The 144,179-nt window shown below is 40.0% G+C and overlaps 2 protein-coding genes across 4 annotated transcripts; one reads left to right on the top strand and one right to left on the bottom strand.

Annotated features, from left to right (window-relative positions):
* Positions 1-4,759: 4,759 nt before the first annotated feature.
* On the bottom strand, positions 4,760-97,755 carry ELF1 (E74 like ETS transcription factor 1). 2 transcript variants are annotated; one of them, XM_063425958.1, is made up of 10 exons: positions 97,664-97,755; positions 85,917-85,979; positions 34,927-35,226; positions 18,894-19,065; positions 16,167-16,274; positions 13,656-13,814; positions 12,470-12,553; positions 11,302-11,494; positions 9,996-10,478; positions 4,760-6,476 (listed from the first exon to the last, which is right to left on the bottom strand). In XM_063425958.1, exons 3-10 carry the CDS (start codon positions 34,996-34,998, stop codon positions 5,861-5,863), a joined length of 1,887 nt encoding a protein of 628 aa, XP_063282028.1. In that variant the 5' UTR covers positions 34,999-35,226; positions 85,917-85,979; positions 97,664-97,755; the 3' UTR covers positions 4,760-5,860. The 2 variants fall into 2 exon arrangements, with proteins under 2 accessions (XP_063282028.1, XP_063282029.1); XM_063425959.1 differs by lacking the exons at positions 85,917-85,979; positions 97,664-97,755 and adding an exon at positions 53,652-53,776.
* A 34,832-nt stretch (positions 97,756-132,587) lies between these two features.
* Positions 132,588-141,765, top strand: WBP4 (WW domain binding protein 4). 2 transcript variants are annotated; one of them, XM_063425960.1, is made up of 11 exons: positions 132,588-132,839; positions 133,117-133,146; positions 133,618-133,690; positions 134,621-134,683; positions 135,498-135,624; positions 136,498-136,650; positions 137,089-137,144; positions 137,727-137,802; positions 137,900-138,075; positions 138,561-138,889; positions 141,443-141,765. In XM_063425960.1, coding segments are annotated over exons 2-11 (1,263 nt in total). In that variant the 5' UTR covers positions 132,588-132,839; positions 133,117-133,144; the 3' UTR covers positions 141,651-141,765. The 2 variants fall into 2 exon arrangements, with proteins under 2 accessions (XP_063282030.1, XP_063282031.1); XM_063425961.1 differs by lacking the exons at positions 132,588-132,839; positions 133,117-133,146 and having other exon boundaries at positions 133,625-133,705.
* Positions 141,766-144,179: the final 2,414 nt, after the last annotated feature.

Genomic DNA, 144,179 nt, shown 5'->3' on the forward strand with positions numbered 1-144,179 from the left:
AAGGATACTGCACAGAACCCTCAGACTCCCAGACCTCTGGTAGAGAACCTGAGAATGAGGAATAAATATACCACTCAGGAGGGATGAGAAAATGTATATATTTAAAAACCAAAATGAAAAAAAAAAAAAAAAAAAATATATATATATATATATATATACAGTTGCAAGCAAAAGTATGTGAACCCTTTGGAATGATATGGATTTCTGCACAAATTGGTCATAAAATGTGATCTGATCATCACAACAATAGACAATCACAGTCTGCTTAAACTAATAACACACAAAGAATGAAATGTTGCCATGTTTTTATTGAACACACCATATAAACATTCACAGTGCAGGTGGAAAAAGTATGTGAACCATTGGATTTAATAACTGGTTGAACCTCCTTTGGCAGCAATAACTTCAACCAAACGTTTCCTGTAGTTGAAGATCAGACGTGCACAACGGTCAGGAGTAATTCTTGACCATTCCTCTTTACAGAATTGTTTCAGTTCAGCAATATTCTTGGGATGTCTGGTGTGAATCGCTTTCTTGAGGTCATGCCACAGCATCTCAATCGGGTTGAGGTCAGGACTCTGATTGGGCCACTTCAGAAGGCGTATTTTCTTCTGTTTAAGCCATTCTGTTGTTGAATTACTTCTATGCTTTGGGTCATTGTCCTGTTGCAACACCCATCTTCTGTTGATCTTCACCTGGTAGACAGATGGCCTTAAGTTCTCCTGCAAAATGTCTTGATAAACTTGGGAATTCATTTTTCTTTCGATAATAGCAACCCGTCCAGGTCCTGACACAGCAAAGCAGCCCCAAACCATGATGCCCCCACCACCATACTTCACAGTTGGGATGAAGTTTTGATGTTGGTGTGCTGTGCCTCTTTTTCGCCACACATACATTCTTCCAAACAACTCAACTTTGGTTTAATCTGTCCACAGAATATTTTGCCAGTACTGCTGTGGAACATCCAGGTGCTCTTGTGCAAACTATACGTGCAGCAATGTTTTGTTTGGACAGCAGTAGCTTCCTCTGTGGTATCCTCCCATGAAATCCATTCTTGTTTATTGTTTTACGTATTGTAGATTCGCTAACAGGGATGTTAGTATTTGCCAGTGACTTTTGTAAGTCTTTAGCTGACACTCTAGGATTCTTCTTCACCTCATTGAGCAGTCTGCGCTGTGCTCTTGCAGTCATCTTTACAGGACGGCCACTCCTAGGGAGAGTAACAGCAGTGCTGAACTTTCTCCAATTATAGACAATTTGTCTTACCGTGGACTGATGAACAGCAAGGCTTTTGGAGATACTTTTATAACCCTTTCCAGCTTTATGCAAGTCAACAATTCTTAATCGTAGGTCTTCTGAGGGCTCTTTTGTGCGAGGCATCATTCACATCAGGCAATGCTTCTTGTGAAAAGCAAACCCAGAACTGGCGTGTGTGTTTTTATAGGGCAGGGCAGCTGTAACCAACACCTCCAATCTCATCTCATTGATTGACTCCAGTTGGCTGACATCTCACTCCAATTAGCTCTTGGAGATGTCATTAGTCTAGGGGTTCACATACTTTTTCCACCTGCACTGTGAATGTTTACATGGTGTGTTCAATAAAAACATGGCAACATTTCATTCTTTGTGTGTTATTAGTTTAAGCAGACTGTGATTGTCTATTGTTGTGACTTAGATGATGATCAGATCACATTTTTTTTTGACCAATTTGTGCAGAAATCCATATCATTCCAAAGGGTTCACATACTTTTTCTTGTATATATATATATATATATATATATATATATATATATATATATATAATTTTTTTCTTTCTTTTTTTTTATTTATTTGATCACACCTCCTTGGTGGTATATTTCTTCCTAATTCTCAGGTCCTCTACCAAAGGCCTGGGAGTCTGAGGGTTCTGTGCAGTATCTTAGAGTTTACTTCTTTATAATTCCCATGTAAAACCACCAAAAATATCATACAGACATGATAGGAGATGAAAGTCCGCAACCTCCCTTTCATACTAGTCAGCATAATAAAAGTTTATTTAGAGTGCCATCAACATCAGCCATGTTTTGAAGATATACAGTAAGATTTTCATTAGAAATAATGACTAGTAGAGGGCTTAATCTGGATCCATGTGATATTGGATTAATAGTATTTAGGTGTTGTGGAATTTATTTACTAAACACCAAATTGTAGTGAATGGAAAACCAAACCAAACAATTTTAGCCCAAACATATTCTTTGGGGAAAAAATATCCAACTGTGCTACACCGACAGCTTGGCAGTTTTTAGCCAATATGTGATCAATTTTAGGGCAGAGAAATACCTCTGAAATTTTTTTTATTATTGTTTAATTTAGACAGTAGTAATTCTTAATTTGTAAGGGGAAAACTATTTTTTTCATCTACTGGTAGAGGATGTATGCCACAATGTAATTCTGGGTGGTATTTGTTTTTCTGGTTCAGACCTCATAAAGCATCATAGTAAGAGGTAGCCAATTTTTCCTCTTGCTTCTCTACCTTGATCCTCACTCTGCCACACTGTGTTTTATGCTATCCAAATCTATCGACTACGTTATTTTCTTTTTTTTCCCCTCTAGCTACTGATATGTACATGTTGCTTCTTAAATGTTTGAGTTGATCAGTTAAAAAAAAAAAAAGTATACCCTCGACCTATAAGAGCCACGACATTCACGACTCCTTCATAACAGCACGGGGGACAATCACTCGAGATGTGGAAGCATTAGGATTGGGAACGGACAGCCCGCCCCAACTCATGGAGAGGGGGCAACCCCCTAAGAACATGACAGACCCCTGAGGCACCATTAGACGACAAATTACTCAGGACCCTAACTCCATGACACGGGCATTCGACGACTGAAACGCACACCAACGTGTGAGGAGGATGCCTACCCTCCACTGTAGAAAGAGGGGGAGGCCTTCCAGAGCACTAATCCCTTGAGACTGGCCTAGTGACTACTCACTGTAACCCAAAAGCCTGGTCAGTTGAAAACACAGGATAAACACGGCTGCTTCCGTCCCAATTACAGTGTAAAGTGAATCCCCCTCCTTCACACAGGCATGTTGTACACCTGCAGCCTAAACTGTATTATTCAATACCTTTACCTCTGTATATTATTGTACTTTTGTCATTACCTGTACATTACCCAATGTTACCTTTTAGACTTGAAAATGAAAAAGAATTAAAAAACAAGTATGCATTAGTCACCATAAAATTGAGACAATGAGCATATCGACTAAACAATAGCCACATTTGCAAAATCTAAACTAAGATAGCTGGTTTTGAACATTTTCAAATTCACCTATAGTCACAGATTGGCTTTTATCACCTAAATTATAACTTACTTCATGTCAGTGGAATAAATCTCAACATTGTCATAAATAGCAGTTGTGGATGGAACAAGATCTGTGCAACACCAAATATACGGACAATATCCCTAATTAGTATAGCCTAAATTACCTTGGGGTGGCAAGCACTGAACTAAAAAACAGACTCAAATGTAGAATTTATGAACATGGTCTAAGTCAGAGGTTTAAAAAAAAAAAAAACCTTGAGTGACAGCTAAAGACTGGAGGAAATCACTGGAACTGGTTAATATAAGTTTATGAGTCTACTATACAGAAAACATTGAACAGGCATGGTGTTCACGGGAGACCACCACAATGAAAGCTGCGGCTTAAAAAAAAACAAAAAAAAACACGCCTTTGCTGTGCACCTGAAGATTGCCAAAGACTTGTAAAATGTTTTGTGGACTGATGAAATGAAGGTTGAGTTGTCTGAGAACACGCAGAGCCATGTTTAGCGTAAATATGGCACCCAATACCAATATGAAAACATCATCCAACGGTTAAGTACGGTGGAGGTAGCATCATGATTTGAGGCTGTTTAGTTCCTGGACCACCCGCGATCATCTAGGGTAGGGGTTCTCAACCTTGTCCTCAAGGACCCCCTACCAGTCCAGGGTTTAGGGATTACCTGGGTGTGTCTAAGGTGTTTAAATAAAAAAAAGGAAAAAAAAACACCTTAGAGTCTAAGGTGTTTTTTTCCCCCTTTTTCTAAACACCTTAGACACACCCAGGTAATCCCCAAATCCTGGACTGGTAGGGGGTCCTTGAGGACGAGGTTGAGAACCCCTGATCTAGGGAAAAATTGATTCTTAAGTTTATAAAGATATCCTATAGGATAATCAGGGTGACTGTTTGCCAGCTGAAGTGCAGTATAAGTTGGGTGATGCAGCAGGACAAAGATACTAAACTTTGAATTAAATTCACTACAGAAATGGTGAAAAGAAGGAAACAAGCCTTTTGGACTGGCCCACACAGACCCCATAGAGATGCTTTAGAATGATGTCAAGAGTGCAGTTCACATGAGACATCCTAAGAGTGGTCTAAAATTCCTCTTGAACGTTGTGTAGGTCTAATCTCACACTATATGGACTGTTTATTAGTTTTGATTATAGGAGCGCTCACACTATACGTACATTTGGTCTAATCCACAAATACATTAAATGCTTGACTGCGCTTATTGCAGCCGAAGGAGAATCGACTAGCTAATAAATCCAATGGTTCACTTTTTCAACATCAATGTGAAGGTTTAATGGGATGTTTTCAACAAAGACATGGAAGTCTCCAGTTGTGAGTTTGATGAAGATGAGATGACATGACATTTCGTGACCAATTAATGCAGAGAACCAACTAATTCCAAAGGATTTACATACCGTTTTCTTGCCATTGAATATTCACCGGCACATTCAGAGATTTTTTTATTCATATGTGTAAAAATGTATACTTAATTGGCGCACATTTTTTTTTAATAAACCAATTAAAATACAAAAACAAGTTGAAAGGTGTTTCAACAATTTCAATTTTCTTTAAATACAAATCTGTCTATCAATACACAGAATATTTGAGCTCTAAACATATATTGATCTCTTAAGTCTTTAAAAAACTAATTTAATCTGAATCAACCTGAAGAAGAAAGAAGTAGAATTAAGCATGTATCTTTGCAGGTATTGCATACGTAGATAATAATATACACTATTTACAAGTAAAAAAAAAAAGAAGAAAACCCCAAAACCAGAGGGAAGAAAAAAATTTAAAAAAAAAAAAGTGAAAACAAAGTTCCTTTATACCAACACATTCGTTTCACAACATCTGAGATATTTTAATGCAATTTATAGTTCGAACTAAGGCACAGTAGTTATTGCTAGAGATATTAACTAGTGACATTTGATTCATATTTTATATTGGTAGATTTCAAATTGAAAAGAAAAAACAATGCCTTGAGAACAGTGCAAAACAACAGTTAAGTTGCATTTGATTTACACAGATTTATATTTTTCCTTTCACTTGATTTATACGAAAAAAGGCATTATGTTTATTGCTATTTGTCAAGTAGTCATGTTTAAGTAACGGATAATGGAACTCTGTTTTTAAAATGCATAGTTTTGCGGATATAAAATATTTACAAGAAAACAAAATAGAATTTACAGAAAGCACAGCTTGAATGAATACATTAAAAGAACAACAACAATCTCATAGAAAAATATTTGCATTAAAGACTGCAAAACTATACTTCAGAGTAGAAAATTCATGTTTCTTTATGGTAAGGAGAGGGTCTGTGAGAAATTATAAGCAAACTGGAATTTGTATTTAAAATTCCTGATTGCAACTGCAGAAACAAAAAAAACAAAAAATCAAAACCTATTGAAAAATCTGTGAAACATTTTACTGCCAGCGTATAATGGGAATTGAAAAAATATATAGATTTGCTTAGATTTTTCTTTTAAATTACATAATTCAAGAGCCCATCACATTTATATATAAAAATTAACTATACATGTTTTGTTAATTTGAGTCAAAGGCCCATTGGTCATTTTCCTGTTTGATTTCCAGTTGTGATGAAAAGCCATTTGAATTGGTGACCACCAATACACATTGAGGTTGGAATTTCTGCTCAGGCTGCTCATCGGTATCATTGGGATCCTCCTGTAAACCCCCGCTAGAAGATGTAGAAAGAAATGTCTGTCTGGCTTCAGGTGACTTGATTACAGATGTGATCACGGTGCCTGTAGGGTGAGTGGCCAGTGTGGAAGTGCTGGGAGATAAGGTCATTATGGGGGAGGTCACACTGAAGGTTGGAGAGGAAGGCATGCTGACTGTGCCATTGCAAAGGCTTTGGACATTGTTATTGAGAACCTGCTGAACCTGGTTTGAGCTGAACAGAATGGATGGTGGAGAAGAGCAAGTTGTTGAAGGCTGGAGGACCATCTCATCTTTAATCAGTGTCATAGGCTGTGTGGAAGGAATGGCTTGAAATATAAATTTCTGTGAGCCGGCTCCTGCTCCTGGATCTGTGCTTGTTATGACTGTGGTGAGAGGCACTGTTTGAAGGGTTAAAGTGTGCAGCTGCTGATTCCCAGGAGAAACAACTACTGGCACTTGTCCTGGAGACTGAATAGTCCTACAAAGACACAGAAATATGGTCATTAAAGAAACACAGTCTGTGTACATTATTTAAATAGTTATACTGGTCAATAAAAATGTTTTATATTTAAATCAATGTTACTATTTCCTCAGATGAACATAAACTGGCTTTTATGCTGCACTAGCACTACGATCTAGACCAGGGGTCAGCAACCTATGGCACCTGTGCCATGCATGGCACTCAAGGCTGCCAGAGCCTGCCATCAGAAGTCCCCAGTGGGACTTCACATATCTGCTAGTGAAACCCGAGCAGTGATTGTAGGTGGGGAGGCACTATCTTCAATTAATGCTTTGCAGCACTTAGAGGAAGTGATCTGCAACTCCTGCACATGACCTGTACTTTGCCATCACAGTCCCACTTGATCTCATGGTAGCCACTCACACTGTTAAATATACACAGAGCTGCAGAAGAAGCCTCACCCTCATGCAAATAATACAAACAGCCCACACACTAACACACACACAGTCCCCACAAACACTCCACACATACACGCACACTACCCCACAAGCAGACACACACATCACCAAACACACAATGTGACATATCATCCAGACACTATTCCACAAGCAGTCCCCACACATAGCCTACATGTATAGGTTTCATACACAATACCTCAAACTACTCATGAACATAATCAATATAACAGCCCACATACACACAAATATAATGTTACAAAGCAACTGAAGCACCCATAAAAACCACAAGCACAATACAATAACATACACACATCAATATAAAGAAAAATAGGACCGGCACGCCAAGGGACTTCAATCTCTCATTTTGGCACAGTACTACTGAAATATTGCCAACCCCTGTACTAGACACAAATCATACTATTGAATAAAATTTATAAGGGATTAACAATGTCTCCACATTCTCTATGTGTACTAATCATGTAGTTTGTATATCAATGGTATCATGTAACAGTCCATCTTAAACATTTTAATGAGGGCAAGATGGCTTACTATTAAAGGAACAGTGTGGTTCAGATTACTATGCTTCATATAGGGTGGGAATATTGATTATTTGATTTTGGTATTTTTTTATATTGGCAGTCCATACTCGTTTTCAGTTAAAGCTGATGCATCACTGTTGAGTATTTATTCCTTCCTCTGTTCCAAAATGGTGCATCTGTTATTATAACTCACTGAGAATTATTCTATATAGTATATATGTGTGAGGGTGCGGTGTGTGCCTGAGGGTGGTGTGAGTGTGTGAATATGTTTGAAGGCATTGTGTGTGTGTGTGTGTGTGTGTGTGAGGTGGGGGAGGGGACAGATTTAAATATATTAAATATGTAATATTTTTAATTAAAAAAAAAAACACAACAACTTTATATCCCCCCTAAGTTATCTTTTGCCTGGGAGGGGGGGGCCGTGCTGCAGTCCCTGGTGGTCCTAGTGGTGAGTGAACTCTAGCGAGATCTCGCGAGAGGACCCAGCGGAGCTGCAAGATACAGCTCCACCGGGTCCTCCTTACTTCCCTTTACTTTGATCTCCCCACCGGTCCATGAAGGCACATAGCAGGGCCGGCGCACAGATAGCGCCTGCTCTGCATGGACCGACAGGAGATTTCCTGTGATCTCCTCTGCCGGCTTTGGCCCACCGGGCATTTGCCCGGTATGCCGGATGGCCAGTATGGGCCTACTCACAGGGATGGGTGACGTGAGGTTATGATTGGTGACTGAAGTTTCCAGATGTGGAAGACAGCGTGCAGTGACAGGTGGGTAAGTTATTGGTAATATCAGTAAATTACAAGACCAATACCAATGATCAGAAATATGTTGACAATCGTCAGAAACAATAAGACTATTCCTACTTATGACATCAGTAACAGTATTTTTTTTTAAAGGAGTTCAAATAGATCTAAATATGACAGATTATGTCACTTAATTATAATTTAATTTGCAATGTCTAATTTTTATTCTACTCCAATTAAAGATACCACATTTTTATTTTGCCTAATGTATTATGTCCAAATGACATAATTTTTTTCATGATGCCAGAAGAAAAAGAAAAAAAAGGAAAAAAATCCAAAGCCTCATGCATCATAGCTCTTACGCCTCATCAAACCACCAAGCAAGAAACAAAACATCTTATATCTGTAAGCCCTGTAACACAATACAGTAATTTCTCTCATTTAAAACACTATGAACCGTGCAAAGGCACAATAAAATTAATGAGAACCTCTGTCTTAAATGAGGGGAAGATGCCCATAAGTGGTCCCCATTCACATATCACATGAATAAGATGATGCTTGCTACTCTATTTTGCATGCTTCCCTTTGAATGCCAAATTACAATTAAAAGCTATAGAAGAAACATCCGCCACTTCTGGGTGACTTCATGGGCACTGCAAGATAATCAAAGCCTAAAGATTTTTTTTTTTTTTTTTTTTTTTATGGACATTGAGAAATTTGAATTTTTGGGGTTTTAACATTACCTAGAGTGTATTAAAAAGGCTAGCTAATAAATACATTCACCTTTCTTTTTCAAATTGTAATGTGTTCTTTCTGGTAAAGCACATTGCAGTAAGCTACTTAAAGCGTAAGGTGTCTTAAACCAGACCACAACATTTAGAACAAAAGAAAAAAAGGGAAGTTGGGTATTTTTCACTCAGCTTTTTTCTGTTGAGCTAAATGTGAACTTCGCACCAACAACGGTTTAATGAATTAACTCAAACGCTTTAAAACTAGACAGACATCAGAAGATCCAGGGTCAAAATATGATTTTTTTAAATTAAATAGTCTAGGCATTGCCAGCTTTCGATACTGGTAGAATCGTAATGAAAAGTGCAATGTTTAATGAGAAGAAATCCTTAATCTACAAGAACTCAAATCTGTGGCACTTGCAGTCTCCCTAGTCTTATTTTTACGGTGCTCAACTCTGGTCAAAATATATGACATAATGCACGCAGAAGACTTGATAAATGTCTTTTAAACAAGTCTGCTTTGATGTGCAATTATAATGAAATCCAAATTAATGTATCAGTCTATCAAGACATATCTTTAGCTAAATCTTTTGTTTTCTCAAATCACCATTTTTGTTTGTACATTTTTATTTTATATATATATATATTTTTTTTTTTAACTACAAGAACAACTTTATATGGATAACTGGTTAATTTATACTCATTTATTTTGCTACACACTAATATACATCAAGCTTATTTCTACCTGCATTGAGTGTTGCCAAATGCTTATATTTACACACAAGGCACTATTTTTTCATTTGTTTTTAAGTTGACTTACTTAAGAAGCACAAACTAAATGTATCACCACTTCAACAACTGACAGATCACTATTTTCACATTGATTATCACATTGATATTGTTTATACATGTACCATGACAGATGATTCATTTCTCTATCGCATGTGTTAGACCAAATGTTGAAATTTGGGTGAAACGTTACTGCCTTAAAAGCTAGCAGGGACGAATGTTTTCTATTACAGTTTCTAATACACTGATGGTGTCAGGTTATTGTTTTGATTCTCACCTTATAGTATGAGTAGGTGGTAAGGAGTCGTTCTGAATGCTGCATGTTAAAGTTTGATCTGGAACCGATTGTCCAGTTTGCATTAAATGCACTGTCCGAAAAAGCTGGGTTGGATGAGGCTTCGGCGAGTGAGCAGTGTGAACTGTCCTCAATAAATCTGATGGCATTAAGGACAGTTGTTGCTGAGCAGTTTCCACCGGTTCTTTTACTTTGGAGGATTTTGAGGCCCCATTTTTTACAACAGTGGTTGAGTTGGTTTTAATTCCCGAGTTTGAAGACCCTTTTGATGCCCTTGTCTGATTCCGGCTGGGAGTAGAAGCTGAAGAGTGCAAGGAGAGATCAGAAGACAAGCTTCCAGAGTATTCGGTGCTGGAGTTTGTGTCTTCCTCATCTATAAATACAAGATCCTTTGGCATTTCCTTGAACTGATAGACAAGGCGTTGACCTTCTACTTTAGCAAGAATACCTCTTTGGTAATAGTACCTGTATAAAAATAAATAAAAAGCACATATTTAAAAACTAAAACAAATAGTAAACTCAACAGACCACACACAGCAACCAAACATTTTATAAATGACTTGGAGATTGTCCTTTGTGAGCCCTTATTTCTCTTTAATAGGGAAAATGCAAAAAATAAATCTATAGAATTGATTAACAAGAATTATAGATGACTGCATGTTTGTCTGTTTTTTTTTATAAACTCCCCAAACAATGCTAATAACCATTTTTTTGTAGCAAACTTAAGATGATTTTAAAAGATAATCATGATTAAAACTTAGAAAAGAACAAACATTTAAAAAGGTCTGAATATTAGTGCCGGCTATTGAGCTTGGTTATTTGCACTATTATAACGGCAGAAAGTACATACTTCAAGAACTTCAGAAGTGTCATTTCTATAGCTTCAATTTTATTTTCCAATCTCCATTATCCTGCATTTATATACATATATTTTGTTTTATTATGTGCATTCTCTAAAATGCAGAATTTATTGCTGCACTTAAACATATTATAGAGAGGATTTAACTTTTGCAGATTTATGGAATCTTATATTATGCAGATTCACACAGAAGCAATTTACACTTTGGCATTTCTGACTCTTTAATACAAATTTTAAATGCCTGTTCACCTGTTACAATCACATGGGCTTAAATTTTACAAGGACTCATTTATATGAGATCCTACAAAAGCCAAGTTTGAATTGGTAAATAGGGTTCACGAACGGCAGTTTACCAATGAATATAATGCGAGTGTCACACATTAACCAGTTGTTCTACACACAGCTCTCATGTTTGTGACGGTGGTGTACCTGAGTGCCCTTCCCATTGTCTCATAGTTCATGTCAGGCTTGTTCTTGTGTTTTCCCCACAATTTAGAAACTGCTTTGGAATCTACCAGCTTGAAGATGCCCTTTTCCCTTTGTGTCCACTTGATGTACTTTGGACATGTTGCCTTGTCTTGTAGCAGAGCCAGCAAGAACTCCCACAGGTAAATAGTATTTCCTGCAAAAAGAAATGCCAAACATGTTTCCAGAAATAAAGACGCAAGGACAGAAAGTGAGATTATAAACTGAAAGTGTGTATTGACCCATTATATATTTCCTTATCTAAATATTTTATTTTTCTTTAAATTTACAGGTTTTTTTTTCAGATTTTTGTATGAAACAATACACAAGAAAGTGCAATATAGACACTGCTCATATTTCTCCCAATAATAATCACAAAATACAAGAGTCTGCTAAACATAAGAGAAGCTTTACCAATAGCAGTGTACAAATATGTAATGAAATGTTCTTTGGTAACTAAGAAGGCACCAGAGCAATTGTTATATTATATGGTTACGTCTCCTGGGAGAAGACAAGACAAAAAAAAGAGAATAGAGGTAGGGGAATGAGTAGGGTAGTAGAATTGCTCAGACCAGATAAGCTTAAATATTAAGTTTTAAACATGTTTTGTAAACATTTGATATTGAATTAATTTGTACAAAGTATACAAGATTTGCATCATGCAATGTCCTTTTTATTGTTATTATGCTTAACCCCTTAAGGACACATGACATGTGTGACATGTCATGATTCTCTTTTATTCCAGAAGTTTGGTCCTTAAGGGGTTAAACTTAAAGAGTTTCTTGGGGATGTATACCTAGAGAAAAAGCTCAACATTGAAGTTTGTCAGTAACTAAATATCACATGACAGCATGAATTGGAGTGCTCCGTTACAGGAAGCACTGAAACAGTGCTCCCTTCACGGTCTACACTAAGTAGGACAGGCAGCGGACGTGTATTCACACAAGGCTGACCTGCCAATCCTTGGGGCAGACCCGCTCCCTTTGAACAGATCCTGCGACACAGAAATTGGGAGGTACAGTAGTAGGAAATGAGAATTAAAACAGGTTTATCAGTGTTACAGTACTAGAAAACACACTGTACCCTACACTTGGATGTTGGTTAGGAAATGCAGTTCTGTCACCAGTCTTACCTTTCCCGTCTCTGTTTTTCCTCTTCACAGATATATTTGGTGTGGTGGTTGGAGATTCAGAACGAGGCGTTTTCGCTTTTCTTCCTAAAACAGAACAGGCACATTTTAAAAGTAAAACATAATGAATATTGAAAAGAGGCTTAATACCAAAAATGAGATTATATAAATATACAAAATATCAGTATGCACAATGAATAATGCCCAAATGCATAGTGTTCCTGTAGAAAGTACATATAATCCCAAAACAAATAAAAAGTTTCCACAATTTACTAAAAGAAGCAACCGCTATACTAGATGCAATTAGTTTACACAGGGGGAAATTAGACTTTTCATTATTATTTTATTATTTATATAGCGCCATCAGATTCCGTAGCACTGTATAATGGTATCATTATTTTATCCTCATATACTATTTACATTATTTAATGTGCATCATATACAAGTTTAATGCTTATTTGCAACTTATTCCTATTTCCTAATGAACAATGATGTGAAATGGTTACAGATTTAATTTGACATCCTATTGAAACCAATGTCAAATCTGATGATATTGTGTAATCTATTATCATCATGCTCATTATTTAAAGGAACACTATAGGATCAGGAACACAAACATGTATTCCTGACCCTATAGTATTTAATCCACCATTTAGGTGGCTTGCCCCCACCCTCAGCACCCTTAGAAAATATTAAAACTCACCTTACTTTGAGCACCGTGCGGGTCTGCCGACACTGGCCCCACCCCTCATCCACCTCCTTGGTGACATCAGAAATTTTTTTTTTAGCCAATCCAATGCCTTCCCCATAGGGCTGAAATCGGCATGGAGGCGGGATGGGGCAGGGCCAAACGCAATTTTAACCAATCAGCACCTCCTCATAAAGATGCTTTGAATCAATGCATCTCTATGAGAACATTTCAGGCAGTGCTGCCTACTGTGCAGCACTGCCCCAGGAAGCACTTCCAGTTGCCATCTTAGGAGCGGCCACTTTTCTCTGAAAAGGCAATGTTTGCATGAAAATGCCTGAAGGCAATAATTACACTCACCAGAACAACTACATTAAGCTGAAGTTGTTCTGTTGAAGATAGTGTCCCTTTAAGTGTTTCATGCTCTCCATAAATTTTTGTCTTGTTATGTTGATTCTCACGCAATTTACAACTAGTGATAAAAGCTTAAGGGGGCCATACCTTTCCTTTTCTTGGGCTGTTCGCTCAGGGGAGAGTCTGCTGGCTCAGCATACATGTTTGGGTGGAACTCCATCACCTCTGGTATCCCATCAACAGTGACGGAGACATGCGTGATTGGAGAGTCCATCAAATCATCTTCACACGAACCAAAAATATTAGCTAAAATGGAAAACAAACCACGCTCACAAGTGCAATACACAAAGACATATACAGGCATTTGCCAACCTTGTACATAATTTTCTTAAACTACTAAGCAAATATTGTTTTGTTTTTCTGAAGGAAATGCAGGAGTCATATGATCATGTATTATTTAAAATGTATTGCTTTTGCATATATATTAATGCATTATCTATAAATGCATCAAACACCAAACTGAGATGACTCTTTAGTAGAAATAGCTTTTATCACAATGAGACAAAATTTTAGGTTGTGAGAAAAAATTATGGGGCTTGCCAGTTGTCACACAATCCAAGCATCACAAAGATTTCTGTGATGAGATGGTGCGGTGATTGGCATTTTGGTTGAGTCACTCAACACACATAAACAAGATCACCAAGATCCAGAGACAGTAGAGCTAGTTGTGGAAGAGCTCACAGCAGGTAAGGAGTTTTGCAGACAATACAAGTGTTATCTGTTAGAGAATGTAAGAGAAAATAGGTCTGGTCTGCCAGCTCATTATGACAACTCAGCATTAACCTTTGATTAAGTGACATGTGTGTGATAAAAAAAAATATTACATTTAAGTGTATATGAGACCAGGTAAGGATTAATGAGCAACTGAAAAGTACAGTAATTTGGAATATTTCATGAATTAGAGGACTAATTTGCAAAATATTGTTTCTTAGCATTTTAAATATAAATACAATAATTTGAATTCCGACATTCTCACTTTATGAATAACCCTGTAAGTCTTAACTTTGACTTGAGATTTAGACTGGAGTATTACAGGTTTATTTCATGCATGATCTCTGTAATACATTTTAAAGGCTTTGTAAATCTACATAGAGTGCTTGTTTGTACCTTTACTTTAGTACCCTTTTTTGTTGGTCTTTCAACAATGCTACATACATTGTTTCAGCAGGAATATCATAGTCGTTATTATTTACTGTATCGTTTTTACTTGATTTTAATAAAGAACCCCTCTCATATTATTACACCAGAAGTCATGTATTACAATATCTGATGAATTGATGTCCAATAATTATTTTTACACATATTGGATCAAGTAAGTAGTATATTAAATTAAAGGGGCACTATAGTCACAAGAACTACTACAGCTTAATATAAATAGTACAATTAGTCCCTGCAGGTATTTTGCATTAAACACTGTCTTTTCAGAGAAAAGGCAGTGTTTACATTACAGCCTAGTGTCAGGATTATAGTTGATCCAGCACGTAGAATAGTATCACACCTAGGACTAAGAATAACGTCTAACCAGACCTTAGAATGGCTGGACAAAACGTACCTGAATGGTCAAGATACTTGCCGAGGTCAGGGACACAGAAAGAGACACAGATGAGGAAAGCCAGAAGTAAAGGATACCAGAAATCAGGAAGTCATAACAAAGCCAAAGTCAAATACCAGAAAAAACGCAATCAGGAACACACTCTCAGATAACCAGCTAGTGGAAACCACGACAGGGCACTGACAAAAAAGGTAATTTGGGTTTAAATAACCCTCCTTAGGCTGTAATTGGCTGTTTCTGACCACAAAACGTGCATGCGCATCTATGACATGACGTCGCACGCACGTTGGCGCCATCTTTGATGTGGCGGGGGTAAGTCTCCTAATAAAACCGGTACTGCCAAGGCCGGCGTCTCTATGAATGTCTTACTCGCTGGTGACCGGGATAGAAGGAGGTCGGGCAGCGGTTTGCCACGACCAAGGTAAGTATTTGATTTTTCTGTCAGCGTAGCCGCTATGTTTCCGTGCGGCTACGCCAACAGAATCACGGGGAACCGTGATACCTAGGGACACCTCCACTGGCCACTCCACAGATGGCTGATAGAGGTGCTTCCTGTGGCAGGGCTGCAGTGTGCAGCACTGACATTCAGTGTCTCCTCCCTCTGCATGGAGACACTGAACTGCATTGATTCAAAGCATCTCTATAAGGAGATGCTGATTGGCCAGGGCGGTGTTTTGCTTGTACTGGCTTTGCCTCCTTGACAATCTCAGCCAAACCAATGCTTTCCTATAGGAAAGCATTGTGATTGGCCTTGATCACCACTTCTCATTATGTCAGCTAACAATTAAAATTAGGAGCAAAGCCAGAAGCAGCAGACTGCAATAAAGGTAAGATTTTACTATATTTAGGGAGGCAAGGGAAGCATTGGTGGCTAAATTGTATTTTTAACATTATAGGGTCATTTTAACATTATAGGGTCAATAAACAGTTTGTGACCCTGACCCTATCATGTTCCTATAACTAATGCACTGCTTATATGGCAGTTTGGCAACAGGTATACTGTAGAACCACGAAACATTAAGCAGGAAGCTTATGGATAAACTCACCTAATTTTTTTTCATCCAGCAAAGGATCAGGAGAGTCCATGTTTAAAAGTGCTTCAGCAGCTTCAATGGTTTCCATTGTCTCATCTCCACTTTGACAGGAAGCTTCAACTGAAATTAGAAAATAAATAAATATTAAAATAAAAACAAAAAAGAATAGTATATATACTACCACTATTGTTACAATTATTTATCTGTGATCAAGCTATATATATATAGGAAAAAATATAATACAAATATAAATTTGCTTAAAGCAATTTACAAGTTGGCTAAAGACATCAGCAATAAAAAAGCGTCAAGAGATAAAAAATTTTTTTTTAAAATATTCCCTCAAATCAGAGAGAGGCTATATTTATCTGCATATGTGTCCTGCTATTCCTACATTTTTATTACTATTCAATCAAAAACATGATCTCCCTAAAGATACTGTACTAGGAGTAGCCATTCCGTTTTTTTTTCTCTTGCAAGTTACTTTTGTAATGAAGTTTTAAAAAATGTTTTATAAAACCAAAAAACAATAACTGGGTTAAGAAGTAATGTTTATGTGCAAAATAAATACATAAATAAAAATATGCATTTACAAAAATGTGCACAAACATTTCCTAAGCCCTAAAAGCAGAACTGTCCTTGTAGTTAATGAAGATCTATCCTCCTTTTGCCAAGCACTTGCTTCCATGTTTGTGGAAGGCATTGCTTAATCACATGCGTCTGACAGAGACACGTTGAGGACATATCTCAAGTTCCAAAGCTTCTCATCTCATAATGATTGGCGATTTAATGATATATTGAATTATATGAAGGGGGTAAAAAAAAAAAAAAAAAAAACTTAAGTTGGGGTTGTATTAGTTGTTGTTTCTTTTAAGTATTTATTTTCCCTTTATTCAAATAAAATTTATTTGAAAAAAAAAAACTTTGCTATATAAAGGTATTGTAAAGTAAAATTTATTTTACAAGCTCAGCCAGCCACTGAATGAGGATGACTGGAGTTATACTCCACAAGCTTTTCAGCAAGTGATGACCTTACTATCCCATTACACCATCATGCATAAAAGTCCACCCATTTATATGGAATGAAACATTTCTTAGAAGAAGGGCTGCCAGTACAGGATTTTTGCACTATAACCACTTCCGTAAAATGAAATGGTCATTGTACTTACAGCAATCCTCCAAGCAACAAGATTAACCGTAAACAGATTTGCAGCTTGCTTCTTGGAATACATGCTCCTATTTCATAAAATGTACTAAACCTGAATTTCCCAATGATTCCTGCAACGGATATCCAGGATAAAATGTTCCAGTGTAAAAACAAAAATCTGTCCCTAGATGGCGCTGCAGCTTTTTAATTCAATTTCAGGTATTCTACCAAGAAGAACCAGGTGGGACTTACTGTTAATATTTATTTACATATAAAAACAAAAGTGTGTGAAGGATTACAGACTCAATTTGGAAGGTGTTGGCATTATAGCTTGATCCAAAATGATGACTAACCAGAAACCACACCGTTTCTACCTTGTGAGTCTCATCATCATGGTACCAGTTCTGGTCTGGAAGTTTCTCTGAGAGCATAAGAGATAAACACAATAAAACTCCCTACAGTACAAACAATAAAAATACTGTTATACATCAATCCCAGTTGGAAACAATAGGATTGTTGTGGTATCGAGTTATGGAGATTCTGTGGCCAAGGAGGACTTTTACTGCATCAGAGTAATAGTTATGTTTGTACTGTAGGGAATTGCATTGTTTGCTCTTACACAATAATATATACATTACACACAAGGTTATATGCAATGAGCCATGAGCAAGCTATCCAGCTCAGTGGCGTTACTTTCTTTTTAATGGGGAAGGCTCAAAGCAGACATTTTTAGCTAGGTGTCCCATTCAGAGAGAACTTGTCCAACTATGAATGGCACTTCATAGTGCACCTGTGCACAATACCTTACTTTCTAATATAATGAAGCTAAAAGACCTATCAATGCAGAATCATGTATGAGCTCATTTCCATCTATTGCATTCATCAAAGAGGGTCTTCAAGTTCGCTCACACTAAAAAAAAAACAAAGGAAATGGCCTGCAGAGGGAGCAAAGCTCCATATTCTTGTAAACCAAGTAGGGCTTATTCCTTTTCATGAGCGTTCCTACTTCAGGTTTAGTAAAATTTTAAAGGACAACTAAAGTTACACAGGCCACTTCTTCTCAACTACGTAATTGGTCTGGGTGCAGTAGTCGTGTTATTTTACCATTCAATGTAAAACATTGCTGGGTTTTTTTTTGTTTTTTGTTTTTTTAAACAGCAATGTTTACCTTGAAGGGTTATCACATCTCCAGTTACACTGACAGCCACTGGAGGCGCTTCTGCTAACATGTAAACCTCTGTTCACATGATATTGCAACTTCCATAGGAAAGTGATGATACTTCAAAAGAAAGCATTACGCAGCACATGTGCATCGGGTCTCAAATTCTAGTTGAATTTTGTACACCTGAGGAGACAATGCCTCTATCATTAGAGAGAGAAGCAATGCTGAGGGAGCCTTACCACTGGAAAAAAGCAAGTAAAACCCTTTATTTTATTATTTTTATTGCATAAAAGATGGGGGGGGGGGAGAGACACCTGTATAACTAGGGACAGCATTGTATGTTCGTCTTATATGTTTCATACTTCGCACATAGCTCTTTTGAGGAACACAATAGTTAAATGAAGAATTTATCCTGCCCACTGAAACCACTTACCTGTAAGAGTGAGGTCATCATCTTCTATGATCTGCTCCTCTGCTACATCTAAGGAGTTCTCAGCGATCATATCATTTGGTTCATCACAGATTAACCCTGAGTAGCTGTGCAGAAGATCTGCATTTGGAATGTGTTCCACAATAACAGCAGGGAATATAGAGGGGTCTCCAAGCTGTAATAAACAAGATATAAGACATTAGGCCTACAAGCAATTATGGAGCAGTGCATTGTAATGAATCATCTTGGACACTTATAAAGTACTTCTGCGTGCATACATCTATTCGCTTTATTAAAATGCATTTCTTATCCTTCTCAGCCACCAAAGGCAGAGAGGACCCAATCTCTACAGATCATATAGCAGCCAGTCACCTTCAGCATGCTCTGTGAAACAATAATGACGTGTATTACGTTACAAAATGACTTCATGCAGAGAATCGTATAGGTGTTATGTGGCAGTTTCAATGGTTTGAACAGACACCCCTCAATTTTGTTTTCATCGACTTGATATCTCAAGTAGGGAAGTCAATTTACTTTTACAAGAAATATTCCAACCCTGAAAAATAGAATATTTGCATTACTAACTATGGAATTAAGGACTTTTCTCTCCCCCCACCCCCCTCCCCGTTACTTTTATATGACATTCTGCCTGGATAATGGCCCTCTGTCCAAATATAGGCCTTATTTTTAAAATGTTCAAAAAGCTTTTCAAGTGATTAATTTTTTTAGAACTTTAAAAGCTTATTCAAAAATATTAATATATGCAGTTGTGGACGCCAGGCAGGGAGATATTTTAAAATTATTTTAGCCCTTACACGGGCAAGCTGTAGGGCTGCCTTGGAGGAGGGGATTCGGAGTGCCCAGAAATGCCTTACTGGGATGCTGCAGCTCACTTGTGGCTTACAGGGAGGTGTGAGGAGCATCCGTGTGATTTCATATCCCGACGGCCAACACAATGTTAATGGGCAAAGAGGGCGTGGGTCAGATTGCACATCCACTGAACATTAGCTAATGACAATCTTTGTTGTGTGTGTGCGCGCATCAAAAAATTTATATTTTGTGTATATGGGGCAGTCAGTGAGTTTGTGTTAGTGAATGTGTGTGTCAGTACACAAACAAACAGCCAGAACACTACACAGACATCACATATAGGCAGCACACACACACACACATCACATACATTTAGCACACACCATACTTGCACCAAGCACAGTCAATGCTCACTACACACATATTACACAGACAGCACACACACACACACACCACAGATGACAAACAGCCAGCACTCATCGCACATACATGACACAGCAAGCGCACATTGTACACAGATGACACATACCAAGCGCACACAATATTAAAAAGGTGGAAGACTATGGGTGGGCCAAGAAAATAAATCCAAATTGCAAAACAGAGGCAAAAATAGCTGTGTGGTGACTATAGAAGAGTATGATAATTTTTCCACATCAACTATTATTGCCTCCACTTTTCATTTCAGAATTATTTTCAGCAAATAGCCCTGTCAATGCCCAGGGTTCCTGGCTTAGTCCCGATTTTTTGGTTGGTGTGTGTGTATATATATATATTTTAATGCAATGTATCTGGATTAATTAAAAATCTTTACTAATAATCATATTTAATATTCATATTGTAACTTGCCCAAATTAATTTCACCTTGTATATGATACAATGACAGTGAAAGGATGTTTTGAATATTTTTATTAGTGTCGCAAAAAAGCATGAGCAGGCATAGTACAGGGTAATGAATGTAGTATATGGTTGCCTGCGCAGAGGCATATAGGTCAGGATAAACAAGCATTTTAGTATATATGGTACAGTGCTCATATATGGTATTAGTATTCTAAGAGGCAGGCATCTCGGTGCGATGAAAAGTCCTATCTATTAACATTAAGCAATGACGTAACAAGCGTATTGTGTAGGCAATTAACAGTAAACTTTAGCCCCTGTCGAAGCATTGTAGCATTTCTAAGCAAAACAATTTGTGCAATTGCTGCTGGTAACTAGGCATTTATTTTCTATAGCAGGATGCGTATCTTAAGGCTGTGTCTAGTATGGAAGCCATATAGGCCTATAGTATGTTTGGGCTCATTCCTAGTGTGCGCGGCTTGCTGCGGCGTCGTATAATCTGGGCGTTTATGGAAATCCTTAGGTTAGCAGTGGTGACTACAGTAATAATGACTAGTAGCTACATGTATAATGTGCGTCTTTCTAAGGTAAAGTGTAAGCATGTTAACCTACGTTATATATTACATTCGTCTGGCTATCAAGTCAACAATAATAAATGGCATTAAACGGTTGCCCTAGAGGGCTCTGAAATGTAAATAACATGGTCATTTTTTGAATTAAGCATAAATTATCTGACAAAATAATAATGGAGCGGTGCGTTTCTGACAGAACTGCTGATTTTAAGCTATATTTTTTTTTTTCGTGCAGGCTAAGGCCCTTGGTCCTTAAGTATAGGTCTGGGCAGGTTAGTTCCGTATTACGATTTTTCACGGGCTCAGTCCTTAAATATTTTGCCATTAGTACTCCCCAGATGGGTGTAATTCTGATTTTTATTGAAGGCATGAGTTAGGGTACAGAAAATGAAAACAGGGACAATGTGCATATGGGTTACAGCTTCGAGTTAATACAACAATAATGTGTCACATGTCCAGAGTAGTAGTGCCTTTCTTTTTTATAGGGGAAAAAGCATGAGTAGGAACATATGCTAAACCGTAGCAAGTAAAAGTAGCAATAGTGACAGAGCCTACGTCTATGTGAATTAGATATACAAAGAGCTAGGGGGGCCTGATTAGTTAAATCGGCGTGGCTGCAATATGTAAGTCTGATGCGCTGTTGTCCTAGACATCCAGAACAGGAAACCAGTCGTTAATACAGTATGAGGGTAAACTAAGGTTATTCAAACTTAACTACGTGCATACAGTAGTGAGGGTGCTGACATGTTAGCATATTTTACATATAAATGAAGAGTGTCAAATTGGTTTTCATACAGCACTAAACAACGTTAGGTGTCGATTATCTCAGGTGGTATTTGCCTATTAGTGCAGTAGTGTGTATACTTGGGTCACCTAGGGAGCCCAGGTTAGTGCCAACAGGCTACAGAGACATTGAGTATATGATTGACATGCATGTTAACGTAACAATGTGCGCTGGACAAATTAAATGCTTAACTGTGCGTTGGAGACAGTTTGCCATGGTCGGTGACATGTTTTAGAGTTCATAGTTCGTATGGGCAGACAGTTAGTTACTGCTTTGCGGGCTGGAGTGTAGTCTGCGGGTCGCGGCTTGTTGGGGTCCGAGTTACTTCACCCAACGCCCGTTCTGGCGGCTCGGCATGTGGGACAGGATTGGCGTACGTCGCACAGGTCCCCTTTGGGTGGGATTACCGGCAGCATGTGCAGGTGGGTCTGCGAGGAGTGAAAGTGGCCGTTGCAGGGGGCTTCTCCCTTTCTCCAGGCATCTTGTAGGGTTGGCACCGTGTATCCACAGACTCGGTTGCCTCTCGGGGCCGGGTCTTTCCCGTGATGGGCGCTGCGGAGGGTCCTGGTGGTCATCCGCCGCCAGCGGCGGGCGGCTCTCCTGCGATGTGGTCGGTGGATAGGAGGGAGTCTCCTATTGTTCCCCTGTCTGGGTGGGTGGTCCGCCCGTCGGAGCGCGGCGGCTGATCCCGGGGTCTGCCCGCTCTGCCTTACTGCTTGGGGCTGCCTCACCTCAGCGTTGCTTTCAGAGGTTTGATGAGCCATCCGCCTGTCCAGCATTTCCCAGAACCGGGTGAACAGTGCATCCAGACGCTCGTGTAGTGGCAGGATGCAGGTATGCTCTGTAGTGTGGTCTGATGTCGCCATTTTAGGAGCGTCCGCTTGAGTGATTGTTTCACGCTGTCGGCTGTCAGCAGACATTGCAGTCAGTGTAGGCTTAAGTTTCACGTTTATGTGGACCAGGATAACCCCCTCTGGACCCGGGGGGGGGGTAGGTGGGCCCGATGCTTCGGGTGTCGCTCGTTTTTGCGGGTCGGGAGAGCGGCCGTCTCTCCCATCCACCATGTGCTGTAGGCCCCAAGTTCTCGGCCCGGATTCCCAGCGTTTTTTCAGGCGTGCGAGGTGTCTATCTGTACCCCTGCTTGTACAGTGTCAGATGCGGTAGTTTGGAGGGTCGATTCGGGTGAGTATTTCTTGTTTTGTTGCTGAAAATCCGGCCCAGGCCCAGGAGCTCACAGAAAGCGTGTCTGCTCGGCTCCCCGGTCAGGCCCCGCCCCCGACAGTGAAAGGATGAACGTCTCAGTATTAAAACAACTTCCCAAGTGTGTGTATGTATATAACACACGTGGAGATCTGTGTAAGTGTTTTATAAAGATCATGCAACACTCATAGTATGTGCATATGCAGTATATGCTACCGGATTTCCTCAGCTTTTAATTTGGATTGAAAATTTACATGGGCTCAACTGGGCATCGTCCAACTTTCCCAGGAGAGCCAGAAGCATAGCAGGGCTTAGCTCATTGGCTGATAATGATTAAACCTTTTGCAAACAGTTTGACTACTTACTCTGCGAGCACAAGGGCACTCCTGGAACCTTAACCACTACAGCCCGCCGTGTTCCTTTAACCCCTTAAGGACCAATCTTCTGGAATAAAAGGGAATCATGACATGTCACACATGTCATGTGTCCTTAAGGGGTTAATGAGGTATAGCTCTGCTGGTCTACTTCCAGACAAATTATTATCTTCATTAACAGACCAGCTCAACCAAACCTCTGGTACACTTTAACAACGCACTATTCACCAAATTTCAAACATACTGGCTCTAACTGCATACAATTCACAGAATTATGCGCCTGCCACGGCCCAGGGATTATAATATATGGAGAGCCACATTTTGACACACGTTGTTTAGATCTCCTAGTCCTTAGCTTTAAAGTATATGAACTGAACTTGGCGTAGTTCAAGCTGGAATTCTGCCTTTACATACTCAATATATGGGAGTTCTTGGATTCAGTGATTGTGTTTATAGCTGGCAAAAATGTCAGATTAACCCATCAATTTGTGAGTGAACTCAGCTGAACTTGTGTGTTCTGTGACTAAACCAGTGAGATTTTATATGATTAAACAAAAAGAAAAAGGGCAATACTGCACCAACTTTGGGAATTTCAGATTCTCTCAAGCCATAACAGTATTGAATGCCTGTAATATTTCAGTATTAGGAACCACATTATAAAATTATGGTGAACTTCCCTTTGCAGTGACATTCATCTATTTGGACAATAAAAGACTGAGTTATAGGAATTTCTACCTGATGAAACTGCACCTAAAGAGCAATGCCGTCTTAAATAATATCAACCTCCAATAATGAACTTTCGTGTTTTCAAAAGATGATATACGTTGCCACAACAGCAAGCATAATCACAGCAATATCACAGGTTTCTACATATGTGGCAATGGAGTGTAAGCACATTTTTTAGCATTTTTAAAACGTGGTAAGTCAGTCTAGTGATTCGACATACAAGTATCAGCATTAGGAGATATGTTCTTTAAGCATTATCATCAGTAGTGTATTTAAGCTATAAACAGGTTTGAACAGTTATATCCTTAAGATCACATAGCTATGTCTAGACGCTTTTTACTGTAGGTGTTTAGGCTATTAGGCATGGAAAACATAGGCTAACAACATACTATAGGTACATAAACATTCCGAGTGCAGGCTAGCACCGCCCATCCACTGAGTCGGGTTACGGTATAGTCACCCTGCTTCGGTCTATCAACAAGCTTTAATTCTAATGTGCAATTAGGTCGGTCAACATTTCTAAATATTAAACGTTGCGCTGATCTAGGTTGCAAAAAATCTAAATAAAAAATAAATAATTAAAGTTGAAGCTATCATTGAAAGACATGATTTAGTAATTTTACTGATCATTCACCGCAAATGGAGAAGCAACCTGTGTTGGTTTCACAAAGAGTTGTGTGTATAATTTGCAGGTACTTTCCAGTGATGATCTGCAAGTCTTACCCAATGCTTAGCTTTCCATTAAAGGGACCCTCTCATACATTAAGTCCGGAGTTACTCAGCTAATAGATTTATATAAACTATGCGCACTAGGAAATGTATTTTCCAGGTTTTGCATGAACCTTTCTTTTAAACTAAATACCTACATTTCTAAAAATAAAAATTTAAGTGATAAAGAACTAACATATATACACACTTGTTGGTATTTCTCAACTTATGCACACCACAAAAGTGACATATATATGAGACAAATGTGGAATGCAAACACAGTAAAATAAAAAAGAAAGAAAATGTTTAGTGTCTAAGGTGAGGCTCTTCGCTTTTATTCCCCTTTTGAGCGCCACATAACATCCTCCTTTAATTCAATGTTACTCTCCACACCGGAAATGATCAAGGACCCCTTTATAAATTGCAATGTAAGGCCTAAATAAGCGCAAATCAAGCAGACTTTGACAATTAGGCTATCACGGCCTAAAATTTGCATTTCTCTGAGAATTCCTGACATTTCACATTATCCTGAATAAATAAGCCTGCATCACAAAACATGATTAAGTACAAAATACAGGAGGAGAAACTACATGTAAACACAGTGTTGTGCAATTCAAGTAGGAGTCTTTTTCTGTGTAAAGTGGATCGGTCACATTTGGTCTTTCCATGAAATTCTAACACAAGGAAAAATAGGGACTACTGCTACTACCCCAGAGATGCTGGAATAAAGGGAAGTTTGTTTAATTGATTTCAAATCAATTTAGTGCCAAATTGGAGTGGGAGGGAGGGGGAATAAAAGTTTAATATAAAATGTAATTGGAGTATTTCTTCAAATAAATAAATAACAACAAAAATGTATTAGTGAGGCATAAAACAAACATATACATATAAATATATCACCACCACAACGAAAGGAACATTTTAAAGACATTAACATATTAATACTATCTTCCCTTTGTACACCAGTGCAGTATATTCGTGTGTAAATGAAGAGAGCATTGGCCAAGCCTTTATCAGTTGTGTTAGCAGGTCACATGATAAAGAAAGGAAAACAAAGGTGGGTTGGAGTGAGGCTTTTCATACACAGGGTGTAGTATGACTCAGGATCATATTTAGGTGTGTCTGAAGGTACAGATTACGCAAAGCCCCAGGTCACAGGGTTGGTCAGACACATCATTGATCTCTTATTCTGTGAATAGCTCTGTGAACTGTCTAGTTATTTTGGGAGATAATGGGATCCACTCCCATTATTTCTCTTTCATACACACAGCAAATGGAGCAACTTTGCAATTCTTTGTTTTTAAGAAATACAAGTAAGGAAGACTTGCTTCCCCTCCCCCCTAACATTTGTTATGTGATTGACCTGATGGACATCATGAGAAACTTTCTCTGTTACACTGTATTGTTAAAAGCCATAACTGGACCAGCCTCTGAACTTCGAGGATCTGTTTCTAGGTAGTTGTATAATGATGGCCATAACAAGAAAAGTGCTGGTGAGAGAGCACACTGTAAATAAAATGTTACCACACATGGCACATACAATAGATAAAAAACAGAAAGGAACATACACATAGGGTAATAAAGTTAAAACTGGGTAATTGATCAAATCAATATTGGATCCACTCACATGGTTCTGAGTCACTCCACAAGCTGGCTCAGACTAAAAGCTAAATAGCATAAGGAATGGTAGCCACTTTGGTAAGGATCTGGATACTCAGGTTCACAGCTTAGTCTTTTTCTTCGGGTGCAGCACCATTATAAATATGTTCTCGAATTTTTATCTTAAGAGACAAAGGTACCAAGAGCCTCTCAACAGCATCCCACACTTACTTGGCTCTGTAAGGCACCCAACTATCCCTCCATTCTGTTCTTGATTGATGCAAACCATTGGAAAAGAAGAATTTACCCAGGGACAGTGCCAGGGAACATCTAGCACCATAACCACTATAGTGTATGCATTGTATTATTAGTATTGTTAACTTCCTAAGTTCCCTGATGCAGTATAAATCTTTGAGTTATGTGTTAAATATTCTTAGAATGCTGAAATAAAAATTAAAGATTAAAAGGAGGCTCCCGGCACCATAACAACTTCATAAACATGAAAATGTTATGGAGCCGGAGGTATCCGACACCAACTTAACTTCAGTGGTTAAACCTTTCACAAACACAAGCACTGTTTCTTTCTTCCACCTTCAACATCCACTTTCTGAAAGTCTCTAAAACAGAAACCTCAGACTGCTCCAGGCCAAAGGGTTGCTGATCACGAAAAAAAAAAAAAAAAAAAAAGCTTGAGAAATGTCCATACTGAAGATTTTCACAGAGATTGGATGGTGTAGAGTGAAACGACGCTGGTGAAAAGATTTTTGCGCACGGTCTAATGGTAAGCCAGTGCCAAGGACCTCCTGTCACCATGACAATGTAATTTCAATAAGGTTGCTATGGTGCTTAGATTGTTCTTTTAAGCAAATAAACAGGGGGCAGATCACTAAGGGACAGGGGGAGTGAAGAGGAGAGACCACTAAGGTACGGGGGGAGGGCAGAGGAGAGACCACTAAGGAACAGGAGAGGGGGGACTCTAAGGGACAGAGGGGAGGGAGAGCACCAAGGGGCGAGGGGCAAGGGAGAGCAATAAGGGGTGGGGGGGCAAGGGAGAGCACTAAGGGGCGGAGGGGCAAGGGAGAGCACTAAGGGGCGGAGGGGCAAGGGAGAGCACTAAGGGGTGGGGGGGCAAGGGAGAGCACTAAGGGGTGGGGGGGCAAGGGAGAGCACTAAGGGGCGGGGGGGCAAGGGAGAGCACTAAGGGGCGGGGGGCAAGGGAGAGCACTAAGGGGCGGGGGCAAGGGAGAGCACTAAGGGGCGGGGGGGGCAAGGGTGAGCACTAAGGGGCGGGGGGGGCAAGGGTGAGCACTAAGGGGCGGGGGGGGGCAAGGGTGAGCACTAAGGGGCGGGGGAGAGCACTAAGGGACAGGAGGGATGGGGAGATCCACTAAGGGACAGGAGGGGAGATCCACTAAGGACCAGATGGCAGTAAGTGATCCAGGGGAGAGCCCTAAAGGACAGGGGGGCAGGGGAGAGAACTAGGGGACGGGAGATCACTAAGGGATGGGAAAGCACGAAGGGACAGGACAGGATGGGAGAACACTAAGGGACAGGAGGGAAGGGGATAGTTCTTAGAGACAGGGTGGAGCGAAAGAAATCATTAAGGGATGGTAAGACATACAGAGAGGCTCAGGAAGGGGTGAAAGGGAGACACAAAGAGGGACCAGTGGCAGGGAGGGGAAAGACACACAGAGGGCATGGGGATAAAAGAGACATGCAAAGGGGTTGGGAAGATGTAAGAGACATACAAAGAGAGGAGCGGGATAAAAGACACCCAAGGGGCTTGTAAGAGATACACTAAAGGGGGTGTAAGACACAAAAATTAAAGAAAAAAAACAAAAATGTTTTTATATTAAAATAAATATAATAAAAATAAAGAGCTGCTCCCCTCTCAGCCCCTATTCTACCCCACAAACCTGCTCTTTCACAGTACACACATCCACAATGCATCCTTACACATACACGCACAGACACATACAATGCTTCCCTACTCACACACCGAAACATACAGTGAAACCAACACACACGCCCAGACCTTGAGCTGTATAAGGGGCCCCAAAAATGGAGCTGCCTCCTGTTCGTTGATTTTTGTGAGCACTGATACAAACAGCCTCCAGAGAGCCTGTTCTATACCAGACCAGTATAGCCAGACTGCAGCCTGAGCCATCATCATCTTGTTCTTATCTGGTGGTAAGTAGGCAATCTAGTATATTATTAGTGGCACCAATCTCTAATTTACCTCACATTAAATGGACACTATAGTTACTAGAACCACTACAGCCTAATGTAGTCAGGGCCGCCATCAGGGGGTGACAGCCATGACTGTTGTCACGGGCCCGGCCCCCACGTGAAGCAGCGAAACTGCCGCAGGTGCATCTGCACCGGGGACCATCAGGTGGCCCAAGCATTTAGGGCCATCCGATGGGCCCTATATCTACATATCTACATCTGTAATTGCGCAACCTGGCCCCTTTAAAAAAAACAAAAAAACGGCCGGTCACTTCCTACCAGCTTACTCCGCGCGGGGGGGAGAGGGAGAGCAGAGGAGAGGACAGGAGAGGACACCAGAGGAATCTGCTCCCATCATCCCCAGCCACCCTCCTGCAACTTAAAGGTAAGAGGAGGGTGGCTGATAAATGAGGTATGTGTGTGTGCGTGTAGGTCAGTGTGCGTGTAGGTCAGTGTGCGTGTAGGTCAGTGTGCGTGTAGGTCAGTGTGCGTGTAGGTCAGTGTGCGTGTAGGTCAGTGTGCATGTAGGTCAGTGTGCATGTATGTCTCTATCTGTATGCGTGTATGTATGTATGTATATATGTCTGTATGCATGTCTGTTTGTCACTATGTATGTCTGTGTGTATGTCAGTATGCATATATGTCTGTATGTATGTCTGTGTGTGTATATATCAGTATGTATATATGTCTATGTGTGTGTCAGTATGTCTGTGTGTATGTATTTCAGTATGCATTTATGTATTTGTGTGTGTGTCATTATGTCTGTATGTATGTGTGTATGTATGTCAGTATGTATATCTATCAGTATGTATGTATGTATGTATGTATATATCTATCAGTATGTATGTCAGTATGCATGTATGTCTGTGTGTGTGTGTGTATGTCAGTATGTCTGTATGTATCTATGTATATATCTATCTGTGTCTGTGTCTTTGTGTGTGTGTGTGTGTGTGTGTGTGTGCGCGTGTCTGTATGTATGTATATCAGTATGTATGTGCATGTCAGTTTGTCAGTATGTGAGTATGTATGTACGTCAGTGTGTGTGTGTGTGTGTGCGTGTGTGTGTATCTGTATATGTGTCTATGTGTGTATGTCTGTTTCAGTATTTGTGTCTGTTAGTATGTGTGTATGTCTGTTTCAGTATTTGTGTCTGTTAGTATGTGTGCATCTGTGTGTGTGTCTGTGTCCTTTTGTGTGTGTGTGTATTCCTGTGGGCGGGATTTGGAGGCGGGCACCCAGGGGCCCAGACCTTGAGCTGTGTTAGGGGCCCCACAATTTCTGATGGCGGCCCTGAATGTAGTGGTTCTGGTGTCTATAGTCTGTCCCTGCACCCTTTATATTTACCTCGGCTGCACTCCTCGCCCTGATAAATGCTTCTATTGTATTTATTAGGAAAGGGGATGGAGGAATTGTCACAGAACCAGGGATCATTGTCCTATAAGGTCACTGCTAGAGGTTTCAAAATAATGTGATAAGCTTAATGCAAATGCAATTGTGCAATGTTTTAATGCAATGCTCTCTATACACACTTCTGCTAAGCAGTTATTAAAACTGTATAAACACAGTCATGTGTTTGGTAGGAAATAAACTGCACTTTCATAGGCTCCATTTGACCTAGCTAGACCATGTTCCGTCATCTGTATTGATATAAACAGATTGTAAACACAGTTGTGTTTGTATTCTTCTAATAACTTATTGCAAAGGTTACTGGTTTCTTCATCGCTGCTGGTGCTAATGGCAATAAACAGACAGTTTTCAGAGTGAGAATAACAGGTGATAGAAGAAGAGGTGCTGAATGCACCTGGTTTTTCTGGACACATACCACATCTCCATGTTGGTTGGCAGATGTATGTAGCATGCACATGCTGCACTTCCTTTGGAATTGTGATTAATACATTTACTTCCTTCTACTATAGATGTAAGGCCGCATCTTTCCTGTACCACCAAATTATCTTTATGATGCTTAAATGTTAATTAAAGATGACAGTTTCACGCACCACAGCAAAGGTCCACTTGCCTATTATATAATGGTAATGAGGGAACTAACAAAGGGGAACTCTAGCACCATAACAACATATACTGGTTGCATGGGTTATGCATTAAAGGGACACTATAGTCACCTGAACAACTTTAGCTTAATGAAGCAGTTTTGGTGTATAGAACATGCCCCTGCAGCCTCACTGCTCAATCCTCTGCCATTTAGGAGTTAAATCCCTTTGTTTATGAACCCTAGTCACACCTCCCTGCATGTGACTTGCACAGCCTTCCATAAACACTTCCTGTAAAGAGAGCCCTATTTAGGCTTTCCTTATTGCAAGTTCTGTTTAATTAAGATTTCCTTTTCCCCTGCTATGTTAATAGCTTGCTAGACCCTGCAAGAGCCTATGTGTGTGATTAAAGTTCAATTTAGAGATTGAGATACAATTATTTAAGGTAAATGACATCTGTTTGAAAGTGAAACCAGTTTTTTTTTTCATTCAGGCTCTGTCAATCATAGCCAGGGGAGGTGTGGCTAGGGCTGCATAACTCCTAAATGACAGTGAATTGAGCAGTGAAATTGCAGGGGAATGATCTATACACTAAAACTGCTTTATTTAGCTAAAGTTATTTAGGTGACTATAGTGTTCTTTTAAGTTGGTCCTTTATCCCCCTTCCTGCTTCCTTGTATACAGTTGATTATATATGTAGCAATTTGATAAAACCATTGCAGCAATAATCATGGTCTTTTTCTCCCATACAACAGAAAAAGAAAGAAATTGTCCGCTGTTCTGCATGTAATTTTCATTGAGGTTTACTTTTTTTTTTTTCAAGAATATTTTTCTCTTACACAAGAGAGAAGGATTTGTATCCTCCTATGCCAATACAAGACAAAACACAAGAGTTTTTTGTTTGTTTGTTTTTAAGCTGTCCTGCACAATGACTTGAAGGAGGAGCTGCAGGCTTTAGATTGAAACTCACAGGCAGGATCAGTAATATATTACACACACACACCATGCACTTGATGGCTTTATACAAGCTAGTCACACTGGTGCTCAACCATGTCCAACACAGCATGCAAAGAAGAGGCAGCATTCATTGGCAGGGACGTATTAGCCGCAAGACAAACAAGGCATTTGCCTTAGGCAGCGTTTTCCAGGGGGCGGCAAAAAAGGCCGCCCCCAAATGTCTTGTTAGCCTCGCAGCTAACTAAAAATCCGGTCGGGCGGGCGGCGCTGGCGAGGGAGCACTGATTAATGACCTCTCTGCGTGCCGCAGAGTAATGCCGGGAGCCGGAATATGAATATGACCGCCCGCCCAGCAGCCCCACTGGACCCCAGGGAAAGGGAGAACCCCAAAGGTAAGGAGGCTGGGGGGTAAGTAAAAAAAAAAAAAAAAAAAAAAAGTGAGTGTGTCTGTTAGTGAGTGTGTCTGTTAGTGAGTGTGTGTTAGTGAGTGTGTCTGTTAGTGAGTGTGTCTGTTAGTGAGTGTGTCTGTTAGTGAGTGTGTCTGTTAGTGAGTGTGTCTGTTAGTGAGTGTGTCTGTTAGTGAGTGTGTCTGTTAGTGAGTGTGTCTGTTAGTGAGTGTGTCTGTTAGTGAGTGTGTCTGTTAGTGAGTGTGTCTGTTAGTGAGTGTGTCTGTTAGTGAGTGTGTCTGTTAGTGAGTGTGTCTGTTAGTGAGTGTGTCTGTTAGTGAGTGTGTCTGTTAGTGAGTGTGTCTGTTAGTGAGTGTGTCTGTTAGTGAGTGTGTCTGTTAGTGAGTGTGTCTGTTAGTGAGTGTGTCTGTTAGTGAGTGTGTCTGTTAGTGAGTGTGTCTGTTAGTGAGTGTGTCTGTTAGTGAGTGTGTCTGTTAGTGAGTGTGTCTGTTAGTGAGTGTGTCTGTTAGTGAGTGTGTCTGTTAGTGAGTGTGTCTGTTAGTGAGTGTGTCTGTTAGTGAGTGTGTCTGTTAGTGAGTGTGTCTGTTAGTGAGTGAGTCTGTTAGTGAGTGAGTCTGTTAGTGAGTGAGTCTGTTAGTGAGTGTGTGTCAGTGAATGTGTGTGTCTGTGTATTTAGAAGGCGGGGCAAGGTTTGGCGGGGCAGGTTTTGGCACGGGAGGGGTTGGGGGAGGGGCGGCGCCTGAGTTTTGTCATGCCTATGGCAGCACAAAACCAGGATACACCACTGCTCATTGGTCTCAATAGGACAATTCTTGATTTTAAGTTATTGCTAAAATGTCTTTCATGGGCTTGATCCGTCCATTTGCACATGGCCCCCTTGAGTGCTGCCATTTCTCAATTGCTTAACTTAAATTAAATATATATAAAATAATTTAAGCCATAATTTTTAACATATAATATTTTAACATAGCAACATTAAAGGGACACTACATCTTGGAAGTGATCACATTTGTAAGTCATTGTATAGATAATGCATTAAAGAAATTGCAAATTAAAAATACAAAAGATACACGTTTCAAAGTTGAATATGCAGGCAAGCAGCCTCAGCAGAGAGCAACAAACAAGAAGAAGCATACCAAACAACAACCAATCATTTTCCTCAAAGGCTCGGATATGATCCCTAACTTTTATTTTGGAAGGATTTATGGGATGTGTCATTCAGCCTCAGCAGCAGTTCCATTCAGACTAGATGACTGGAATTGCTGAACAATACGACTGCACTTGTCATCAGCCTAGGACCGCCAGACATGCATGCATTAGCATGGTGCTATGCTGCTTGCAATAGCTCTATAAAGGAACACAAACCTGTATTTCTAACACTTTAGTGTCCCTGTCCTTAGTTAGATAGGTGTGGTAAAAAGTTCCACGTTTTTGGTGGTTGTTTAAATAGAATTAGCTTCACTTTAAAGGTAAATGAAGCCAACTATATTAGATGAGATGAAACTCAACATTGTTAAGTATCATGTGATGTATGCCTGCAATTACCTGCTATTTTCACTTTAACTGATTTATATTTTGTTTGTGTGTTTTTGTTATACACAATGATTAATCTGATATTTACATGAAACACTTTTTTTTTTTTTTTTTTTTTTAAATATATGTGTATATATACCAAAATAAAGCAAGACAAACTCTGAAAATGTTGTAATAATTGTTTATAAACTTACTATAAACTGTGTCAGATTGCATTTTTGGGACACACCTCTCCATTAGTGGAGTTCTTTTAGATTTCGCCCTACCACCACCACCGCTTAGACCCATCATCATTTAAGACTTGTCCACTTATGACAGAAACAGGGCACCATTCTAGGCAAGTGAGAAACCGGAGAAGGAGGTACCAGACACCAGAGCCTGCTCTGCATAATGACAGTGATCAGACTCCCTCTCTTCTCCCCCTGTCAGAATGTTGCCAGGTATAAAGAACTTCCATCTGCACATGTGTAAATGGTAAGGCATGTCCAATGCACTTTTCCAGCATTCCTACGAATAGTACACCGATTGGTTTGATACGTGTCAACCCTGGAGTGGGTATGGATAGCATAAGAAAGAAGCAGCAGCAGCAAAATAATCATATTTACCTGCTTTTTACAGCATAAACAATGAGCCAATGGTCTCATTCAAAACTAAAGCTTTATGAATGAGACAGTTGTCTTACAGTGATGAATATCCTCTTTTAAAGATAACTTCTTCATACTGTGCTGGTGAAAATGCATGTATATATTTATTTTATGAGTGGACAGGAGGATACGTTTCAGGTAAGTAGAACGCCTGGAGTGTTGAAGGTCGGGATGACAATGTCAACTCAGCCTCTCATCTTTCCAAGGTTGATTAAACACGTTTGGTAATGTATACTCAAAGGGTTACTCTGCTTCTAGAAGTTGTCATGGTGGTAGAAGTCTGTATCTGCAGCATTTCAACTACCAAAGCCCTCCTCTACTCCCTATACCCTCTGTTATTATTATTTATGTTTTTAAAATCCTTCCATCTATGACAAGCCTTGCGTTATGGCTGCCATGACATCAACAGGAGCTGGATTTCAGGCAAGATTGAGGTTATTTTTACATTAATTTTAATGTTTATAGGGAGTGGGACCTTAAAATAATGAGCAATAACGCATTAGGAATAGAAAAATAAAAATAGGGTTATAGTAACCCTCTAGGGCTAATTTGGGTTAAATAATTCAATATTATTAATAGTACACTACATTATAATATTTTTCACAGCTGCATACTAAAATTATTTAAAATGTTTTTTAAAAGGAACACAAAAGAACGAATGTTGGGCCTACCTGGTGTTCATCATCCATGACATTGCTTGCAAACTCAAATACCAGTTCATTGGGTTGCACGGCTGTAGCCATCCTAAATCATTACCCTGTCCTCAGATCCTCATGAGAAGAAAGTGCACTTGAACTGGGATACTGCAAAGAAGAAAGATGATCTGCCAGTGCTTTATGGTGGAGCAGGACTAAGGGATACAAGGTCCAGCCAATGTCAAGAAATCTCCAGTCTTCTCAGAGTGAATTGTTTCTTCACACAGAACAGAAATTGATATTCTGTAGAGATACTCTTCATAGGACAATGGTGATCTGGAAAATAAAATGGATGAGAAAAAAAAAATAAGTCAGTTCAGTCACACAAAATAAGAACACTAAGTGTTTCATAACACTAGTTATTTCAGGGTATCACATCAAAAAAAAGAATTAGGTCAAAACAAACAGAAAATGTGAAATACGCAGTGAAAATGTATCTTTTCATTAACTCCAGAAGATAGCCATAGTCAATCTTGCTATGACAACAATCATTCGTCTCTTGTTTGGAGAATTCTATTGTAGTATTTTACTTGACAATATGATTTGGTTGTTGCTGGTATACCTGTAGAATATTTTTTGTGCATGGATCTAAAATACAGACACATCATCATAAAGGTGTAACAACAAAGCAAATTGACAAGAAATGGACTAACGAATGCAGATAAAACACTGTAAATTGTCAAATTTTTACCCTAACATTATTCGTCTCTGTTGTCTGCACTGTGAACTTATTCTTATCACAAGTACAAGCCTGTGAACTACAGGAAGGAAGCTGCAATGACCACGTCATGGCAAATGAGAACATGCAAAGATCTCTACACCACAACCCTCCACCCCAGACACACAGGAAAAGTGTAAGAACTGAAACAGCTGTAATGCTCAGAGAGCTGTTTTGGGTCCACAAGAGGCTGTGTCCTGACCGCTGATGCAGGAATAAATATTTAACATCAGTGCTACCAGAATTGTAAGCAGTAGGAGTATTTGCCTTTAGCAATACTTTGCTTACAGCATGTAACTAAAGCTTATTATAAATGCCAGAACCATAACTACTCACCAGTGCTGCCTATCTGTTTAATAGCACAGGCACAAAAGCTATAAACCTATAATGTAATCCTGTACAATACAAACATTATTTAGGGAACCTGGACACATTAAATGTATACTTAGGACCTCTGAAAGCACACAGATAATTCTGCTGTACAATGTGTGAAATATCCATTATATCATCCTTTTCAGAATGATTAATTCTCTCACTGGCTCAAACTCTGAATATTTTTCTTTACATTACTCAAGAATTTACATTGCTATACAAGAAGGTTATTCTGCCTCATATGTTGGAATCAAACATAAATTATATTCACATTCAGCTCAATTTGATAGCATGCAATGGTAAGCATTACTCACAACTCATCTCATGATGCTAATATTAAGGGAATGTGTGTTATTGGCACAGTTTGTACATTCTAGAAACGGTTCAATTGCTACATAAGCTACACAATGTACAGATTTCTCTTATGAAGCTACCCCCTAATTTCACAACACACAGCATCCCACAATGCAGTGCGCCTACTTCATTTGAAGCACTTTGCTTCCATGTTTGTATTTCTGGGCCCATAACATTATGAAACCAAACACATGGTAGTTAAAGGGACACTATAGTCACCAGAACAACTACAGCTTATTGAATTTGTTCTGGTGAGTAGAATCATTACCTTCAGGCTTTTTGCTGTAAACACTGTCTTTTCAGAAAAAAATGCAGTGTTTACATTACAGCATAGTGATAACTTCACTGGCCACTCCTCAGATAGCTATTAGAGATCCTTCCTGGGTCATGACTGCCTAAAATGCATCCAAACATTCAGTGTCTCCTCCCTCTGCATGCAGACACTGAACTTTCCTCATAGAGATTAATTGATTCAATTCATCTCCACGAGGAGATGCTGATTGGCCAGGGCTGTGTTTGAATCATGCTGGCTCTGCCCCTGATCTGCCTCTTTGTCAGTCTCAGCCAATCCTATGGGGAAGCACTGTGATTGGATCATGCCACCAATTCTAATAATGTCAGCAGAATGCTTGTTTTTCTGAGTCTAACAGCACAGTTTCAGGCTAGAATACAGTAAGATTTTGCTATATTTATGGAGGCATGAGGGGCCCCCGGGGGGCTAGTTGGTGGTGTTAACACTATAGAGTCAGAAATACATGTTTGTGTTCCTGACCCTACAGTGATCATTTAAGCAATTTTTTTTCTATTTAAAGCGGAATTGTCACTTTGCAGGTTTTGCTTTTAAATTATTATTTTTTTATGTAAATATAAGCTTTGTATTGTATTATAGATGACAAAAGGGTACAGAGAGGAGTGAACTGGAAAGACCTGCAGGTCCCTATCGCTCCAAGGAGATATTACAATTAGCATCAGGAGTGGAAAAGCAAGAAAGAGAACATTGGCAACAACAAAGTATCTCTCATAAAATTAGCAGTAGGATGTCCAAACAAGTCAACAGCATGCGAATAAATAAACAGTAACAATAAACAGTACCATTATTTTAGAGAGACGACCTGACTACACCCACCCGGCTCCCAGGCCCACAGCATGGGAGGATAGGTTAGAGGATATTTAATTATTTATTTTTTTACCTTCTATTTGTCTATTTTTTTTCCATTTTAATTCACATCATTTTTTTTAGTTATGCATGTATGATCTGTGGCAATTTTTGGCAATAGATGGAGCTTAAGTACACTCCCATGTCAGTTGCCAAGTCGATTTACCCACAATCCATCAATGAAGAGAATTACACAGAAGAGCAAACTGCAGACATTATGGACGGAGAACAAAATGGAAGCATCGGAATATTGAGATCCAGTACAAGCAAGAAAACCTAATAATTATAAAACAAATAACTGGTATAAGAAAAGGAATAATTTAAGAAAAAGAAAAAAAAAACATGACAGTGCTGCTTTCATGTGGAACAACATGTAAGGGGTGCTGCAATTGTTTGTGTTGCAGCATTTATAGCAAGGATTAATGCAGTGCACAGGGATTGAAACTTTGCAGCAGTATTTCTGTAGGAACTGCAAAGACAAGACTTTAAAGATCTTAAAGTCTTAAAGATCTCCTGAATGCACTTTATAGAACATAAAATTTCACTAGAAATCAGGGATGTGCAATTTTGTTCAATTCCATCTGTGAAGCCTGCTGTCTGTCTGTCTGTGGGTGTGTGCTTTACGCCTTGTGCGTATGCAAAGATCAGCATTCTGTCATCCATTCCATTTCCTGAAGCTGAACCAAAAATCAGAATAGGACACTCCGGCAGAGGTCAGTAATTCATTCAAGCAAAACATTTGATTGATGGATTTTGAATTATTAGCTATGTAATTAAATTGGAATCTTGCTTAAATTAACACTATAGGCACCCAGACCACTTCAGCTCATTAAAGTGGTCTTGGTGCATTGTCTTAAGTCCTTTAACCATGCAAAGGTAATTATTGCAATTTTTAAGAAAAAAAGCTTTCTTATGGAGAAATTTTAATGTGAGTGCGGCCACATCTGCGCATGCACACTAGGTCTCCCCCGTCTGAGAAAAATCACAGCCGTGGTAAGTGACAAAAGGGTTTTTTAACTCCGCGAGGGAGGCGGAAGCTATAGTGCCTGGAAAAAAAGCACAGTCTACCTACTTTGTATTATGCAAAGGCATAATTTTTAGATGGTCCATTCCAAAACCTATGTATGTATATATGTATCTAACTATCCAATCCAATATTCCATTTAGTGTGTTATTTTTCAGACTGAGAATGATGAATGGGTCTAACACTGCATCAAATAGCAATAAAGTTATATACTGCAAGTTATTAGGTTCCTTATTCATGTATACATGTTCCCCTTCTCTTATGTCTCCTCAAAACGTTCTCCTGTTCATGTACTTCATAAATGATAAAACAAACAGTGTTAACTTTGTTAGTAACAATAAAAAATATTGTGCTTGTTTTACAGTGAATCTTCAACTACATAAACCGCCATCAGGAGGTCATGAAGACATAACAATTCTCCACATTTCCACTCCTCTAGCTTAGCTACTTGGTGGTGATCTGGGTTGATATGAAAGATTAGTCTGTCTTTAATTAGATGAGCTTGTGTCTGAAACAAGGTGGATTTCAACTGCAGCATTTAATTATCCATTTACAGCTTGGAAAGAACGGGACGTATTTACCTGGTTTTACCACATGTAGTTTCAAAAGCCTTCTAGCATGCTGCTCAACATGATGTTTGAATATCATCTCAGAGTTAAACTTATTTACATGTTGCAAATAAAACCAGCATGTTTTTTTACAATTTGTTGCCAAGTGTTTGTCTAGATGCTGTTTTTGGCACGGTGTTACAAAAATTTGTACCACATTGTACATGACTCCTATGACCTCAATCATCTCCACCTTTTGGGTAGGCATCTAACCCATCATAATTCTTTTTCTTTTGGCACAGTAATAAAAAATAACATATAAAGATTTAAAGGTACACTCTAGTCCCCTAAAAAACTTAAGCTTGCTGAAGTCTGCAAGGGATTAACTGCATTTTCGTTTTCAATGCTTGTCTATGAAAAGCACTGTCTGTATCCCAATCCTTCTACACAAGAAGCATCTGATTGCACACAAATCAGCAGTTATGATGCCTCCACAAGAATGTAATGTAAACACTGCATTTTCTCTGAAAACAGTGTTTACTGCAAAAAGCCTGAAGGGAATGATTATACTCACCAAAACAAAAACAATTAGCTGTATATTGTTCTGGTGACTCTATTGTCCTTTTAATATGGAGATAGAGCAATACATAAGAGTATTTTACCCAACCAGTTCTGAATCAAACGCTGAATGCGTATCTACAACTGTCAAAATTGTTCACTATATGTGGAATTATGCAAAATAAACAAGAGAATTACATTTTTTTCCCCAAAACATTTTATTTTTTGAATGACATAAAATGACATAATGGGTGTCAGGGGTTACAGTGGAGAACATCCTAATTAAGCAGCATATAAGACAAATTCTTAATTAAAAATAACATTGTCCATTCCAAATAACCCATGAAGGATCTGCAAAGAGTACCAGTTAGTGCACTGAAATGTTTTGTAAATAAAAGCCTTGTGGTGGGGATCCTAAATTTGGTGGGCTCATCCAAATCCCTGAAATGTGGAGAGAATTGGGCTGATTTATTTTGCAGGGGGCTGTTCCCTGATAAATACATTCTGGTCTGAAATTCAAGCCTATATTGAGTCCTTGTTAAAGGGAAACTCCAGTGCCAGAAAAACGATCCGTTTTTCTGGCACTGGAGGGTCCCTCTCCCTCCCACCCACCAATCCCCGGTTACTGAAGGGGTGAAAACCCCTTCAGTCACTTACCTGGGACAGCGGCGATGTCCCTTGCCGCTGTCTCCGCCTCCGCGACGCTCCTCCTAATGATTACGTCGGCCGGTGGGCGAGACTAATCTCGCTCACCGGCCGAGGAGACCTAATGCGCATGCGCGGAAATGCAGCGCATGCGCATTACGTCTCCCCATAGGAAAGCATTGAAAAATCATTTCAATGCTTTCCTATGGGGTTTTGAGTGACGCTGGAGGTCCTCACGAGGACGTCCAGCGACGCTCTAGCACAGGAAACCTGTGCTAGAACCCAGGAAGTGACCTCTAGTGGCTGTCTAATAGACAGCCACTAGAGGTGGAGTTAACCCTGCAATGTAAATATTGCAGTTTATGAAAAACTGCAATAATTACACTTGCAGGGTAAAGGGTAGTGGGAGTTGGCACCCAGACCACTCCAATGAGCAGAAGTGGTCTGGGTGCCTGGAGTGTCCCTTTAAAGACTAATAAAGAATAAAGTCTATTCTTTTTAAAGAATAAAGTCTAGTTTTTGTATTTTTCCCAATAGTACCCCCTAAATTCATTCAAATGTTCTTGGCGTCAAAGAATATCTCAGTTAGTTCTTAGGATCACTATATTTAGAATTACAAAATGTTATGCCAAAATAGGCAGTTCTCCAATTATTCAGTTCAGTTTTCCAGGCTTTGTAAATTTACCCTAGAGTTCATATTTCCCTGGTCAGTTCTAGACAAATCCCAGTTTATGCTACAATCTTGTTATGACAAAGTTATTACAGAAAATGCTGCTATACAAATGTAACAGACATCATGCCATTACTCACAAACTCGCATACGAAATATCAGCAGACACAGAAGTTATCTACAGATTAAGATGGTGCAAGCACATTGTCACTGCTTGACTAAAAAACAAACAGACCTGTGACTACTTATCTCTGTGGTTCATGCAGTAAGCAAGCAGCAAGGACAAAATGTCATACTCGAAGAAATTCCGTATTAATCAGCATGCATTTATGTGCATGACCATTTCTGAATATTCACTGGCACAATGATTGCCAACCTTGGTACACTAGAAGTTTCATCTGTGGTGCCTTGCGACTGGCTGAGCATCATGGGAAATATATTCCAGTAACATTGTCAGCGGATGTGTGTGCCAGGTTCTAAAAACACTACAGGGAAATGTGCTGTAGCTTATTATTTAACCATTTAGTTACCATAAATAACACTTTACCATCATCAACATCTCGTCCCTAAAACCGTTATGGCAGAATGGATGGCAGAAACTAGAACCTCATACAGGGTGTTTAACAGCATTTTGACACCTAATTTAACCATTGCATCACCAACAAAATGTTCAAGTATTTTGTTTACTTTACGGTGGGGAAATTCACAGAACATGTAAATTCTTCCACTTAAAATACAACTGGATTGTATTCTGCTACTGCACCAGAGTGCAGCAACAACCCCACTGCAGAGACTTGCCATTTGTTTGAGAAGTTATAGGACCAAATTACAATCGTGAACATTTAATTATTTTTACATTTACACTTTTCAACCAATTACTGTGCCCTTGTCATCTAAGGAACAAAATAGTAGCTCCTAACTTATCATAGCGCAGAGATTCAGTCAATCACAGGAAAGTACGGTTTTCAGAAGGGCTCCTGTATTCAGACAGGCTTATCGGAGAAGATCATTTGGTTGCTCTCAGTATTGACTGTTCAGTTATGCTGGTGTATTGCGCAGTTTACATTTCCCCCCCCTTTTTTAAATCCTTCCTTATTTGCTGGAATTTCAAAATGATGATGCATTCTTTTAACATTAGCTAAATAGGCGTATAATCAAACCAATATGTACTGTACATTTATTGCAGTAAATTTGAATTCTAGGATGCATCCCTTCAAAGGTATAACATTTTAAACACTAACTGGGTTGGTTATTCACTAAAGTGGGAATTCCAAGTGAAGTTCAAATGTGAGTGAAACTATAGTGCTAGGAATACATATCTGGATTAACAGCATACTTCCCTCTGTAATAAACCCTTACAGTACTTGCTAGATTCCAACCCCAATGTCCCTTGGCGCTTGGCCGGCGCTCCGCCTCCTCAGTCACTCATGAGTGCTATAGGCCCTTAATCCTTTCCTATGGGGAAAGAGCTGACCAAAAGTCGCCTAACAAACAGGAACTGCCGCTACTGGCTCTCTGATCTACAGCCACTAGAGGCAGTCCTAGTCCTGCAAGGTAATTATTGCCATTTCTCAAGAACTGAAATAATTACAATTGCAGTGTTAAAGGGATAACGGAACTGCACCCAGACAACTACCATGAGCTGAAGTGGCCCGGGTGCCTATAGTGTCCCTTTAAGTCTGTTGCCCAATTTTCGTGTGCTTTTGTTGTTTTTTTTAATGTGGTTTTGGTTTATTTGTTGTACAAATACAATCAGTGTAACATCTAGAATTAGGAGGAGAAATACAGAGAACATAACCATTAGTTGACTGAAACATCTGTGGGTAGTGCACCCTCCGTTACTTTTGGGCTTAGGATTCGTCGCTGTTACCCCGGTTTCTGCCCGCCGGATCCATTTTTTTTTAAATTTTAATATTATTTACCTTTTTTTTTTTCGTCCCCCCTCCCTGCTTGATACATGGCAGGGAGGGGGGCTCTCACTCCCTGGTGGTCCTGTGGATGGGCTGTGTAGGAGGGGGGCTGGTAGGAAGCTGTTACTTACCTCTCCTGCAGCTCCTGTCAGCTCCCTTCTCCTCCGCGCCGGTCCGGTCAGCTCCCTCTGCAAGTCCCAGTGTAAGACTCGCGGCCGCGCGAAAGTTGCCACGGTAACCCGTGGCAACGCTCTGAACCCGCGGCTCTCGCGAGACTTACACTGTGAGCTGACAGGGGAGCTGACCAGACCGGCGCAGAAGAGAAGGGAGCTGACAGGAGCTGCAAGAGAGGTAAGTAAACGCTTCCTGCCAGCCCCCCTCCTACACAGCCCCTTGTCTGTATTATGGCAATGTAAATTGCCATAATACAGACATTGACTCGAGTATAAGTCGAGTTGGGGTTTTTCAGCACAAAAAATGTGCCGAAAAACTCGACTTATACTCGAGTATATACGGTAATTATTACAGTTTATAAAAACTGCAATAATTATACTGGCATTGTTAAGAGTTGGGGGAGTCGACACCCAGACCACTCCAATGGGCAGAAGTGGTCTGGGTGCCTGGAGTGTCCCTTTAAGTGCAGGACTAGTTCATTGGCTGAGAGCATTAGCAGAGTACACTCAGCCAATGAGTGCATATCTGGGCTTAATTCAGTGCAGAAGCTTCCTGCTGTAAACAAGATAGTAGTGGCAATCATGGCTGTCAAACCATGCTCAAGTGGACTGTAGTGGCTACGGTGCTTGGAATGTTCATTTAAGCAATAAGCAACAAAGTAGAAAGCGTTTGTTAGCAGGTTGGATAATAGTGAAGATTGTAGTCCTGCAGTAGCTTCAGTGATAGTGTGAGTTGCAGTCCAACAGGAGCTTAAGTGGGAAATATTCTGGATTAGGAAAGAGAAGGGTCCTAGAAGGAATATAGCAATTTTCTAATTATAATTCTCTCTTTTTTTTTTTTTTTTACAATAAACATAGTTTAGAGAGTAACAAAACAGATTGAATTAATCACAATAAGTCAACAGGTTACAGATCACCCTCGCCCCACTAAAGGGCACCTTAGGTAAAGTGAACTACAGAATGTATCTAACCTCTGTCATTTTAATGGCTTTAGCTTTGAGTAACATCTGCTGTCAATTGATTCTATTAAAATGTATTCCAGCCTTCCTGCACATAGTTTGTAACTGGAATAAATCCCCCAACTTGTACACAATCTCTTTAGTATCTAGTTTATGCCTAAAATGTTGGTTTTTGGTTTTAACTTCAGTCCAACGCATACCAAAATATTACATTTTTAGTTTTCTCCCTCTTTCCCCCCATAATACAAATTCATGGGAGACTCCCAAAAGACTTGTCTTCAAGGCACTAGGACACCGCTGTAGTCCAGGACACCCTCTACATCATGTGGAGTGGTCATTAAAGGGTTACACCAACCACTTCAGTGATTTATAGGCATGGTGGTAGGAGTCACCTTAAAACACTGCACATAGTTAGATATTTGTAATTGTGTGCTGGATGCTAGTTGCACCCCCAGCAAAAAGGACACTGGTAGCCCAGAACTGTGCTGCCCATAGGGCACATTACACAGGAAAGACCCTTCTCCCACCAAATAGGGTTGGCGTAACCCTTTAATCCTCAGGGAGCTACTTTAAAGTGGAATTGTCACTTCTGCAAATTGGTTTCTCCATCTTAGCTCCTTCTCAATCATGGTTATAAACTCTGTCTTTTGCACATGACAGTCAGCACTGACCTAGGAAGCTCTTCTAGTGGCCATCTGAGTGATTGACACTGGAGGTGTTCCTAGGCAGTAATGTAAACAATGTAAACACTGTCCCTTCGCTGAAAAGGGCAGTGTTTACAAAAAAAAAAAAAAGTCTGCAGGGATAGGCTATACTCATCAGAACCACAACATTAAGCTGTAGTTGTTCTGGTAACAATAGAGCCCCTTTAATATGAGATTAAAATAAAAAAGGAGCAAATAAAAAATAAAAGAAGAGGTTACCAGAAGTTAAAGGTGATTTCCAATGTGTAAATTCCAGAAACGTGACAGTTCCCTTTAAGCAACCTAATCAGGATAGATGGGTCTTTATCACATACATCATGACTTGTGGGAACAATTACAGAGAAAGTGAGAATGGTAGTTTGAAGCTAGTTTTGTTTTAGATTGAGACCCCCCTTGGAGCCCTACGTTCTGTTTCTGTGTTGTGTGTAGCGGCTAAGTGCTGTGTGTAGCAGTGGAGAGATGTGTGTGTGTGGCGGTTGAGAAGTGTGTGCTCCCCTCCTGCTTACCTTTTTCTGGTTGGTCGGGTGGTGGAACATTGTGGTCTGCACCAATATTAGGTACTGAACCATGAGGGAGCTCTTAAAGAGGTCTACACTCAATATTGGTGCAGACCACAATGTAATGGGTTACTGACACTTCCAAAAAGTAAGGCAGCTTCTGCCAATCAGCAGTAAAAGCATAATCACTCATATTTCTTGCAGGAGACTAGACTTTGTGCCGTCATAAATCTACCATGAGCAGTGCAAGGGTTGAACTGACGACAGTCTTTAGTATGTTATAAACTCCCCTAAAACCTTGCAATAGATGAAGCAGTAGGAGAGGTGGTAAAGTTTGGAAAAACAGAACATGTAGCTTTAGTTCATATTTCTTTGAAGCTTAAATAGTTCACACTATGGAAAACTAACAGACAGCATCCATGGATATCATATATTAAAGGATCACTATAGTGCAAGGAAAACAAACTTTTTGCTAGCACTATATAAACCTCATAGCCATTGGAGGTAACTAAAAAAACATTTGTTTAAAAATACATAGAGATTAAGGAGAGAGCGCAGGTAACTTGTTTTTCTTTGGTTTTTACTATATATTGGGGCTGATGTGTACTGTATTCATTGCAGCCGCCCAGTGATGGGAGTGAGCGCAGGACTTATCTTTCTGCATTTGTATCCATTTTTTGTATCACTCAGCCTTGTTACAATGCAGCCGCCCATCCCATGTGTTCCCTATTAAGGGTTAATAATATATAAGGGTGTATATAAAAAATACCCCTTTCTGTCTCAGTAAAGATTTTTGCCAGAGGCTCAAGGAAGCAAGGTGAATGTTAGAGTTAGGACCCACCTAGGGGGGGGGGGTCTGCCTTGACGTCGGCAGGTGGGCTCATCCTCTAATGGCCATTGGAGGTAACTAAAAAAACTAAATTTGTTTAAAAATACATAGGGATTAAGGAAAGAGCGCAGGTAACTTGTTTTTCTTTGGTTTTTAAGAGGGAGGAAGGCTTGCCAGACAGATGGGACCTGGGAACAATCACATACACTTTTTTTTTATTATTATTATATCTCTAACATGTTCCTATTTATGAGAGACCGTCTCTATTTTGGGCCCAAATCCCTTTTTTCAATGAGCTCCATATTGTTGGTGTGTGAGTATATTACAGAACTTCACAGCAAGATGATATTTCCAGTAATGTGTCTTTAAACTACAATAACTGTGTTTAGAAATCAGTCTGTGTACATTGTTATTGTTCCTAATTTAACTGCATAAATTGTTATTAGGAAGTCACCTAAAAATTCGGAGCAATACACCTCCACTCACACCCCTAAAATTAAAGTGTTCCTCTTTGTACATCTGAAATGTGGGGAGGCGTGCCAATGTAGAACCATTATGGAACATAGTCATTGGTACACCCTTCATAAACATTTTCTTGTTCATCTAAGGTGTCCGACATCGTTTTTAAATTTCTTCTCCCAATGCTCCCTGCTCTGAAGCAAACCTGAAACATTATTATAGGGAAGGGATTACCAAACCATTGCAGAACTGTAACGTCCATGATGCTCTGGCACCATTAAGTCTTCGGTTTTCCTTTACCAAGTGTGGATTGATGCACTCCTCTCCATCACACAATGCATCAAGCTAAAGGTCTATTATTATAGCAGCATCTTAACAACTGTGCTTACCCGCTCCTGATCCCTTAACCACAGGATATAATTCATAATAATAGTATTACTTTGAAGGCGTTGCTCTTCTTCATAATGATCATTAAAGTTTGCTAATGATATAGGTGTCATTTTATTAAATTAGGTGCCCTACTCACTTGGAGTGTGATTATAGAGAGGTTTAGCAGGTATGACATTGTGATATTATTAAGACAGTCACAAACATTCAAGGCTTTAACTACTCCTGTGACACAATCACTTAAAAAAAGAGACTGGATAGTGAAACAACACAGAAAGAAAAAAACACAACACATCACAAGATGCATTCATAGTCTCAAACAGCAGAGCAGTGCATGAAGGACTAATATAAAGTAATCAAGCTTACTCTGCACAGCTCTAAATATAATACTGTACAGACTCCAGCAACAAAGATGCTTTGCAGGTCTCCCACCTCAGGCAGCTAACTGTTTGATTCCCTCTTCCAAGAATTAACCTTGCTCCAGGATTGGACAAAGGTTGCTAAAGTAGATATATATTAATGGAGAGTCTACCAGAAAGCCATTCCTGCATTTCTCTCCATCTTTGACCACACCCCATCACCTCCTGCCTGTCTGTAAATTTGCAGAATCACGACCCACAATCCATTGCTTCAACCCCAGAGTGCATCAATCCATATTATAGCTCACATAATAGGTCACTGAATCAAGATTATAATTTACTGTACCAACCTACAGAATATGCTTCAGTAAAGAATCTGACCTGAATGAAAGTGTTGCTAACCCACAGCTTTGTTTTAGGACTATGTAGGATTGAAACTGCACTAGTCAACAAAGACACAGCTACCCTTCACACAAAACTTCACAATAGTACAGTAAGAAAAATAATTTAAAAAGGCAAATCGGCTGCATTCAAGTATCACATGAGAGTACTATATTCAAACGTTGATGCTATATTCCCCCGATTCGATGTAATAGTATGCAATACAAAGTAAGCCTTAAAAATGTATGTGTTCTGTATATATGTTAATATATATATATATATATATATATATATATATATATATATATTATATATGAAGAATTGATGTGCATCTATGCAGACCAATCAAGAATAAATAAGTAATAAGGCAATAAGTGGTCTTTGCAGTTTGTGGTTTATAATAGCTATCTTGTACTAAACTGCATGTGACGTCAAGGATTTCATACAAATATTAAAGGGACACTATAGTCACCAGAACAACTACAGCGTATTGCATTTGTTTTGGTGAGTATAATCATTCCCTTCAGGCTTTTTGCAGTAAACACTGTTTTCAGAGAAGATGCAGTGTTTACATTACAGCCTAGTGATAACTTCACTGGTCACTCCTTAGATGGCTGCTAGAGCTGCTTCCTATTTCAGTCTTGCCTAGTTTGAATCACAACTTTCAGTGTCTCCTCCCTCTGTATGCAGACACTGAACTTTCCTCATAGAGATTAATCGATTCAATTAATCTCTATGAGGAGATGCTGATTGGCCAGGGCTGTGTTTGAATTGTGCTGGCTCTGCCCCTGATCTGCCTCCTTGACAGTCTCAGCCAATCCTATGGGGAAGCATTGTGACTGGCTGAGGACAAAACTTCTGCTGATGTCAGCAGGAAGATTGCTGTTCTGAGGCAAACAGGGACAAAACCAGCAGCTTCAGGCTTGAACACAAGTAAGATATTACTATATTTAGGGAGGCAAGAAGGAGCCTGGGAGAATAAATCATGGTTTTAACACTATGGGGTCAGAAATATATGTTTGTGTTCCTGACCCTATAGTGCTCCTTTAAAGTCAGATAAATAATGATAATAATAATGCTAGTCTGGAGATTAGTGAGGTGATGACCAATAAATGTGATTAATTAAAAAGGGACACTATAGTCACCAAAACAACTACAGCTTATTGAATTTGTTCCGGTGAGTAGAATCATTACCTTCAGGCTTTTTGCTGTAAACATGGTCTTTTCAGCCCAGGGGGGGGGGGGGGGGGGGGGGGGCTAGATGGTGGTTTTAACACTATAGGGTCAGGAATGTAAGTTTATGTTCCTGACCCTGTAGTGTTCCTTTAACTTTTATTGCCAGGTGCAAGCTAATCTACCTATGGCAACTCTATTCAAAAGTCACCAATGGGCCTATTTATTATTTGAAAAAATAAATAGATAGCATATATACATTGTAGTTTCGCAGATAGTTAAAATAAATATGTTCATATATAAATTATATTATAATACTATAATCTTAAATAATCATAAAAAATTCAAACTGAAAATGTACACAGAACCATGTTTACCCCTTGAACACATTGGATACATTTTATTTATTTATTTATTTTTAAATAAAAAAAATAAATAAAAAAATCACATACAGAGGATTAGGAAATGACCAAATGTGCGCTTCTCATGGAAATCATAAACAGGATGTATGGGATATTCATTAAGCCTTAAGTTGGTCTGAGATGATAACAGTCATAGAGACAGTAATTAGTTAATTAAAGAAGACTCCACAGGTAAATCCCAGATGGACTGATTGATTTGGATTCAAAGTCATTTGATTTGGAAAAATTGGGCAAAATATTTTTTGTGCAAGTCTGGGATTTAATCATTTCAAACCTGGGGCTGCTCAGGTGAGCTTTCCCACCTGAGGTTGGCAGGTTCGCTTAGCCCCTGAGACACTCCTGAATTCAGTGAAATAACAGAGCTCTGTTTGATGTAATTACTGAATTCTCCAAGTGGTCACACCCAGGGTTGGCTGAATGCGGACAAGTTGCCCCGAGCTGTGGCCTTCTGATTTGCCTGACAAAGCATATGTTTCTAATGATATACTGTACAAATTTGTGTTGCCTAACTGTGTTCCTAGCCCCCTGCATGCTTACACATAACGAAGATGCTGTATTTTTGCACATTCAAAGTGTTTTCTTTTCTCTCATTTTTTCACAGCATCACTGAAATAGTGTGGTTTAAAAGATATTTACTAAAGAACAGACTATGTACCGTTACTTTTAAAATTGCTAATATTAGTTCATCGTTTGATGTGAGAAAGATTGTGTGACAAATATAATGTGTTTTTCAGATTCTTAGACCCTCCGGTTTTAGGAAATACATAACCACACTGTTTGTTTTGTACAAAGCAAAAGAAACTAAATCTGAATAAATATACTCAAATGGAAATTCCCCTGTTAGCCTCTAATAACTTGTTTAAATCATTCTCTTTCCTATTTTTCACGAATATGACACAGCCAACATCTCTTCCAATTTGTGTTCTGTATGCATCCCATAAACTCCGTTACACATGGATAATTGAACTTGGACATGGATAATGTCAAATAAGCCCTATAGTCTGGTCGTTTCACTAGATAATTAATTTCCAAGGGGGATCAAAACTGTGAAAGAAGCAGCACAATGAAATGTAAATTGCTGCATTATCACCAAACTAGCGCATGCTGTGCCAATATAGTTTTATCGTTGTATTAAGATATATTAAATGGTTCAGGAGTTCACATTTTTAAAGTCAATGTGTCATGCTAGGTTCAAATAAATGTATAAATCGCTTCCAAAGTAACAAACATATAATTTAAATTGTATATTTAAGTGTTTTGGGAGCTGTTACGCACTACTTCTCCTTGTTACCGCGGTATCATTTCTGCATGGTCCATGGGCATTAAACTAAAGTAACACCCGTCCCTGCAGTCCTCCTTGCTCCCTCCCCCCGTAATGCCAGCACACCTGTGTCAGAAGGTCTCTCCATCTTAATATTATGTGGCAGAGTGAAGAACTGCCTGAGGTAGGGTTCTCCTGCTCAACCCGGTCATGCAAACCTTCTCCACAAACCACTTCTGGCATAGAGCTTTAATATAAAATATATACATTTATTGATATGTTTGCTATGACAATGTACAAATCAAATGTAATATTTCGTAATTTAATGGAATCGAACAAGGACAGGAACGTTTCAATATAGTTGACACCTACCTGCTGTAATACTCTTTAATGTGCATTTGAGCACTTTAAAACTACACATCCTAGCTTAAAGGGACACTATAGTCACCTGAACAACTTTAGCTTAATGAAGCAGTTTTGGTGTATAGAACATGCCCCTGCAGCCTCACTGCTCAATCCTTTTAGGAGTTAAATCCCTTTGTTTATGAACCCTAGTCACACCTCCCTGCATGTGACTTGCACAGCCTTCCATAAACACTTCCTGTAAAGAGAGCCCTATTTAGGCTTTCTGTATTGCAAGTTCTGTTTAATTAAGATTTTCTTATCCCCTGCTATGTTAATAGCCTCCTGTATGTGATTAAAGTTCAATTTAGAGATTGAGATACAATTATTTAAGGTAAATTACATCTGTTTGAAAGTGAAACCAGTTTTTTTTTTCATGCAGGCTCTGTCAATCATAGCCAGGGGAGGTGTGGCTAGGGCTGCATAAACAGAAACAAAGTGATTTAACTCCTAAATGACAGTGAATTGAGCAGTGAAATTGCAGGGGAATGACCTATACACTAAAACTGCTTTATTTAGCTAAAGTAATTTAGGTGACTATAGTGTTCCTTTAACCCAGACTAACATGTCATACAGTGCTACAGTGTAGCAAACGATTCTGAGTAGAAATAGTAAAAAGAGGGCCACCATGTTCAAATTTAAACTATTTCACCTCTGAAACCACTTTATACGTAAACACCTTCACAAACGCTCCCACGTATTTCAAGTTATGCAATATTTGAACAAGTGTTCTCAATAACATTTTGAAAGACATGGTAGTTATATTGGTTAAAGCCAAGTAAAGTATATAAAATAAAGATTGAATATTAATACACATTTTAAAGGAAATGGTCACATGTCTTTTGCACAAACCGAAAACTAAAAGTTAGCTATGGGTTGTGCTTTCTCTTTAAAGGAAACATTTAAAATAGTTGTATTTTATTGTTTTTTAAATTTGCCCCAGGTTGCCTGTAGCAGGCACAGCATATGATACAGATTAATTTAACCCATAGTGCTGTGGGACCAAACACTCCAAGAAAGCATGGTACCCCTGTAAGAGCTTCAAATGTTGTTTACAGAAGCAAAGAAATTGAGGTACTGTCACTAGCGGAGTGTGGCATTACATTAACATTTCAGTTACACAAACTGCTAGGCAAAACGAGTTTAGCTGATATTTTTATGGTTCTAGTAAGGAGACATCATAAATCACAAATAAAGCAAAGTATACAGTGTCTGTGTGCTCAATTGTATTCTCCCATGATTCACACAGCAGCTATGTGGGAAGAATTGTGGGATGTCAGGCTTGGCATTGTGGGATTTCACACAGTGGAATTTTGGATCTAAAACTCAAATACATTATGTAAAGATGATTTTACCTATACATTTATGGGCAACTTTCCTATAACATGGTTTATTTTTTTCTAACTTCCATAAAAGGTTACTCCAAGCCTGCTGTAGTGGGTTTTGCGTCCAGGAGTAGCCTAGTCCAGTTCCCCAGTAATGTGGCAAACCGCTTCGTAATGATTTCCCCTCATACGTGTGTCCTCGCCAGTCTCCAAGGCTCCCTGATTTCGTGGTGATTCACTTTCAGCTTCTGCAGAGCTGCTATTCAATTGCTAAGAACGTCAGCTGACCACTCTCATCTAAGGTCAGGCACACAGTGCAAAAACAAATTGCACAGAATTGACATAAATTAGCCTAGAACTTTCGTTTCGGGCTGGCTGATAACACCCCATGATGCTGCCGGACCTGGAGTTACATCTCTGGTAGCTAAGGGGTTAAACTCTGTATGTGCAGCACATACACAATCTAGGCAAAATGACTACTCCAAGCACCATAACCACATCAGTGGTTTGAAGTGATCTTTTAAGGTAGAGCTTGTTCATATAGTTATGGATGACAAGAACACTTTAGAAGACAAATGAAGAATAACATTGTAAAACATTGTGAAATACTAAAATACAGTCCCACTGAAAACAGAGACTACACTGCTCCAAGGTCAACTATACACAGTTCTATACAATATACACAGGGGGTTCCAAACAATGAACGCTGCAAATCGCTGCAGCTGGGTTTCTTAGAATAGGTTTTGGTGATAAACAAAATTAAATCCAACATTCTCTGAAAAGCAATGCACAGAAAAAGCACAATAGACTATACAGAGTGAAGAGTACACCCTAAACAAAACAAAAGTAATAGGACCATACATGTAATTCTACACCATTTGCAATTAGGTTTTCACTGCAATGAAAAACATACAATACTATAAACACATTAGAAAGGATTATTCAGTGGGACGCAGACTGAAGAATTTAGGATCAAGTGATATCATCACACCTCATCATACTGCACTATGATCTGCAAATTTTATTTAAAAAACAGGCACATAAAAGATAGCAATAACTATCTCCATTTAAGAGGTAAAGAGAAAAAAAAAATTCTCACAGGAAGACAATACCTAATAGATTTCTCAAAACAGTCCGAGATCCCTAAAGCAAATCACAATGCTAAAACCACAAAGCACAGTCTTAGAGGCACACGTCAATACAGGAGTTTTACTACCGCATGCAGCTAATGTGGGTTTAAAAAACATCCAGTATTTTTTTGTTTTCACAAACTAGCATTTATTCAACATAAGTTTAATATTTTGCTAATAGTTATTTATTTTGGTCTCCAAACCATGCATAACTGTATGGTTTTTGTTTGACAGGCCTCAGACCTTGTTGTCTCAAATAAAGCAAGAGATAAAATGTGGTCGTACCTTAGATTTAATTCATACTGAAGCAGGCTGATAGCAGATCACTGTCGGGGTAACATCTTCGTCCTTCATGCCTGTTTCCAGCAAGGACTGACAGCAATCAGCACAGTCACGGCCCTGGGAGGGCCGGCTGCAATTACCCACCAGGACCAGAAATTCCAGTTCTTTTACATTGCTGCCTGTTCTCCTAGGCTAGATAGCCCAGCCTACACAGTATCAGGTTACATGGAGTGAGCATTTGTAGCACCTTGCAAAACAAACATATCACATACCTGGATCTGTCTCTACCTGTTGACTTCATCGTTAACTCTTTCTTTCCCGGTTCCAAAACAAAAGCATACAAGTCTGTACACACAAGTATTTATGTGCATACATCAGTTAATAAACACAGTATTTGATTACCCTTTATGTATGAACCGTTGTCATGGTGTGTGGATAGAAAAAAGTCTGACAACGCAATTTTAAAACACACAAGAAAAAAAAGAAGAAAAAAAGGTAGTTTTTCTTAAATTCTTAACCCCTCAAGGACATAACTTTAGAAGTACAAGTCCAGCATGGACAATTTCCATCATGTGTTCTTAAGAGTAAAGGATTAATCTACTCAGTGATTTGAAGTGGTCATGGTTCCTGGAGTCTTTATGTGCGGCATCTCGCTATGAAACTCTACACCTATGAGGTTAACTCCTCTGCTACCAGATGTGTAGCTTCTGCATTGGCTAATGTCAATTCTATGGAACTATCACTGCACATAATGTCAGACATGTCAGGCAGAAAGTGGTCCGTTGATGTAGGGCCGGCCTTAGGCATTTTGACGCCCTGTGCGAAAAATCTTCACAGCACCCCCCCCTCCCCCCCGTCATCCATGTATGCTGTAATGTTTGTGTTGTCTGTGTATGTGATAGTAGGTGTGATGACTGTGTGTGATATGTATGCTATGTGTGATATTTGTAATGGGTGTATTAACAGTGTGTGATATGCGTGTATTGGTTGTATGTGATACACACACACACACACACACACACACACACACAGAGTCAGACGGCCATACACACACACAGGAAGACATCCACACACACACACAGGCAGACAGTCATACACACACACACACAGACACACAAAGGCAGACAGTCTCACACACACACACAGACACACAAAGGCAGACAGTCTCACATACACACACACAGACACACACAGGCAGACAGTCAGTCATACACACAGACACAGACAGTAATACACACACACACACACACACACACAGAGGCAGACAGTAATACACACAGACACACACAGAGGCAGACAGTCATACACACAGACACACACAGAGGCAGAAAGTCATACACACAGACACACACAGTCACACACACAGTCATACACACACACGCAAACAGTCATACACACAGACACACACAGGCAGACAGCCATACACACAGAGGCAGTCATACACACAATCACACACACAGAGGTAGACAGTCATACACACAGAGGCAGACAGTCATACACACAGAGGCAGACAGTCATACACACAGAGGCAGACAGTCATACACACAGAGGCAGACAGTCATACACACAGACACACACACAGAGGCAGACAGTAATACACACAGACACACAGTGGCAGACAGTAATACACACAGACACACAGTGGCAGACAGTAATACACACAGACACACAGTGGCAGACAGTCATATACACACACACACACAGGCAGACAGTCTCACACACACAGACACACACAGGCAGACAGTCAGTCATACACACAGACACAGACAGTAATACACACAGACACACACAGAGGCAGACAGTAATACACAGACACACACAGAGGCAGACAGTCATACACAGACACACACACACAGGCAGACAGTCATACACACAGACACACACAGGCAGACAGTCATACACACACAGACAGTAATAAACACAGGCAGAGAGTCACACTCACCTGACAATCCCACAGTTACCTGTGGAGTTCATTGTGAAGGCAGTGCAGCTCCTGGTGACTGTTTGGTGGGGAAGCAGGGACTCCTTCCTGCTTCCCCTGCAGCAGTTTTCCGGCGCTTTTAGCTCCGCCCCCGCCGCACGGTAAGCTCCGCCCCCGCTGCAAATTTAAAATTTTTTATTTTTTTTTTAAATCCACGGCGCCCCCTGCTCCATGGCGCCCTGTGCGGCCGCACAGCTCGCACACCCCTAAGGCCGGCCCTGCGTTGATGCACATAGGCAATGATCAGTGGCAGCTGCAGCTTCCAGCCCTTGCGGCTCTCTACAAGCAGAAAATGCATCACCGGAACACCGGAGAGCATAGAAACCTAGCGGAAACCTAGTTAAGCACTTTTGAGGTTACCAGGCCAGAGTATTTCTGGCTACTAACTTTCTATTGCATTTATTAAGGGATACTCCTGACATTAAAACCACTACAACAGGCTGTAGTGATTATTATGGTTGGAGTAAGCGTTTAACAACTGATGTTTTACGGTTTGTCATATGGGCTGATGCCAATTCTTATGTTTATAAGTTTGATATATTATATTGTGGCTTCTGCGTAAGCCCTCAGGTTGTATTATGCTTGCCTTACCTATCGTGTGCAAAAATAAAGTATTAAAAAAAAAAAAAAAACTGATGTTTTTCATTAATTTAACCTGTTTACAACTGAATTACATATATATGGAGATCCATCACTCCTAACAGGCAGCATGGGTGCAGGTACCCAAGGCCACCGTCCAAAGCATTCAAAAGGACAAAAATAGAAATGACAGAACTTCAAAAACATGTAAAGAAAAACTCTATTTTAGGATTATTCCATCATGCATTTGTTTCACTATGATTTCATGTTTTCTCATTAAATGCACCCATTCATATTACATATTGTGTGTTTTTTTTGTTTTTTTATCACCAGTATCTGCCAAAACATCTGTTTTGGTCTATTTCTCTTTAAAACATAAGACAACTACTTTGTCTTCATCTTCTGTATTTTTCCTACACTTGACAAACTTGCCCGAGGAAGTGGAGCTTGCCTTTACCTCTACACTTTATGAAGATTTGTCAGGTGTCAATAAAATATTAAAGACAAAGTCTTTAAAGACTACGTCCCTACTTTGTCTTATATTTTAGAAGAGAAACAGATCAGAAATAAGGAAAAGAAAAATAGATTCTGACAGAGGAAGAGATGAGGAAACAATAAAAGGAAAGAAAGTCTAAGGTGACAGAGCCACTTTAAGGACTTGTTTTTAGATAGATTTCCCCAAAACCAACAACCACAGGCAGACCATTTCTAGTTAGCTAGTTTGGGAAGTTACAAGGCCATCATATTGGAGATCTCCCCATTCAAAAATTCAGACTGCAGCAAATGGTCCTGGTCCCCATCATGACATACTATTTGCAAAAGAAGCAGAGCCGATATTCACACATATACTTTATATGTCCTTGAGTGCATTAAGGCAGCTCATACCACCTGGGTTTATGGGGCCGGAAGAAATGCAGTTTGTGTGTAAGTGTACATTTGGCTCTGGGTATGGCTATTTATATATGTGAAGGTGTGGGAATTAGAGAGGAAAAACATAATCTACTAAAGCAGTATAAAGCCACCACTTTGTTCCCAGTAGACTTGTCTGTCATGACACAAAAATTTTGTTCAGTTTGTGGGCCCCTGCTTCATGTCCTGAACATTTAGAATTCACTAAACGCATAATTTTCCAAATTAAATCCAATGGAACATCCATGTTAAAATTCAACTCCGCTATATTTACAACTTGCCTGTTTTTGCCTTAGATTTACCATTCAGATCTAATTTACAAAAATTCTGAGTTTAGTGAATTTATTTAACCCTCTGGACTCCCATTGTTACTTTCTCTGTTCTCCCCCTCGTGTGTGTATGATGTGTGCTGGGTGTGTGTGTGTACTTGCTGTGTGTAGTGTGTGTACTTTGTGCTGTGTGTGATTGGTAAGTGCTGGATGTTCTTGGTGGTGCTCTGCTACCACCCTTCCTGCTTAGCTTTCTCCAGGGAAGGGGTTAGGATTCCTGGTGATCCAAAGGAAAAGTGGTGGCACCGAGGTGCCGAGTTTCCAACTGGGTGGAAACAGGAGTGTGTCTGCGGAACTAGAAGGGGGTAACCCTTGTGGTACTACACGAACAAAAATTGGAAAGGCGTGTGATCCCAAGCTGTAAAGGCTTCGGGAGCACTAAAAAGTAGTTCTGCAGATGTAGTTCTGCCTTATGTAACAAACTAAAATAACTTTATTGCGGGCATCATGAAAAAAATGATCCCTGAAAACAGAAAAATATATATATATGGATGATAAAAAAATAATGTGCACCGTCACCACAGTGAGCAGTGTGGGGGGGGGCAGATAGGGATCATAGAAGTCCAAGGACTTGGGCTGGAGACTGGATAGAACCTAGTGCTGATGGTGCCAAGGGAGAATGGACCTATTAACTGGAAACTGTGATGGCCCTAAATATAAAGGCTCACTGTACCAGTGGTAGGATCCACCCAAGGCAGCAAGTGGTAGAAAATATATATGTGGCAGCATAAGTAACACCCCCTAAAAACGCAAAAAAGGGGAGAACAGAGTATCCCATACACTTGAACTAAATGATAAGTTGCAAAGTAAACCGCTGGATCTCGTCTGCAGAAATCCTGCTGGTTGTGCAGAGCTTGAAAGTCAAATAATGCAGGAATACTCTCCCCTTGAATGAGGGGGGACTGTTGTTGCTGTGGAAGTAAAAAATATCCTACTCTAAAGCACTGGACCCCAGTCAAGTTCTAACACTGGTTAGATGGCTAAAGATCCCTTTGCCCCTAACCCTATGTTCATATCAGCCCGTGCTGATCTCAGAACATAAAGACGAGAGACCTAACGTACGTTTCGGCGCTGCTAAAGCGCCTTTGTCAAAGGTAAGCCTGGTACTGAAATTGCCGCGTTTAAATATCACTGTTAGAGGTCCGGCCAGTCCTGGTGATCCAGCAAAGATTAAAGTCCCCAGAAGCCCATGGAGCAGCGTGTGGTCTTAACATCCATCATGTGTAGACCACAGTAATAGCTCCAGGGTGCCCAATGAGTCAGAGTGTAGGATGAAAATACTAGAGGCTCCACTAAGACGGATTAGTGAATTTAGGGATAGAAACAAGCTAGTACTGTGGTCTGCACCTGCAACAAATTTTCTGCCCTGGCTCTGCTAAATCCCCCAGGCCTCTTGCAGCAGCACTGTTGCTTAACCAGAGCAGGACTAAAGGAAAAATAAACTGCATGTCCCAGGTGTCGAGAAATGCACATTTCACATCCCTGTGTATGTGCTTTACCCTGGTGGCATGTCACTTACCCATGCAGGCGTAAGAAGACAGGTCTTGTTCCCTCCCATTTCAAATGAGTGAACAGCCATTTGGATGTATTTCTCAAGATTTGTGACAGTACACACAAATATTGCATTTTCACAAACTAACACTCTGCATGAATGCACTCTTGTGCTGATATTTAACACACAACTACAACAGTGCTTCATACACTTCACAGCAATACATTCATAAACATGATCTTATACACAAATTCAAGCAACCACAGAAATGCTAATTCACAGGGAAGCTCTAAATCAAAAGCAAAGTTCTGTTCATATTTCTCATGGCGAATAACTTTTAGACCTAGTTAGTATAATGAAACATTAAGTTAAGCGCCCTGATATATAGTAACCTATTATATATATATATATATATATATATATATATATATATATATATATATATATATATATATATATTTCAATATTAAAAATTAAAATGGTAAAAAAAAAAATAGAAATGTTGTCTGTGCAGAGAGCTGGTTCCATTGCAAAAAGTGCCAGTTGGTTGTACTTAAGCCCCAGGGCATTTTTGACAGCCCTCCTCTGTGTGATAACAGAATTATATATGAATAAGCACAAACAGGGTTACTTACTCACTTACTCAAATGAGAATTGCCAAGAATTCAAAAGAATGTTTAAGGCCTAAATTGATGAAGCAGAAAAAGTCTCCAAGATATGCTTCCAATTCAACAATTTTGTTCTTAAATTTGAAATTTGCTTGAAATTCCCTTTCAGTTCTGGACAGTTCTTGTTTCATTAAAAAAATTAATAAATAAACCCTGATAGCAAATTCACACACTTAGACTAGACTCCAATATATACTGCAGAGAATTACCTTGGCATGGGCCACACATATCAAATCACTTCTACCTGTGTATCAACGTGGAGAGGAAAGTAGTAAGAAGGTTAAAGACACAATGCTGTATATTTCATCTCGTTCAATTTTAAATGAAATATGTTTTTCCACATAACAGGCCATTGTAACATAGGTGAACATGCTGCCATACTGCTGTGCATTTTGATGGCATTGGTTGTTGAAAATTCCAGGATAGCTCTCTGCCTCAGATGGACTTTCGGCAGTAGGAATATCAATATCCATGTTTTCAATGTTAGAGCCTTCTGCACTAGATATGTCAACTTCCATATCAGTATCCGGATGGCCTTCATTGTGTATGGTAAATGCAGACAGTTTCTCATCAAGTTCTTCTGTGGGACGAGTGAGCCATCTTGTTGAATCCTGACTTCCCTGGTGGCCAAATTCTCCATTTCCTCTGTGCATCTGATCTCCCCAACCACTTGCACATTTATCACCATGACTAATTGGGCCCTTATTCCTCATTCCTTGATCATACCCCCACCGGCCCCTTTTAACTCCTTGCCAAACATCATTCTTAGGGATTTCTTCTCCAAACTGGGTTTTCTGTTCTCTGAACAGCATGCAATCCCAGGGCACCTTTTCTCTGTAGCCATCAGTGTACATCATTTTCTCTTGAAACGTTCCAAATCCCATTCTACCAAGTTGGGTTCCAGTTTTGGCCTGGCAATTACTCTGATAGTTCACCTGCTGTGATCTCTCCAGCTTCATTTGGCCTTGCGCTGAACGCCAGCTACCCATCTGCTGATTAAACTCATGGTTTCCCACAATGGCTTTTTGCTGCTGCCACATTGTCTCATGGAAGTTAATCTGCTTGTTGTCTTTTATAGAAAAAGAAAAACTCTTATTTTGGGATAACTTCAGACATGAGCAGAACCAACATAATATTCACTAAATCTTGTCTTCTCGTAAATGACAAGTGTACCTTTTCTGTCTTCGATTCCAACCAGTATTGGCTTATGGAACTTTGCTCTTTTTCCACCAGATAAGCCCGGAATTCTCCTTATTATGACACCACAGTTGCTTTATGCAAATCAGTACTGCATTAGTATAATGTCACTGTTCTATAAAATTATTTAATGCCCAATTAACCAGGACCCTCTTCCCCTACTGATCCCATATGTCATTTATGTTTTGTTAGCAATAAATTGTTGTCTTGCTTCCTAAGGTACAGCATTGCGGAATATATTGGTGTTGTATAAATATTTATAATTGTAACGGACTTACGATACTGTGATTTGTATTGCTTTGGAGCTCTGGAATGCTCTGCCTTAGGACTCACACAAGGTTATTCAATAAAGTGTAAATTTTGAATCTAAGGCCAAAACCCGTAAAAAAAATTTTACAAAATTATGGAAGTCAAAGGTGCTTCCACAGCAACTACTTTGGCCTTATATGAACACTATACACCTAAACCACTTCAGCAAGTTTGCCCTCTTTTTTGCTCTTCACTTTACAAAACGTGCAGATTTCAACAAAAAGAGGCACTTTAAAGAATGTACCCTGTCACAGAAAGCCTGGGCCGAGTATGAAAGGGAGGGCATTCAAAGGTTTCAAACTAGATATTTGCAGCTTTTTCAAACCGTTTTTAGATATACTCCCAGTGAAGAAATCCATATTTAAATGCATGCATGTTTTCATTGAGCTACATCTACTAAATATTTTTTTTTATTTTTAAATGAATTTATTTTTTTATTAGGGCAGTGGAGAGTCCCTTTAAATTTGAAATTCACTGTGAATCCTAACTTGAGTGAATAACCCTTACAGTAATGTGTAGTCCAGTGGGGGAGGAATTCATGAGGATTCCTTGTTTGTCTGGTGGTCGAGCCCAAGGTCTGCACCTCTGTTGGTACAGAACATTAATCACTCCTAATTTGGCCATCAGTGAGAGAGTCAGAGCTGGGAATCCTAGTGGCTGTGCCATGACTCCAGAGTGCTGGAAACACGTAGGAAAAGTTATTGCAATCCAGCAATATATTTCATAAAAATTATGTTGCACTTTTATGCAGGGGGTAGCAGTATCTTCAGATACTGTGCCTTACAGCTATATTGTCCTAAGGCCCTGAAAAGACAATAGCAAGCTATGTATGACACATGGGATATTTTGAGTCTCTTAACATGAGCTTATTATCACCGATTTCTTTACAATTTGTCAGCGATATTTTATGATGTGCCTTTTACACATGCCCACTTTGCACTTCTGAAGGAATTTGGCAGACCTGATGTTTAATAACAAAGACTCTAGATTTGGGTATCAATTGCCCATGTATACCTTTGTTTCCTATATGCACTACTCCTGATAGAGAGCTGTGTGAGCTAAATTAAGCGGTGCAGGGCTTAGCTAATTGGCTGAGAGTGATCAGCTGACACACAGTTATAGACAAATCAACAACAGAGTGGGGCATACTATTCAAAAGGGCAAATATAATTTATAAAAAATAAAAAAATAAAAAAACAGATCAAGGGGACGGCCCACACACTGCATATACACAAAATTGTAATATAATAGAAGCAACTCAATTAGGAGTTGAAAAGTGAGTTGAGGAGTTGAAGAAGTTATGCAAAGTTAACCTCCCTGGCGGTATGATTATGTCAGGAATTTTGTACCAAAAGCGGTACCATTTTTTTGCATTTGAATTACCCGCCCAGTTCCGCCCCCATGTCAGGCATGTCAATCAAATTTTAATTAATCAAATCACAATTACGTTAAAAGATTATTTAAATATACATGTAGAATTTTAATATATATGCATTTATAGGTATTTAAATTCTACGTGTATACTAATGTAATCTTTTATGTAATTATATGTATTTATCTATATATATATATATTTGCGGTTATTTGTAATATATATATATATATATATATATATATATATATATATATATATATATATAGAATGTCATTCTAAGTGTATTTTGTTACCGATATATATATATTAATAACAAAATACAGTTAGAATGAAATTACATATGCATATATAATTTATATTAAATTTTGTTTCAATATTTTATTTATTTTATTATTTTATTTATTTATTATTTTAATTATACGTATTTTTATATAATATATATATATGTACATTATATATATATAATATATATACATATTATATATATGTAAGGTCATTGTAAGTGTATTTTAAAATATTAATATATATACTTATATTATTAAAATACACTTTGTATGACGTTACACACATACATATATATATATATATATATATATATATATATATATATATATATATACACACATACATATTATATATATATATAAAAATATATTTAATTTATTTTTACACTTGTCTTTTATTTATTTTTTTATACTTCCCACCAGCAGGGGGACTGTCTGATATTTCAAACAGTCCCCCTGCTGGCAGATCCACAGCCAGCTATAGAGGGCCATGTGATCGCTCTTTGAGAGCGATCACATGAACCCGGGGGGCCTGATTTGCCGTGGGAGGGCTGCCTGGGCTGTGAGGCAGTCCTCCCGAAGCGGATCGCGGCGGAGGTAAGTACATCTTATCTACCCCGAGCGTGACTCGGGGTTACCGCTTCTGGCAGCGAAAATTAACCCCGAGTCACGCTCGGGAATACCGCCAGGGAGGTTAAAGGACCACTATAGTCACCCAGACCACTTCAGCTCAATGAAGTGGTCTGGGTGCCAGGTCCCCCAGTTTTTAACCCTTCAGATGTAAACATAGCAGTTTCAGAGAAAATCCAGCCTCTAGTTGCTGTCTTCATGACAGCCGCTAGAGGCGCTTCCCCGACGCTCAATACGAAAATCGCATTGAGCACGCAGAACGTCCATAGGAAAGCATTATGAAATGCTTTCCTATGGGCGTTTTTAATGCGCACGCGGCTCTGGCCGCACATGCGCATTCGGCTCCACTCGGGAGCTGACATCAGAGGGGGAGGAGAGGTCACCAGCGCCGAGGGAGTCCGTACATGGTTTAACTTTTGTGCAGCGTTCTTTAAAGGAACACTACAGTGTCAGGAATACAAACATGCCTCCATATTAGGGAGTTGAAGAAAAGGCAAAATATGACTGCATGGTAGAATTACACAAACTGCTCATTTAAAATCATCTGCACTAAAATTATTACAAAGATAATTGTCCCTGTGTTCACCTGCAGTATATCTAAGCACATAAAGGTACACAAGGTGTCCACTGCCAATAAATGAAGAAAGAAATGTGCTCTAGCTAAGCACACCGGAGATGGCCTTCCTATATCAGGTGAACACAGTTATTTATAGTTTGCAGCTTGAGCAATGTTAACCTGCCAGATACACTTAGTGCTGCCTCTCAGCTGATCAGGTAGAAGGTGACATCATGCATCCCAGTAATTCACAGTGGCTTGCATGTAAAGTGACGGACAATATGTGACCAGCTCAGACTGAAACATGCAGGATCAGGGCAGGTTAAAACAAATGCAACTTGGAACAGAGCTTACCATCCAAGCTGAACGGATGCCATACAGTGGAGCTCCTGCTTTTATTTAACTATTTGGATGATCTGTTGTACTTTTGTCGCTGCATCTTGATGGCAATATGCCCACGATAGTTCCCACGGACAGGTATTACACACCCGATGCCTTTTCTATTCCTCCAGATGGGCAAGTAGGTAAGACTAAGGTCTGGGGCCTCCCTCGACTCTCAGCTGACTCAAGCTCCATAACTGACCTCCGGATTGTCCCAAAATGACCTAACTCCCCTAATATCGTGAGTTACTTACCTGGTGCTGAACACCCACAATGAGCAGACAATTCCACATACAATAGGGCAGATCTAAATAAATTAGAGATATTGATGTTCCAATGTATATCTACCCACAAGATGGCCGCTCAGGCAGAACAAAAGGCTTAGTCCTGCTTCCCGGAAACTTATTCAGAGGATCCAACTGTGGCGACAGTCACCAGGGCCTGTGCCACTAGAGATGAGGGATACAGTAGCTCCGACCATGATGCAGTATATCAACAACCTCCTACAAGATATTAAAAAGCTATTCTCAGCAGACCTAGGGCTGGTCAAAGTCGACATTCAAGCAGTGACAGATCAGCTGCAGGCAACTGAGAACAACATTAACTTACAACAGGAAGTAGCTCAGAAAAAGATATAGGTGGCGCTCAGGAAAAAAGTGTGGTGCTGTTAACTCACCCAAGTATATTGTCACTATATATACACACTTAAAAGTGGGAAACATAGTGAAACCAAAGAAGGTGGTAAGCGCACATAATAAGAAGAATAAATTGCCTTATATAAGGTAATTTATTATTCTTATTGTGTGCCCTTACCACCTTATTTGGTTTCACTTTACAACAGGAAGTGACTGCTATGAGAGACACTGACAATTTCAGATTTCACATTCTGCCCTCTTTGCACAACCAGACCTGCTCAACGAACACAGGCAGCATGTGAATATTAATATAAGGGCATACCAGATTCCATCACACCTGAGCAAATGCCTCACTACCAAAGACACTGAACTGCTTTCCTTTCACTGTCGAAACAGGCCCAAAGTAAAAAAACAAACCATAATTTGATGGGTTCTATCACATTAACAAATCATCTAAGGCTCCCATAAAAGTATCTTGAGATGTTATCTTTTGATACCAGTCACTCACCGATACAGGTCGTATACTAACCGTACTACGGGGCAAAACACTATATGCCTTTAAATCCGCATAGCTCACATTTCTTTCAAGTCCTCCACTGATCCACTATAAAATGAAGATCTTTGAGGTCAATCGCTTGTCTAGTTAGTTTAGTTATGCAGATATGGACTTTTATAGTTGACAACAATGGCGCAATGTTTCTCACCAGCTGAGGCCACAAACCTTCTTGGAGGCAGTAGGGTTACCAACTGAGACAACAACAACAACAACAACAGAGAGTGTTTATCCTTGGTAAGCTAAACATTTCTATGGCCCGCATTCTCCATTCTTTTTCCAAAATGTTTTATTTTTCATATGTTTGTATCTGCTTGAATTTATTTGAACTAGCACAGTTCTGGATGAGCTGCAAAATTTAGAACATATAAATACCCTACCTGTGTGAGCGTTTTAGAGCTTTTTTAAACTATCACTACCCCAAGCAAATCCCATTGGTTAGGGGTAGTGATGTCCCAAACAGTTCGCCGGGAACCGTTAGATGTTCGTGCGATGTTCGGTCCGCCCCCTATTCGTCATGGAGGTGGGGGGGGTCTGGGAGGGAGGGTCTGCTGCTGATTGGCTGGAATGGGTCTGCTGACTGTGAGGTACAGGGTCAAAGTTTACTCAATGATGACGAATAGGGGCGGACCGAACATCGCGCGTGTTCGCGAACACGCTATGTTCGCGACCGCGAACACGCTATGTTCACCGGCGAACGGTTCCCGGCAAACTGTTCGGGACATCACTAGTTAGGGGCTATATAATCCAGTTGAGATCCCTTTTCCATAAACGCAGGTCCCAAAGCGCCTTAAAAAAAATTAACATAGCGTAGTAATGTATGCACTGTTGGTCCGATAATGTTAAAAGAGCTCACTGCTCCATCGTTTGTTGAGCTATACTTATTTACTGGTATTTATGCTAACCAGTGCGCTTTAGGTTACTTTCATGATACAAGCTAGGTAATTTTATTTTCTTGCACCATATATGTATAGATGTAACGTTATGTCATTGTCCTCACCTGTCACAATAATGCCTCAAAAACACTGATTAACAAAACAATTTTTTTTTTTTAACAAATGCAATGTATGTACATATCATGCATAAGATGTTTTTAATCCAAACAATTTAATTTTTTTTAAAGCTTAGTGGCACCTTGTTACATAGTTACATACACTGAAAATGCCTTAAAGGGATAATCTGTGCAGCAAAATGGCTGCAACTCAATAAAGTAGTTTTGGTGCCAAGACCCTGTCCCCTTTCTCAGACAATACAAAACACTGCTGTTTCTAAGAAACAATATTAGTTTAAATTTGGTAGAGAAAAAATGCCTTTAACGGCTATCAGGCAGTGCTGCTCAGCTCTCAGCCAACACCACAGCTTAGCTCTGGAGAGCTACAAGAAGCTCACAGGCAGGTGCTTCCAGCGCTGTGAAATCTGTAGTGTCGGTAGGATGTGTCATTTGATAGATCCCAGGTTAGAAGTTAAACAATTACAACATGGTTTAATGCACTGCTTTTCCAAAAGATATACAGGTTTAGAGGATTGGAGATCCCCTAGGCCTAGGGGATAGGTGTTCAATGCTTCACAATAAGAAGCACTGTGCAGGACACAAACCAATTAAAGGGACACTATAGTCACCTGAACAACTTTAGCTTAATGAAGCAGTTTTGGTGTATATAACATGCCCCTGCAGCCTCACTGCTCAATCCTCTGCCTTTTAGGAGTTAAATCCCTTTGTTTATGAACCCTAGTCACACCTCCCTGCATGTGACTTGCACAGCCTTCCATAAACACTTCCTGTAAAGAGAGCCCTATTTAGGCTTTCTTTATTGCAAGTTCTGTTTAATTAAGATTTTCTTATCCCCTGCTATGTGAATAGCTTGCTAGACCCTGCAAGAGCCTCCTGTATGTGATTAAAGTTCAATTTAGAGATTGGGATACAATTATTTAAGGTAAATTACATCTGTTTGAAAGTGAAACCAGTTTTTTTTTTCATGCAGGCTCTGTCAATCATAGCCAGGGGAGGTGTGGGTAGGGCTGCATAAACAGAAACAAAGTGATTTAACTCCTAAATGACAGTGAATTGAGCAGTGAAATTGCAGGTGAATGATCTATACACTAAAACTGCTTTATTTAGCTAAAGTTATTTAGGTGACTATAGTGTTCCTTTAAGATTGATGATCTCTATAGATACTTTTTTTTTCTTTATTGAGATATTGATGTATACACAAAATTACATTACAAAAAAATATTTCAATAACAATTTCAATACGTAATATTTTAAATTTAAACCTACATACATTACAAGCTTCATTCATACTTCATCCAGCATTCATTCTGACGCAGGGGAGGTGTGAGGGGAACTGGGACTGAGCCTTGGCTTTCTATTACTAAGACTTATTAGCATAGGAAGATATCTGCCATTTTTGTAATTCAGTTGGTTGTTTATTAAAAAGTAACTTTTCTCCATTGAGCATTGATAATTTATCTGGTTTGTTATTTCATTCCAGTTTTGGTGCCTTTGCTTTTTCCAGTTTCTCGCTATGCATATTTTTACTGCCAGCATAGTGTGTATCATTAAGTAAGATAGAGGTTTCTCCAATTCAGGAAAGTCTAGATGGAAAAAAAGGAGCTGTGGGGTCAAAGGAAACTCTTTCCCTGAAATTTTCAAGAGGAGTCGTTTGAGATTACTTTCTAAAGAATCTAAACCAGAACATGTCCACATAATGTGGAAATGAGATCCTTCTGCATTATTGCATCTCCAGCATTGGCCAGAATAACCACTATACATTGTTTCATTTTGTTGGAACCATATATCACTTGTATAAAACTTTGTAATACAGCTCAATTAAATTTACACAGTGTGTACGGTGTTTGGCCCACGTTATACTCTGTTTCCAGGTTTGGATCTCAAATGATTTTCATTCATTATTGGAGGCTTTTTAACAAAGACTTTATAAATATTATGGAATTTAAGTGAATGGGGTATTCTCGTCAGAGGATTATGGTACTCTATGAAATCAATGGGATCGTTATGTTCCACAATTTGTTTTGTAGATAAATAGTTTTTTTACTCTCCAGTACGTAAACACTTCGCTTGAAGCAAGGGAATAAAGAAACTGCAAAAGTTGAAAAGGAATTAGACTACCGTTAGAGTAAATATTCGAAACCTGGTTAATCCCACATCTGCTCCAACTACTCAAATCCAAATCTCTTACATTCATTTCCAGACGTATTTGGCTGCAGCTAGGAAACTGTCATGGTGTTGGAGTAAATTTAGTTCCTTACTGCGATTACAGATTGATGGGCATATGGCATAAATAACATATGTGTATAGATTATTTCAGAGGTTGCCGAACAAGTCCTCAAGGCATCCCTAACAGTCCAGGATGTAGGGATTACCCAGTTGGGTCTAAGGTGTTTTTCTTTCTTTCCAAAAAACTATGTTAGACACAACTGGGTAAATCCCTAAATCATGGGCTGGTAGGTTGCTTTGAGGACCGGTTTGGGAACCACTGACATGTTAAAATGCTGTGTAGAAATTAATATGGATGGATGCCAATAAAACCTTGTTTAAAAAAAAAAAATGGCTAAAAAAAAAAAATAGGCTAAATTGTGTACTAAAGTGCACCTCGCTAATGCCAGAAAAAACCCAAAACAAAACAGTACAGAGCCTGGTATCTCATCAGGAAAAAAAAAAACTTTAAAGGTAGTGTGTTGAGGTTAGTTAATTAAAAAGCACAAAAGGCAAGCAACCCTGTAATCAAGATCACAGCCATCATACCAATAAGAGGGTATGGGGTTACGGCTGACTGCCTAAAATGTAAGTTCAAATCAGTGGTCAAACAAGCCAGCAAAACACTGACCTTACGGTATAATGACAGAATAAGAGAACAAAGAATCCACTAACTTCTCGGTAAGTTACGATAACATTATGATCTCACCCAGTCATGTGTTACTAATGGAAATCAACTTCCCTTCTCATTTAGCAGAATTCCATTTAAACAGAGTAGAGACCATACAGTATTGTTCTTGTGAAGGCCTATACATATACGTAACTGGGCAGTGCTTTTTTGTTATTACACAGCACTAGGAATCAGAACTGTAACAGATTGAGCTTAATTTTCTCCCAGAACTCTTAAAGGAACACTCCAAGCCCCTACCAGCTTGTCAGCTTGCTAATGTGTCAGAGGATTAGTCCAAGCACAATGACTACTTCATTGATTTAAAGTGGCAATGGTACCTGGAGTCAGTATGTGCAGGGTTTCACTTTAAAATGCTGCACACACTGAGTTTAGCCAGCAGTGCCCTCATTAGAGTTCTAGGCTGATGAATGTCAACTCTTTGCATTTTCCGATTATGGAGAAACTGAGCCAGGGTCCCCTGCATTGGGCTGTAATGGTAATGATGCTTGGAGTTAGCCTTTAAGGGTTAACAGAGAGCCCCTCTTTCACACATTAAATTCACAATAAATCTGTAATCTTATGAAGTTTGTTGGGCTTACACCCTCACAGCTGCCAATAATCAATATAGACTTTAAAACTCTTTAGCGTTATATTAAAGTAGTAAGCACACTGCAAATGCAAGCTTATGTTCTACAACATGTTCATACAGCCAAAACACTCCTGATATGGCATTATAACATACAACCAGTGACCACAGACTTGTATGAAAAGCGAAAAAAATGTGTACAAGTGGAATAACCAATCTCAACTCCCAAGCTGGATTACAGTATAGATGGACATCTTGTAAACCAGAGTCCATTGCTGTGTGGCCCTAAATAACATAATAGTTTTCAGTTTTAAACAAAATGTAATTTAGTAAGTTATTGTTTGCGGCTTACATTTCAAGCAATGTATTACTTTTCAGTGACCATTTTCATAGCATTTTTCAGTTGAAGGTGCAGTTTAGGCACCGTTACAACTACAAGCCATTTTGAGCTGAGTAACCATAACAGTCCCAGACCAACTGCAGCTGGGCCCCAACTTGTTTTTGCAAAATTTGATGCACTCAGTCAATGAATGAAATGAAAATATGGATAAAATTTATATCAAATAATGCAAATGTGTTAATTCTGCAATAGCAGTGCAGGTGAGATGGGGCCAGTACCTAGGCACCAAAAAAAGCCCAGTTTAAAGGAACACTATATGGTCAGGAATGCCTAAATATAGTAAAATCTTACTTTTATTTGTCTGCTGCTGCTGGTTGTGCCCCTGATCTGCCTGATTGGCTGACATCATAAGAAGTGGTTATCTGAGCCCTCACAATGCTTTCACATAAAGCATTGGATTTGCTGAACTTGTCAAGGAGGGAGCTCAGGGGCAGAACCAGCACAAGTCAAACACAGCCCTGGCCAATCAGCATCTCCTCATGAGGAAAGTTCAGTGTCTCCATGCAGAGGGTGGAGACACTGAATTGCAGTCCCAGAAAGCACCTCTAGTAGCCATATGAGGAGTGGACAGTGGAGGTATCCCTAGGCTGTAATGTAAACAGTACATTTTCTCAGAAAAAAACAAAACATGTTTACTGCAAAAAGCCTGAGGACACTGATTATACTCACCAGAACAAATGCAATAAACTGTAGTTGTTCTGGTGACTATAGTGTCCCTTTAACATCAAAATGATCTTATATGAGGGATGGCGCCAGGTAAGCTGTAGTGGTCAGGCAGCTTTGAGTGCCCACTTAAATAGAAGCAGATTGTTTTTTCTGAACAAATGGAAGCAAAGTCTCACTGACTGCAGCAGGGTAGTCTTTGGTAAGTTTTGTTTTAATTCAATCGCTTCTTGAAATGCCTAACCAACATCTTACAATGTTTATAAACAGAATGTGCAAATAGATTCACAATCATCCAAAAATAACAAAATCTCCTAATAAAGTGTTATTGGAATTGCAAATCATTATAAACATTGTAAAATTCTGCATTCCCTTTCATTATTATTATTAACATTTGTATCATATTTTTGAACAGAATGATCTTTAAAATATAAAACACCTAGTCCATACACGAGCTTGTGAGAACAACAATCACAAAAGAGAATTTATTTTGTATTCATGGTTTGGGTGTATCCAAAAGACCAATTAAAAGAATACTCCAGTGTTATAAATAAATAAAAGAAATAATTAAAAAAAAATTAAAAAGTTAAGAGTTAACCATCTGGACCTCTTTCTCACTTTTTCTCTTGAAATCAGCACTTTTATAAATGGAGAATGATGGGACACTATTTACCCATAAATCACTTCAAGCAAGAGCTGTAAGGACTGGTGTTTAACAGAAAGGGGAAAGAAAACAGTCAAGAGTTGAAAAAGAAAAAGCAGATTTTGGGTGAAAATGGTTCATTGTGACTACAGCTGTTAAATGGTTACAACTTTTCTACTTGAGCCTAAATTGCTAAATTGTGTGAATAAAACCCACTAAAGTACTGGAATGAATATGGACCTATGTTTATCAAACTGCATTAGCAAAAAAATGTATTACTAGTTGGTTTTCTATACCATAAGATATTTCAACATTTTCATTTATTTATTTATTTTTTAAATCTAGGATGTAGGGTTTTCCTATGCTGCCCAAACCTTTAAGGTCTAAGAACCACAAAACAAGCAAAGAAAAATAAAATATGAAGCAACTGGTTATTTCCAAAATTAATTACCTAATTCAGTTATTTCAGCCATATTTGCACCTATACTTGGCTGCCATTCAAGATAACTTCAACTCACTGGAATATCCAGAGAGAGATAAAGTGGCTGATTTAGTTATTTATAAACAGATTACATTGATCCAACTACCTGATGTAGACAAAGAGAACTCTATTCATGGCACCAATTCCCCTAGTTGTAAGTAAACCTAACTCTACCTCCACCACTTCCTTTACCCTACTAAGCAATCCTGTACACAGCAATACCACAATTCTACTCCTTCGCGTCTTATATTTAGACTCCGTTTGGTTACCATTAAATTACTATTACTATAACAGCTGAAATAAGATAAATTATGATTCTGCTCAATGCGCTTTCAATTTAAAGGAACACCACAGGCACTCATTGAGGTGCTGTGTCCCAAATGGGGGGACAGGACAAGAATGCAGGGCCAATGATCAGCGTTGCCACGCTCTGAATCGAGACAATAGACACTCCCCATAGTGATGTATTAACTCAATGCATCAATATGAGGAGATGCCAATTGGTAAGCATGGTGGTTTGCAGCACATGCACACTAGCCTCCCAATGCTTCCCTATGGGTTGGACTGACTGAGATTGTCAAGATTTAAGATCCAAGCCAGTGAGGCGAGGAAGGGCAGCGATGACAAGACTGGAGGACCCTTGGAGGTGGGGCTCCCAATAATGTAAATATGTAGGGCAATACTCTAACGTTAAAAATATAAAGATTGTTTTCTTTTGAGAGAATCGAGACAATGAACGTGACTGAATTTGCCATAGCATTTTCAGCCAATGGCACATTTTAGCCAAAACAGCCTATTTGAAAACATTCAAGTCAGTTATGTTTTCATATTCTATATCTATTTTTGCTCACATTTGAAATTTACTTTGAATTCCCAACAATACTAGAGAAACTTCGTGAATAAGGTACATCCCAGCAAACAAATGGGCAAAGTGGAACTATTTTTATTTTAGTGTGGAGTAACTACCACTGAGGTCATTTCATGACTTACTGGTTTTAAAATAAAATAAAATGTAAAAAAATTAGAACAAACCATGACAAACATGTATATCATACAAACTAATTACTAAACATATTACTGAACATTTGCAGGGGCTTTGATACACTCAGAAAAAACAAGCATTCTACACTCCTACTTGAGAGTGGGGGCACTAGGATAGAAAAATGGGGGACCTGAGGACCATTCAGTAGAGATGTGACAAGGACAGTGACAATTTAGGTGCATTACTACAAAAAGAATAATTCAGACATTGTATTTGTTCTATGCAAGCTCCTCTCAACAGAAGTGTGTTTTGCAATGGAATTTAAGAACCATGCCTATTTGCACATCTGTTATGTTCCTGGTGGTTCAACTGACAGGAAGCACAAATACAGATATGCAATAGAAGTGAAATACACTTCCTGTCTTAAACACCACTGCTTTTTGCATTAGTTACAAATGACACCGAATACAGCATAATCTGACAATGAGCAATGTTAAAAAAAAAAAAAGACAGGTTAATTACATATAACCAGCAAAGTTTGCTTTTATCCAATTATTATAATTGTAGTCATCTTTGTTAATATCATTATCACAAATACACAAGCTTTATACTGTCTTGATATGGCACATGGACTGGCCAAAATGTTGGGCTTCTTGCCTTCCTCATAGTAAACTAAAGACCTGATGGGAAAACACCACAAGCTTTACTTATAATACTCCAAATACATTTTAACCCTTTGATTGTCAGGCACAAATCATGATGTTTAGGTTTAGAATAATTATATACATTTACATAAAATACATTTAAATTTACAGAGTTAAGAATTGAAAATGAAACCATTTTTTAATGCAGGCTATGTTAGTCACAGCCATGGGAGGTATGATCGGAGCTGCATCGACAGAAACACAAGTAACTCCTAACCGGCAAAAAATTAAGCAGTGAAGCTGCAAGGCATAATCCATACAACAAAATTGCTTCATTAAGCTAAAGTTCTTCTGATGCCAATATAATATGAGATGTAATGAAATGCAAACCAAAAACATAGAAAAATAAACATGTAGACAAATTTCTATATGGAAGTGAAATATGCTAAAACAAACTTTAAATGAAGTCTTTACTGTAATACTTTTTAACCATCAAATATGGCTAGTTTACCTAGAATTTCAAAGAATCGTCATAATTATTTGGTCTTTGTCATTTGGTTTTGTTCTTCCTTTCTCTAGGACAGGACTGCTTTTGAAGAAAATATTCAGCAAATGCCTAATTGTCTAAGTAAGTGTAAAAAACTATTGGGGAACTCTGTTTCACATACTAAACTACAGTATTTCAGACAATACTCCACCGTTTTTATTAAAGAAGGAAGAAACCCCAGCACTCAGCATATGTGGTGTAATGTTGGTTTTAGTCAGTCATCACAACAGAGGCAACATTTCGACAGACAAGGAGTCTTTCTCAAGCTACCCAGGGAGACGCGCATATTGCGTTTACTTAATACATATTTACTAAGCCATCTCATTTGTTTGCCACTTTACCAGCAGCACAGGCAGCAAAGATTTGGCTTTATTTTTGCCTTTTCCACCATTTTAATTATTGGGATTTACAATGCCCCTTCTGATTAACACCCCAGTTTTGTATAACAGTATCATATACAAACACGACAAACAAGGATGCTAAAGGGTCTTGAATAGAACAAATCACGAGACCCTGAGCATCGCCTAGATATAAGTATGACTAGTAGGCAAATACTACGTAATCGGTACTATCGAGATAAACCCACAGTGTGTGAGGCTAAAGGAAATAGTGCCAGAAAAAATTTAAAGCATACAAAAATGAAATATATACAATATATACAATAATCGATTATACCGCCGATATAGATTATAGAGAAGAACCACTGCAAAGTAGTCAAAAAGGATCTACACCATACAGAACAAAAAAATAAAAAAGGGTAAACTTTAATTGAAACTAGTTAAAATCTGAGTGTCAGGTCCCTCAGTGGTCTCTATAACTAAACATCACTCTGTGAGGCAGTCTGCTACACATGCAAGTAGGGGCAAAAAATCTCCAATCAGGACCACTAATGGGTCACAAGGTTCCCCCTATATGCAAAAATCCATATTATATATATATATATATATATATAGACCTCTTTAGTATAAATTAAAGATCTTAGGAATAGGAGCAGTCAATATGTGCCATTCGTCAGCCAGAGCAATATATAGGTATCAGAGGAGAGAATATACATTGAGATGAAAATCAGTATATAATAGACTGATCATAAACTTAATAAAGTCTCTCTCCCTGGTAAACTAGCTAGACAGGTATAGTGATAGAAAAAGATAGATCAAAGCCCCTGACGAAGGTGTCACACAGACACCGAAACGCGCGTCGGGCATTATACTGGGCAATTTACCTATACTTATCTGATATGGGCATTGGGCATCATGGATCTTGAGCACTCTTAAGCTCTGTTTTGTTTCATGCATTAAACTTTGATCTATCTTTTTCTATCACTATACCTGTCAATACACAACAAAAACAGGTTTACATTTATTATACAAGAATAGCAGGAATATACAGGAACATGATATGATTTTGTTTTATGTGCTTTCTTTCGTACAGTGCCAAGAGCCATTCATTCACTACTTTTATCTTTACCCCTCAGTGGAAAATGTGACCGTTGCCCTTTACACCCTTTTATTTAGCATAAAGTCAACTATTTATGACATCATTGGAAAACAAGTGTCACATTAGTTCTACACAATCAGATTCCACTTGCAAATTGATCTGAGAGACAGAATGATCATTTTTGTTCACTTGTATAAAGATAAAACAGATCAGAGAGCCAGTATTTGAAGTCTGGCTTGCACTAACACTGCATCTGTATGTATACTAAAAGAAAATGTCTTTCTATATTGTCTATTCACAAAAAAATATATTTTAGTAAGCATATCTTACAATCAAGAGTGTCTTGTCAATAATAGGAGAGTACTTGCTGTCCTGAAGTCCTTACAATAAGTTTGCAAATTCAAGGGTTAAATTCAAAGCTTGTTTTATTTTAGCAAGGGTTAAACCAAGACTGCAGAAATGGGAGGCTAGGAAAGTTCCTCTTACTGTCTCTGCACACTGTACAGAATGCTAATGAAAATGAAGGAGAGGGACCTCAGTTAAGAAAAAGGATAAATGAGGTATTTATTACACGTGAGTTTACAGAGGAAGAGGTTCTATTTCAACTGTCAAAAGTAAAGACAAATAAGTCAATGGGACCTGATGGAATACACCCAAAGCTATTAAAAGAGCTTAGTGGTGTACTAGCAAAACCATTAACAGATTTATTTAACCAATCATTGTTAACAGGAGTAGTCCCAAAAGATTGGAAGTTGGCGAATGTTGTGCCCATTCACAAGAAAAGTAATAGGGAGGAGTCGGGCAACTATAGGCCAGTAAGCCTTACTTCAGTAGTGGGGAAAGTGATGGAAACCATGTTAAAGGATAGGATTGTTGAACATCTAAAAAACAATGGATTTCAAGATCAGAGACAACATGGGTTTACTTCAGGGAGATCATGCCAAACTAATCTTATCGATTTTTTTGATTGGGTAACTAAAATTATAGATCAGGGTGGTGCACTAGACATTGCTTACCTAGATTTCAGTAAGGCTTTTGACACTGTTGCACATAGAAGGCTTATCAATAAACTGCAATATTTAAGTTTGGATTCCAATATTGTTGAATGGGTGAGGCAGTGGCTGAGTGACAGGCAACAGAGGGTTGTAGTCAATGGAGTATATTCGAAGCTTGGGCTTGTCACCAGTGGGGTACCTCAGGGATCTGTACTTGGACCCATTCTCTTTAATATTTGTATTAGTGATATTGCAGAAGGTCTTGATGGTAAGGTATGTCTTTTTGCGGATGATACTAAGATATGTAACCGGGTTGATGTTCCAGGAGGGATAAGCCAAATGGCTAATGATTTAGGTAAACTAGAAAAATGGTCAGAGTTGTGGCAACTGACATTTAATGTGGATAAGTGCAAGATAATGCATCTTGGACGTAAAAACCCAAGGGCAGAGTACAGACTATTTGAGTCCTAACCTCAACATCTGAGGAAAGGGATTTAGGGGTGTTTATTTCTGATGACTTAAAGGTAGGCAGACAATGTAACAGAGCAGCAGGAATGCTAGCAGAATGCTTGGTTGTATAGGGAGAGGTATTAGCAGTAGAAAGAGGGAAGTGCTCATGCCATTGTACAGAACACTGGTGAGACCTCACTTGGAATATTGTACGCAGTACTGGAGACCGTATCTTCAGAAGGATATTGATACCTTAGAGAGTGTTCAGAGAAGGTTTACTAAACTGGTTCATGGATTGCAGGATAAAACTTACCAGGAAAGGTTAAAGGATCTTAACATGTATAGCTTGGAGGAAAGACGAGACAGGGGGGATATGATAGAAACATTTAAATACATAAAGGGAATCAACACAGTAAAGGAGGAGACTATATTTAAAAGAAGAAAAACTACTACAACAAGAGGACAGTCTTAAATTAGAGGGACAAAGGTTTAAAAATAATATCAGGAAATATTACTTTACTGAGAGGGTAGTGGATGCATGGAATAGCCTTCCAGCTGAAGTGGTAGAGGTTAACACAGTTAAGGAGTTTAAGCATGCGTGGGATAGGCATAAGGCTATCCTAACTATAAGATAATGTCAGAGACTAATGAAAGCATCTAGAAAATTGGGCAGACTAGATGGGCCGAATGGTTCTTATCTGCAGTCACATTCTATGTTTCCATGTTTCTATGTTAGAATACAAAAGATATGCAGTTACAACACAAGCAAATACAATGAGACAAATCCTGTGGATAATATAAAAAATGTGTTTTTCATTATCCTTAGTATCCCCATGTGCTTGCAAACTAATTTTCCAGAATGCTAAACCAGGCTTCATATTTACATTCGTAGAATTAAATACATTTAAATAAAATTATCCATCAGATTAAACATGACTGAGCTATAAAGGGTTACTCCAAGCACCATGACCGCCACAGTAATCTGAAGTGGTCATGATGCCAGGAATTAGAACGTGCAGCATTTTGATTTAAAAAGTTGCCAGAGGTATAACTCCCCCTTCAGCAGCATCATAGCGGTGTCATCAGCCAGCCCCGAGCTAGAGTTCCAGGCTAGCTAAAGTCAATTCTGTACAACTTTCATAGTACAGAATGACAGTCATCCAAAGTATTTATCCACAAAGTGCAGCTTAGTTATAGTGGCCCACTAGTGCAGTCCAGGTTTATGTAAAGAGCATTCAAAGTACAGATGTTTTGGGACCCCTATCCCTTTATCAATTTTATCCCTAAACACCTGTACTTTGAATGCTCTTTGCATAAACTTGGGCTGCACTAGTGGGCCCCTATAACTAAGCTGCACTTTGTAGATGAATACATTGGATTGATTTATTTTGCTTGCTGTTGGGGCTACATCAGCTTATACACAATAGCTGCACAAGATTAAACAATTTTGCTTTTTGGTGTTGTACTATGCCACACTCCAAGAACATAGTTGTGCTTTAGAATGACAGTTATTGGCTAAGATACTCTCAGCCAAACAATGGCTATGGTTGCAGCTTTCAGCTTCTGCAGCTCTGCAGAAGCAAGTCACAGGACCACCAAAAAGCATCGGAACCCAGCAGAGACACAGGTAAAGGGGCAAACCATTGTTAAATAGTTTGACTGATTACGGGGAACCAGGCCAATGATCATAATAACTACAGCAGGCTGTAGTGATGATGATGTTTGGAGTAACCCTTTAACATATTTACATTTGGAATTTACTCAGTAGGACTACATAGTGAGAGGTCTTCGTATATGTTAAGAAATTGCTGTAATCCGACAAGTAGAACGCACTTATAATTATACAAGTTTTGTTTGCCCAACTGCTTCACAGATCAGCAGTTTGGAATTGTATCACCACAAACCAGCATGCAACCAGTATGTCTGCAAATAGCAGGGCACACATTCATGATAAAGTTATTTAGGTTTCAAATATTAGAATAAGAAAAATCAATTATTTTCCCCATCTCTTAAACAGGACTAATGCACTATATAAATATTAAAAGACTATACGTATGTGGTTTATCATCAAGAGGCTGAACTACACATGTTTAAATTGTAACAGTGTCCATATTGCTGCACTTCCTTTGCTAGCCAAACTTCCCTTTTTAGTCATTTAAATGTAACAGCCTGTCTCCTTTAGTAGATGGAGTTAAGAGTTGCATTTATCAACTACAACTACTACCATTTAAAGCATAGCGGGGCTGGGGGCAGGGGACCAAACAGTCCTTAATTCAATTTTGTAGGAAAAGCACTTTCTTCAGAAAACGCTATTTGTACAAAATAAAGCACTGTAAAGCAGCTTGTAGGTGTTGTTAATGGTTAGTAAATTAGCCACCGCTTCCCTATTTAGTTGCAGTTAAAGGGAAACAGGTAAAAAAGCAGAATATAAATAGCATTGTTGGGTATTATCTTGGGATACATAATTTAACACACCTGCCAACATTTAAAGTGAACAAAAGGTGACACTTAATTCTTGTGGTGTGAGTGGGTGTGCTGCCAAGGGCAGGACTGAGAAAGTTTAAGTGAGTTGCTAATGTAAGTTTTTGCAAATAAGTTGTAATTTAGAACAAGAACAATGCATCTGATTTACAGATTGGGTTTTATATTCTTTATTTTTGCAGTGCTTAGATTGACATACAAACTAACATGGGCATTTTGATTTGAGTATGAAATGTCCATGTTACAATAAGCTTGGGAACAAGGTCATCATAAAATGTCAGAGGTACAACACTTTATGTAGATATGACAGAGAAATTGACTGAGTCAGTGCAGAACATGGTGGGTTAAGGGATTCTCTGGCAAGCAACTTTACACACAAAAAATAATAATAAATGAGAAGAAAACCACTAGGAGCACTCAGCTGGGTGCAGATTATTTGCAGGGACAGATAGAGTTTGTGGAGTGCTTGACAGAGCAAGAGTGAAGCACGAAAAACATCTGAGTTATAAAGGCAGAGAACTTGTAACACTGAATCTCTGACACAGGTAACTTCTGCGCAGCAGTCTACTTCTCCTATGCCTTTTGCGTACAAGCAGAGTCCATGCAGGGACAAAGAGTTACTTGTGCCGCCTCGATCTCTGTGTCGCGTTGCAGCTTTCCATGGCCGCATGTTGCATTCCTTACAGCAACGCAGAGACCTGGGAAGCGTTGGTTCTCCCAGGTAGGTGGACCGTTCACGGCCTGCTGTTCAGCTCAAATCTCCACCTGGGAGGGAGTCTCTGAGCCCAAGCCCTGCGACCAGGCTGCACCTCTGGAGCAACAGCCGGAATTTGCGATGGGACAGACTAAGTAAGGGTGTGAGAGCGGTAGGTTAATCAGCCCCAGAACTCCTGACACAGCTATTAAACTCAGCCTCCAAGCGTGTCACCCAATCCAGGCTTACTGGGTCCGCTTGATGTAGTGATTGCTTCAACGAGGCGGCCATCTTGGATTCACCACACAATCACAGACTTTAAGTCTCCTGCAGCAGGACAGCAAGAGCTCTCAGCAGGGGGCTGAGATATGCCCAACCGGCCTAAGGGGGTGAGAGGGGAGCATGGAGCTTCATTTATCCACAGGAGTGCCCGGGTAGACCCAGACGGAGTGACCGGCCCTTCTCCCGCTGCAGGAATACACCAGGCCGTAACCAGTCGGAGGTCGCAGCCGCACAATATAAGGAGTGGTGATGTTCAGGACCAAAACCCAGCTTGCCTCCAGATTACCAGACTCTGGCACTGGAGCTAGAGAGGTACGTGGTAGGGAATTTGTGCCCGTTACATCACCAATTATACAAGCTTGTAACTCATGCGACCAGCTAGTATGGAGGTCATGCCCCGCCCATGGACTTATTTTATTTTTTCAACACGCAGTTATAGTAGCTTAAAAACACATCACTGTGGTGTTAATTAGTTCTGTAGAGCTCTGTTATACTTTCAAATACAAATATAACAATATGGAGCTCCTAGAAAATCTCATCCCTAATTTTAGTATCTTTAGAATACTTCAGCCATATACAGTACATGCACATTTGGTCGATCTGTGTTTGAAAACCGGCATACAATTATGCACAGAAAAAGAGAAGGATGTAAAGATTTTCTACTTCCAACAGTTATTGGTGCACAAGGAGCCTTTGCATGGCACGTAGGCTGCCGGACCCAAACTAGCACCAGAAATGGTGGTCAGTGAAGGGTAGAGCAGAGAGGAACATGCAAAGTGAATTCCAAAAAGGAAGGTGGCTATAGCGTAAATGTGAATGTGTAGTTGTGAGTGTGCAAAACTGTGTGTGTGTGTGTTTGAGTGTCTAGCACTGTGTTGTTGCATGTGTCTTAGTGCCTCTGTTTGGGAGCATGTGAGCCATACACATAGCCAATACTACAATCAACCTACACACATCACACACCACAGACAGTCCACATAGTAACTGCCCACACCACATACACAACACACAAACAATACATACAGACCACACATAGGAAAAAGCCCCTCCCCCATAAAGATGGGCAATTAAATGGATGCATAACAACCTGTAGTAGTCATATTTGTTGTTTTTGTATAGGAAACTTCAGTTTGTTGTCCCTGGAATTTGCTTGTTTATCTACATGTACAATCAACTTTATTATCACAATGTTCAAATAAAATTAGGAGAATAAACATATTTGGTTTCCCTATGGAGGGTAGTTCATCTTTTATTCCAGCACACGATTATAATGAGCAAAATAGGAAGTTTAAAAGCATCAGTGTTTATTTGTGATAACTATGATAATTAATAATTTGGTCAATTGGAAAAACTTTGTATTTAAAATGAAGGTAGTTTGTAGACATGAAAATATACATCTGCAGCTCTCTACCACAGTGATCAATTTGCAAATAGATCTCTAACACAGCTTAAAAGCAGAAAGCCATCTGATCAGGTTATTCAGGCTTCTGGTGGGGGAAGGTAGAGGAAAAACAGCCAAAAGCCAAACTAGCTTTTGCTAGGCTCATTTACACAGAAACCAGAATTGCGACATCACTGCTAACATCATCAATGTGGGTAAGTCAAGAAAAATAACTCTACAGGGCAGGGATCTCTCTTCTTATCTGTATTCTGAATATTACGCTGGTCACACTCACCAATAAAAACACATTGTACAGTGTGACTGTCAATGTGCAATGGACTACCCTCTAATCTCAGTGCAGCACTGGGACATACATGTCCCCAACCTGCCTGAGAATGGTGTGAGTTAGACTCCCACGGAGCAGCCATTATTTGCAACCATCTGCATTAGTTCAGCCCCACTACCATTAATGATATGCCAGGAACAGATAATCACACTTAGGGTTATTTACTAAAGTGAGATTTCAAGGTGAATTTAAATTTTAGGCCAAAAGGGATTTTTCTTTATTCGATCATTTTTCTTCATTCTCTGTATCACTATGCAATACAGTACAGAAATTAAACTGGATACAATCAGGGAGCCCTATTATCAACAATGTTAAAGTTGCCTTAAAAGTTGCCTAAATGTCAGATCAATTTATCAGGATACCAATAATTTTCAAGTTATAGTTTAAAAAGTTTTTCAAATTACCTCTTTCACAAACCAGACTCAGATGCGGCTTCAAAGTATAATAGTAAACGTCAGAGACCCACAAGAATAAATTAAAACCTCAACACCAGAGGATAAAGAGATCTCATCCAAATTAGCTCTAATACTAGAAAATGTTCCTTCAGTACATGCACTAAACCCAGCGAGTGTTCTGCCATGGCTTGTTATACTACAGTAGGAATTGGCAGAATTTTAAAGTGAAGTACAAATAGAGGCCCAAAGTAGCTGAACATTTTCCAAGTCCACTTTGCTTCCAATTCAGGTATTTTGAAATCCACCTCAAATTCATTGTGAACTCCCGACAATTCTCACTTTAGTAAATAAACCTGAGTCAGCAGAGCACAATCTGAGTTGCAGAATAAATTTAGGATCCAAGACTAATTCATGGTTAAGTTGTCAGTGATTCGAGTATCAGATGTGCTTATGAACACGTAAAGAAAAAAAGGCTTGGTTAAATCATTTCAGAGAGTAATCTGTCCTTATTAGTGGTGGGCAAGTTTCACCTTAAACAAGTATAATTCCATTATTTAGGGACTGTTCCTAGCCTCTCCAAGATAACTATAATCCCTATGTCGACATCTTTACAACCATGCAAAGCTTCTCTAAACATAACAATACACTACAAATGTCCAAATCTTTGCAACCATAGTATCCTTTACTAGTCCATCCATGGAACCATATTAGCCATATTAGAAGTTATGTACCAATGTCCACATATTTGGGACAGTATCACGCCTCTCTAATAACAAGAAACAAGAGATGTCAACCTGACTGGAACCATACCTCACCAAAATAACACCTCATATTCATAGCCTTGGATTTCTTCCGGGTACAAAAACCTTTAGAAAACCAAAAGTGGAACACAGATCTAGTATATTCACTTGGACTATCTCTTTGGTGCCTGTCAATCTAAATAACATTTATTGATTAGTTATTCACTTGGTATGTGAGCACAGGGATTATTCTGTGCATTCGTTTCTAAAACATCCCCTTTCCCCAGTTGCCAAGGTCTCAAGTCAGGTGTCAGAATAATCAAAGTGGCTTGTAAACCACATTTAGCTCCCAAAATAAATCTTTTTCCACAGTCTATGAAACATAAAAGAATAGAATGTGACGGCAGATAAGAACCATTCGGCCCATCTAGTCTGCCCAATTTTCTAAATACTTTCATTAGTCCCTGGCCTTATCTTGTAGTTAGGATAGCCTTATGCATATCCCATGCATGCTTAAACTCCCTCACTGTGTTAATCTCTACCACTTCAGCTGGAAGGCTATTACTCTCAGTAAAGTAATACTTCCTGATATTTTTAAACCTTTACCCCTCTAATTTAACACTGTTCTCTTGTTGTAGTAGGCAGGAAGTTTACCTGACGTTACTAAACGAGGACTGCTCAAGGACCAAATTGGAATGTTCTTTCATTTTCATACAATTCAGGTTGTTTTCATAACAGAACCATTCTAGCTACAGTAATACCCGCCATCTTGGCCATCTCACTACAAAAGTCACTTCAATACTTAAGCTGTGCTATAAGATGTCTATGCTTTGTATTCTTTTTTTATTATTTTAAACTAGGTGCTTGCATTTAAGCAGAAGAGAAAAAAAAAACAAAAAAACTTTTAATTTCTTTAAACCCCTGATTAGGCACAAAATTAGTGTTTGTCCAGTTTAGATATTGTGGGACCTGAAGGGATTATGGTATTTTTTTTAAACCAGGATGTGTGTCAATGTAACTGGAAAGGTAACATTGATTTTGGTCTCAGGACATTTGGACTTTGTCAGCAACATATTATGAGAAGTTGCTGTAAAAGTATTAAAACATTTTTTTTAAAAAATCCAGAGTTAAAAAAAAAATAAAGAAAAAGGAAAAAAACTGGAAAAACATGCTTGAAATTAAATAGTTCATAGCTTTACCAATGGATTTTTAACTGCTGTACATTTACACGGCCCTAGGAAAAGGAAGGGAGGAAGGGATAGTGGGAAGAAATTGTTCTTTTATAGATACTATTTGCCAAAACATGTTGTGGTTTAGAGAGAATCACAAGACAAAAAAAGTTATATTGTTGAGGCACTGTTTCACATGTACATTCATGCTTAGAAATTGAGCCAACACTTCTATTTTAGCCTACATAAGCTAATTTCATTCCTGACAAGGGAAACATTTATAGACTACTTGCTCTCACCTAAAATGTCGTTTGAGACTGTAAATGAATGTTTAACCATCTGAGTTCGAGAGCGATTTGTAATGTTTTGAATACAAAGAGTCTGGTAATCATACAATTAATGGCACTACAGCTGTACCAAGACTACAAGATCAATGGGGTTTTGTATAGAGATTAGTGCTGTAAAAACACATAACATTAATCACACAGGTAATTTTTCAACTCTTAGTGCCACCATCATTGCTGGTTACACTGTTACTGGGAAATACAGAGACGTCTGCTAACAGAATTTTGACCAAAGGCTATGTTTACTCTGCCAGGCAGTGTGTGCTTTCTAGGCAAAGTATGTACTTTGTACAAGCAGACAGTAGGCATCAGTCCCTAAATTAAGTCTTTTATTGGGTATATGTATTACGCAACAGAATATAACCGGCAAGGCACAAACAATGGATGGAATGTGTAAGGGACCTTCACCCTATAATTGTAGTAAAAAAAAAAAAAAAAAAAAAAAAAGATTACTAAATCACTTTAAACCCTGTTTGGCACTTACAGGGTTAACCACCCACTGATTATGACAAGATACTGTAAAGCCCTCTTTCACTTTGAATGTTGGCTTAAAGGCAGTCTGCCAATCAAAGTGGTACAAACAAGTAAAGCACGTTTATAAAACAATCTTACACCGTTTCCAGTGTGTCTACAACGGTGATGGCTAACCTTGGGAACTCAGATGTTTGTGAAATACATGTCCCAGCCTCATCTGAGCTTCATACAAAATTCAATTCACAAATATGTGGATTAGACTAAAATATAAAATAAGGCTAATATACCAACAAATGGCCGTGGTAACATGTGTAAAACAAAAAAATAAACTTTTTTTCTCTAAATGTACATATCAAATAGGTAACTTACCTCAGGATGTACAATGCAAATACTGTTCAAGATGGTTACCAAGGCACAAATGGTAGGTGTTAACTGCAATGAAAACATATAGGGCATTTGTAAATGCACATAAAATGATTCAATATTAAATGTGCATATAAAATAAAACCTGAAGTAGCAAGAATAAATTTCCTTTTGTATTTATCCATTCTGGGAGACACAAGTCAAGCACCTCAGCATCTGTAATTTACACAATGACACAGGGCTATGTTGTGGACTCAAAAGTTCTTTATAAAGCCTATAGCATATTTGAAGGCAAAGCTACGCCGCAATAGGTCCTGAGAAGTGTATCATGTATTCTTACCCTGAGAAAGTTATTTAATTACCATATAAAGTGTTCTCACACTGACCCCAAATTTTCTTTAGCATGCACACAGTCCAGAACCTCAAATCAAGCAGATGGTGAAGTTGACAACTAGCCAATTTTGACACACCATCAAAGGCATCACATGCCAGTCTCATGTAAAGTTAGATAAAACATTAATGGTTTCATAAAGCAGCGTGCCTGTTTCAGCTACATAGAATGTGCACAATAAATCAGTAATGGCTATCCACTGACACTGCAACTCTCGTGGACAAAGTTTCCAATGATGCCTAGCAAACATTTGTTTGGTTGGGCATCTCGGCAACAACTATCTGGCTATCAGGGTATAGAAAACAGCCTATGAGGGGGCGGAGCCTGACCGCTGAGCAGACTGGTCGCACTACACCGGAGCTCCGTGAGAAAAACCTGCAAACAGGCGACTATTAATCAATAACTCACACTGAGCTTCCTAATCTGGCACAGCAGAGCAGCGGTGGCACCCGAGGACTTATCTGGCCGGACCACCGGACTCAGAGAGGCACTCTGAAGCAGACGCAGATCTGCGGCCTACCAGTGCGCGCTGGCGTGGGAGAGGCAGCCGACCTCCCCGCCGACGGACCAGCGGGGAAAATATTGCAATGCTCAAGATCCCGATCACCCCCCCCCCCCTCGCCAGTGAGGGATATCTAGGCACAAGCAATCAATCAAGCGACAAACTAGCAGACCCCGCATGGGGATGAATAAGCTTTCAACCAAACGAGATCTACTGGGCCCAGCCAAGATGGCGGCATGGACGCAGCCCAGGACCAAGCACACACTAATTAAACCGCCCAAGCACGCACTGGAGTACATAAACCGACTAAGTACCTACCTGTGGGCAAGACTCAAGACCCAGAGACAGCTATAAAGGATAGCTATGAGAGAGGTGACGGCATGGATCCGCCCGGCCACTTGGCGCAGCCTGCAGGGGAACCCAAACCGCGACTCCAGAGCGGCCCTCAGATTGCAACGGAGCCGAAACTCAAAAGGGCGGGCACAAGCACCGGGTCCCCCACACGAAGCAACAAACTATCTCATGCCACTAAACAGGACCCAACCTGCCCATCACGCAGCGGCCCCAGCAACAAACGACCAGCACCTAGCGGCGGAACAGCCATACACTCCCGCAGAAAGCAGATCGCAGCAAGAACTCACTGGAGGAAGACGAGTCCGTGCTTATAAGCCACCCTATCGAACGGTATCGAACGGTACACTCCTGGTGGCAACGATCACTAGGAATACCCAGAGGCCCGGGGCCGGTTAAGGGACTCTGCTGCTCATCTGTCAGCGGGATGCAGGAGCACGCAGGCATTCGTGGCTGACAGCGACCTCACACACTGAAAGGTGGACTTATGTTTTCAGGGGCTAGCAGCCTGCCATTAATGGGCATTGGCTAAGCAAACCCATGCACTGGACCATTCATTGCAAAGTTTATTTTAACTCTGAAAGGCAAAATTTACACTAGTTCTCGCTCTGTATGATCTCATGCGGTTGACATCTTGCATTACTTAATCTGTAAGCAGCTCATGATATTATTTAGTTATACACCCCTTTTTTAATCCCTATCTAAGGTGGCTCAGTTGGGCAACACTGTCTCTAGCTCCAGCGGGAACCTGTATTTTCAGTTTTTTGCCGTTTTTATTTAGTTACTATTAAACTTTACTTGCATGCCTTTAAAGTTAATCTCACATACTACATAAAGCACACAACTAATCAATACCGTATATCGTAGATTTAATATGTTAGATCTCTTCCCATTACCATTATATGATTACCTAAACATGTTTATTATGATGACTATAAAACTGTGCTCCAACTTTGCAATGCCATACTCTAATTCAGTGTTTCCCAACCCAGTCCTCAAGGCACACCTACCAGTCCAGGATTTAAGGATTACCCAGTTTTGTCTAAGGTGTTTTTAGAAAAAAAAGAAAAAACACATTAGACAAAACTGGGTAATCCTTAAATCCTGGACTGGTAGGTGTGCCTTGAGGACTGGGTTGGGAAACACTGCTCTAATTGACCGCTATGTATGACATCATGTAGCCTGTTACCCTACGACAAATGTTTATAATATGCATGCAGTAATTATATGGATAGAGGGGACATGGCGGGCTCCTTCCCCTGGAGGCACGTCTCCATGGTCATACCAGCCTAACTAAACACTGTACCTAACATGCTTCATGCCTTTAGCTTGTTAATAAATATAAAATTGTGCATCTATCTTCGATAACCCCAAATGTTGAGCGGAACGTCGATGATCCCACGCAGACCACAGGCAAACAAAGTCTTACTTAATGTACCTGTATGGCTGATGTTCTCTGTATTTATGTTTTTCAGCCATATTATTTTAATCTACTCAGGTCGCCTATATCTAAAATGACTGCTTGGTTTACTCGTCATTGCTATGTTATGTTTAACTGCTTAACTAACTACAATACCTTAAATATAAAAATTCGTGCTAACCCCTCAGTTTTCAATGCTACTCAACATGTATCATTAAATGTACTGCAACCCTCGCATTCGCTGTTGTGGCGATGCAGGATCCACTGGAACTATGCACAAGCAAAAATAAAGAATAAAAAAAAAAAAAAAAAAAAAAGAAAACAGCCTATGCTGCTCTAGATTAGTTATGGGGGCTATTTTTCTATGTAGTGCTACAAGCAATTAGGAGATGAGGAGTGGTGGCATTCAGTTGCTCCTGGTAATGTGCACTGAGCTGAAGCCTGCCCGGATACATCCTGATATCAGTGTCCGATTGACAGAGAAAGGACAGGCTGCATCCCAACACACACAAATGTGGCATTATTACTTCTTTAGTGATAAGGTTCCTAATGTTTTTAGTAATCAACCCCGTGGCAGAGGCTGCATTAGGAAGGTAAACTCTCCTCTGCAGTTTGTTTGCTTTATCCCTGCCCTGAAATAACTTGCTTAATGCCCTTTGGATTGAGTGCATCTCTTCTTTTACATCATCTTAAATATCATCATCTTTCATTGAACAGGACACACTTATAATCTAATCTGATGCAGACCTTGCTGTGTACACACCCTTTCGCTGGTTCATTGTCAAGCAAGAAAATAGAGGCAAAGCAGAAAGTAGAGGAAAAATATAAACCCGGCACATGTTGGTAGTTTATTTCGATCAAACAACTCCCATCCCCCTCGATAAAATAGTTGCCTAGATGAATAGTGAAATAGGTGACTTCTGCTTGTAACAGTGAGAACAAGTATTCCTGGGGTGCAAGAGACCACTCACGTGAACAGGGAGATACTATCCTTCCAAAAAAGAGGAAAACCATGTCCTCAGAGCTAAAACATTTTCCTCTGGTCACCTGCAACATGAAGGGATGAGCGATACATGCTAGAAAAAGCCCCTCTCATGCACCACTGCAATTCAGACGTACTCATGTTTCTCAGCACCTGATTGCGTGTAACATTAAAATCTTTCGATCCCACTTCATCAATTGTAGACAACACAGGGGCTAAATCGTGGAGAACAACACTAGGTCATCATTTCAGATGTGCTGCAGAGTACAAACCAATGTTTATCCACCTACCGGCTTTAAGGTCTGAATGACACACTTTGTTGTTATCACAATCTGGTCCCTGCTGTCCCTAGTGTAACATGCAATGCAGTAAAAACAACAGAGTGGCTCATTCCAGTAATAAAGCAGTGGTTGGCAACCTTTGGCATTCCAGATGTTGTGGACAACAACTCTCAAAATGTCTCTCTCTGTCCCGGACCATTATTGGTGCATAAGGTGTTTGGCCCTTATGAAGTTTGTGAACCACGTTGCACACTGCCTTAAGTAAAGATGTTCATGATACCAGCACCGTGCAACACCTTATATGTGTGTGAAAAGTCTGAAGAGAGAATTAGAACATTCACAACTTCAACTCTGCATTGACTACAGAAACTAGAATAGTATAATGCCAGTGGCGTGTTAGCCATTATTCCTTGATGACGGTATTCTGACTTGTCCCATGTCTTCAAATATGTCTACACAAGACACAACAAATAAAGCACATTTAAATTACATTAGTAAGTAAAACACGACAACACACTTTCTGAGTGTCTCCAGACTAAAAGCCTGGCTCAGAGATATTCAGTATCTCAACACAACTCTTTATACACAGATCCAAAGGCATCCTTGAAAGCCAGTATCACACTGTTCCCTTGACTGCAGAGAACACGGCCTTCTCTAATTGGATGGTAAATAAGTTTAATTATGTCTCAGTAGAAGAGTAATCAATCTATTTACCTTAGCCCTAACTTATATGTGAAACGTGTCTTTAATCAGGCTTCTTTCTGATAAAATGCTTCTTTTGCCCAAGGATAATTGCACGCAAACATGTGGCATGGTACAAACAGAGATCATACTCCAGAAAGAAGGAATCCACAGAGATTGCTCAGCTGATAATACCTTGGAGATGGATGGGGTGGGGGTTTAAATGCTCGTAGGCAAAAGACTTTGCTGTTCAGTAACACGATAATTAGCTTCTCTTGGCTTCACACACAAAAAATAATTTCTTCCACCAGGCAGGTAAGGACAATGAAACCGGAAAGATTTAAAATATACTAAAATAGCTCATTTACATAGATACACCACAAAGAACATGTACTGCTCCAATATAAAATTATAATACTACCAGAAGATTTTCACTATACAAGCAAATCAAAACAAACAGAAGATCAGAAGCCCAATATTCCCAAGGCACACTTCTAGGAATTATCTTGCCCAAGGTCAGGAACAAAAACTGGGATCAACTATTTGATGCTGCCAGTGAATAACTGCAAGACAAAAATGCATTATACACTTAAAATCTACAAATAGTGTTGTCCGAACAGTTCGCTGGCGAATAGTTCCCGGCGAACATAGCTTATTCGCGTTCCCCACGGACAGCGAACATATGTGATGTTCGGTCCGCACCCTATTCGTCATCATTGAGTAAACTTTGACCTTGTACCTCATAGTCAGCAGACACATTCCAGCCAATCAGCAGCAGACCCTCCCTCCCAGACCCTCCCGCCTCCTAGACAGCATACAATTTAGATTCATTCTGAAGCTGCATTCTTTTTTTTTTTTTTTTTTTTAACGAAGTGTGTTATATTTGAGCATGCTAGGCTGATGATATGCGTATATCATGGCTAGTTGCACTGAGGGTATGAGTATATAGCAGTACATTGTTGTGAAAGATGGCTGTCATGTTTAGGGTGTAGCTTGCACGTTATCAACTGTGTATTTATATCAGCAGCTCCACCACAAGTTAATCAAGTGTGAGTTGCCCCATGAGATGAGACTAGTGAATAACATAATACATGAACGGTTAAGGTAAAGGCATGTAAGGAACTACGACAGACTCTTTAGGAGGTGAAATAATGACATGTTTAAACGCTTGCTACTTTACGATTAGTTAATGTGCAGAGAGCAGTTCATGTGATCAAAGGTATGGTGTGGAGGATCGGCTATAGTGGGACATGCTTGGCAGGCTGCTGTTTACTGCTTGTGCTCATCCGATCCCTTCTGGGCACCAGGTGCAGACCCTGGCAGTCCCTGATACCTGGAACAACAAAGGCAAGTCTCTGGCTGAGTGCCGGGTTCGCGGCTTGAGGTGGTGGAAGCTTGTTTTGTCGGGTGGTCGGATCTGTCCCGGTGGTGCGCTTCACGTCCGGTGCGGGATTGTGGTGGCTTAAGGTGGAGGCGAGTGCTTGACGTGGGGCAGGCTCTGCATTTTTGTTTGTGCCTCCAGTCCCATCTTCGACGCCTTTTGCATTGGTGGATTCTAATGGGGACTGCTTCGCTTAGCTGTGGTGGAGCTTGTTGGGGCTGTGGTGGAGATTGTTGGGGCTTCCTGCTTGTTATTTGCTTCCAAAATTGATTAAAGAGTCTGTCCAGCTTAGACTCAATATCCTGCCATGCTTTGCTGGTACCAGGAGGACACGCGGCTGCCGCCATATTGGGAGAGTCGCAGATGAGTATGTCAGCCTGGGCGGCTGTGCTCTGTGCGTCCATTAGTTCCAGACAGCCTCTCAGGGGTGGACTGGGATAACCCCCACCGGTCCGAGGGGGTGGGGTAACGGAGCTCCTGACGGGAAGTAGCTGCTCCTGGGCATCCCAGGATCGGGAGATCGGCCACCTCTCCTGCCTGGTGAGCACCAGGCCACACTTGCCACGCGGAGGTAAGCAAGACTCTGTCGAGTTGCTGACCGCTATTAAGCATGTCGGGTCGGTCAGGTAGGAGGAGCAACATTGCTGGGTCATCCCCTTCTGGGGTGAAATTCGCTTGTTGATAGCAGCTTAAAGTGAGATATTCAGGGAGCTCACACGAAGTGCGTCTTTCCTCCATGACAGCTAGGCCCCGCCCCCCGGAAGCTGCATTCTTAGTGAGAGGAGGGACAGTGTAGCTGCTGCTGATTTGATAGGGAAATCGATAGCTAGGCTAGTGTATTCAGTGTCCACTACAGTCCTGAACGACTCATCTGATCTCTGCTGTAAGGACAGCACCCCAAAAGGCCCTTTTTAGGGCTAGAACATCAGTCTGCTTTTTTTTTTTCCCTGTGTAATCTAATTGCAGTTGCCTGCCTGCCTGCCAGCGTGTGTCAGGCTCACAGCGTATACTGTGCCCACTTGCCCAGTGCCACCACTCATATCTGGTGTCACAATAGCTTGCATTTAAAAAAAAAAAATGTTTTGACTGTAATATAATAGCAGTCAGTTTCCTTCACACGTGTGCGTTTCAGGGCCTGCCAGGGCACAGTGTCACACCAGTGCAACTCATATCTGGTGTAACAGTAGTGTACATTTAAAAAAAAAAAAAATACAGGGGGCTTGTTGTCACCTTTCGGGGACCCTTGGTGTTGTGCGTGGCTGGGTGGAGGAAGAGACCTTCAATGACATCAGTGAGGACAAGGAACGGGACATGGCTAGCTTGGTATCCAACCTTGTGCAAATGGAGAGTTTGCGGTTGTGCAAATGGACTGTTTGCGGTGCGTTAAACGGAGAGTTTGGTCTGTCACTGTGAAGCGGGCATAACCCTTACACTACCTGATCGATACAACATCATACCTTGTGTTTTAAAGCACGTTATTCCAAACAATTTAGGAATGTTAGGTGATTTATGCCATTTATGGATTAAAACCAGACTCTGCATCAACTATGTAATTTTCCATGGGAGTTTTGCCATGGATCCCCCTCCGGCATGCCACAGTCCAGGTGTTAGTCCACTTGAAACAACTTTTCCATCACTATTGTGGCCAGAAAGAGTCCCTGTGGGTTTTAAAATTCGCCTGCCTATTGAAGTCTATGGCGGTTCGCCCGTTCGCAAACATTTGCGGAAGTTCGAAAATTTTATGTTCGCGACATCTCTATCTACAAAGTTACTTAGCAAGCCACAAAAAGAAATATATGGTCAAACATACACTGTAATGCATTTTGCATAAAAGAAAAAAAAAGAAAAAGAAAAAGCCATCACATCAAATTTCTGTTTTAAATTGTTTTTAAATACATATTTGTATCATTTAAAATGTTAAAGAGCATTACAGCTCGCTGCTGTCCTGCCCTGACCTGCCCCCACCCTCAAGTTATTAGACATACCATTTAACTCCCCCGTGGTTAACTTTGGAGGTCAAGGTGGCCTTCATTTGAAAAGGAAAGCTATGGGAACCCTGATGCAAGCACTAAAATGGTGTACATGGTCCTTCTTATAGAAAATGAAAGCCCGTTCTGTACACACAGGAGCAGAGAGTATAGCCTACTATGTATACCCATCTGAGCTCTATTTTAATCACTCTACTCTTTGGAGGAGGGTGTCTTCCCTGTTAGGCAGGAAGCTGCTGTGGGTCTCCAAGAAGTGCAGACTTTCTCTTACCTTCTGCACGACTTCTTTCTTGTGCCAGTAGTAAGTGCACTGATATCACTACCTCGCAGTGACATCACACAGGAGAGGAATGAGGGCTGTAAACCCAGGAAACAATTGCTTTGCCATAAATTTAGAATGAGGCCAGGTTAGGGTAGATATACATGTCTCCTCACCCAGACCACTTTGCGCTCTGCTCGTTGTTCAGGGCCTGGGCACACCAGGCTTTTCACACATGTATGGCTTGTATCCCCCTAATGGTGCTTTGTGTACGATGACAGAGCTATGTTCAATAGGCTTGCTTGCCAAAATTATAGGGTGGCTAAACCTGGCACTATATCACCTTTCATGGAATGCCAATACCACAGGAAATATAGGACCAATTTCAAAGTAATTTAATTAGTAGATTGAAAGGATGAGGAAAACCTCTCCCCTCTGGCAGCTATCTGGGCTGATTGACAGTTTTTATTGGGACTATGTTCAAACAACATGAAGGTAAACCAAGGCCAAGGTAAACCGGGATAAGAAGACTTGCAGGAAAGTAGATAACAAGATATCTTCTTGTATTAGAATTCTGGGTAAATAGGCCTAACATCATCAGAAGGTGCTGCATATTGATGATCTAAAGATCTTTACATCAAAAAAGTTTCTATTAAGAAGAATAAGGGTATGGATGTCGAGGATTGACCAATTTCAAGCAGACAGGCAGAATCGTTAATTTAACTAAGCGTTAGTAACAACAGCGCCCAGAATAGATCCCCTCATATACTCAATGAGAAGGCATTTAACCACTATACATGTAGCAGGTATTTATTTCTATAGTGCAGTTATATGTATTGGAACGAGGAAAGCATTCCAGGTTTAGAAAATCATGTAGCCAAAAGTGTCACTCCTGCTGTGTGGAACTCACAAATCTAGGAGAGAATCTCCAGCTCATTAGAAAACATCTGACTGCCAATACATCCCATAGAAAAGCACTGGGAGGTGATTGCACATGCGCGGCAAAAAGCCACACTGCACCAATCAGCATCTCCTCATAGAGATGCACCAATTCAATGCATCTCTATGGGGAACATTCAGCACCTGCATTCAGAGCGTAGAGGCTGTAAACGTCTGTGCTGCCCCAGAAAGCACCTCTAATGGCTGTCTTAGTGGTGTTACTACTTTTCTCTGCAAAGACTGTTTACATTAAAAAGCCTACAGGGACTGACAATTGTCAGCAGAACAACTACATTAAGATGTACTTGTTCTCATGACTATAGTGTCCCTTTAAAAAGGAAGAAACTTAGTAAACGGTGAAGTACCATTTGAGTGAGTTTCAATTTCCACATAAACCTCTCTCTTTTGGTTCTACCCAGTGCTTAAAGGGGAACTGTCACTTCTTAAGATTTTTAGTATTATGTTTATGTATCCTTATATTTGTTATAATATTGTTGGCATATTACTTTAACAATACCAAGTTATAGACAGAGACTTACAGAGGTCTATACTCACAAGCAGGTACAAACTTCAGAAACACTATTTACATTTAAAAGATGTATCTTGCTCCTGACCCAGTTCTTGGATTTCCCATTAACCCCTTGATCCTAAGAGGTGCCTAGTTTAGCATGTCTATACTTAAATGTACATAGCCAAACCTCTTTATCCTGCAGCTGGGGAGGCACCTTAGCTCTCTGTCAATCATTGCTATAAGCTCTGTCCTTTGCACCCATAGAAAACATACACAGTAGAGGAGAAATGAAACAATGTTTCTATTACTTCTCCACATCTTGCATTACTAGCCCTGGTTCTGCATGGTCTGAACTGGATTATAGCCAGTCTTTTCTATCACACCTAATACAGTCATTATTTAAGAATACCTACAGGTTATACCAATAGAAGAGCCTATTTCAAAGAAACATTATTTTACGAAATCAGTGAATAAGTTCCACATTGTTTTGTTTTTTATTATTACATTGAACTGAACTGTAGTGAATAGTGAAATTGTAAACGTAAGGCCAAAAAATAACCTGGAGAACTTATGGTCACAGGAAAACCATGTTGGTAAATTTAATCAAAAGTAGTAGATTTAGAAAAATCCTCAATTCTACGTTTTTTTCCCCCCCAACGGCCATTTTCACATCATTTTTGACAATTTGGTTTCCATATATCACACCTTACTTGAAAGAGGTGGACAGAGGTTCTGTTTACCAATGTCTGACTATACTAAACTTTAAACAGAAAAAGAAAATAAATAAATATCCCCAAATAGCCATTTCGGGTCATTACGAAAGGCAAGAACGTCATTACCACAGAGGGACTACTAATGTGCATTTATAATTCTGAGCAACACAGTAACTTCAAAGAAAATGATAAAATAAATAAATATTGTCTAAGATTCATAAAAAGTATAATAGCTCAGACCTTTATTGAATACTAAACTGTCTCTGCATTACCATGCATTAGGTTTTTTCTTAAACAGTCTTTTCCCAAGTCAAACGACACAAAAATGAAAAAATATTAAAAGTAAATAAAATAAATAATGAAACAAGCAAGCTTCCAGGGATGGAGAAAATGGCCCACCCTATTTCATCACACTGTGCGAGAGAGAAAAAAAAAACCTGCCCACTCACTTTGCAAATTTTTTATATATATATTTTTGTTAACCCTTGCATCTCTGCCTATGGCATGAAGGATGACTGGGAGGCCATTTTGCCAGTCTCCTCTGGCTAACAGGTGGATCCAGTTTCATTTTAGTTATTCAGCTATACCTGCAAGCTGTTTGTACAGGCAACAGGCTGACTGGTTTAGTTCACTACTTCTGAGCAAGATAACACTACTGACTATCTTTTACATGTCACTAGGATCAACTTAGAGGGAGGTTTAAAAAAAAAAAAACAAAAAAAAAAAAAACAGAATTCATCTAATTTGCAAAACAAAAAAATATATACATTTATTACAAATATATAAACAAACATTGGAGAAATATGTTTTGTTTGATACAACTACACTACGTTTGTGTGATTTCACGTAAGACAAAAAGATATAGCTTATGGCATAACTATTAAACAGGAAAGTGAAAGCGGATTTCTAATCATAATAATTTTCTAATCATACAATTTTACATTCTCCTACAAGTAAAATAGCAGTCATATCAAATGTCCATCGACCATAGTAGGCATTTCTTTGAATACAATGCTCGCATATAGACTCTCAGGCTTCAAATTGCACTTGTCAAAATACTGTAAAAACACTCACTCAATCTAAATCATAGAATTTAGAGAGACATAGTTTTTAACAGAAAATAAATTTTATTTTTTTTAAAAAAAGTATTTTTTTTTTCTTTTTTAATTACTGAGGTTCTACAGTTCAGGGTGAGCGCAGTACCAAAACCAACACTACGCCTATTTTAAAAATCACACCAATGGCTGCAACAAGTCTTGACATTTAACAATGATAAAACCACACTCACAAATACTTGCCCTGAACTGACAGGTAAACAGCAGATTCTAAGCTGAGAATGAAAGTGTTTTGTTACCTTGGTCCTGTCTGATCTTTCATGCAGAGAGGGTCCTTAGTGTGACAATATATATAAATGGAACAAAACTCAGTGCAGTACTTTAAAATGGCTACGACAGATATGGGGAAGTGCTATCTATGCTTCAGCTTTATGAGTCATACATGAAACCAAGTGTTTGTGAAGAAGGGAACGCCCATGCTGCTTGGGGCCCAATTATCCAGCTAGGTCAAACATGCAAATGTGCAGGTAAGACAACAAGACACACAAATTGCAAGATGTGAAGAGGAACGCCCAGCCCCACCTTAACCACGCACAGAGCAAAGTGCATGTGTTTCTTAAAGCAGGCAAATGAGAATGCTGTGTAACCAGGTGGGCAGGGCACTGGTCGAAGAGAAAGGACAGAAACTGCAGTTTTAATTAACTGAAAGGGGCGAAGGCAATTTAAAAAAAAATCTAACTGGAACCCTGGAATACATTTTTTTAATATTTAGATTTATACAATTATATTGTTTTAGTGCGTACTTATAAGATAGTGTATCTTTATATTTAGAAAATGTTAGTCATCATGTATTCAAAAATATCACATCCACAATGAAAATTAAAAGTGCATTAAGTGGGGGATCAATTAATATATATGACTATAATGCTGTCAGTTTACTAGGTTTAGGGTTATCCACTAAAGGATGATCTGAAAGAAATTCCAAGTGAAATTAAAATTCTATGTCAAAACATACTAAAATGGAAAATTCTACAAGTTGGCAAGGTTTTCAGCTCAGTTTTTTGATGGGAAAAAAAAGAAATTCCCTTAGACCTACTGAAGATTCACACAAAAGGGTATTTAAGAATACAGAATTCATTACCACAGCTGGGACAATGTACATGAATTTTGAGCCAATTCATATCTGCTACAATTTTCCAGAATTTTTCAATTATATTAAGTCATGAATTGCATCATTAGTTGATACAAGATTTCAGTTTGTTTGATTTTTTTTGTTGTAGGTGATATGAAGTGAAAAAAGATCTCGAAATAGTAATTGGTAAATAATGATACCTAGAGCTAACAATTAATAAGGGGTAAGATGGAACAGTCTTCCTTCTCTTCAATCACCTAAAATATGAGATCTTCAGAACACCTAAAAATGCAGATTGGAGTGAAACAATGTAGCTGTGGTACTCCTCCCCACCTCTTAAAGGGACACTCCAGGCACCCAGACCACTTCTGCCCATTAGAGTGGTCTGGGTGCCAACTCCCACTACCCTTAACCCTGCAAGTGTAATTATTGCAGTTTTTTTTTATAAACTGCAATACCGTATATACTCGAGTATAAGCCGACCCCCTAATTTTACCCAAAAAAACTGGGAAAACTTATTGACTCGAGTATAAGACTAGGGTGAGAAATGCAGCAGCTACTGGTAAATTTCTAAATAAAATTAGATCCTAAAAAAATATATTAATTGAATATTTATTTACAGTGTGTGTATAATGAATGCAGTGTGTGTGTGTGTATAATGAATGCAGTGTGTGTGTGTGTATAATGAATGCAGTGTGTGTGTGTGTGTATAATGAATGCAGTGTGTGTGTGTGTATAATGAATGCAGTGTGTGTGTGTGTATAATGAATGCAGTGTGTGTGTGTGTATAATGAATGCAGTGTGTGTGTGTGTGTATAATGAATGCAGTGTGTGTGTGTGTGTATAATGAATGCAGTGTGTGTGTGTGTGTGTATAATGAATGCAGTGTGTGTGTGTGTGTATAATGAGTGCAGCGTGAGTGTATGAGTGCAGCGTGAGTGTATGAGTGCAGCGTGAGTGTATGAGTGCAGCGTGAGTGTATGAGTGCAGCGTGAGTGTATGAGTGCAGCGTGAGTGTATGAGTGCAGCGTGAGTGTATGAGTGCAGCGTGAGTGTATGAGTGCAGCGTGAGTGTATGAGTGCAGCGTGAGTGTATGAGTGCAGCGTGAGTGTATGAGTGCAGCGTGAGTGTATGAGTGCAGCGTGAGTGTATGAGTGCAGCGTGAGTGTATGAGTGCAGCGTGAGTGTATGAGTGCAGCGTGAGTGTATGAGTGCAGCGTGAGTGTATGAGTGCAGCGTGAGTGTATGAGTGCAGCGTGAGTGTATGAGTGCAGCGTGAGTGTATGAGTGCAGCGTGAGTGTATGAGTGCAGCGTGAGTGTATGAGTGCAGCGTGAGTGTATGAGTGCAGCGTGAGTGTATGAGTGCAGCGTGAGTGTATGAGTGCAGCGTGAGTGTATGAGTGCAGCGTGAGTGTATGAGTGCAGCGTGAGTGTATGAGTGCAGCGTGAGTGTGAGTGTGAGTGTGAGTGTGAGTGTGAGTGTGTGAGAGTGTGAGTGTGTGAGAGTGTGAGAGTGTGAGAGTGTGAGAGTGTGAGAGTGTGAGAGTGTGAGAGTGTGAGAGTGTGAGAGTGTGAGAGTGTGAGAGTGTGAGAGTGTGAGAGTGTGAGAGTTGCAGAGCCTTTCTGGGGGTGGGTGGTTTTTTTTTATTATTTAAATTTGTATTATTTAAAAAATTTTGTTATTATTAATTATTATTATTTTTTATTATTCATAATTTTTTTTTCGTCCCCCCTCCCTACTTGATATATGGCAGGGAGGGGGGCTCCTTCCCTGGTGGTCCAGCATTGGTAGTTCAGTGGAGGGAGAGGGGTGCTGGCAGAGCTGTACTTACCTGTCCTGCAGCTCCTGTCAGCTCTCTCCTCCTCCGCGCCGTCCGTGCAGCTCCCTCTGTCAGTGTCACGGCTTACCTTGGTGGGAGTCCAGTTTGCAGAGATGTGCTTACCCTTGCAATTAAACACAGGCCGAGGTGGTCAGGGAAGAACTCACCTGGCCTGTGAGTCTGTGCACGGGGGCTGATTTCAGGATAACCAGGTCGAAGTACAGACAAGGACAAGAGCAGGAGAATCGTCGTGGGTAAGCCGGAGGTCAGGGGATGCCAGAATACAGGATAAACAGGAACAAAGCCAAGGTCAGAAGCCGAAAACCAACAAGACAACAGGAACTCGAAATAGCAGGAACCAGAGTCAATGAACTGACCCTGCCTTCTGGGAGAGGCAGGGTTAAATACCTGGCTAACGGCCATCAGCTTCAGGTGTGCAAGAGTATTGGAGCAGCCACAGATAACGGCCAGCCCCCAGTGCTGGATACAAGGCAAGATGTACTTCTGGCTATCTCTAGAGCTGATATGGTGGCTCAGAGGCAAAATAGCAGGTTCAGGATAGCAAGGTACCTGGGTTCAAATCCCTCATCGGGTATTTCTGGGGCGACCTCGTCTGGCGGTCTGGATGTCACGGTGACTGTCATGACAGTACCCTCCCCTCAAGAACGCCCTCCGGGCGTGAACAGGCTCTTCTTGGAAATCGTATTCATCATTGGTCTCAATGTCACTCAGGTAGTCTTTATCATTCAGGTATCCAGAGCAGAGTCCTTTTACATCCTGGGATTTTATGGTACCAGACTTGGAGGATGCTGTAAGTACCTTGATCCCAGGAGTCAGTCTCTCTGTACCTTTTTCCTTATGTGCATTGGTAGGTAATTCTCCTCTGGGCAGGTAGGAAGTGGTGCTTGCTTGAACAGCAGTTTCTTCAAGAAGAGGTACAGAAGTCTCCGGGACTGGAGGCAGAGATACTTCAGAGGCACTGGTAGCCGATTTTAGTGAAACACAGGTAGTATTAACTACCGTGGTCTGAGTACTCATATGTGTCACGGAGCGTGGACCAGACTGACAGTGACTTTGGCGTGTCTCAGGCAGAGGTGCAGACTTGGCCGGATGGGTATGCACAACCCCAACTTGAACGGTTTCTGGCCGATGTGGGCGAATTGGGCAGTGTGAGATAAGGTGCCCTCTTTCACCACAATAAAAACAAAGGCCATGATTTCTCCGCCGGTCTTTTTCTTCAGTAGTCACCTTGCGCTGGACCAATCCTATTTCCATAGGTTCATCAGAATCAAGAGGAAGGTAGGATTGTTCTGGGGCCTCCCTAGGAACAGGAGCATAATGAGGCAGCACGGGATTGTGGTAATGGTATAGGTTCCCTTTGTTTCTTGGAATCTGGGATCCTCTGGGACGTGGTGCTGGTTTAGGTACAGCGGTCTTGCTAGAAATCTTGCACTGTGCCTCCATGGCAGTCATGAAAGCATCCCATCCAGCAAGGACAGGACTCTGAGACTGCAACCTTTCATGTGCCCATTGTTTGATTTCTCCCGACAGCAGGTTAATAGCTGCTCGGACCTTTATGAAGTCATTAGCATAAGTCCGAGACTTCAGGGAAAACACCAATTCACAATCTGTTTTAAAGCACAGGAAGGAAGCACGGTTACCATCAAATTTCTCCGGCATAACGGTAAATGGTTCAGGATAACCAGGTTCCAGGGCTGGGCGTACCGTGCCTTTAAGAAAACTGACTTCTCGCTGCAGCTCCAAGACAGTCTGGGCCAGACTGGATACTTGCTGGGTAAGCAATTGAGACATCTCTGCAGACTCCATTGTGGTCAGTTCATTCTGTCACGGCTTACCTTGGTGGGAGTCCAGTTTGCAGAGATGTGCTTACCCTTGCAATTAAACACAGGCCGAGGTGGTCAGGGAAGAACTCACCTGGCCTGTGAGTCTGTGCACGGGGGCTGATTTCAGGATAACCAGGTCGAAGTACAGACAAGGACAAGAGCAGGAGAATCGTCGTGGGTAAGCCGGAGGTCAGGGGATGCCAGAATACAGGATAAACAGGAACAAAGCCAAGGTCAGAAGCCGAAAACCAACAAGACAACAGGAACTCGAAATAGCAGGAACCAGAGTCAATGAACTGACCCTGCCTTCTGGGAGAGGCAGGGTTAAATACCTGGCTAACGGCCATCAGCTTCAGGTGTGCAAGAGTATTGGAGCAGCCACAGATAACGGCCAGCCCCCAGTGCTGGATACAAGGCAAGATGTACTTCTGGCTATCTCTAGAGCTGATATGGTGGCTCAGAGGCAAAATAGCAGGTTCAGGATAGCAAGGTACCTGGGTTCAAATCCCTCATCGGGTATTTCTGGGGCGACCTCGTCTGGCGGTCTGGATGTCACGGTGACTGTCATGACAGTCAGCTCACAGTGTAAGTCTCGCGAGAGCCGCGGCTCTCGCGAGATTTACACTGGGAGCTGACCGAGGTGCTGAACGGACGGCGCAGAGGAGGAGAGAGCTGACAGGAGCTGCAGGAGAGGTAAGTACAGCTCTGCCAGCACCCCTTTCCCCCAGTCTGTATTATGGCAATGCAAATTGCCATAATACAGACAATTGACTCGAGTATAAGCCGAGTTGGGGTTTTTTAGCACAAAAAATGTGCTAAAAAACTCTGCTTATACTCGAGTATATACGGTAATTACCTTGCAGGGTTAACTCCACCTCTAGTGGCTGTCTACTAGACAGCCACTAGAGGGCACTTACGTGTCTCTAGCACATATTTTCTGAGGACCTACAACGGCGCTTAATTCCCCATAGGAAAGCATTGAAAAGCATTTTCAATGCTTTCCTATGGGGAGTTCTAATACGCATGCGCATTAGGTCTCCCCGGCGGGCGGGATCAGTCTCGCCCACCATCCGACGTAAGCGGAGGAGCGGCGGCGGCGGAAGAAGCAGCAACGTGGGACATGTTGCTGCCTCTGGTAAGTGACTGAAGGGGTTTTCACCCCTTCAGCTACCGGGGATGGGAGGTGGGAGAGAGAGGGGACCTGCAGTGCCAGGAAAGCGGATTGTTTTCCTGGCACATGAGTTTCCCTTTAATGTCTGGCAGAAAGATAAGGGTCTGTAAAATAAATTCAACCAAGTGTTGCTTGCATCACCATTCACTTGTGTCTTCTTGATGGAAATACCACCTCCCAATGGGCCAATGAGCAGCAACCCAATGGACCTGCAAGTGTCCACTGATCCTAAACTATAAAATTAAAGGCCATGCCACCAAGACCTAATCAAATTTAAAAAAAGTTCTCTTGGCTATAACCATTTAGGGCTGTAGACCAAAAAGATAAATTTAGTTTCCTTTTATGCCTCAATCAATATCCACACAATTATATAGTGTTATCAACAAGCATAATCTGACCATGGTTGCTGAGCTGGAAGCAAATTTTCCAATTCAGATACTAGCACCCAAAATCTGCAACTCAGCTGTCACCGCACTACATGTCAAGGGTTAGTTCAAGGAGTCTAAAGCCATCCTATAGTGTTCCCACTTTGGGGGTTCACAAAGACAGGTTTAGTGAACAAACTAGTACTATTTCCAAAGTGTTAACTACATATGTTGGTTTAAATCAGCATGGTCACAAACACAAACAAAAGACATACACAAGAGAATACAGGGATTACTCTTATGTGCGTGTCAGAAAAATCACAAAACATGGCAAAAGGCAGAGTCTTTAACGATTTCATAATTGCCTTGTCTTGTTTAACATCAGTTGTCATTCACAGCCAAAAAACTAAGGCATGGTCTTGTGTGATGTGCAACAGACACCTGCAGTATCTCACTGGGCACTAGTAGGTGTACAAAAGATGACATGGCTGTGCATGGCTTCATCTGACTTGCAAGGGAGGAACATAGAGGCAGTAAGAATGGAGCCACTCCCTTCTCTCCTTAAGTACTGCCATGCATCAGACACGTCACATAAGTACTTAAGAAAAAAAAAAATGCTACCTATAGTGCTGATTTAAATTCTGACAGGGATCAGGCTAATTCGACAACTATATAATTCATTACCTTTTCTGAAACTGTATTAAAATATATACTAGAAAGGGAGTGATATAATTTATACCAAGGTAAAATGTACAAAACACAATCATTTCAGTAAGAAATGTCTGCAGCCGGATGATTATGATGTGGGGGGTCCACTAAAATAAGCATGGGAACGTAGATTTGGCTCAGAAACCATGAGTTTAGACCCTCTGTTCAAAGGGAAGGAATTTTGAGCTCCTACACAAATGTAAATATTGATCTCAAACAAGAGGCACAACAAATATATCTATCTCTATATCTATCTATAGATGACAGACAAGGTCATCCAGAGAAATGCACTGCCCAGTACTCCTAACTTACAGGTCTGGTTCATATTAGGAGTGGTAAACGTCATGTCATAGCACGAACAGTACATCTTAAATAGATTCAGGGCAACAAAGGCATAAAAAAACCTGTAAAGATATACATACACAATACAAGGAATCACTTATCGGTTATAGCTGTAGGATAATGCAAACCAGCCTTTGTGATATTGTAGACATCGCACAAGTCGAACTGGTTATTAGAAATGTCTGGCAAAAAAAAAAGTCATCTGTGTGGGTGGAATTATTTCTGAATTTTTAAAGGACCACTATAAGAATTCTTAAAGGACCACTTCAGCTTAATGAAGTGGACTGGGTGCCAGGTCCATCTAGGATTAACCCTTTCTGCTGTAAACATAGCAGTTTCAGAGATGTTATGTTTACCTATGGGTTAATCCAGCCTCTAGTGGCTGTCTCATTGACAGCCGCTAGAGGCGCTTCCGCGCTTCTCACTGTGATTTTCACAGTGAGAAGACGCCAGCGTCCATAGGAAATCATTGAGAATGTCGCGTGCCGCGCATGCGCATTCAGCCGATGACGGGGAAAGGAGGCGGGGAATTTTCGCAGCTGGTCATCGTACATCCATGTCCTATTTGGGACATTTTTGAAGCCGGCCAGTGTAATTTACCTCCATCAAACCACATATTTTTGAAAAGAAGACACCATAGGGTATTCCAAATGGTGGTATTTAAACACTTTCTATGCACTAATTCTACCACCAGTCTTTGTCAACCTTTTAGGTAGTCATTTTTTTGTGTTATTTTTCCACACACATTGTACTTTAGGCATGGATTCTCTGCTCCTGTTATGGATTACTGCCAAAGAACACCCCAATATGTGTTAAGTAACATCTCCCAAGTACAACAGTGCCTCCAATGTACAGGTCTTATGGGTTTTTGAAAACTTAGAGGGGTCAAATGTAGGGCTTCCCCCTTTCCATGTTTGCACATTGAAATTTGCCAGATTGGTTTGCTGGGCCTACGTTGCCTTTGAGAACGTATAGCAGGAATGAAAATGAACCCAATCATGGCATACAATTTGTAAAAGTAGAGAACCCACGGTATAAAAAATGGGGTATGTCCAGTCTTTTGTAGTAGCCACTTAGTCACAAACGCTGGCCAAAGTTAGCATTTTTATTTATTTTTAATAAATGTGGGTTTTTTGTTGTTGCTATATATATATATATATATATATATATATATATATATATATATATATATATATATACATATACAAGTGAAAGCTTGGCACTCTCCTCAAAGACAATAAACGTGTCTTAATATGCCTGGGTGCAAATGGATCTTGAAAAAGACCCGGCAGGGTCGAAACGTCGATTGATTTCTGTACACCAGTTTTGAAACAATAAAGCACTAAGTGTTCCACTTAAGAAGACCTGTGAGTGCATTTTGATTTTTCATTTTTCTGTATATATATATATATATATATATATATATACACACATACATATACACACACATATACATATAATACGTGTGTGTGCACACACAAACTTTTATTTCCTATATATGTATAATGTTATAATTAAAGCATTTTATAATATATTCTACATATATATGATTTCATTATAAGTGTATTTTGAGATATGTGTACATATCTCAAAGTACACTTATAAAATCATATATATGCATTATATATGTATAATATATTGTAAAATGCTTTAACCCCTTAAGGACACATGACATGTGTGACATGTCATGATTCCCTTTTATTCCAGAAGTTTGGTCCTTAAGGGGTTAATTATTTTATAATGTTTATATATTATGTATAGCATTTTTTTTTTTTTTTTTACGTTTTAGCAGCCTGACAGCTCGGTACGTCTGCGGTCCTTAATGATCGCTAGGGAGATATACATAGAGTGAATATATATATCAAAATACAGTTAGAATAAAAATACACACACACACACATATATATATATATATATATATATATATATATATATATATATATATATATATATATATATATCTATCATGATGTAATGATTTGGAATAAAGAATATTGTCTTGGAGTACCGGTATATTTTCTGTCTATATCTTTGAGCAACCAGAGCACCAGGTACTATTACAATTTTGTTGGAGTGCAAGAGCTTTTTTTGAGATAGATTTTATATATATATATATATATATATATATATATATATATATATATATATATATATATATATATATATATATATATATATATATAAGCATCAGAAGCCTGCTAAAGGTTGTTGCAGTCTACTTGATGCGAGCTGTGTCGGCACGGCCTCACAATTCGCAATCCTCAAAAGGCTGGCCCTGTAAGGGCACCCCCCTAGCAAGTAGCACCCAAGGCGGACCGCCCCCCTCCTGCCGCCCTTTAGTACGCCACTGCCTCTACTTGCCATCTGAAAAGTGGCCAGTGGAGTTATCACTAGGCTGTAATGTTTACTGCAAAAGCCTAAAGTGAATGATTCTACTCCCCAGGACAAATACAATAAGCAATAGTTGTTCTGATGACTATAGTGTCCCTTTAAATATGGGTACAAAATAAACACAACATTATAAATACTGGGAAGTGACAGGTCCCTTTAAGACAAACTTTATACATTAAAACAGGTATGTCAACATTAAAAAAACAAGACACATTAATGCATTTGATCTATTGTTACCATAGGCGTGCGCAGCCTATTGCATTAGGGTGTACACCCTAAAGCACAAACACACGCCGTGTGTGTATGTGTATATACATATATACATACACACATACATACATACATACACACTGCTGTGTGTGTGTGTGTGTGTGTGTGTGTGTGCGGTTAGTGTGATGTGTGTGTGAGGGAGCTGGTAGTGTGCTATGTGGGTGAAAGTGTTTGTGAGGGTGCTGTTAGTTTGCTGTGTGTGTGTGCGTGTGGGTGCTGTTTGTGTGATGTATGTGTGAGGGTGCTGTATGTTTGTGTGTATTGTGTGGGGGTGGAGGTGGAGGCAGATTAGTAAATATCTCCCCTCCCTTCTTATGTAGGGAGGGGAGACCGTGCTGCTGCCAGCCCTGGTGGTCCAGTGGAGAGTGAACTCTAGCCGCGGCAACGCTCAGATCTTGCGAGAGGAACCCGGCGGAGCTGCTGGCTAAAGCTCCCCGGGTCTTCTCCTGCCTCCCTCCCTGCCTGTGGGTCGGTGAGGGAGATCTTTAATCTCCCCACCGGACCATGGAGGCTTAGAGCAGAGCCGGCGCTCGGATAGTGTCGGCTCTGCATGAGCCGACAGAGGAGATCCTGAGATCTCCCCTGCCGGTCTCAATCAATAGGCGTGCCGCGGGGATTAGGGTGTGTCCAGGCACACCCCATGTGCACGCCTAGGATTGTTACATTTAATATGTGTGGGTGCTGAGATTGCTATTTAAAGAAAAACTAAATTCATTTTTTGTAAGTTAGGTTACAGTTAGTTATGTTGGATGTTTTGTTTGTGTTTTTTTTTTTTTTTCTTTAATTCTTAGTCTTTTCAGCTGTGGCCAACATCCATCCACATTGTGATAATAACACAGCATGCAGCCTATCATTGCACATTTGGATTGAGAATAAGGAAATAAAATCACCTTTTTTGTCAAACTTCTTAAACCATATTTGATAACAGGAGGGATAGCACCCAATGACGTCTATCGTTTGAGCAGGGTCCTCTGCAACCTATTGTTCCTGTAACTTTTCTTGTAATTGTCCTATTTATAGTTAAATCCACCCTCTCAAATATTATAAAGCGCTACGGAATCTGTTGGTGCTATCTAAATGGAGAGAATAATAATAAAGATTCTATCTTAATGGAAAATCTAAAATGTACCAGTGCCCCTTTAAGTGTGTTCCTATATAGGTTTTTGCCTTTTAATATTATGCAAAAATGACTGCTCAGTTTACAAATGACAAACTAGACAGGCAAACAAACAAAGAGGAAGATGGTTTAACACCGAAAATATCAGCTAGCGGTAAACCGTCCGGCATCTATACAGATCTTAAAGAAAAAAAAATGGGGAAGTTGCAAAAAGCTGCAACTGCTTATTTAACAGATAAACAGGTCTTATTTCCCCTCCCAGACATACAAATGATCCTGCAGTGCAGCTGCCCACTGTTAAGGCTATGTCTGCAAACAAAGATAGTGGAGAGCAAAGCAAGGCTCTTTACAGGAGCTCCCAAATAGCCCACACATGATTTGCAATGTAGAAGTTAGTCTACAGTTAGTTAAGGGGGATGCAGTCACATCTCCCATAATGCTCTTAGATCCATAATTCTAGTAAAGCATCAGGGGAGATATAGTCTACATCTGGAGTGCCAAAGGTTGACTACCCCTGTAAACTGCACTGTTCATCTAGTAAAGAATCAGGTTATAAACCAGCATACACATGGATGGAGGGACTTGCATTGTATAGATATATTATAGGGCAAAAAGGATAAATGGAAAACAGAAACAGAGGTTCACTGTGTACATCTAAAATACCTGTATAACAAACATAGTAGATTAGACAACTGTAATGTTCACAAGGGCATTGAAATTGTACAAACCTCATACAATGATGGCTTACTACTCTCTCTCACCTCCCCAAAATCCCTGTTTTATAAGAATTAACTATTCATGGCGAGTAATGGTCTGTCACAAAATCCCGCAGCTTTCTAATTCACAGCGAAACATCTTTCAACTACATTGAATATGATAGGACATTTTAGGAGCCCATGAGGTGTCACAGTTGAGCTTGTTTTATTTAAATTGTGCACATGATCTATTAAATCATAGACACAATACAAGTACATCGTGCACACAATTTATGAAATCATTCTCACAATACAAGTAACTTGTCAGCACAAATAAAACAAGCACACAACATAATGTGGGAACATTGTAAATAGTCATGCACACAAAATACCAGAGATGCATAGCAAAACAGCTTGGGCCTCATAGTATCAAAGTACAATAATCAGCCCATATCTACCTACTCAGCCAATAACATGAAGATTTGGTAATTGGCTACTATTCTCTGCTACCATGGATACTTGGGCGGCAGGTTCATGCTGCTTTCATGTGCACAATAAGCATATATAATTTTTGTGATTTATTCATTCCTTCCCACAATATAAAAATACCATGTACACAAATTCTTTACTGAATTATACACTAAACAAAATTATAAACAACACTTGTTTTTGCCACCATTTTTCATGAGTTGAACTCAGAGATCCAAGACTTGTACACAAAAGGCCTATTTCTCTAAAATATTGTTCACAAATCTGTCTAAATCTGTGTTAGTGAGCACTTCTCCTTTGCCGAGATAATCCATCCACCTCACAGGTGTGGCATATCAAGATGCTGATTAGACAGCATGATTATTGCACAGGTGTGTCTTAGGCTGGCAACAATAAAAGGCCACTCTAAAATGTGCAGTTTTATCCCCTCCCGCTGGGTCCCCCTTCAGCCACTTACCTTTCTCCAGTGCCGGGCTCCCTCTGCGCTGGTGAGCTCTCCTCCCCCTGCCAACGTCAGCTCTGAATGCGCATGCGCGGCAAGTGCCAGGGCCGCCATCAGGGGGTGACAACCATAACGGTTGTCACGGGCCCGGCGGTCCTGGGGGGCCCGGACTGCTTTGGCAGTCCAGGGCCCCACAATTACTCTCTGCACCTATATATAGCGATGATCGCTATATATAGGTGCAGCCGCGGGCCCCCCGGCTCCCTGTATCCGCAGAGGGGGCCCAGCGAGCTGTAGCTTTACTTTCCAGCATTTCCTCGCTCTAACACCCGCGAGACGTGCGGCCGTTGGAGCGTTGCCATGGGTTACCATGGCAACGCTCCGCGCGCCGCGCACACCACGTCTCGCGAGAGTTAGAACGAGGAAATGCTGGGTAGTAAAGCTGCAGCTCGCTGGGCCCTCTCTGCGGGGGGCCCCACAATGGCACTGGACCGGACCACCAGGGATCAAATAATCTTCCCCCCTCCCTGAACCAGGTAAGAAACAGGGAGGGGGAATAACTTTAATTACATTTACATGCATCCACAACACTAACACACACACTGCATCCACAACACTAACACATACACTGCATCCACAACACTAACACATACACTGCATCCACAACACTAACACACACACTGCACCCACTGCCCTAACACACACACACTGCACCCACTGCACCCACTGCACTAACACACACACTGCATCCACTGCACTAACACACACTGCATCCACAACACTAACACACACTGCATCCACAACACTAACACACACTGCATCCACAACACTAACACGCACACTGCATCCACAACACTGACACACACACACTGCATTCATTACACTGACACACACACACTGCATTCATTACACTGACACACACACACTGCATTCATTACACTGACACACTCTGCATTCACTACACTGACACACACACACTGCATTCACTACACTGACACACACACTGCATCCACTACACTGACAAAAACACACACTGCATCCACTACACTGACAAAAACACACACTGCATCCACTACACTGACAAAAACACACACCGCATTCATTACACTGACACACACACTGCATCCACTACACTGACAAAAACACACACAGCATCCACTACACTGACAAAAACACACACTGCATCCACTACACTGACAAAAACACACACCGCATTCATTACACTGACACACACACTGCAATTATTACACTAACACACACTGCATTCATTGCGGGGGGGAGGCTGGTCACGGGGGGGAGGAGGGGGGCCAGACATTGTGCTATGTCAGGGGCCCCAAAATTTCTGGTGGCGGCCCTGGCAAGAGCAGCACACGCAAACAGCCCATAGGAAAGCATTACTTAATGCTTCCATATGGACGTCCAGCGTCTTCTCACTGTGATTTTCACAGTGAGAATCGCGAAAGCGACCTCTAGTGGTTGTCAGTGAGACATCCACAAGAGGCTGGCTTAACCCTGCAGTGTAAAGATAGCAGTTTCTATGAAACTGCTATGTTTTCAGCTGCAGGGTTAAAACTAGAGGGACCTGGCACCCAGACCACTTAATTGAGCTGAAGTGGTCCTTTAAAAATGGACACTTTGAGAGGTGTGCTCAACAACCATACATACCAACACCAACCAGTCATCATGCATTTTATTTAGTAAATAGATAACATATGGCACTATTTGGAATGGGCTGGTAGCCTGTTCAAAACAAATGGTAATATTTTATGGGGGAGAGTGGATTTTTCACTTTTCAGAAAGTTTAATCAGCAGGTTCTGTAGAACTGGATAAACGGTATTATTCGATAATATGTAGTTATATGATTTTTATATGATTTTTTGTTAGTGCTTAGCGTAACATACATGCAGAGATTTTTTATAGGGAGAACATGAAATGCCCGTATACTGCTATATTCAACTACTGTTGAATAAAAACAAGCTAAATGTGTCAGATAGAAACTAAAATAGATGATGATGTTGAGATTATTAACAGACAGTAGTAATAACTATCAGAAGAGAGATACCACTGGTTGTTGGAAGGGAAACGACAGTTGCTTGCCAGTGTAAGCAAAGCAATAGAGTAAAGCAATATAAGCATAACAATCATATATGTAGTGGGAAAGAGAACAGTATCACTTTAGTGAGAATCTGTGGTCTGTTCAGCCGATGCCCTCACAGGGAGCAACACGATGAAGCCTGGTTCCAGCTGTATTAAAGAGATCGCCCCTTTGTTCCCGCACTTCAGGACTCTTTGGCACAAGGTACCCCAGCTGCTAGCCGCTATCAACAGCAGGGTGTTGCTCTTGTGAGCCACCTACCCTGCGCCTCCCACTTCGCTTGTCGGGGGCCCTATGTCCGAGAGCCATGTTTGCCTCACCAGCCAGAGGAACGGGAGCAGACGTGAGTGTTACATTTTTGGCGTCTAGACAAAAGCCGCTTGCAGTGTTGGCACACAGGGAAACCCCGATCTGCCGCCTTGGTCACCAGACCGGATTGCATTTGCTTCCGTTCGAGTCCCGAGGTTGATAGGTACTGCAGGGGTGGGAGCAAAGAGCATTGCCCAAAAGCAGATAAACAGGCAATCCAAAGCCCGAAGGAGTGGATCATCCTGGGCGGGTGGGCGTAGGCAGGCCTGTGGTGCTGCAACGGGCATTTTTAGTAGTAGACCGCAACCTTTCAGCTCACCTTTAATACCGATGTCTCGCTTTGTTGGGCACAAGAGTACCACTGGGGACCGGGATATCCCCCTGGCCCAGGAGTGGGGGGGAAACAGGGCTCTTAAGCAAGCTGTCTTCCAGACAAGGCAGAGGATCAGTCGCCTCGAGTATGTTCGAGGGCCGTCGAGAAGCCTAGCATGGGCTATATCCACCAAACCCAGGCAAATGCAGGCACAAAGTTCCCTGGAGCATTCCTCAGCAGGTTTAGCAGGATTAGTGCCAAAATTATAATGGTAATGTCCAGTATATGGCTTAAAACTCTGACCACATGTGTCTAGCTCGGTGAGCCATCAAACCCCACCCCCTAGTTATATGATTTTCAAAAGCCAAAGAAGAACCAAAAGATGTTCATGTTATAGAATTGCAGTTACTCCTTTTAATCAGTATCTTTGCGTGTTGTAGGGCAGGTTGATAAGATATACCATCAACTGTTTGGCACTCATCCAGGGGCATGTCAATTGCTTCTGAGCTTCACAAGTTCTCACTGAAGTTTTACATGTGTGTTCTACCTCGTGAAAGGTATATGTGTCTATTGTGCATCTTCGGGACTTCTTGCACCTGACTCAGACTGAATGGAAATGAAAAATAGAAAGCATTCTAATGTGGATCTGAAGCATAGAGACTTCCATACAGGCCAGAAGAGTAACAAAGCCCCAATTAAACAAACATCTCTTTAATCATATGATCCAACAGAAAATAAAAATGTGAGCGCCTGGATCGGTCTTTGCCAAGGACAGGTTAAAAAAAAAGTTTTTTGAATTAAAAAAAATCATCATGGAAGTAAGAAACTGGCAAAGTATTCCTGTGTTCTACCTGTCCTATGGAAAGCCTGCAGAAATCCCTGAGGTAGGTACTGACTTTATCTAAAACTGCAATGATTTACATTGGAGGACAGGGACATTGCACCCAGACCACTTCAGAGAGCTGAAGTGGTCTGGGTGCCTATAGTATCCCTTTAATGAAGATGATTTATTTTCACGTTTAGAGTCTGAGCGCTGGACATAGCTTGCATGAAAGAAACTTTTTTATTTTCAAATCAGATGTAACTAACTATAAAAAGTTTTTTAACTCCTGCTCTGTAAATTGAACTTGAAATACATACAGGAGGCTCCTGCAAGGTCTAGGAAGCTATTAAAGAAGTAGATGAGAAATTCTAAATTAAACAGAATTTGCAGTAAAGGAAGTGTAAAAATTTTATGACACTTTACAAGAAGTGTTTAGGAAGGCTGTGTAAGTCAGATACAGGGAGGTGTGGCTAGAGCTGCATAATTGTGTCTTTTTTTTTTTTATATCTACTCCAAGTGTCTGTCTCCCTCAAAGTCAACGGCGCTACCATCACCTCTACCTCGCAGGCTCGCTGCCTGGGTGTTCTTTTTGACTCCAACCTCTCCTTCACCCGTCACGTCCAGTCAATCACCAAATCCTGTCGCTTCCATCTCAAAAACCTAGCGCACATCCGCCCCTATTTAACCTTGGATGCGGCTAAGGTGCTGCTCCATGCTCTTGTTCTCTCTTGCCTTGACTACTGCAATCACCTTCTCAGTGGTCTTACGTGTTCCCAGATTGCACCGCTGCAATCTATAATGAATGTGGCGGCGAGGCTCATTTTCCTGTCCGCTCGCACCTCCCACGCCTCCCCGCTCTGTCAGTCCCTGCATTGGCTTCCAGTTAGATATAGGGCTCAATTTAAAATTCTGGTGCTTGCCTACAAGTCCCTCCAAAATGCTGCTCCAACCTACCTATCCTCTCTAATATACAAGTATGTCCCGTCGAGGCCCCTACGTATATCCTCTGTCCATACACCCGCCTCCAAGATTTCTCCAGGGCTGCACCTCTTCTGTGGAACTCCCTTCCCTTCCCCGTAAGACTTTCACCCAGTCTCCACTCATTCAAAAAAAATAAATCTTTGAAAACATACTTCAGGAAAGCATATCAATTAAACTGTTTTTATCCCCCACCCCCATGACTCCTATCCTGCAAATGTCAAAATGTACCCACTAAGCCCTCAGTGAATACTTTTCTAACAACCTACTTCGTACCCCTACTTTTACCCTTTGTGTCACTATTCCCCACTCCCTCTAGAATGTAAGCTCAGCAGGGCCCTCCATCTCTCTGTTCCTGTATGACCAGTTGTCTGGTTACAATTACATGTTGTTAGTCCACCCATTGTACAGCGCTACAGAATCTGATGGCACTATATAAATAAAATAATAATAAACAAAGTAATTAAACTCCTAAATGGCAGAGAATTGAGCAGTAAAACTACAGGGGCATGATCTATACATTAAAACTGCTTCATTAAGCTAAAGTTGTTTTGGCAACTATAGTGTCCCTTTAAAGCTGACTGGACTACAGAGGACACTAGCCAAGGCTCCTGGTACTTATCTCCCCATCATAATATTTAAAGTTACACTATAGGCATCCAGACCACTTCAGCTCATTGAAGTGGTCTGGGTACAGTGTCACTATAGCCCTTAGTCCTGCAATATAAAACATTGCAGTTTTAGTGAAACTGTAATATTTACATTGTAGCACTAAGCCTCTAGCAGCTGTCTACCAGAAAGCCACGAGAGGAGCTTCCGGGATTTTACCGGCCTTTTGGTCACGTGACACTGGGCATCCTCACGATCTGCATGAGGATATCCAACTTCAGTGATATCCCTATAGGAGGACATTGATTCAATGCTTTTCTGTAGGAAGAGCCTAATGTGCTCGTTGCGCATGCACATTGGTCCCCCCACCCCCGTGTCGTATGATGTCAGAGGAGGAGGAGCGCCAAGTGACATCAGCACTGGAATCGGTAACTGTTAAAAGGGTTTTTAGTGGCCTGGAAGTTTGCGACAGAGGGCTCTGTGTTAGGAATACGGATTTGTATTCCTAACACTATAGAATCTCTTTTAGCTCAAAAAGGCACATTATAAATGCTGAAAATAGTCCCCCCCTGTTCCCCTCCAGTAGTCAGGTGCCTACTCTACTTCATAGGAAATTAGGCCCTGTGCACTTTGCACCTGGCAGTCAGAAGAGAAAGCATACATAGAAGGGGAGAAATTGTTTATATTTCTTCTCTTTGGTAACAAAATGTACAGTGGCTTTGCCTCATCTGAACTGGATGATGACATAATTTGCTGATTTTTCAATATAAATGGACCATCTCATAAAAAATAAATTACGGTACTACAACCTATAGGTGCTGTTCAATGTTATATTCAATTATCTAAATTCCAGAAAAGTGACAGTACCATTTTAAGAGTGTTGAAAAGGACCAATCAGTTTAGCAGTAAAAGCTCACAAAAAAGAAACACATTTAGACTATGACCAATGTGTTTTCTTCATCAAGGTCACAATGACTTTGTTGTCCAAGCCTTGATGTTGAAAGGTTTTACTATTTTCTTCATCGGTCCTATGAAAAGTGATTCTTTGAGCTATGACTGACTAACTCTCAAAATATTACAGGATGAAGAACAAATAAGCCCATCACTCCCTGCCCACAATCACCTGATGTTACCTCAAGCAGGCATATGGTCCATGGGCCTCACTTCCTTTACAATAAAGCTGTGATAACTACGTTTGTTTAGCAGCAACACTGATATTAAATTCATACATCGTAAAAGTCAGGGGGAAAAAATTAAAAAGACAATAAAGGGCTTCTTGTCACCAAATAAACTTTGCCAAACATACATGCACTCCTCAATGCATTCTTATACAATGAGCACTGTGGAGGAGCGCACATATACACACACTCACACGCTCTGTGACGTGGTGGATGGAAAGACACACGCACTCGAGTAGAGTGTGCCTGCCACTTCTGTTAACTTAGTAGAGCTAACAGAAGGAACAAGAAATCCTCCACTGCTGTCTGATTGACAACCAAGGAGGGGTTTCATAATATATTGTCTTTGAGAAATAGGCCCTTTTATAAATAGGCAGTTTGGCAAAAGTGACCTCGCCACTGTTTTTTGGAGGGGCCTGTTTGCCAGCCTCCTGCCCTGCGACTATGGCCTTGGGATGTATTGCCCTTCTAGGAACTGATTTGGGCATATTGTATTTTATTATGCTGCTGCTGGCCCTTTAAGAACCATCTGGGGACATACTGTGGAGTTACTGGGTGGCCACCAATTAATGTATCAGAGGCACATAGTGAGAACAATGGATGAAGCACATGGTGAGAACAATGGATGGCGGCCATTTTAACTCACAGACACTGTTTGAACTTTTCTACACTGTGCCATCTTGCCGGTATTTGGTGCACAAAGACATTGTGCTGTAGTTTTAAACTATACAACAGGGGACACATTATACAGTAATTATTTTTCATAAAGCCTGTATATGTTCTGCGGAATCTGCATTAAACTGTATCTTCCAAACTACTGAACGGATCTGGGTGAATTTTGGATATACTTTTTATGGGGTTATTGCATGTTTTGGGGTCCCTGTGATATGTTTCATAAAACTGTATTTCTCTGCCTGTGATAATTATATTACCCATTGTGTTCAGTAATCATATCACAGGCAGAGGGGAGGATTTTGTGTGGGAGTGTCTGTGTGTATTGTACGGATTGATTGGTTGTATTTCAAAACCCTGTGGGCAGTACTATGTTTGTGGATTGTGAATAAATCTCCGGTTCGGTGGTTGTGGTGTCTGCTGCAGTGCTTGGAGTCCTCAGGAAGCGCTAGGAGCATCCATCAACGGAGGTACCCAGTCGGAGTGCCCGTCGATCCGTTACAGGCAGTTTTATAATGTGCCTTTAAAATGGGATACTCCTTACCCACAAAGCATTTCAGCAAGCTAAGATGCACCGAATGATCCTTTAATTGTTTGACCACCTGTTATATTCATGCGACTTTCAATAGTTAAATGCATTATTTTTTCGTTTATTACTGCTAGTGTTTCTTGTGTGAACACATTTTGAGAAACAATAAACTAGGGACACAAAGCATTGTAAACGTATGTTAAATATTCTATCAAAAACATGCTTATTCATCTTCTCGGTTCGAAATTATTTCTTCTAAAGACTTGCCTCCTCCATTCTCACAACTTTTGATTATTTCTGATACATTTAATCGTGAAATCAAGCCTCAGAGTTGGCTGTCAAGCAAACTGGCACTGCTCCCAGGACCTTCGAAAGAACATGCATAGAAACCCAGATACAAAGGGGACAAATCTCCACACTATACACAAATATTTTTGCCCTATATCAATGCATTGGAGAAAGATTTGTAGCCTCCGGAGCAGTCTAGTCGACTTTACAAGGCCCCTCCCTTGCAGCACATAAATGGTGAAATAAAAACAAAAACTATTTACTCACTTGATTCCAGCAGCGGTGTCCCTCAACGGCATAATCCTACGGGTGTGAAAACTAATGCACATGCTTGGCTCCCCTCCCCATAGGAAAGCATTACTTTAACTGATGATGGATGCAAAGCTTAAGGACATCCAGCGTCATTTAGGCGACCTGGAGTCCGGTAAAATGCCGGAAGTGCCTCTAGTGGCTGTCTTAGTACTACAAGACTAAGTGGGACAGGGACACAGCATCCAGATCACTACAATGGTTGTCTATAGTGTCCCTTCAAGACATACAGTGGGTGATTTTATACATACAAGCTAAAGAAAGCAATAAAAACACTGAGAAAAACAAACATTTGTCAAAGAATAAATTAAATTATAGTGATAGATTTGTTTTCATTTATTATGATCAAGATGAAAAAAGTCTTTAAATAGTCTTGTCTTGCATCTTGCAAAAAAAAAAAAAAGTAGACAGCATACTTGGTAAACTCCATGCCATGGGTGGAGGGGGAATACGGTCTAACAAAATTTGAATGAAACAATAGCAGTGTTCCATTAGTGTCATAATAACAAACAAAGTCCATGACCTAAAGTGAACTGGACACACGGGGATTGTGAATCTTCAATGCTACCCAACAAACTTAAGGTAACACTCCAAAAACCATAACGTGTTTTGTGTGTGCTGACTGTGCCTTATTTCAATTTTTAAAACTAAAATAACAGCTGGGGAGCTGTTCTATGCTCCACTAAGCTAACATGAGAGGCATCTGCATTAGCCCTGCATACACTTCTCAATGAACTGTACTACAACTAACTGACAAGAATGAAAAGCCACTTAATAGGTCACAGACACTTCACAATGCATTTTGCTAGGGAAAGAGAGGAGGGTTGCAGTAGCTGCAGGCACCAGATCTGCAGCTATTGCAAGCTACTTTTTCATATACCCCATGGTAAATAAATGTTATTTGTAATGAGACCCCTGCTTAAAATAAATCATAATGTACTGATGCTGTCAGTGAGTGACGTGCCATTTTATAAAAAAGGGCTTTTACAGATAAACCATGGTTTAAAACCTCAGTAAAGCCATGTGCCGCCATGTGGTCAAAAAAGGTTACTACACTGGAACAAGTTAAAAAAAATGGCAGGGAAAATTTGCAAGGGCTCCACTGAATGCAATGAGCAGTCTGCTAACTGCTATTAACAAGCTGTAAGCACCTGCTTTGAGGCAACACCTGCAGATTGAGAAGGTCATAAATAAATATACCATTCCAGCATCAAGGCAGTTTATTTCATTATATGTTAAATGTAAGTTATAATTAGTCCCAAGAACAAAGGTTAAGTAGTTTATGCAAACTCCAGAGACTCAAGACTTTATTATATTTTCCAATTATAGTACAAAATATAAAGTCAACTAGCATTCCTATGTTGCAAAGCATTTGTCTGGACATGCATTTTGTAGACATACTTCAACACAAACACAGGTCAACCTGCATTAACACTGTATTTACCACAGAGACAAACAACTTGTCACGCCTTCCTTCACATAACTTTATCAGACTTAATATCAGTAGGACAGCTGAGGTCAGTGCATGGCTTTTAACCTATCCCCTTGCAGACATTATGTAACAGATCTTATACAGTGTTCTAATTTAGGACACACACAGATACAAAATGAGAAAGATATGACAGAGGTAGCAGTAAAGAAGATATATTATACTATTTCTCAGATAATGACACTTCTGGTTGAATGTGGAGGAATGGATTTACATTATGTAATTCATAGGGATGACATAACCTGTGAGACTTAAAGGGACACTATAGTCACCTGAACAACTTTAGCTTAATGAAGCAGTTTTGGTGTATAGAACATGCCCCTGCAGCCTCACTGCTCAATCCTCTGCCATTTAGGAGTTAAATCCCTTTGTTTATGAACCCTAGTCACACCTCCCTGCATGTGACTCCTGCATGTGACTTGCACAGCCTTCCATAAACACTTCCTGTAAAGAGAGCCCTATTTAGGCTTTCTTTATTGCAAGTTCTGTTTAATTAAGATTTTCGTATCCCCTGCTATGTTAATAGCTTGCTAGACCCTGCAAGAGCCTCCTGTATGTGATTACAGTTCAATTTAGAGATTGAGATACAATTATTTAAGGTAAATTACATCTGTTTGAAAGTGAAACCAGTTTTATTTTCATGCAGGCTCTGTCAATCATAGCCAGGGGAGGTGTGGCTAGGGCTGCATACACAGAAACAACGTGATTTAACTCCTAAATGACAGTGAATTGAGCAGTGAAATTGCAGGGGAATGATCTATACACTAAAACGGCTTTATTTAGCTAAAGTAATTTAGGTGACTATAGTGTTCCTTTAAAGGGTTAATCTTCACTGGATTCTGCGTTTTGTCCAATGTTAGCTTTCTTTGTGGTGTCCAATCAAATGCTTGGACATTTTTTTCCAGCTCAGAGCTGGGAAAGGGAAGGAGATTGATAAAATATATAAATAAATAAAAGCGCTATAGAGATGCACGAAGGGTAGGTTAAGCTTCTTCTTGCTGGTGTGCTTCCAGCACAAAGTTCAATAATCCCTGGATGTGCAGCATTTGAAGCAGAAATCCTGCACATAGAGATTCCTACCACCAGGCCCACTAATAAAAGCAGAAGTGATCATGGTGGTTGGAATAACCGTTTTAAAGGGACACTGTAGAGAAACGGAGGATGTCCAGCAGTTTCAAATCTCTGTAGGAAAGCATTGATTCAATGCTTTCATGTTGGGAAGGCCTAATGCCAGGAGACAGGCGACTCAGAGTCTAGCAGTGACACAGGTGAGAGAGCAAACCTTTGCAAACCCCTTAATAGGGAATTGGGCCAAGTTATTTCTGGCATCATAACCACTACAGCAGGTTGTAATGGTTTATGATGCTTGGAGTAACTCGTTAATTTAGAGAGTGAAAACCAATGCAATTTTACCAAATCGCAAAGCATGTGACTTCCTCACATTTAATGTAGGCGATTTTTAAAACATCAGGTCACATTGTCTTCGTTTTGCAGTCATCATTTGGATAGCAGCATTCACAGTAAAGGAAAACATGGGTTAGTGATTTCATCTGACTAACCCCTCCAAGATCCACATCTACTTTACCTTGATATTACTAAAGGGACACTACAGTCACCAGAACAACTACAGCTTAATGTACTTGTTCTGGTGAGTATAATCATTATATGCAGAGAAAAGACAGTGTTTACATTGCCCCTAGGGACACCGCCTAGTGGCCACTCCTCAGATGGCCACTAGAGCGGCTTCCTGGCTCAGAGCAGCACAGCAAGCAGCCCTGTGTCCTTCGGCGTCCCCTCACTCTGCATGGAGACGCTGAATTTTCCTCATAGAGATGCATTGATTCAATGCATCTCTATAAAGAGGTCCTGATTGGCTAAAATCGCATTTGGTCCCACCCCATGCCGATTTTAACCCTTTGGGAAAGCATTGGAGTGGCTAGAAATCGGCCATTTTGATGATGTCACAAAGGGGGAGAAGGAGATTTCACCCCCCCTACATGGTGGTGATAGAGGCTGGGCCTACTGATAAGGCACAGCCACGCTCTACAACCCAATGGCTACAGGAAATCTTTGCAGCATTCTTGTTTCAGAGAGGAGAGTCCTTCCGGTACTTCTACAAAAATCCGCATGTGGAAGAGTCCCCACTAAGTCGCTGGTACATGTTGTTGTAGATCGTCTAGACTATGAGCAGAGTCCTCCCTCGCTCTACGCTGAAGTCATTGCTGACCTGCATGGTGTTCCTGACACTGGACGAGGCCTGCAATAGAAAGCAGTGTCTCCCAGCCCGCCGCAACCTTACTCCTTATCTCACCAGATGGAAGAGAGGAATTGCTGTGACCAGGAAGATTCCATGGTGTGGCCCTAATACACACATTTTTTCGGCCTCAATTGACTTTAGTAAACAGCATCGAAATCTCAGCAACACGGGTATAGGCTGATCCAAGGTTGCAAGGAGCTTCTCGCATATTATCTGGCACACAATGGGGATGGCTCCTGCATTCTTATTAGTCTACGCTTTACTTTTTCTAAACTTAATCTGAGTGCATAGGTTAGATTCTTCTTTTTTTTATAGTCTACATTACATTATGACAGTCAAACTTGTCATCGCCATGCCTCTGATTTTTTTATTGTACAATAAAAAACAGGTTAGGTGTAATAATACTAATTGGACATGCAAATATAAATTCCAAAGAAATACCGGTAATATTCATGCCATATAAAACTGTATCTGTAAAACACATTAAAAATACATGGCTTAGTATATTAAGGTATAAAAAACAATTTGTATAATGTGTATAAAACACTCACATACAGCTGAGTAAATCAAAAGCTGACTCAGACTTAAGTGACTGATGTGAATACTCTCTACACTCTGCAAGGATTAGTCCATCTCCACTCTGGTTCTCGTGACTGAAGATGGTCTAATCCTGACAGATTCACAGCCCACTATAGTGTAAAGCACCAATGGCCCAGTGGTGGTGCATGTTCCGTGCTCAGTATATCTTTTGACTGGGTTGTAAATTCAGTGAAATCCCAACACAGTCAATATGAGTACTACACAAATTGTTATTCAGACATGAAGCACAAAAACAATCACTATATATTACACAAGGAAATTATTATGTTTGCCTATTCTCTAGGACATATTAAAACACAAAATAAACATCCTTTGAAGTTAGTGCCTACTAGGAAAGAAGAAGAACTCTTAATACTCAAAAAGTTAAAGCATACTTCAAAACGTCAACATTCCTGCTCTGGAATATCTGACAGTGAAGGAGGTAGGGAGACTAGAGGATCCCAGGTAAGAAGTCAAACCATTCAAAAACTGTTTGACTACTTACAATAGGGAGGCGGGCAAGGGAGCACCATAAATATACGTTGTAGTGGTTATGGTGCTAGCAGTGTTAAAGCCAGAGTAAGAATGGGTGTATTGCACCTACTATACCTAGTTCAATACAAACAGTTCTTTACTCAAAATGTTGATCAAGCGGTGGAGAACACAAAATATATTTGGATAGCTCTATAAATACGCATGGCCAATCTGCAACATGGTACAGGCTGACTCCGCACTCCCCGCTGCTGCCCTGTTGACCCTTGGACTTAATCTCATAATTGTAATTTCCCTAAACACACTAGGCAAGGATTTGTTGCATCTCAGCTACTCATTTTAGATCAGATCTGTTTATGTTTGATTTTATAAACTGGATACTTTATAGCCGGTAGACAAAGACAGGGTCTCTGTTTTGTTTTCTGTCTGTTGCTATGTATTTTCTAAATACTTTCCTGGGGGAGGAATGAAAATCCTGTTTTCTGTGTTTTCTCGAGTACTGTACAGAGTTTTCTGAGTACAGGCAACAACAAAGTAACAATAATAATAAAAAAGAAGTGAGGACATAAAGCCATAGGCAAACAAAAATGTGTTGCACAAAAAACAACTACATTATCATAAAGATACTTTTTTTTTGCCAGGTACTCTAGAAACATAGGGGTATATTCACTAAACAGCATGTTGTGAAGAGGTCAAAGCATAATTGCAAAAAAAAGATATGTAGAAATAGAAGAAATCTCAAATTCAGCTGGAGTTGGATTTTTAGTCTCATTTTGGCAACATTGAACCAAATTTAGCATTTCTTGCCACACCGGAATGAGAATGGGCTGGCAAGGTAGATCTTTGATCTCCCATCGGCTGTGCCACCCCTCTCTTGCTTGCCTCCTTAAGGCCGTGACCTTGGTGGCCTTATGGGAAATTCAGCCTTGCTTGTCAATCCATAGCGCTCACTATTTAATAAATAAAAAACACCCTTTGCTTTTTTTTCCCAAGTAAATAGGCAGCTTATATATAAGGCCATGGAAGTTTGTTTCATTCCCAGCATGGTGCTATAAAAAGTATAAAATATACTCTGCTTGCTGAATTTCCCATAAAGATACAATGTTTCTATCATACATGATGTTTGTGCCATGGATCAGTACTGTTGTAATACACAGCATACAAGGCTTGTGTAGTATAAATGTAGTTCATTGTGGGTGGGAATGTATAAAAGTCTGACTCGCACTGTTCAGCATTCCCTCTCGGTGATGTCACTAGCTGCTCTAGCATGGTTAGACAACATCTGGTTGTTTACCTTTCATATAGAAACAAGGATGGAAATTTCCACTAGTATAATAATTATAATATCCATAAGCGACATAAATCATTACAATGAGCCTGGGTGGTTATGTGCTAGGAGGAAAAAAAAAAAACACACACTAACATTACCTTCAAACAATTTCAAGATAAAGGACACAGATGTCAAGGAACAATGGATATCGAACTGAGATTATAGGGAACTGCTGTATATTAAAGGATAATTTCCATCTAATATCTCTAAACAGTTAAGAATAAAGCAGTTCTTATGTTTAGAATTGATGACAATTTTAAAACCATGCTCTTAACCCCTTAAGGACCAAACTTCTGGAATAAAAGGGAATCATGACATGTCACACATGTCATGTGTCCTTAAGAGGTTAAAAAGGAACTTATGGGTACCACAACAACTTCAGCAAAGTAAAGTTGTTATTGTTCCCTGAGGTCCTTGGAGCTTTCTGATCGCTCAAGTCTAAACTAATCAGAGGCGCCACTGCTTGGTGTTACTCCATGCTTAAAAAGCATTGGAGAAACCAGATGCTAATGGAGGACAGGGGATCTGGTGCTGGAGAGCAACCATTAAGGTTAAACTGCCAGGGACCTCTAAGTACTATAACAACCTAATTTCAATTAAGTTGTTATGGTGCCCATACAGTTTTTTTATCTGCTGACAAAAACCCTGGACCTAATAAACTCAGTTGACATTCTCAAGTCTTTTGCTGAATGTTAGAAATACAACATAGACATGTGTTTGGTGTTAGTACCTTGTGTACAATAGAATAATGTCTTGACTGTATCAGATAGCGTGAATTTAATATAAAGAGTGTTTGTTGTATTGCAGTCAGTGTGAAATTACTAAACATGTATTCCTTGCCCAAAATCCCAGAATGAATGGGTTTTCACAGAATAATGCAAGCAAGTATGTATCAGGATATGAAGTCATGTAAGCCCACGTGCAAGCCCATTGCTGACCCATTTGTGCCTGGGCCAATAACTATTGCAAAGAACCACACTCACTGCTCTCTTTGTACTTAAAGGAACAGCCCACGCAGGCTACACAAACAACGTGAGTGTACAATGTATGAAATCCCAGTGGATGTAATGCTTGAAAGTGACTACTCAGGCACTAACAGATGAAAAGTACTCATGATATAGCACAACTGAGCTGAAGCATCAAATATTAGCCCCACAAAACTATGTGCAAAGAGTTGAAAGGTAAAGCATTTAACTATAAATTTAAAAAAAAACAGTTAACCTGTCACAAAACATACAAATTACATATATCTCTCTCTCGATAGATAGATAGATAGATAGATAGATAGATAGATAGGTAATTTGTATGTTTTGTTATGGGGATCTGTGTCTTATGTACTTTACATTTGTTTGTTTTTTTCTCTTATGTGATAGATAGATAGATAGAGATATATATATATATATATATATATATATATATATATATATATATATATCTATATCTATCTATCTATCACATAAGAGAAAAAAACAAACAAATGTAAAGTACATAAGACACAGACGCCCATCAAATAAAAAAGGCTTCATCGTCATACAGATCTAAACTAAAACTAAACTAAAACCAAAACTAAAAAGGGTAAAAGTTTTGAAAAGTATACTGCCACAAGCTTCTTTGGGCATGGTGTACAAGCTGGCTCATTTACCTTCTACCCATGGTGTCCTACTGTGTAACAAGTGATGGAAGGCCTGTCTGAGGCCCCTGAGGGGTATGGATGGTGGTGGTAGTAGTAGATGGCCGTAGTAAAAAGGTGAGATACTGTAGTTTAAAGGACCCCTAAAAGGCACCCAGGACACTTTATCTGAATGAAGCGGTACAGTGGCCCTGTCATTTTAACCCTTCAATGTAAAATATAGCCATTGTGTAGAAACAATGCTTACATTAACCCCTTAACGACACATGACATGTGTGGCATGTCATGATTCCCTTTTGTTCCAGAAGTTTGGTCCTTAAGGGGTTAAGGACCAAACTTCTGGAATAAAAGGGAATCATGACATGTCACATGTCAGGTGTCCTAAAGGGGTTAAAAGTGTTAAATACAAATCTAGTGGCTGTTTTCCTGACAGTTACTAGAGGTGCTTCCCCCTCCAGAACTGAGTCAAACTAGGTTCTTCACAGGAGGGGGAAGCTATAGTGCCAGGAAAACAAGTTTGTTTTCCTGGGACTATAGTTTCTCTTTAAAGTAAAGGGACACTATAGTGCAGGACTCAACGAATCGTAGGCGCCAGGTTGCCATGGCAACTAGGAATTTTGCACCTGGTGTCCGTTTGTCAGCCTGTTTGGAGTCGGGCAGCCATGAGAGCAGTAATCTTCCTGCAGTTCTTGCTCTGCTCCCTCCCTGAGATGCTAGCGATATGACATCTCTCCAGCCCCAGGATCCCTAACTAGTGTGCAACTGAGCAGAGCTTGAAGATTTCCGTAGCCAAACTGGACCTCATGGTAAGGATCCCCACTGGACCCAGGGAAAAAAGCTGCACTCCAGCTCCCCAAAGGTTTGAAGGCTGGGTGGACTTAAACCTAAAAAAAGTTTATCTGTGTGTATGTCTGTTTTGGTTACTAGTCCCCTTAAGATCGCAAGGAAAGGTATTTTTTACCGTGCCAGTAATCAATCTTTATGATCTCAGACAATTTCCCACAGAAAAGCATTGAGGGGCTATTACGCATGCACAGCAAAAAGCTACGCTGTGCAAAGCAGAATCTCCTCATAGAGCTGCATTGAATCAATGCATCTCTATGGAGAACATTCAGCTCGTCCATGCAGAGCATAGACACACTGAATGTAGGTGCAGCACACTGTGCAGTATTGAACTAGGAATCACCTCTAGTTGCCGTCTGAGTGACAATCACTAGCGGTGTTCCAAGGCAGAAAAGTAAATGCTGCCTTTTCTCTGAAAAGGCAGTGCTTACATTAAAAAGCCTGCAGGGGCATACTATACACACCAGGAGAAATACATTAAGCTTTAGTTGTTCTAGTAACTATAGTGTCCTTTAACCCCTTAAAGGGAAACTCCAGTGCCAGGAAAACAATCAGTTTTCCTGGCACTGGAGGGTCCCTCTCCCTCCCACCCCCCAATCCCCAGTTGCTGAAGGGGTGAAAACCCCTTCAGTCACTTACTAGGGGCAGCGACAGGTCCCACGTCGCTGCTTCCTCCTCCCCCGCCGCTCCTCCTTCTGGTTACGTCGGCCGGTGGGCGAGACTGATCTCGCCCGCCGGCCGAGGAGACCTAATGCGCATGCGCGGCAATGCCGCGCATGCGCATTAGCGCACCCCATAGGAAAGCATTGAAAATGAATTTCAATGCTTCCCTATGGGGAATAGAGCGACGCTGGAGGTCCTCACACAGCGTGAGGACGTCCAGCGACGCTCTAGCACAGAAAACCTGTGCTATGAAGCAGGAAGTGTCCTCTAGTGGCTGTCTAATAGACAGCCACTAGGGGAGGACTTAACCCTGCAAGGTAAATATTGCAGTTTTAAAAAAACTGCAATAATTACACTTGCAGGGTTAAGGGTAGTGGGAGTTGGCACCCAGACCACTCCAATGAGCTGAAGTGGTCTGGGTGCCTGGAGTGTCCCTTTAAGGACACATGACGTGTGTGACACGTCAGGATTCCTTTTTATTCCAGAAGTTTGGTCCTTAAGGGGTTAAAGAAAGGGCTTGCTTGTGTGAAGAGTGTTCCAATTTTTTCATTTTACAAAACATGAAGATTTCAATAAAAATTGGCATTTCTATAAATTAACCTAGTTACACCCCCTGGCTAGCAGTCATACAACAGGTCCTGTTACTTCCTGGTGATTAGCTCAGTGGGGCTAAACTAAACTAGAGGCAGCAATTGCTCAGAGCACCGACCTTGCAAAGACTTCTCATTGTGCTACATTGGGAAGTTTGTAATTAACCAGCCACAGAAGTCTGGGTGGGGTCAGACGTAGACGGTTTGCAAAGGCTTTAAATAATATATCTGCAGATTTTTCAAACTGTTTTAAGATATTCCCCTCAATAGAAAAATTAAAATGCATGTATGTTTTTATTGATGTATATAAACTAAACAGTGATTGCCACCACCCCTTTTGCCACCCTCCCCACCCCCATTTATTTTGACAGTCAATTGTCCCGTTAATGAGCTCTGTCACCACTCCCCCAAATCAAAATGAGCAAGATAAAAGCTTTATAAAATTCACAGTGATTGTGTTGTAGGGAAAAAGACATTATATGTAGCATCCTGAGGTCTTGCGGGTAATTCCATGTGCATGAGTCCCAGAATTGAAGTGGGAGCTGAAAAGGAGAAGCAAACCATAGGAGCATCCGCGAGTGACAGGTTCAGGTAAGTAAAACACAACTTCCCCTGCACACCGGACTCCCAGCAGAGCAGTCACCATCAAAAGGACTTTGCAAAACATAAAAAATATGTAAAGACCCCTGGTAGTGGCAAAGCAGCTTTGAACTTTTCAAACGCCAGAGATCACAGCAAAAGAAGAAAATCTATTGTCCCATAATAATTATATTTTTGGACTATAGGTTTCCTTTAAAAACAGAGAGGAGGATGCAAAATACCATAAACATACAAAACTATTAGGAAAATAAACTAAGAAAGTTATACCGTTGCCTCCTGGGCTTTGGCAATAAAAATGTTAACTATGAAAGCCAATGCCAAATGAGAGCATGGACAGTTGCAGTACTAAATGTTTCAACAAGATAAAGATCATTTGTTTCACTGTGTAAACATGCTTTCTGCCTTCTTGTTTGACTCACACATCCTTCCCAGCCCTGCCTTAAGGCGGTGGTGCAATAGCTGGGAAATGGCATGTCAAAATGATGGTAGCCAATCAGTAGCTGCCATGTCTATTTACACTAGGCTGTAGCCCACACCAGCACCTCTCCCACAGTCACATGCTGCACTTTTCTAGGGAATACGATGATTGCTATTCCCAGCTATCTTCAGGGTAGCTGTAGTCATTTTCCAGGGAAATCCCAGACTGGGAGGGTCCAACCAAGCAAGTCATGTGAACCAGTATGACATTGTACAGGAAAATGATCTGTGTGATTTAATCAGTAGCATTTTTTAAAAAGAAAATTATTTTCAGCACAAACTATATTCAAACTCATTACAGACACTTTGCAGGGTCCTTTCACTATTCCTTTTAAAGTGGCTCTGTCACTTCTCAGTACTTCATAAAGATATAATTTTTAGGTAGATCTGCAGTAAGAAGATGGTGGCAGCCACAAAAGACAGCTTCAGTTAAATAAAGCTACCTTCCACTGCAACCCTAAGGCCACAGGATCCTAACTAGAGATTTCACCTTTGGTAAAAGTGATAGGTAAGCTTTAAGACACCTTTTCCCTTTCTTATCGAGATCAGTAGCTTTTGCAATATTACACAAATGTACATAGAGTTCATCCTTAAAGCCGACACTGATAACTCCTTAAAGAATAACAATTTGATCCCCACCGACACCATGCCAGTATGCAATGCCCTACTTATTTTGCATCTGCAACTTTACAAAGCATTTGTTAAATAAGCTGCACATTCCGTTTCGATATACAGTCTTTATAGAATGGATTGTTATGACATTTGTTACATTGTTGATACCTAAAGAGTTAAACAAGCTAAAATAAACAAAGAACCCCCCAACAGATCTACAGACCCATTATATTTTGTCACTACATTAAAGGAACACTACACTATCAGGAATACAAAAAACTGTATTCCTAGCAATATATAGTGTCTCTCTGCTCTAAAGTTTACTGACCCCCACTTACCTGATTCCAGGGCCAATGTCCATCTGCACTAGCTGTCTCCGAGTCGGCAATTGGTGGGAGAGGTTAGGTCTTCCCTGCAGGAAAGCATTAAATCAATCCTTTCTTATGGTGGATTTGAAGATGCTGGATGTCCTCGTGCAGAGCGCGAGGACGCCCAGCTTCATTTCATGTTGTTAAACTCCGTGACAGACTAGGAAGCTCCTCTAGTGGCTGTCTAGAAGACAGGGACAATCTACCCAGGCAACATAAATGAGAAAGTGATCTTGGTGCCTAGTGACCCTTTAAATCCCATGTGACTAGGACGAGAGTATGCAAACACACGAACATACCAGTATATTACGTAATTATGTCCATCTTTTCTTTGGCTAGTAATAACTATGCTACAAACTGCAACTTCTCCATCCCATTGACTCATAAATTCTACTAATTTAACTTTCAAAGACTGCCAAGGGTAAAAATGAAACAGATGCTTGTTACTAAATTCAAAACAATACGAATATTGTTTTGTTTTTTAAATTACCATTCCAGTGGATCAAGAAGTAACTCACACATAAGCAATAAAATTTCAGTTTTAGTGTCGCATTATCAATTACAAGAAATAGATAGCATTTAGGAAGTTACCGAATAAATCATAGGCAACTCAAAATCTGCAACTACACTCTAATTGCTTCATTTCACTGTGGTGTCTTTAATTATTATTATTGCTGGTATAATTACTGGATTACTGTCTAGATCAGGGCTGTCCAACCTTAGGTAATCCGAGGGCCGTATTAAATAAGATTTATCCAAGTGCCACATACAAAGTTATAAATTCATTATATACTACCTTACTGTGTCATAACTGAGTAGTTATTCAGTCTGCTTATAATGGTTTAGCAGGTATACAAGATAAACGCTATTTAGTAAAGTGAAATCACTTTGGAGATAATGGCTCAAGAGTCAAGGCTGTGCTGGCATCCCATGTAAAAATTGTGATGTAGCGTCTAAAGGTGAGAGAGAGTCTGTGTGTGTGTGTGTGATTCCTTGTCTCTGTGTGAGAGGTAGCATGTTAGCAAACTGTGAGACTTCATGTATACCTGTAAATTTGCACCATATTGTGTGTGCCACAAGATACTGTTTGCGTTGCATGTATTCATTACACTTTAAAGGGGGACACGTTTTGTTTTTTTAAACTTCATTCATATAAGGTTATATTATTATTTTATTATTTATATAGCGCCATCACATTCTTTGGTGCGGTTATATATTCATAAGCGCATTTTTTCCACTTAAAATTATGCAAGCCAGCTATGCTTTCGGCTTGGCTACTTTGTTCGTACACACATACACTTTTTTAAAAAAAAATGTAAATAGATTAGAGAGATATTAGCTTTTTGGATGTCATTATCCAAGCAAACCACATACAACAGAGCTTATTAATATCTTTTAACACCCAGTTTACACCCAGTTTACTCGCCTTACCATAGGTTTGATGAAGGTAACATGTCCATGAAGCGTGTCCTTGCAATATTTTGACCCCACTATGGGTGCAATTTTGCACTACTATGCCATAACACCTTAGCATGTGATGTTGGATGAACTTGTAAGTCTTGCAAGTTTCAGCTCTATACAATAAAATAGAAAAAAAAAAAAGCCCCTCACAGCAAAATATATAGAAATATTAATATTTCTATATATTTTGCTGTGAGGGGCTTTTTTGTTCTATTTTATTGTATAGAGCTGAAACTTGCAAGACTTACAAGTTCATCCACCATCACAACTAAGCAATGTAACCTAAACAAATATCTATTAGCCAAACTACCTCTTCTCATCTTCGAACCCGGGCTGAGTGAAAGTCTGGAACCCTAACCGCTAGACCATAGAGAGAGTTTTGTAGAGAAACGTTCAGCTAAGCAGACAGCCCGCGCCAGGGCACCCACTGTCACCTGACGTCACTCGTGACCGTTACCAGCCAGCGCTGGGAGCCCTCAGTGACAGGGGGTCGGTCACGTGACCTCACACTGTACGTACACAGAGAGGGGAGGGGGGGGACCCCGAGAGTTAGGCTTCCCTCTCCAACTTCTGTAAACATTCTCCCACTAATGACACTCACTAACCTGGAACGAAACACGCTAAAGCGGAGACTCCGAGTATTATAACGGAGTCTGCACCCGCAAAGTGCCCTCACACCCCAATATAGAAACACCACTCACCTGAGTGCGCGCCCCGGGCGGCCTGCCCGGGCTCAGACGGACACTAGGTAACTCCGCTGGACGCGTTATCTCTCCAACCAACTCTCCTGCCAAGTTTACTCCCTCCTCCCACCAACCCCGCATCACTGGGCAGGGGAGGCGGCTGCAATAAACAAACGTGGAATGGCCCCGCGCGGCCGCCGTACGGAGCGCTGCGTTCGCGAGCTTGTCGTGCTGTGAAGATTGGCCCCGCGCGGCCGCCATACGGTGAAATTAGAACGCACTAGTTGTGTTGCTGAGAAATGTTCGTGCTCGGCTTCCGTACACATGTGATCTGAGAGTAAATAGGGACTTGGTGTAATCTGCCTGCACAGTTTTATCTACAGTAGAACAGGCATCGTAATACGAGCTACTCCCCGTCTCTATCACTCAGCTACACAGTGCACGATGCGGCCAGTGTGCCGGACTCGGTGATTGCTGGTCAGCTCTGTTTATCCCATTATACAATACAGGTATTTACAACAACCATAGACATAAACATAGCATTGGTGATCATATGGGGTGAGTACATGGATAGTTAGGGCTAGCTGACACCTGTGGGGAGTTTTATTGTAAAATGTGATCACTGAGCAGAGTAACAAACCAGGAAAGCTAGTGTCTAGCAAGGTATGATGAGATGTGTGGGTTATATTGGCCACGGAGGGAGCTTGGAAGAAATGGACCCAGTATAGAATAACTAGATACCATTATTTTTGGAATTTATTAATCATTTTGTTTTCTTTCTTGCAGAACCAATACATAACACCAGTAAACAGACATGTAAGTATATTTGTCTATTGATGCTAGTGGTTCAAACACAATACTTTTGCTAAGCCTTATGAGGGTTAGACAGTATGTCTGAGCAGGGCCTTTATCTACCAGTTGTTCCTGTATCATTTTGTAATGGTCTCATTTATTGTTTAAATTCCCTCCACCCCCTCCGTAATATTTTCAAGTGCTGCGAAATACGTTGGTGCTATATAAATACCAATAATAAGTTGGGTGGAGAGAAGAACTTTAGAGTAACGGTACTGTTTGAGAACATTTTAAGTTAGTGTCCTCAAAAAGGCATGGTATTCACATTCAGTTTTCAAACTTAACCCCTTAAGGACCAAACTTCTGGAATAAAAAGGGATCATGACATGTCACACATGTCATGTGTCCTTAAGGGGTTAAAGGGTTTTGTTTGTTTGTTTTTTTTATATGTAATTTTTTTAATTATTGACAATTTGCTCATTTTTGTCTTTACAGGGCTGACTACTGGAAATCACAGCCAAAGAAGTTTTGTACTTACTGCAAGTGTTGGATTGCAGACAACAAGCCTGTAAGATAATCCTAAGTGAGACATACTTCATCATAGTTGATGCTTAGAATAATGGAGACTCCATGCATCACCATTTAATAGGAATAATACATAAATCAAATAATAATAGCATGTTATGTTTTTTTCACAAATTGTTTCTTGCAACAAAGTAATAGAATGTAAGTTGTTTCTTTTTCCTACAAACTGTTCTTGATTATGCATTATTTTACATAATTATATAGGCTGAAAATAAAGACTTGTGTCCATCAAATTCAGCCTCTTATCTATTTTTGCTGTTGTTACAAAAGAAGGCAAAAGGCCCAGTTTAAAGCACTTTGTTAGAACAAGCTACGAAAAAAAGCCCTTCTCAACCATAGAATGATGAGTAAGCTGTTACCCCACATATTGAAACTTATATACCTGAATATTATGTTTTTGCAATAATTGATCCAGTTGCTGTTTAAACGTCTGTACAGGCTCTGATAAAATTACCTATTCAGATCCACATACTTGTTATTCTTACTGTAAAGAAACATTTCCTTTTGGCAATGGTTTGTATTGGCTCAGAATATATTTGTATAATGCTATCATATCCCTTCTGGGGCTCCATTTTTCTAAACTAGATTTGTTAGCCTTTCTTCATGACTTAAATCTTTCATATCACGATTTAATTTTGTAGCCCACCTTTGCACTTTTTTTGTGCAATAATATCCTTCTTTAGAACAGGTAACCAATATTTCATGGCATAGGTGTGGTTACCAGTGATTTAAAAAGAGGCAAATTTATATTTTCATCCTAAGAATTAATGCCCCTTCTTATGCATGACGATACTTTACTGGCCTTAGCAACTGCTGATTGACATTGCACATTCTTGCTTATTTTCCTGTCTATAACCATTCTCAAATCCTTTTCATGTGTTATCACTAATTCATTTTCCTGTTTTTATTGTAGAGTGTTGAGTTTCATGAAAGGGGTAAAAATCACAAAGAAAATGTCACGAAAAAAATCAGCGAGGTACAGTATTGTAATATACATTAGTTGCTAGAAGACCTTGCACTTCTTTCTTATACACACTGTTCTATTGTTGAAATGACATTGTAGCGACCAATAGACAGATACTTGAGCTGATATTTATATTTAAATGGACACTCCAAAACTCTAAAGCACTTTAACTTGCTGAAATGCTTTATCCGTGAAGTGTGTGTCCTATTTTCATTTTACAAAAAACACACATTTCAAAAGAGTGGCATTTTGACAAATTAACATTGTTGCACTCCCATGGCTTTGAAGCAGACAACCGGTCCTGTTACTTCCTGGTTTGTTTAGCTCAATTGCCCAGAGTACCTGCCTTGCAGAGACTTCTCATTGAGCTGCATTGGGAAGTCTTTGATTGGGCAGCCACATAAAGTCTGGGCTGGGGAAGATAGGGGAGGGTTTGAATAGGCAGCAATCAAGAGATCTGCCACTTTGCAACCTGTTTTTGGCTATACCCCAATAAGAAAATGCATAATTATATGCACGCATGTTTTCGTTGGAGATATATTTACTAAACAGTGATTTGTTTTTGGAGAATGGGATATTTGGGCAGTGGAGTGTCCCTTCAAGTGTTTTATTATGAGCTCCAGAGCATGCTCATGTTATGGTTTTGCTTACATATTTTTGTTTTGTTTTTGAAAATGGAGTACTATTCTTTAAAAATCTAATCTTAAAATCCTTGCTAGAATTTCTTCTTCTTGTTTTTTTCTTTAATATTATGGCCAGGCTTTTGTATAGTTTTGAAATGTAGCCAACTATATTATGAATTTGATGCTTTATAACTTGATTGCAGATTAAGCAAAGAAGTATGGACAAGGCAAAACAAGATGCTAAAATGTCGAAAGAATTTGCAGCCATGGAAGAAGCTGCTCTAAAGGCCTATGAGGAAGACCTTAAAAGGCTGGAAGGTACTGCACCAGGTAAGATAGTAGTGACAGCTAACCTTTTGGTTCTTCAACTGTACTGACCATATTACCCATGGTGCTCAATCCCACATTTTATTCACAGCAAGTAGTGTTTTAAAGGTTTTTATCCATTTCCCAATAATCACAGAAGTGATTTTATGCTACATTTCTGTCCTTAGTTCATAGTAAAATCTTCACCAGGTAAAGATGACATTTACATCTTAAAACAAGTGTTTGCACAACACATTTTAGTCTTTTCACTACTTTTTCTTCCCTAAAACGCCAATGAATGCACCCAAATATTTGATGCTGTATGTGCATTTTGTGTACGTGTATCTTGTGATGATCCCTAGTATGCATCACGTTGCATCATATTTATGCTCTCTGGTGCTCTTCTCATACTGCAAAATAAGAAAATAACTATTTCTGACTCTGCACTTATCTTTTAAAGCTAAGATGGTATTTTATATTTCCTATTTATTTTCCTTAGGAAATTTTGCAAAGGTTAATCATTTTCATAATTGAGGGTTTCAGACATTATATGATTTGGGGAAATCCGTACAAAAAGAATAGCCTGTGAGACTTTACTCTACAATTTGTGCTGCTTTAAAAAAAAGTAGCTTGAAACCTTTTAAATGTGATTCAAAATGAATACAATGAAATGTAATATACAGTTGAATTTTGACATTCCAACTGCAATACATCTGAACTAAAGTATTTGATTACATTGACTGCCATTGGGAAATGCTGTGACAATTGTAGATCTTACTAATTATTCCATGCAAGTAAAGCAGACGATAATTGCATTGTACACAATTTTTCAATCTTTTTTTTATTGTAGACACTTAATGTTTTAGACCCCCTCCCTAAATCTCTTAATATTCTCAGCTCCTGCACCTCACAGTGTTCAGCACAATAAGTCACGCGATGAGGAAAAGTGGAAAGAAATTGAAGCGCTAGAAAAACATCATGCAAAAAGACAGTGGACAAAAGGCGTTTCTCCAGAGGGATACCCCTATTACTATAATCTCTTAACAGGAGGTATTGCATGACATTATTTTGCTTTACACAGGTGCACTTGTAACTACTCAAACGTAAAATGTGTTTTATAATAATTTAAAATAGTTGTTTAGACCTTTTATTATTATTTTTTTTTCTTGCTCTTTTACATCTTTACAACTGTTCGTTTGCCCAAATATGCGTCACTGAGGTTTATTTTTTTGTGAATGGGGTTTACAGAGTGGGGGGGTGTCGTTGTGTTTTTTTTTTCAGTATATGATATTCAGAAATATATGTAAAACGTTATATTAAATATATTCCTGCCATATATGTGGGGAAAAAATCCATAACTTCTATTGTTTAGTAACATCCCCTTGATGTTGTGCAGATGTAGCATCCCCAGGTCATACTTGGAAACCAAAATAAGCTGAATGTACCTTTCCTGGTTACCGGTAAATAATTTATTATTATTATTTTCAGAATCTCGGTGGGAAGAACCTGAAGGATTTCAAGAAAAAAGTAATACTTCCAAAAATGTAGGTTGGCTGTCTAGAAATGACTGCATAATTGTTATGTAGCATTATATATGATTGTCAAATAACGAACCTACATTTCCTTTCTTAAAAACCGAGTATAGAGAATTATGCTGATTGCTGAAAAGCTAATTTCACATTGTCTGAAACTAGAGCACATTACTAGTAATCCAGCCCTTTCCACATCATTGCTATTATATTGACCAAATCTGTAAAGTCATTTAAACTCTGACCGGCTTGCTTATGATGCCATTACAAATGGTGTGAAGGCACTTCACTCCAAAACCCTGTGATCATGTGCTCTAGCATTAAATTTATACACTCTATAGTTTGCTGTGTAACATACACATCCCAAACATGCTGTGACGGTATCATTTTGAGGAAAATAATATTATGTAAAAAAATAAGACTAGTTCAGCATTTTAAATTTACAGAAAAGTAGAGCATGTAATTCCTTCTCCTGATTATGATTTCCTGTCTCTATGGTGTTTTACCCATGAGAGTTCTACTTTAATTATTTTGTACTGTGTTTCTTGGTTTACAGTATGACCACAGCTTTTTTTTGTTTGTATTTTTTTTCTTTAGACCACAACCAGTTCTACTTGGGTAGAAGGAGTCTCTGAAGAAGGTTACACATATTACTATAACGCTGAAACGGGAGGTAAAATGTTTTTTTAATGTTGTAGTTTCTACCACTTATCTGTTGGTCTATATTTTATTCTGAACCATTAGTAAAGATGTTTTATTTTACTGATCAGAATCCAGATGGGAAAAGCCAGAAGAAATGCACCCTGTGGTACCAAGCAAAGATACTTCAGAAGAAGGTGAAGCCACCAAAGAGGACACAGAAGCAGAAGTGGTGGAAACTGATTCTATTCCAGAAACCCCAGCAGAAGATGCACCTAATACACAAAAACCTAAAATAAATTTTAGGGTGAGATATGTCCTTCTAATAACATATGAAGGCAATCTGTTTTAAGTTGTATAACACAAGGGAAACGTTTTTAAAACCTTTTAAAGGAAAGTGTTTAAAATAGTTCAAAACAGCCAAAAAGTTTTTTGTTTTTTTGTTGTTGCTGTGGGTTCTCCACATTTTCTTTTACTATGGTAGATCTATATAGTGTACTTGCAATCTGGAAAATGGTCCATTTATTTGCATGAATGTAAAATCACGATTACTCCTAGTTTTTGTTTAAATTCATATTAAAGTAGTGGGTTTTAGTGCATAGATGCGGCCTTCCAGAAATAAGTGTTTACATTTGTCTGAGAACCTACCTAGTGGCTGACAGATCAATTCTTCATAAAAAAAGATCATCCATAATACATAAGATTCAGAGTATAATTCACTACTATTGCTAAATAGGTATTAAATTATTTTACCATAGCCTTCCTGATTTTTATTTTTATTTTTTATTCTAGAGCAAAAAGGAAACGGAATCAGACATTGTTGGAGAATCAGAATCTGGGCTTGAACAAAAAGAATCAGAATCTGGGCTTGAACAAAAAGAATCAGAATCTGGGCTTGAACAAAAAGAATCAGAATCTGGGCTTGAACAAAAAGAATCAAAATCTGAACCAGAAGAATCTGATTCAGGATCTGAAAAAAAGCTTTCAGGAGCGGAATCTGACCATAGAGCTGTTGTTGATAAAGCTGTAGAAGAGAAACAACCCACCCCAAAAAGGCCAAAGCCAAGTAAACCAAATCCTTATGGGGTTTGGGAAGAAGTAAAAGATGAAGAGGATCCCTAGTAAGTAATAATGAATATGTGGACCAACATAGGCGTGCGCAGCCTATTGCATTAGGGTGTGCACCCTAAAGCACAAACACACGCCGCATGTATATGTGTATATATATATATATATATATATATATATATACATACACACACTGCTGTGTGTGTGTGTGTGTGCTGTTAGTGTGCTGTGTGAGGGTGGTGTGTGTAAGGGTGCTGCTGTGTGTGTGTATGTGTGTGTGTATGTGTGAGGGTGCTGGTAGTGTGCTATGTGGGTGAGGGTGTTTGTGTGTGTGAGGGTGCTGTTTGTGTGATGTGTGTGTGTGTGTGATGGTGCTGTTTGTGTGATGTGGGTGTTGTGTATTTCTGAGGGTGCTGTTTGTGTGTGTGTGTGTGTGTTTGCGAGGGTGTTGTTAGTGTGCTGTGTGTGCGGGTGTTGTGTGTTTGTAAAGGTGCGGTTAGTGTACTGTGTGTGTGAGGGTGCTGTATGTGTACTGTATGTGTGTGGGTGCTGTTTGGGTGCTGTGTGTGTGAGGGTGCTGTGTATGTGCTGTTTGTGTGAGAGTGCTGTATGTCTGTAGGTGCTTTTTGTGTGTGGGTGCTGTATGTGTGTGTGTGTGTGCTGTATGTTTGGACAGATTGTGGAGGTGGGGGCAGATTAGTAAATATCCCCCCTCCCTTCTTACCTTATGTAGGGAGGGGGGATCCTTCCTGCCATGTGCCATCCCTGGTGGTCCAGTGGAGAGTGAACTCTAGCCTGCGGGGCTAGAGTTAACTCTCGTGAGATCTGAGCGTTGCCGCGGCAACGCTCAGATCTCGCGAGAGGAACCTGGCGGAGCTGCTGTCTAGAGCTCCCCAGGTCCTCTCCTGCCTCCCTTCATGCTGCTGTGGGCCGGTGAGGTAGATCTTTGATCTCCCCGCCGGCCCATGGAGGCTTAGAGCAGAGCCGACACTCAGCGCCGGTTCTGCGTGAGCCGACAGGGGAGAATAAAGTCCTGGGGAATAAAGTGTGGGAACCAAGATTCCCACCCCCCAAAAAAAATAATATACACTCCAGTGTGTGTATGTATATGTGTGTGTGTGTGTGTGTATATATATATATATATATATATATATATATATATATATATATATATATATACACACACACACACACTCATACATTCATACATTCATAGACACACACATTCACAGACACACTCATACATTCACAGACACACATATTCACATACACTGACACACATACACATTCACAGACACACATTCACAGATACACATACACTCACACACACACACTCACAGACACACACATATTCACATACACACACACACAGTCACAGACACAAATTATAATTTTTTTAATTAAAAAAAATGTCCACCCAGCCTCCCTACCTGGAGTGCTGGCGTGGACTTGTCCCTGGGGTCCAGTGGGTCGAGCGGCTCTCTCCATATCAGCCGCGGCGAGGGAGCTGTGTGCTCTCTGCTCCCTCTCGCCGCGCGGGCTGTCCGCTGTAGCTGGGAGCCGGAATATGACGTCATATTCCGGCTCCCAGCATCAGCAAGCGGCGCGCGGCGAGAGGGAGCAGAGAGCACACAGCTCCCTCGCCGCGGCTGATATGGAGAGAGCCGCCCGACCGGGGGGGGGGTCCATCCCCTCTTGCCCCCCCCTCCCATCCATGACAGGGGGGGCATGGGGGAGGAAGGGGGGCATTGGGGGGCGCTGAGTGCCTGCAGGAACGGCGTTCCTGCACAAAAAAAGTGCAGCAACTCCGTTCCTGCAGGACTCAATCCATAGGCGTGCCGCGGGGATTAGGGTGTGCCCAGGCACACCCGGCACACCCCGTGCGCACGCCTATGTGGACCAATGCATTACATGCTTCCAATTTTCAAATATTATGTGTTTGGAAGAAGCAAAGATAAAGCAAGTTTATTCACTAAAGATCAGTTTTTCAAAAAACATTTTTACTACATTTGATTAAATTTAAAAAAAAATAATAATAAAAGTAATGAAGACAATGTGAGGCAAAACAGCCTCAAACATGTGTAAATGTAGATAACTTTGCAAAATACAATTGTGATCTAACATAAACTGGACAAACCAGTAGAAATCCAAAAGAGCAAGTTTCATGGTGGTTCTTGTATGACATCATATATTGCTTTTATTGCAAGCGATAAAAGGTTGGAGACCCTGATACAATGGGGTACTTTTTATTTATTCCTAAGAATGGGTGGGGGATTTAAAAAAAAAAAAAAAAACTATGCTTGGATTTTTTTATTTGTCCTAAACTGTTTTTCCACTTTGCTTCAATGCCAATAATAATAGTATGGATTTATAACTCGTCGATTTAAAATTGTATTTTGTTAAATTATAATCTACATTTATAGTTGTTATGGTACCCAGAAGGTCCCTTTAATAAAGTCCATACAATCAAGTTGCCAATTAACACTTTTATGATTCCTATGTCTGTCATTATGTATTCTTATGTACTTATAGGAGATTGGTACATATAATGTATTGTTTTGGACAATGTAGATGTGTTTTTAATTTGATGCTTTTTGTCTATGTAGTGAGAGCGTGGATTTAGAGCTTCCAAGTGTGGAGTATGACCTTCCTCCTGTCTCTGTACCTGATATCCCGCACGAACCAAATGTGAAGTTTAAGGAAAAAACGATCACCTCCCTCGGAGACACAGTAGAAGGGACTTCTGTTTTCAAGAAAAGGAAGCTTGAGAATGGCAAGTCCAGAAGTATACGCCAGAGAGTAAACGATCAGTAAAGGACTTGGGCTGTTTATGGCCATTCCATCAAATTATTTTTAAACCTTATCTCTGACAAGGTTTTTTTCGTTTGTTTTTTTTTTGTGGTTTTTTTTCCTCTTTTTGTGTGTGTTTTTTTTTTATGGGGAGGGGGATTTGCCCCCCTCCATATGCATTTTATGTAAGTCTATGAGTTATTCTATTGCATAATCAAGCTTGTGTACTTTTTTTTTTTTCTTTGAGCGATATACAGAGCTCCAGCTCTTTCTGAATGGGATTACGGATCCATAGTTGGCCTGAACATTTTATTTTATCTTGGAACCCCAGTAACCCTGCATCTCTTTTAAAGCTCTTTAAGAAAAAATGTACATTTTGTGGGTTTTAAAAAAAAAAAAAAACCTTTCTGAAAAATTGTGAAAATGTTCTCATCTAGCCACTTTTGGCTTTCAAATTCCTGCCTAAATAAATTTCTTATTTAATAATGATCAAATGAATATTGGTCATTTCAAATGAAAATCATCATTTCAAAGTATTTGTTCCAATAAGAAATCAGAAAATATGTCATTACCTCCTAAGGTTTAATATAGAGGAGGTTGGAAGGAAGACACTTTACAATATAAACGTGTGTGTGTGTGCGTGTTTTAATTATAGATTCCTCTGGTACTGCTGAGATCATGGGAAAATGTAGCATGAGATCTGGATATTTAGAGCGAAGTAAAACAAAAAAGGCTTTCAGAAATCCCCATAAAATAGGTTTGTTGGTAAAACTTCAAATAAACAGAATTATAGATGGCAGAAAATTGTTTCATTTTCTTTTCCTGGCTATTTCCCATGACAGGATCACGGATATGTTAGCCCCTCCTTCCAGGTGATAGGACAGGAGCTTAACATTCAACCATTAAATCCTATATATGCCCCCTCTGTCCCAGCTTCTCCAGTAGAGTTTCAAAGTCAGAAAAGCCAGAAGGGAGGGAGTGTGATTCTGTAATGGAAAATATCAAAGAAAAGAAATTTACAGGAAGTATGAAACCATTTTCTCATTTCCTGGTTAACCATGACAACATCATTGATGGTTCATACCAAACAAAGAAGGGAGAGTCATCACACCCTTGACTACAAACTACTCTTTATTCATTCAAAGCCCATAAGAACGCCTCTTTTTAGGCTTAGACAGTAGGCATGTGATCACATTGTTGACAGGTCAAAGTATGACAATACTAATTACAAAATTGGTAAAGAATCAAGCTTGCCATTATAGCAAGCTATTGATGCCTCTTGACAAATGGATTAAGATGAAGTTAGTCTCTTCTAAAGGGAGAACAACTCTTTGCAACATCCAACTTCTAGTGCTTGATAAAGGTCAAAGGAGATGATCATGTAGGTGCCCTGCATATCTCTGCCACAGATCTTGTAGAATGTGCTTTAATTCCTAGCGGAGCAGATTTGTCCCTTTGTGGAATAGGCTTTGGAAATGGAAATATTCACAATGTAGCCTTCAAAGCCGTTTCACCTCTTGTTGCACCCAAGGTAAAATGAATAGTTTGGTAGATTTCCTAATAGTTTTGGATTTGGCTTGAAGACATCTCTTGACATCCAGCTCTCCTTTTGACATCCAGCTTCCTGGAAAAAATGTCAGAAGGGAAGAAATTCTGAAGATATTGCTACAATAAAAACGTTTTTCCGAGGCAATATATAATTCAATATTACCAACAAAGGTTAAAATGGTTGATTAGTCACAACCTCCAGGACAAGGGGAAGATCCCATGGAGAAGAGACCGAACAGGGGGTTTAATACATAAGGCTGCTTTCATAAATCTGGTCACTAGAGGGTTCAATGCCCGTCTAATGTTGGGAAGTGCAAAAACCTGCACCTGAAAGGGAAACTATAGGCTAGAAATACAAACTTGTATTCTTAGCACTATAGCTCCCTATAGTGCACCCCCCTGTAGAGCGGAAACATATGTGTCACTGAACTGAATCCAGCACGATGTCCCTCAGCACTGGATCAGGCTCCGCCTTGTCTCATCCTTCCCCGACGTCAGAGACCCAATGCTCATGTGCTGCAGGCGCATTAGGACGGCCCCATAGGAAGTCTTGTATAATGTTTTCCTATGAGGTTTTGGGTGACTGGATGTCCTTATACATAGCATGATGACGTTCAGCGTCAGGCAACCAAAAGTTCCTCTAGTGGCTGTGTTGCAGGCAGCCACTAGAGGCTGAGTTAACCCTGGACAGTAATTATTGCAGTTTCTCAAAACCTGCAGTAATTACTATTAAAGGATTAATGGGGACTGGGACAGTGCACCCAGACCACTTCAATGAGCTGACGTGGTCTGGGTGCCTATATTGTCGCTTTAATGGAACTTTGACACAGACCACTGTCTAGGCCCCCTTGCAAAAATTCCAAACTATCTGAACATAAAGGCGAGTAAAGAAATTTATTTTCTCCCTATCTGTCCAGATGGGAATGTATAAAAAAAAAAGTGATAAGAGGCTGAAGTATCCTCTTTCTAGCTATAAACAGTCTCTGCCACACCTGAACCGAATCA

Source organism: Pelobates fuscus, chromosome 1 (assembly GCF_036172605.1).
Source record: "Pelobates fuscus isolate aPelFus1 chromosome 1, aPelFus1.pri, whole genome shotgun sequence".
Classification (NCBI taxonomy): Eukaryota; Metazoa; Chordata; class Amphibia; order Anura; family Pelobatidae; genus Pelobates; species Pelobates fuscus.

What these genes read in the sequence shown, in the direction of transcription:
- WBP4 (XM_063425960.1), top strand. An exon ending in GGATTGCAGACAACAAGCCT is followed by an intron (nt 133,691 to 134,620) that starts GTAAGATAATCC and finishes TTTTTATTGTAG; the next exon opens with AGTGTTGAGTTTCATGAAAG. An exon ending in AACCTAAAATAAATTTTAGG is followed by an intron (nt 138,076 to 138,560) that starts GTGAGATATGTC and finishes TTTTTATTCTAG; the next exon opens with AGCAAAAAGGAAACGGAATC.
- ELF1 (XM_063425958.1), bottom strand. Translation starts at nt 34,998, where the DNA reads ATGGCTACAGCCGTGCAACCCAATGAACTGGTATTTGAGTTTGCAAGC. An exon ending in ACAATGGGAAGGGCACTCAG is followed by an intron (nt 10,479 to 11,301) that starts GTACACCACCGT and finishes ATTTTTATACAG; the next exon opens with GTACTATTACCAAAGAGGTA. An exon ending in CCACCTACTCATACTATAAG is followed by an intron (nt 6,477 to 9,995) that starts GTGAGAATCAAA and finishes GTGTCTTTGTAG; the next exon opens with GACTATTCAGTCTCCAGGAC.